We start from the raw sequence: 144,179 nt of genomic DNA on the forward strand, positions 1-144,179 counted from the left end.
ATTTTATTGGGCCAATTTTTTAACAGATGTTGAATGGAAAAAAGTTTGGACTTTACCACAAAGGTTTTTCTTGACAAACAAAATTAAAGAGATTTCCTTTAAGTTGATTCATAGGTTTTACCCTACCAAACAATATTTGTCCAAATTTATGGCTGAAATAAATGTAAATTGTACCTTCTGTCAAGAGCAACCTGAAACAGTTTCTCATCTGTTTTGGTCATGTAAATTTACATGTAAATTCTGGAAGGATTTCCACAAGTTTATTACTGACTTTGTTCTCCCTAATCTTCAACTATACTATAAGGATGTTATCTTTGGCTATTATAATTTTAAAGACAAGGACAATGATGCTTTCTTCTTTATAAATTTGGTTTTATTTTTGGCAAAATTTCATATACACAAAAGCAAAGTCCTCGGCAGAAAGCCTGAACTTCTTGTATTAAAAATGGAACTTGCACAATATATAAGGACAATCTCCTCATCAAAAAACACGAAGGCTCTCAAGACTGTTAACATCTGTAACCGATTGAAACTGCTAACTTGATTTTGGCTCTTGCAAACTTTTGTTTATTTATGTTCCCCTTAATTTATTTTATTTTTTGTCTCACTGTCCTTTCTGTTCCTCATACTACCACAATGTCATCTTTTATGTGATCCCTGTTTTACTTGACTGTATGTCTAAAATGTGATAAATAAAGTTTAAAAAAAAAGGCTGCGGACCCTGAATTTGGAGACAGCCTGTGTTAAGCTTTCAAAAAAAAAAAAAGGCTGCAGACCCCAAATCCGGTCATTGGTACTTCCTGGCTTGTGTAGTTACTAGGTAACAAAAGCTCAACACTGCCCCTAGCGTCCTGGAGCACTTCCGTTGTGTTATGGAATTTGCATGCATTTTGGGGTTGCAAGTGCTTTGGAGTTTGTACGTGCTTTGTCTCTAGGGGCCACCGTACAAATGGCTCTTTGGATGTTGAAGGTTGCTGACCCCTGCTATAAATGAACCAAACTTCAGTCAGGAGAACAACTGAGATAATCCATCCACAAAAGGAGGTTAGTCATTAATATACTGCAACAACATGGGAAGAGAGCAGCTGCGAGAGAGTTCGGTATTAATGAACCCATGGAACAGAAGTGAAGGAAGCAAGAAGAATGAGTTGAATAAAGTCATTATCTGTTTTGTTTCGCTTAATGCGCCTTATCATCAGGTGTGCCTTATGGTTCGAAAAATACGGTAGTTAAAAAACTAAAGAAAAAAAATGAATCAACATATTAACATTTCCTGATGCTGCTGAAGTGTATGCTGCTCGCTATGATGTAGGAGTCAGGGATCAGACCTGTGGTGTTCATACCTGTGTTTTCACCACTGGAGGGCACTGCTGATGGTTGATCTATGGGAACAGTGACCACTCAGTGCTGTTTTAATAGTTCTTTGGTCATGTGACCATTTGTTCTTCAGACCCACATCAGCAGGTTCTCACTGAAAGCAAGTTGAGGTCTGCAAAACCACAAAGTTAACAATTAAAAAAAAACAAAAGAAGTGCAACTCACAATTAAAAAACGTGCCATTTTAGAGTTAACACTCTAAAAACACCAGCACCACAAACAACATCACTAAAAATAGATGTGTTTCTTCATGCAGAGTAAATGTAGGCCTTAATAAGTTCCACCATAAAAACTTGTGTCCACCAAAAATGCTAAATAATATGGTAAATGGCCTGTATTTATATAGCGCTTTACTAGTCCCTAAGGACTCCAAAGCGCTTTACATATCCAGTCATCCACCCATTCACGCACACATTCACACACTGAAAAATAATATGAAAAATAAAAACAAAATGTGTCACAGAAATCAAACCCACATCAGAGTGAGATAATTTTCTTTTCTTTTTCATTTTACTTGGAATGATTGGACTTTCTATCAGCCTGGCTGCAGTGCTGAAGAGGAACCTAGGAAGCCAACTGAGTCTAATAACAAATTATTCTATGTTGAAGATGTCATTCTTAGCATCTGCATGGATGTTAAAATCATCCACAATAATTATTTTATCTGAGCTGAGCACTAAACATGTAGTCCTGCATTTGTCCTTTATCACTAGATTTACTGACCCTGCGCAAATTTGCGTGAATCCCCTGGACCTAAAACCTCCTAGAATTGCTGACTTTTTTATTTTCTGACACAAGTCCCAAGGTGTTATTCACCCCTGCTGAGATTTTCACAGGTCGTCAGCTTGACTCTCCTCCTGCTTTTGTTGTGCAAACCACCCATTATCTTTGAGGCCTGGCACGTTTGCATTTGTTCACTCAGAGTAGCTCAGATCCAAGGCGGAGAAAAATCTGTTACAACCCTCAAAAATGCCTGCCGTATATCCCACACATTGACTGACCTGCAAATAGATAGACACACATTCACAATATATGGAAATGCAAATCTGTTTAATTTAAAAACAAAAATCTGTGAAAACAGATTGAATAGTTGCTAATACAATGACATGAGTGACGTGTGATCTCTCCAGCTTTGCATGTTCCCTCCTCTGCCTGTTCATGTAAAAATAGCAAAAATTAAAAAACAAAAAATAAATTCTCTCCCTCAGTTCTGTTCTTTTGCCACACTGTATGGTGGCACTGTGTGGGTGGAGGAGGATATTGGAATACTCAGTGCAGTAGCAAATCGCTCGTGCTTCACTGCGCAAGCTGGACCCACTGAGTCTGCTAATGTTTTTAATTGCCATAGTACATATGATATTTATATAAACCTATTTAGAGTGAGTTTTATGTTAATTTACCATTCTCTATTTATTTATTCACTCCCCATCAGGGAGTGTACGGTCCATCAAGCCCGCAGACCAGAGCAGGACTGGAATTTGTCAATTCATGAACTGATGACATTCATTTCAATCCTGTTTGTAAGAGCAATCATGTGTCCTGTTGGTGCCAGTGTGGATTGCTGGTCAGAAGGATTTCTGGTGCCAGTAATCAAAGAGACAATGTCCCGAGATAGATTGATTTCAATTATGCAACACCTTCGATTTGATGTCAAGGACATGCGGGCAGAACAGGTGAAAACAGACAAATTTGTGGCGATCTCCGACATCTGGACACGCTTCAACTAGAACTGTGCTAAGAGTTTCACTCCAGGAGAACACATGACCATAGATGAACAGCTGTTCCCTACCAAGGATCGTTGTCCATTCACACAGTATATCGCAACCAAGCCAGACAAATTTGGGATCAAGTTCTGGATGTGTCACGGTCTGGCTGGCAGACCGTGGGGATGTGGGGAAAGGAGGACCCAAAACGCAGACTCTGCGGTGCAAACAGTGCTCTTTATTTACAATGAAAAGGCTGTAAATACAATAACTCCCCATTGCTCCCTCGAACCCCGTGTGCGTGCTTCCCTCCGATATCTGTGCTCGTGCTCCCCGCTGTTGTGTTTCCGCACCCCCGTGCGTGCTGCCTCTCCGGACCACTCCTCCTCCTGTAGGGAAACCAGAGACGCAGCCGTCAACACTAACCCTCGGCGGGCATATACGCACAGCACAGACATAAGCTGACACACACTGACTTGGTAAGATAACTCAATGATCCCGCGCCGGTGGGAGCTCCAACTCTCTCCTAAGTAGCTCCCCCGACAAGCCCTGATCACCAACAGGTGTGGCATGAACTTCAGGTGTGGCCAGTCCTTCCGCAGGGCCACACCCCTCAGGCCTGCAGGTGGCTGAGCTCCAGCCACACCCGCAGACATACACACCCATACCCTGCCTATACATATGAGTGGGACACAGACTAACACAGCACAGTGCAGAAAAACACACACATCACCAAAATAATAATAATAACAACAATAACATCAACAGTCAAAACTGCTCACGGACCCCGAGTCCTCCAGAGCTGGGTCCGTGACAGGATGGCCACGGACTTGGACACCAAATATGTCTCCAATGCATCTTACTTGGGAAAGGGCCCCTTGGGCAAGAGCACCTGGCTGCAGCCACTGTGGAGCTCCACAGTAACCGGAAACACGTAACTTCAGTTAAATCGACTTTGACAGCGAAAACTAAATTGCGTTTTTGTTACTATTGATGCTGCTGAGAAATAAAAATGGTTTTAAGTGGGGGGTTTTTTTAACACGCTGGGTTTGTTCAAAAAAAATTCACCATCCCCTAAATTGTTCGTGGCCAAAAGTGACACTTGCTGTTTCGCTGATTTATTTATTTTTTTACAGTACATCGTGTTGTGCGTTCTGATTGCTGTAGACAATTGTCAATCAATCTAGTCCAGTGTCTCCTGTACAGGAGCGGTCCCTAATAGGCCCACGGACGGGTCCCGGTCCGTGAGTCTTTTGGTACCGTTCCGCGAGAGTTGATCTTCCGGTGTGAAATGTATGGTTGTAGTTGTGTGTCTTATTTTGAAAGAACTATTTACGCGTTACCATAGCGACCAGAGAGCGTTAAGAAGCAGAGAGGAGGATGTCACTTTCATTGTTGCTGGCGCACAGCTCAAGTCACGTTTATTATTATATTTACAAAATACCACAGTTTCTTTTTTTAATTCTTTTGTTGTATTTATCAGCGACACCTTAAAGGTCGTTCCCTGAAAATATTGTCTGACATTAAAGTGGTCTGTGGTGCAAAAAGGTTGGGGACTCCTGCTGTACAGTACAGAATGCGTTTAGCTTGTCGAATTTACATAAATCTTTGATCGCTAGCAGTGTAACTCTGAAGTGCTGTACTGTATGTTTGTAAGTTTTCTCCCAAACAAACACAACAATGCCGACGAAACGTTTTGCACCCTCAAATGCACCTTTAGGTTTCATTCCATAATCCGGACTTATGTTTCTACGAAGGTTTGAACTCTAAGAGTGTTTAAACAAAAGAGAAAAGTGTGAAAATGTTCATGCCTGTCTGAGAAAAGTGTATAAAGCATGTAGTGAGGGGTATTACAGTCTTAACATCTATAATAATTGTAAAAAATAAAGTTGGCTACTTCATGGATTTCACCTACCGCGGGTTATTTTTTGAACGTAACACCAGCGATAAACGAGGGGCTGCTGTATTATTAATAGTAGTGTCTGGGACATCTAATTGATTAACATCAACATTGATTATTATGCACTATTATTTTTGTTCAAGGAGAGCCAAAAATATAAAACTCTCTCTCTCTCAGCTTGTTTGTTGCCAAAAATGGCCACTTTTTGTGTATGTTCACAAAATGCTATAAAATGTATATTTCTTAAAACATTTATCTACTTTTGCCGACGTGACTCTTTAAAATAGCACCAGTCCTTTTCATCAAAATCAAAATTGTATCTGAGCATCGGGGAAAAGGCTGTCTTGCAATTGTTGAGGTCACTAGTGTGTGCCCCATTTCTTCCAGGATCACTCTCTTTATAGGTTTTAGTGGACTCCTAGTACTGCGAAGTGGTTTCATGATACAAAGGGATTGTATTCCAAGATCTGGGAGACTGTAGAAATGAGCAGTGATGCCCTTCCTACCATCTTTCCAGAAAAGTGATCTGGAAGCTGTTAGGCTGACTTACAGCAGCAGCACTTTCTGCACCTGCAGAAACTCCAGGACACATTTACTAACAGTGTTTGTTGCTGTATGTGCAGCTTTGAATTTTTTAATAATATATATTTTGTTAATATTTTGGCTATGGTGTCTTGTTTTGAAATGTACAAGAGTAAAAGTGTTTTTAGCAGGTGCTTCCAAGCTAAGTTTGACTGGGAAACTCAAAGCTCAATAGTCTGTATCAACAGAAATTCACTGCAGCCTATGTAATATTTCATGCGTCATAATTTATTCTACTCTATCTTGCAAATACATATTTGTGTGGCAATGTCATGCACAACACACACAACTATTAGATCCTTAAGATCAAACCCGTGTCATTCTTTTGGTCCACTGCAGTGCAGTAGTCAAAAAAAAAAGAATAAGTGAAGTGTCCACAAATGGCCAGGATAGAGCCCAGAGTGTTAATGTTTAAAATGTATAAAAAATATTATTGATTGCAATTCTTTACTGTTAATATCAACAATAAGCTTTTTATTTTGAAATTACAAGTTTAAAAAAAATGCTGTTACATTTACATTTAATGCTGTTTCACTGTAATCCTTTATTATAAGTATGGACACAGAATCAAGTGAACAACATTTTGAAATAAGTTTAATTGGAATTTTGTACTACGCAAAAAACAAAACAAAACAACAACAACAACATATTAAACAAACAAACAAACAAACACAGCCAGTGCCTTCATTTGTCCATTACATGTCATAGCACTGACCCTTAGCCCCTGCTCATCAGCACATGCTTTCAAAAAGAGCTCCATGTCCTTTGCAAACTGAAAAACAAAGAGGAACAAGTCCCTTGCTCCAGTGTCTTCTTCCTCTGACATGTCTCTTAAGACCCTCTGCTGGTCCTCTTGATTTAAGGACACATATTTGGGCATTGTTACATGTCCACAGAAAAGTGCCTTATTTTGGACAACCCACTGCACAGCAGGACGCAGATCTTCAACAACTGCTGGCTCCTGTGTCAGGCAAATGGGGATGAAAACATAGTTATTTCTCTGTTGTAGAACAGTTTTTTAACAGTTATTCAAATTTCACTAACCATGTAATTACACCACTGTTTAAAGTGAATACTGACTTGACTGACTTCCTGGAACTTGCGCTTTTTCAGTCTGAAAATGGGCACGTGTTGTCCTTCAAGCACAGCTTTGGCTTCCTCTCTCCAGTGTGCAAATAGCTTGCCAGAGCTATGAAGAGTAAGGCCACAGTGAGGGCATGTCATTTTCATGGACTTTCCATCAGCTGCAGTTTTATTGAACACAGAGGGTAGAGCATATGAATGTTCTAACAAAGACTCAGAAAATGGTTCAGATACCGAAGACAAAACCTTGGGGGGGAGACGGGGCTCCTCGAAGAGTACTGCCAGAGGAATACGGGTCTCCTCGGAGAGTTCAGCGGGGAGCAGTCCTGATAATGGTGGCTGACTTGGCATTGAAGAATGCTGACAAGACAATAAATGCCTTGCCATATCCCCACGCCGTATGATTGTAATCTTACAGACAGGGCAGTGAAAGTGTCCTGTTGTCCTACAAGGCAGCCTGCACCGGCATATCATTTTATCTGTAAGAGAAAAAAAACAAACAAACAAACAAACAGATGTAATTTAAATGTAGTTGTATAGAATGCAATCAATTTGTCTAACAATCAGATTGTACATGTTAACAAAAACATCCAAGCCAACCTCAATAATGAAAGCAAAATGGTATGGATCACAAAACTTATGTCAAGAAAAGTGGTGAAAAGTAAATAAAAATATATTTTATAAAAACACTATTTTTGTTGCAGATGAATGCACTGAACTGTACAATATCAACAGCAACTTTTAAGTCAACAAAGATACTGCAGAAGTGCCTAAAAAAGTGCATATTTATAACTATAAAGTATATTTAATACAAACATACCTTTGAAAGGCAAAGCATTTTTTATATGCACACTTAGATGCTCCTCAATCTTTGCCCTGACAGTAGGGCTGAAAGTGGGGCACAGAGGGCAGTGAAAGAGTCCTCTGCAACACGTGTTGCATTCCTGCAATTCTGGCTTTAAGCCCGAATTCCAGATTGATAAGTGCATCTAAAACAGAGAGAGAAACAGATAAACACCATATATACATTTAAGTTAAGGATTTAGCAGAAATAACAATTTACAGTTGGCATGTAATAGATTTGGGAAGAAAATTCTTGAAAAAAACCCCACAAATATTTTACAAGACACTTTAATTTGTGAGACATGTTTCTATTGACATATAACAGTCAATTGAACAGGGGCTAACTAAAATCTGGGCAATAAAAAAGCTGTACAGAAAATAATGACGAATAGAAGTATTGATAAATATATAAATCTGTTTGTAACGAAATTTACAGTGTTGACGCTAACCAAAGGTGTCACAAGTGCACACGTTCCTTACTACAGTTTAGATACCTCTGTTTAAAAAGCACCGACTCGACTTTTTAGTCAAGTCAAAGCAAGAAGTACAGGGTCTAAAATATCATTTCTGTACAAAATTTTGAAGTAATCTTGCGTCCAAAGCACGCGTGTGGGGGGCTGATTTACAAATGTACGGATTACAAAGTACAGATACGCGTGCTAAAATGTGAGAAGTAGAAGTATAAAGAAGTATACAGTAGGCACAAAAAAGTACAGCAGTAAAGATACCAGAAAATTCTACTTAAGTACAGTATTGAAGTATTCATTATTTTGCATCTCTGACACCAACAATAAATCATACTCTAATGCAAAATGTGGTTTTTGCTTCTTCTCGCCCACAGAAGCCGTTAATCCAGCTCTCTTACTTAAACCAGGCCCAGGAAAAAGCATATTTGTGTGTTTCTCTGCCATGGAGCACGATGAAAAAACATTAAAATAAGGAGGAATGTTGTTGTAACGCTAAATAAGTGGCAACATGATCATTGTAAGAAAACTAGATGATTCCTAGAATTATAAAATCACTAACGGCAAATTTATTTAAGAAAGACTTAACCAACCTATGTGATCAACTTGCAAGACTTCCACGGTATCCATGCGTGTTTACGGCTACTGTGGAGGTCACGTGTTTCCGGTTAGTGTGGAGGTCACGTGTATCCGGTTACTGTGGAGCTCCACAGTGGCTGCAGCCAGACCCTTCTCCCCTTGGGGTGAGAGGCTGGTAGAGAACGTGGTCATGAAACCAATGGAGCTGTTTTTGACTTTCTGAATCTCTCCTGGTTGGGGGTTGGGGGAGGGTGTGTTTGCACCACAAAAGCAGGAGAACGATGGAGCTGAAGGCCTCTCAGCGGGGTGCTAGGAGGTGTTAGGTTCAGGGGAAATTTGCGCAGACTTAGTAAATCTAGTAGTAGCGACTTGCACCAGGAAAAAAAAGGCTCAGTAATTCTAGTTTTATATGTCGTATGTAGCATCAGGGTCTTGTTTCACTCTGTTCTGTACTACTGAGATCATCTTCTCCTGAAATTCTGGAAGCTGACCACTCCTTACCCACCCACCACTTCTTTTTCACTCCTACTCTTCCAGTCCCAGAGAGCAGGTCGCTGACTGCCAGGTGACACTGGTCACATATTATTATGAAAGTCTGAGCTCTCTGTAGCTCACTCACTCTTTAAAAACAAGACATAATAGTTTGGTACATGTGTTTGTTGTTGCTGTGTTGGTGCATTCCTAGTTAGTTCTATTTTCTCCCAGATAAAAATAGGATTATAGCACTGTAACACTATATACTCTCTGCCTGGGATCCCCCGGTCACCCCATGACTGAACAGTGAACCTGAAAGTAAACTGGTGTTTGTGCTTCAGTCTCTCGGAGTGTTTGCAGTGTGCTGCTTTATGTGTCCGCAGTCTGACTGAGGATTAGATTTAACGGGACTTTGACTGCAGGATGAAGATTCTGCTGCTCCTCTTACTTGGTAAGAAAGACACTCAGATCCTCTGCATGCATGCATGCATACACACACACACACACACACACACGCACACGCACACACACACGCACACGCACACACACAGATGTCTGTAACTTGAGATCATAATGTAAAACCACTGCTGAGTGCTGTGTGTATTATTGTGAATGAAGGCCCTCCCTATGCAGCTCAATCCAATCATTTTTCCAATAATCACCCTCTATGATGCTCAATATGTGCTGCTTCATTTGTGCAGATGTAAACTTGATGATCACCCTTGGGTGCAGTTATATTGGTCTTTGCAGACCAACTGCACGGAGAGTCTTTGGAAGAGGTACTTTTTGTCCAGTTCCAAATAAAAACCAGTGTATTTGTTTATGGGGAAAGTACCTGAGGAAAAACAAACAACTGCCAAGTGTACGCTCCAAGTCTGAGCTAAACAGCTTCTGTATACTTTGTGCACAAATGTGCAGAGTACACAAACTATAACAACCATAGATTTATTTATTTTTTACCAATTGTGAGTAAGTCCTCCATGAGATCCATGAGTCTTACTTTTGTCGCCCCTGTCATAGGGACGTGTGACCAGTAATGCTGGGCTCACACTGTGCGATTTTTGGCCCATTTTGAGACGATTTTTGAGTCGTGCGACCGATTTGGCGATCGGCCCGATTTTGGCCTTCATCGTGCGTCGTGCATCGTGTAGTATACGTGGGTTAACGAGACGCGATTAACACCTCACGACCAGCTCCCAATCATCAATCGCTTGGTCGGGAGGATTTCAAACCTGTTTGAAATCCTCGCAACCGTCGTGAGGGTGTCTCCGCAGTTTGTCACACTGCGCACGCGCAAACACAAATGTCAGCAAAAAAGACGTAGCAGCGTGTGATCTGGACACAAGCGATGGAGGCACAACTTGTAGGACTATGGCTCATCTGAGCCTTTTCGATGTGGCATCACAAAATGATCACGACCACAACAACCGTGAAAATAGTTGGATCGACACTGCTGCTCAATCACAGCTGATCAATGTTTTTCATTAGCAATTTAGCAAAGTTGATGGTGGTGGTGTGTCTGTGTGAGTGAAAGACAGGGAGAGCGAGCGACAGTTTTTCTGTTATAACCTTCATGTTATGGAGGCACAGTGTGAGCACTCAGGTCGCATCAGAGCATCGGGTCGTATAGTGTGAGACCTGCATCGTGACCTATGAACTTCTAACCCCTGCGAGTCAATCGTGCAGTTTGAGCAGGAGCTGAATCGCGCGACTGAAAAAATCGCAGTGTCTGCCCAGCTTAAGAGGACTGAATCTTCTCATGTGATTTTTACTGAGAGATTCTGGTTCACTGGGAGTTTCCTCTGTGTGAAAAGGAGCCAAGCCACAAAAAAGACAAAATTTATAAACTCATCAACAGATTCAGATTCAGACCAAAGTAAACATATTGTAAGTGTGTAAATACAAACAATCTTTGCATCTGTAGCTAGACTTGAGACTTTAACCTTTCATCTCTTGTGCATGTTGGTCCTCATACTGTCTCACCTGATGTTACAAAATCACTGCATTCATCGGCTTCATATTTTCTCTCCTCAGTTTCCCAGCATGCCACAGCAGTGGAGGTGTACGAGGGGGCAGAGTCTGTTCTGCTGCCCTGTCAGTTACTAGCTGCTCCCAGTGAGTTCACAGCAGCAGTGTGGGACCGCAAGGACCTCAACATCCCAACAGTCCATGTTCGTGTGAAGAGTGGTGATGATTTGGATGACCAAAACCAGCGTTACACCAACCGAACATCAATGAGTGCTGATGCTCTGCAAACTGGAGACCTCAGCCTCACTCTGAGAAACCCGACAGTCTCTGACAGTGGAACCTACACCTGCATCCTCCGCATTATTGGACGAGATGTGAGCTGGATTTACTTACAACTGAAGGTCACAGGTCAGCGATGTAGACAGAGGTTAGAGGAGAAGTGAACTCTAAATTTATCAAAATCTGCTGGATGATGTTCAGGTTTTTGTGCTTGTGCTAATTACAGAACCTCCTCCTCCACCTCCTCCAGTCTGGCCCAAAGTTCTCTCAGCTGTCTTGGTTCCTGTGGTTGTCCTGGCTATTTGCTGTGGTATCGGCATGTTTTGTGGATATAAAAGGCTGAAAAATAAAGAAGGTATGTAGTGTTACGTTCTTTGTCTAGACATGTATTGAACGCAACAAGAAGTTGGCCCACTCACACACCACCCAAGCAAGAACACAAACAACAATATCTTTTGAAGTGCTAAGCAGCCATTTATTTGCTTCAGCAGTGAGCAGTGCCAAAAATAACAAACAAAACTCCCTGATGGTCCCTACGCTTTCCTACACAAAATGAAAACCAAACAAAAGACAATTCACTTACCTAACTTTCTACATGAAAAACAGGAGAAAACTTAATCAACAAAAATGGCTTCTCACGCCTACTAGGCTGCTGCAGTGAACAATATGTACAAGGTGACCAAAATACTCAATCTAAAATGCTACTTTACAAATCTATTTACAAAATGAATATACCAACACCAGACACATACCCACACACGATTCCTTTCCTGTCTGCGTGTCGAGGTTGCGTCTCTGTAGTTTGTTCTTCAAGTCTCTTCTGTCTCTTGGTCCCTCTACCCTTGCTCAGGGTTGGGGTCAGCTCTGGGACAGATGGCCTCACTTTTGACTCTAGAATACTTCGGTGTAGAGGGGACCGGATAGTGCCTAAACATCATCTCTTCACCATCATGCTTACATTTGGTTTTCTACAAACCTGGAGCTCTTCATTAAGGACAAACATGTCCACTTTGTTCTCATCTATACAAAGCATGTTTATTCCCAAAAGTTCAGGTTGTGGTTCATATCCAGCTATATAAATAAACTTTATATAGTTTTGTCCACTGTGAATAATGTTTCTCACTGCATCATCCCATTGTCTGTCTACATTTTAACCCCATATTGTCTGATGTTGTTCAATTAATTGACTACAGTTGATCAGCAGGAGCTAGGTTTTATGTTAAATAAATCATAACACTGTTGTAAAATGTTGCATTTAGCTGTTCATCTGAGGATGTGTTTATCTAAATGTAATACATTTTTTAAGGACCAAATAATTTTAGTTCATCTGCAAAAGATGTAGGCAGCTGGGGGTTTCCATGATGCACTGAGTGTTTCTCCTTCACTCACTATGTTTTACTGTAAATATTTCACTTCAATCTGCCAAAGGAAGTGTGCTGCTGATGCTGTGCAGCTCATGTTGTGCTTTGTTGTTCCTTTAGTTCAAGAAGTGGAGGTGGATACAGGTGTGAGGTCTGCCAAGCTGCCCTTCAAAGCCACAGTTCACCTGTCTCAAATAAATAAGGTTGTGTGGAAGAACAGAAATAACAGGAACGTCCATGTGTACGAGAACGGCTCTGACCATCCAGAAAAACAGGATCGACATTACAGACACCGAACAGAAATTAATAAAAAACCACTGAAGACTGGAGACCTCAGTCTGACACTGAAATACCCCACACACACAGCCAGAGACACCTACACCTGCACCGCCTACAGCAAGGAGGGAAAAGTCCTGATGGAGAAAAAAGTGGAGCTGAAAGTCAAAGGTCAGTGCTGCAGTGGATCCTTATTCACAGATTGTGTGTGACAAGTTGATGGTTTGGAGGAAGTAATGACTGAAGTTCTTTGTGGGAGATCTCAATAAATATCAGCAGTTAATGAAAGATAATGTTCAAAGATAGGTTTGTGGGAAAGTAAGACGAGTGTAAGGGAATTCAGTATAAGGCTTCAGAGCTCTCGGTCTTTGTGAGCCTGGCTAGTCTAGAAAAGAAACCTGTGGTTGTTCCCCATTTCTTCAGTGCGATGAAAAACTTTCCAACACAAGCAGTGAATCTGCAGAGGAGTGTAAGCCTGGAAATCTGCTTCCTAGCCTCCTAGGTTCTCTAAATGAGACCTGCTTCATTCAAAGTTGGATTGATGTTGTCTCTCCTCATCAGACCAGTTTTCCCAAGAATCTAAAAGGCCCACCTAATTTCTAAAAGCCACTTAGAAATCCAGTGATTAAAGCATAACATTGAGCTATGTACGTACTAGTCAGATGGAGAAGGGAGAACTACAGAGTCTGACATTGTTGTGAACTCTGATTGCAGCAACTGTGAGTGAGCACAACCTCGCCAAGCCTATGCTTGTGATTAGCCAGCAAAGTTGAGTTTGACACATGCACTGCCCTGTCTCCTCCCATATGGAAAATATATATATAAATCTTATAAAGTTTGTATCTGTCTTGTGTGAAACTTGTATGAAAAGCATACAAGAGTGAAAACAGATATAAGATCTCTTGAAAAATTATATAATGAAACTTGTATGTTTTGGATACTTACTAAAACAATGTATGAAAGTCATGAGAAAGTGGCCACTTTCATGAGTAAATCATATGAGCTTTATATGAAGTAGGCCACATCTTATGCAAGTTTTTTTCTATTTCTTTTCCATATGGGCTCGAATACTCTGATATACTATGCATATATGGTGTGATTTATGTTAGTGGGCATGTGAGTGATGTGTCATCAATAACGAGTAATTCGTTTACATGCACGGTTGTCACTATACAGCTCATGATGTGTTTATTGTGCTCTCAGAGTGTAAGGTGGAGGTGGAGGAAGGGGCGGAGTCTGTTTGTCTGCCCTTTCAAACCACAGAAAACCAGCCTGAAGACACTGAAGTCGTGTGGGAACGCCATGAACCCGAATACATGAAGGTCCACGTGTATGAGAACGGCAGTGACCAGCCTGACAAACAGGACGAACATTACAGAGGTCGCACTAAGATGAAGAAAGACCTGCTGACCACTGGAGACCTCAGTCTGACCCTGAAAGACCCCAAAGTGGGAGACAGTGGGAAATACGGCTGTCAGGTCAACAGCAAGGAGGCCTGGAGATATAAGAGGTTGTGGCTCACAGTCACAGGTTAGTTAGTGAGTTAGTTCATGTTTGTTAGTTAATGTCATGGTTCTCGGTCTTTGAACCAGTGTTTTTTTTTTATCTTTGAGTCTTGTCCACTTATCAATGTTGTGATGTTACTAAGTGATTAATGTTTCTAGTCCCTATTGGTACAATTTAGTTACCTTGTGCTTATGAATTTTCTGTCTTTTTTGTGTGTGTGATGCCTGTAGATGGTTTAATTTCCTTAAGTGATCTCCTTTTGTCCCTCAGTCCTCTCTTTGTTTTAGCATCTCGCCTCTTTGTCTCTGTGTTCTGACTTCAGCATCACCTCAGCCTCTCAGCCCATCATGTCTCTTCATGTATCAATCGCTCTCTCTCTGTATCTCTCGGCCATGTAATGCCATGTGTTTGTTCTCTTCCCACATCAGGTTTATGTGTGTTGGATCTTGGTTTCCCCATTTGCCATGTTTCCTGGTTTATTTTGATAGTCCTTGTCTCATGTGCATTGTGTCCAGTTTTGCTTTCCCTGTTCCACGTGCCTGCTTTGGGTCCTCTTTGTTTAAGATTATCTGCATCCTGCAGATTTGAAATGTTATTTCTTTGTTTGTGTGACTCTATTCTATTTCCTTTGCAGGGAATAATCAGGCCAAGAAACACACAGAAGACACCAGGATCAGCTCCACTGATCATTTAGTTTGATATGTTTGTTCGATTATTGATCTGACCTGTACAATTTATACATTAGTCTATATAAAATGTTCATTGAACTAATGTACACAAGAATTCATGAAATAAATCCATTTTTCTCTGCTTACCCAATTCAGATTCAGGAGGGTGTCGTGTCAGATTTTTTTTTTTTATGTATTGATTAATATCACTTTCTCACTTAGTTCGCCTTAGCCTTATGGTATATCATATATATATATGGTATATATTAATGGCGATCAGAGTTTAAGGCCAGACCGGCTACACCACGATTCAGCAAGGTTAAACAATGTTTTCCACAACTGAAATAACTCAAAATATATTAAATTAACTGCCAAAGTTTTGAGATAATTACAGATTGGAAAAAATGTAATTTCCACATTCTGTTCATCTGGACGTAGCGTTTTCAGTCACTCATCCAAGTGACTTCTTCAGTCTCAGCTGACTGCAGGTTTCCCCAACCTTATAAACAGTACATTGCATAATGACTGAAACTAGCCCACTGAAGGAACAATGGGCTGGCTTCAGTTCCCTACTGTTTATAATAAAAAAATTGATAAAGCAATAAATTGAAGACAATCAAATATTTGTGTAATGGTTAACGATAACTGCATGGGGGAAAGCACTTATAAAGTTCCCCATTTACTATTCAGCAAATCTGGAAAACAGAAAGGGCTCCTCTTCTGGGGTACTTTGGTTTTATAGTAATTTATTTTATGACTGACTGCCCACTGACTCAATTTCAAACGTCCCAATGTAGTGAGGGCCAAACGAAGCTTTCTAAATCATTGAAGCTTGTGTTAAATGACGCTGACATCTGGTGGCCAGATGTCAGCAGAGAGGACTTATGTTTAATTATCGTAATTGTCAGGCTATAAGCCGCTACTTTTTGCACAAGCTTTGAACCCTGCGGCTTTTAGTCAGGTGCGGCTTTTCTATGGATTGTTCCTGATTTTTGTCATATCATAAGATGATTTGTTTTGTTTGTTCCGCTGTTGTACGGCACTACGTTGCCTGGCGGAAGGATCGGGGTTCAAGAGTGGTATGTTGGTCACGTGTCCATCCGCCAGGCAACATAGTGCCGTACAAGTAGCGCGAAAAACAAACTTCAAAGTAGCGCTACACGTTCAGCGGGAGTCGTGGATGATGGGCGGTGATAAACTTGCGAAAAGCAAGTTATGCCCAACTCCACCGGTGGAATCTGACAGTGTGGAAAAGTGTGAAAACATCCATGATCACCAACGGATTTCGAAGGGCTGAATGCTGCATGATGGAGAGGAGGACACCGCCACGGCCCTTCAGAGGGTGTTCGACTCTGACACTGACAACGAGGATTTCTTTGGTTTTGAAAGTGACAACGAAGGAAAGAAGCTGAGAGTGGATGACGAAGCCATCCTGAGCCTGTTCGTTTCCGACACTGGAGAAGAGGACTTTGGTGGTTTTAGTGGCAGGAAGAAGAGAAAGATGGTGAATGACTGACTTTTCTTCTTGTTAAAGCCGTTTCGCTGCACCTGAGCCTAAAAGGTAGGCCGGATCTATTTTTCTGGTGTGCTGTAGGTTATTGTTATGTACTACATTTGTTACTCATTTATGAAGCACAGTACATGTTTCCTACTTGTAATTACCGCTACTTGTACATATACCTAAAGAGTTATGCAAATATGTACCCATAACTTGTTTTTCAAAATATTAATAAAAGGGGTGTGTCTCCAAACAGCCATCTCTTTCCTGACAATTCCCTTTGTGCATATTCTCTTACATATGATAAGTCAACATTGAAACACCTGTGGCTTTAGTCAGGTGCGGCTAATGTAGGTACAAAACAGGATTTCCCCCTGATTTTAGCTTGTGCGGCTAATATTCAGGTGCGCTTTGTAGTCCAGGAAATACGGTAATATTTTTTATGCATAAACTTTCCTTGTTTAAACATGCACCATGGTGTGGTCTTTCTTTGCTTGCAACTTTTTGATGTTGGTAAATACTATAAATAAAAAATAGATTAATATACAAATAATAATGTACAACACATTAGTATTATGATGGGGTGGCTGTAGCTCAGGTGGCAGAGCAGATCAGCCACTAATCAGAAGGTCGGTGGTTCGATCCCAGGCTGCCTCCTGCATGCCAAATATCCTTGGGCAAGATACTAACCCCATGTTTGCCTGCTGGTGGTGGTCAGAGGGCCCGGTGGCGCCAGTGTCCGGCAGCCTCGTCTCTGTCAGTGCGCCCCAGGGCAGCTGTAGCTTGTAGCAATGTAGCTTGCCACATCACCAATGTGTGTGTGAATGACTGAATGTAGTGTGAAGTGCTTTGGGGTCCTTAGGGACTAGAAAAGCGCTATACAAATGCAGGCCATTTACCATATCACCCTATTAGAGCACTTCGCTCTCGCTCTGCAGGCCTACTTGTTGTTCCTAGAGTATTTAAAAGTAGAATGGGAGGCAGAGCCTTCAGGTTTCAGGCCCCTCTTCTGTGGAACCAGCTTCCAGTTTGGATTCAGGAGACAGACACTTGCACCTGTCCTCTGCTGTGGTGTTGTTACTAAAAATGAGCTCATCTATCAGACAAACTACTTACCCTCCACAAATCGCTACTTTATCATGATGGAGGGGTTTGTGTATCCCAGGGATCCCAGGGGATATGTTGTCTGGGGATTATGCCCCCTGGTAGGGTCTCCCATGGCAAAATAGTCCTGGGTGAGGGACCAGACAAAGTGTGATTCAGAAGACCCCTATGAGATGACGGCGGGCTGGAGTAGGTATCTAATATCCCCTCAGCTTGGGGTTCACCGGGGTTTTCTTCCAGTGGACAAGAGGGTTTGTTCCCAGCACCTTCAGGGTGAGGGAAGAGTCCTAACTGTTGTCTGCGCTTATGAACTGAGTGGCAGTTCAAAGTACTCAGCCTTTTTCTGTGAACAAAATGTGGAGGTTACGTGTTTCCGGTTACTGTGGAGATCACAATATGGCGCTCCCCACTGGCTGCAGCCAGACCCTTCTCAAAATTAGGCGCACTCAGTGCAGGCTACAGTGGCCTACAGCTCTGTGGAGAGAAGGCACCATAGACATTCTATGGGCTTAACAACATTGCTAACCTAACCCAAAAACAGTAGTCTAGTCTAAGTATCACATTACAATTAAAAGAAACATAAAGAACACAAGAATTATGACTGAACAGAAGTGTTACTTAGGCTATTGATAATAATAATTTCTTATAGGTTACTCTACAATAGGCTGCAAATAGCCTGAATGATTAGAAAAATGACAATGTCATTATAATTGTATATCTTTATATAGCATAAAAATAGAGAAGTAACCTCTCAGGTTCACAATTTTCTGTGAAAACATTTTTAATAGCCCTATACCTGAATTTGAATAATTTCATGAATCATGTTTAAAGTAGGTCCGTTACAGGCCTACAGTATAAACCTGTAAAGTGACTTACATATAATTCGTGTATTTTTAAAAACAACTGACTAAAACTATAGTTTTTACAATATTTGCATGTCAAATTAACATAATTGTTTTGTTATGAGTATTAAAGTATTTCACTGTTTTTGTTCCCAATATTTGTAGTTTTAACAAATAAATTTGATTATAATCACACATTGATGTTGTAAATATAACAAAAACATTCTGTTTAATAGTTTACAAAAGTTCACTGTGATTGAAACAGAAAAACGTGTTTTGGGGTTTACTATACATTTCTGTAGGGATTTTACATGGTTTTTATGTCAATTTCACTGCCATTTTTTACAGTGTAGTTCTGTTTTCTCCCAGATAAAAATAGGACTATAGCACTGCAACACTATATACTCTCTGCCCGGGATCCCCTCCCCCATGACTGAACAGTGAACCTGAAAGTAAACTGGTGTTTGTGCTTCAGTCTCTGGGAGTGTTTGCAGTGTGCTGCTTTATGTGTCCGCAGTCTGACTGAGGATTAGACTTAATGGGATTTTGACTGCAGGATGAAGATTCTGCTGCTCCTCTTACTCAGTAAGAAAGACACTCTGATCCTCTGCATGCATGCATACACACACACACACACACACACACACACACGCACACACACACACGTCTGTAACTTGAGGTCATATTGTAACAACGACACTGATGACTGCTGTGTGTATTCTCCTGAATGAAGACCCTCTCTCTGCAGCTTTCACTCAGGGGGGACCAAATCAATCAGGACTTAAATTAATTTCAAATTACTTTCTCATATTTGATAGTTGTTTGGAGCACCACACACACAAAAGTACCTATGCCTAAATGGTGACTTTGTGTATTTAATTATATGTAAACTTTTATGTAATTGTGTTAAGTTCAATGAAAAACGTTTTTCATTGTTTTTCTGATTCCTCTGTCACTATGGATGAATTAAATTATTTAGCTAGATTTTCTTAAGGTGTTTATTTAATATATTGATCTATAAACCATCCATCCATCTCCTTCTGCTTATCCGGGGCTGTGTCGTAAGGGGAGCAGCCTACACAGAGAAGTCCAGACCTCCCCCTCCCCAGCCACCTCCTCCAGCTTGTCCGGGGGAAAACCATGGCATTCCTAGGCCAGCCGAGAGATATAACACAGAAAAGGTTAATTCCAAGCCCAAACCACTAAATTATAGGGTTAGGGTTAGGGGTTAATGACTAACCCTTCTAATAGTCAATAGGAAATGGACCAGACTCAGGGTGGTCAGGGTAGTTGTAAATGAGAAAGAAATAAAGTAAATACATGAATCTTACCAACTAGCACTGTTCTGCAGTACAATTATGCTTAAAGAAAAAAATTAACTGTTTATCAGATCTGTCAGAACAGTTAAATTATAACCATTATAAACATTGACTAACATCATTGTTTTCTCTCATTCAGATATGTCCTTTCTCCTCAGATATGAAACCACATGAACTAATCGTCATGTGTCAACAGACCAAAAGGCCATTAGGCTGATTGTTCAGTGCAGTAGCTGTCAGATCACTGAAGCATCTTCATTTTAAGTCTTTGGATCTTTGAGACAGTTCTTTGGCATTTAGGCTCAGCAGCACTTAGGTCACCTATCAGTTCCACACTCTTTATCACTACCCCGACATCACATCATCTGGCTTTCCTCTTCATCAGCAGTGTTTGTCAAGTTACATGAAAAAAGTAATCAGTACCATTACTGATTACTTCCCCCAAAAAGTAATCCTCTTACTCTACTGATTACTTATTTTCAAAAGTAATTAGTTACTTAGTTACTTTTTAAAAACATGATTTACAACCTGAATAGTGTTATGGAATAAATATATATTCTTAGTGCTTATTTTCTGTTTATACTGTTTTATAGAGTCCAGTGTAGAAAAATGCCACTTTAAGTTATAAGGAGTGTGAAAGGTCACAGAGTAATGTCTAAGACAGGAAACTGCACGCTTTGTGCAGGCTTGCAGAGTACAGGAAGTGAGACTAGGTAGAGTGCAGCGCAGGAGCTGTTTTGATTGAAACTCTGTGTGACCATGTGTGACGTATAACCAAATTATATTATACCCATTCGGCTTGTAATGCCTTAGACCTGTTGATGCTTGCTAGCATCTGCAGCTCTCCTTTTCTGGAAATGTAGAATAAAGATGATTTTTGAGCTTTGACCACACTGAGTTGTGTTTTTTCTCGGTCAGTAAAAGAATATAAAAGAACCGGATGTGATAATAGATAAATTAGATAAATAGATAATTGATAAAGTGATAGATCTTTCAGCCCAATTCTACTTTTTCTGCATAATCCATCATACAAAATGTAATCAAATTTTAAAAAAGTCTCATTTTAATTTTTTTGTATTAGTTTTAATCTTTTAACTTCATGTTTCAAGCAAAGATTTAATTATATGCAACATTCCCTAACTGGAAGAGATTTCTTTAACATTTAAACCTATTTTCTGCACATTCCAGCACATAAAATAAAATATTTTGTGTGTTTACACTCACTCTTTCAAATAGATGCAAGTGAAACACAGCAGAAAATAAATAAAATCAAAGACTCAGCGGTCCTGTTGCTCTATTTTCACCTGTAAAGCAGGAGTGTGGCAGGCAGGTGTTTACCCTGGTGCAGGTGTGCCGCAGCGGTCAGTGGAAGAATCAGCAAGTTTCTCTGTGAGTTTCCCATTACGTGGTAGCGTACCCGGTGCTTGCTCTGAAGTTTAGGGGTTTTTTCGGTGTAAAAAGAAGTTTTCTTCCCACGCAGTGAACAGTGGACACTAATGTTTTCGTCACATTTTATGGAATCAAACTCAAAGTAAGGTCAGTACTTCCACGCTTTAAACGCTGCACGCTCATACTCTCTCCCACAATCGATATGTGATCCATTGTTGATCTGCACACAGCTGTTGTCACTAACGGCGCACTTGCTTACGTCACTGTCATGAGACATTCTCGCAAAAAAAAATCACGGTTTTAGTAACGCAGTATCGCAGCGTTCCTACGGGAAAGTAACGGTAATCTAATTACCTTGTTTGCAATAGTAATCCCTTACTTTTTACTTGAAAAAAGTAATGGTATTACAGTAACACGTTTCTTGCAACGCGTTACTGCTCAGCTATGTTCATCAGCAGTGTTAGTCAGTAAGTGACTGGCTGCTCCTGTATGGGATTACAACGATGCCACCTTATCCCATAGTCCAGCTAATGATGCGATTCACATTCGTATAAATGCAGCTAATCAACGTGGTTGACAGGCTATGACAGCGTTCTTATGTGCAGGTGTTTTAGCGAGCAAAGCGGCTGATGTGGAGTGAAGCCACGTTAATGACAACGTGTACAACCATTGGAGATGTGAGCAGGACAGACGAACAATTGGAAAAGTGTGGACTTTATACCAGTTTTTAAATTGTGTTGATCGGCCACGTAAAACCAGAGTTATGATAAAAATATCTGCAATGTTTGGTTTTCTTCCTGAATACTATCGTTGTTTATATTTACTGCAGGAAGAAACGGTAAAAACTGCGTTTTATAAAGAAAACGCTCGAAAGCCTGTGAGCAAAAACGACTCCAAAAAAACTCCGCCCTTTCTTATTGGTCGAAAAATGTAATGTATGTAACATTCCAAGTTTTCAAACCTCACAGGAAAATCTTGATAACCAAAAACTCTTTGATGTGATTGTTGTCATCACTGAACTATGCACACAGACTTGTAAGAACACACTTCAAGATACACAAGTCTGTTTTGAATTTTGCTTTCTTCTCTAATGAATAATGTTTTATTAATTCTTTAATCACTTGCAGCTTAAGAGACAGAGAATTAAAGTGGACAGTATATCCGTGGTTTGTCTTTGACATAAACTCATTGCTACAAAACTGATGCTCTTAGACAGGCTTTTAGTTTCACTCTCCTAAAGGTAGTGGGTTGGCTACCAGCCACCGCCTCATGACTCCATCTTCCCTGTGTTCTGTATGTTGGTTTTAGGTTTTGTTTGCTCAGTTTAGTTTTTTTTTGTGTCTCGGTTGTTGTTTTGCCTTTTGTTTTGTAGTGTCATCCAGTTTTAATAAACAGCTTGCCTTTTTTATAAAAATGACTTTCTTTTCCAAGTGTCTGCTTTTGGTTTCACTCTCCACTCCTCACGGTCCACCAGCTCAGACCATGACATAGGTGTGAAAATCTCTGATGCTGAATTGATCACTTGTAAACAGAACCCATCTTTGCATCTGTAGTTAAACTTTCACCTCATGTGCATGTTGGTCCTCATACTGTCTCACCTGATGTTACAAAATCACTGCATTCATCTGCTTCATATTTTCTCTCCTCAGTTTCCCAGCATGCCACAGCAGTGGAGGTGTACGAGGGGGCAGAGTCTGTTCTGCTGCCCTGTCAGTTACTAGCTGCTCCCAGTGAGTTCACAGCAGCAGTGTGGGACCGCAAGGACCTCAACATCCCAACAGTCCATGTTCGTGTGAAGAGTGGTGATGATTTGGATGACCAAAACCAGCGTTACACCAACCGAACATCTATGAGTGCTGATGCTCTGCAAACTGGAAACCTCAGCCTCACTCTGAGAAACCCGACAGTCTCTGACAGTGGAACCTACACCTGCATCCTCCGCATCGCTGGACGAGATGTGAGCTGGACTTACTTACAACTGAAGGTCACAGGTCAGTGACGTAGACAGAGGTTAAAGGAGAAGTGAACTCTAAATTTATCAAAATCTGCTGGATGATGTTCAGGTTTTTTGTGCTTGTGCTAATTACAGAACCTCCTCCTCCACCTCCTCCAGTCTGGCCCAAAGTTCTCTCAGCTGTCTTGGTTCCTGTGGTTGTCCTGGCTATTTGCTGTGGTATCGGCATGTTTTGTGGATATAAAAGGCTGAAAAATAAAGAAGGTATGTAGGAGTGTATGTCTGCGTGTTACTCAATAATTCTATGAAAAATCTGGATGCTTCTATCCTTCATAATCCTTAGTGTCATTGATCCATTACTTAGTTCTACAGTGTTTCATTCCTTGAGTGTAATATTTCGCAGCACTTCTGAGTTTCATTACCCTGTTTCCGGTTCTGTTGCTCCATTGATGTTAGTTCCCTTTTGTGATCTCTTTGTTATTTGTATCCCTGCTTCAAAATGAAACTTAAAAGCATCAGGTGACATTGCACATTGCTCATAACAGCTAGGTTCAGAAAGGAATCTGTCAAAGGAAGTTTGCTGCTGATGCTGTGCAGCTCATGTTGTGCTTGGTTGTTCTTTCAGTTCGTGAGGTGGAGGTGGGTTCAGGTGTGACGTCTGCCAAGCTGCCCTGCAAAGCCACAGTTCACCTGTCTCAGGTAAATAAAGTTGTGTGGAAGGACAGAGATGGCAGGATAGTCCACGTGTATCAGGAAGACTCTGATCAGCCTGAAAAACCGCACAGACGTTACAGGAGCCGAACAGAAATGAATGAAGACCTCAGTCTGACCCTGACATACCCCACAGAAACTGACACAGACACCTACACCTGCACCGTCTACAGCAGGGAGGGAAAAGTCCTGATGGAGAAAAAAGTGGAGCTGAAAGTCAAAGGTCAGTGTTGCAAATGATCCTTATTCACAGATTGTGTGTGACAATTTGATGGTTTGGAAGAACTAATGAAGGTATTTGTGGGAAATTGATGGAAGAGAAACTGTTAAATATTAGCAGTTAATGAGGCGGCCAAGCTCGAAGATAAATTTGAACACAGCAGATACTACGGTTATTCTGTCTAAAATTTTAAATTGTTTCATGATCGGAAACATTTATGGGTGACAAATAAATAAAACCATATTAACCCCGGAGAACCCATGCTCTGCTTCTGCGTAAAGTCCAGTTCACCATTACCTTTTTATAATTATTTGAACAATTCAGGAAACCAATGGGGTCGGCTCTGACCCCATTGGTTCTCCAGGGTTAATATGGTTTTTAACGTTAGATAAGATAACCCCGGTATATACAAAATGCAGTTTTTAAATGCTGATGGATGACAGTGAGCTGAGTTTCTCTTGTTCACAAGGAGCTCACCCAAAACCCTGGCTGATTGTGACACCCGTTTTCATACCTTGGCTCATGTGATTTTGTAGAGGATCATCAGGGGGTCATTTGTCCCTCTTTGGGGTGTTACTCCCACTGGGTTTAAATCTGGGACTCCCCACCATTTGACCTTTAGAACTGAAGAAGCTTCTCGGATCAGAGGTGAAACGTCTTCAAGCAACTTACCAGATGCTTTTTTTCCCAAGCTCCTTAGACTATTCTGTCTAAGATTAAAAACATTTTATGATCTGAAACATTTATGGGTGACAAATATGCAAAAACAAAAAGAAAGAAATCAATTACTTCATGGTACTGCATGTTAGAAAGCATCTGCAAGTGATTTAACAGAAAAAAAAACTGGTGGATTAAAAAGTCAAATGTTTGTCTTTATAGAGCTCATGTTGTGTTTGTTGTCCTCTCAGACTGTCATGTAGAAGTGAAGGACGGGGCGAAGTCTGTCCTGCTGCCCTTTCAAACCACAGAAAACCTGCCTGAAGACACTGAAGTGGTGTGGAAATGCCTTGAACCCAAGTACATGAAGGTCTATGTGTATGAGAACCGCTCTGACCATCCTGACAAACAGGACGAACATTACAAAGATCGAACGGAGATGAAGAAAGACCTGCTGACCGCTGGAGACCTCGGTCTGACCCTGAAAAACCCCACGGAGGGTGACAGTGGGAGATACGGCTGTGAGGTCAACAACAAGGAAACCTGGAGATACAAGAGAGTGTGGCTCACAGTCATAGGTTAGTTAGTGAGTTAGTTCATGATTTTTCATGTTGGTTTATTTATTTGTTTGTGTGACTCTCTTCTGTTTCCTCTGCAGGGAATAACCAGGCCAAGAAACAAACAGATAACATCAGGATCAGGTCCAATGATCAATCAGTTTGATGTGTTCGTTTGATTATTAATCTGATTTCAAAGAGCAAAGGTCCGTGAAGGACATCATGAACAGACAATGCATGAAGGGCGGAAGATGATTTCACCTGATACTGAGCCCTTTGTTTGTTATTAGTCTCAGTGAGGTCAACAGTCTGTCCTCATATTTGTCAGTTCTCAGTATGATTAGACAAGCAACAGTGTCACTTTACTGTTGGCTGTTTCTGTAACATGAAGAAAGTACAGTGCAAGAAATATATCAATATCATCTGCATGTGATGTGAAAGAATGTGAAGCACCATTTATACATTTGTTCAATGAACATTTTATATAGACTAAGGTACACAAGTATTCATTAACCCTTTAAAACTGTTAGGAGCGGTAGACGGATGGATGGATGGATGGATGGATGGATGGATGGATGGATGGATAAAATCAGAGATTCAGAATCAGAATGGGGTTTATTGCCAGATGTTGAGGTTTACAACATTAGGAAATTGCTGCGGTGCTTCAGTGCAAACAATAAGAATTAAAGTGCTATGTAGAAAGAAAGATATGTGCATGAGATATACATGAGATATATACATGAGAATAAGAATTATGAGTGCTACGTAGAAACATATATACATGAGTGCAGGTGGTGATCAGTGCCAAACATGAAATGATGCAGTGAACACAGCGTAGGGTCATGTGTTAGTGGTGGGAACAGTCATACGGTTATTGTTCATGTGTCCAACAGCAGAGGGGAAGAAACTGTTCTTATGGCGAGAGGTTCTGGTGCCAATGGACCGGAGCCTCCTGCCTGAGGGGAGCAGGTCAAACAGACTGTGTCCAGGGTGAGAAGGGTCAGCTGAGATCCGAGCTGCACGCCGCAATGTCCTGGAGGTGTACAGGTCCTGCAGAGATGGGAGTCTGCAGCCAATCACCTTCTCAGCAGAGCGCACAACACGCTGCAGTGTTGGAGGAGTTGTACTTACATCTCATGCCATCAGCTTGTCCTAGGTCATGGTTTCCTCCCACATATAGCTTTGCAAAAATTGCATAAAAAGCACTTGCAGCAACAAAAACATAATACTCCAGAAACACGCTTTGCCGATCCGATCAGCTGTTTGTAACACTTCCTATGTTGAAATAGACGTAGACGAACGATGGCATGTCCATGTTACCTGCTTGAAACTGGAAGTAACGTCATTTTCACAAAAATTGTAGGTTGTTTTTTTGTTTTTTTACCTTCGACACCTGTTACGACCCGTCTAGGGCCAGGCCATAACATGAGTGAGGCATTCGCTTCCCCCCCCCCCCAAGACCCAAGCAGCCACAAGAAACAAATCCGTTAGATATGAGGTGATTTGTTTACAATGTGAAATAAAGGAACCAAAACGGGAGTGTCAACACTTCAGGGTGAGCCAAGGCCAAAACAATAAACAAAACAAATCTACACAAATCCCGCACCCCTGACCTTACCAAAACAAAGTCGAAAATAAAGACAGAGTCTGACCTCCTTAACTAACTCAAAACAGGAGAAAACGGGTGGTCAAAAGAAACGGCAGCTCACCCCTACCCACTCCACTTCCACAACTTTCAAGCGCACTGCAGCCAGTGGCTGCCACAGGAGTACTGCTGGGTCATGAGGAGAAACGCGAGGACCTCTCCCCACTGTAGCACTCCAGCCTCCTTTTAATGGGCGGGTCCTCCAGCTGGGACCAGTCACATCGGGGCGGTGTATCCACGCACCAATCGGAGCAGGGCCCTGGCACAGCTAAATTAACATAAAAAGACACAACACCTGCACAAAACAAACACATGGACATGCGAGTTCGTAACACACCTTTAAAGCCTACACTGGTGTTTTTACACTGTATAGTTTCTGGAATGCTTAGAACTCAAATTGCTTTGAATAGTTTATTTTGATGCACATGCTTTTTTTTGCAAATTTAGATTACAATATTTATTTTCGTTTTTCCTGCAGTATATAAAAATTGGTGTATCTCAAAAATAAAACTATGACGACACTCAAAATAAATTTCTTGTTGTTGGAAGCTATTTTGTGCAAGTTTTTTGTATTTACTGGTTTGAGGGATAAACATCTGGAATTTCTATAACTACAAATATATGTAAAAAAAAATGAAGAACAATTTAAATTTTTTTTGTTGTTTATTTCACTTTTTTGCAATTTATGTAGTTACTATGGACTTAATGCATACACATATTACAATTTGGTCTATAACAGTTGTATTGATGTATGGCAACTTAAAATGCAGCATGAAAAAATATAAAGATAAGCTGTGGCAGACTTCTATGGTAGGTCGTAAAGGGTTAAATAAACAGCATTTATACATCCGTTTTCCTCTGCTTACCCATTTCAGATTCAGGAGGGCAAAAGTTGGAGCACATCCTGGACACGCTGCCAGTCTAAAGTTCCTCTCATAGCACTCAGTTACTCAGTTCAATTTTATTTATACAGCACCACATCACAACAACAGTCACCTCAAGGCACTTTATATATTAAGGTAGACCGTAAAATGTTACAAATTTTGAGAAAACCCAACAATCATATGAGCAAGCACTTTGGCGACAGTGGGAAGGAAAAATTCCCTTTTATCCATTCTTTATTTGTCAAGGGATTATACAGACTTGTACACATTATATGCTTCTTACATGACATTAGATTTTGCAAACCAATTTGGCTTTTATTGTAAACCAAAAAAAGTATGATAGAGAAAAGAGTATGTATGCATCCAGGTACGCACAGGCTCACTCCTGGTGGCTGCGTGTCGAGGCCTGGAGCCTGGGGCTCGCTCGGGCCCCTTCGGGGGTGGGGTGCCCTCGGCCTCTCGGCCTGGGGCTCGGTCACTCTGGCACAGCTGGCTGCCGGCGGAGCTCATGGGCACGTGACTGCAACCCCCCCTAGCCTATGCTCTGCGGCTGCTGAGTGACCCCTCATCTGGGACTTCATGCCCTGGAGGATGGGGCTGTGGAAAAACTAGTCCATGCATTCATCTTTAGTAGGCTTCACTACTGTAACAGCATCTTTACAGGTCTACGTAAAAAATCAGTCAGACAACTGCAGCTCACTCAGAACTCTGCTGCTCGAGTCCTCACTAAGACCAAAAAAGTGGACCACATCAGTCCAGCTCTGAGGTCTTTACACTTTACACTTTCTGCAAAAGTTTATATATTTTTTTCTTTTGTGATGTATTCTCATGTGTAAGACACTTGCTTGGCAACCCAGCTAACGTTAGTACTGCTCTATTTTAGCAATCTTTTCTATAATTAATTCAGTATTTTTAACCCTATTCTCGTAATTAACTCAATATTAATGACTTTAATCTCGTAACTGACTTTTTTTTTCCTAAATATGGTGTAAAACTGCCTCGTAATATTATTTATTTCTATGGTCAGAAATTATTTTTGTAATCTTCTCACCAAAACAGACCTGAAATAATCCCTACATGTTCCATCTGTCATGGTCCCCGTGCCTGCTCGGTTGGCCCTGTGTGGCTACATGTTATGTTTTTGTCTGTTCTCTCTCTCCTCTCTCTCTGCTCGCTGCCTGGGCGGAGCTCATTGTGAGCTCCCGGCCTCCACCACCTGTAGGCTATCACCTGTGGCTCCTCACCTTGTTTGCTCCCGCTACTTAAGGCAGTGACTGAGAGCACCTCGCCGCTGGACTATTGAGTAACGCTCGTCAGTGCTACTTTAGCCTCAGCCAGTTTTGAGCTCTGTCCGTGAAAGTTCCGTGTTAACTCTTGTTCTCTGTATGCAGATCTCTCGTGCTTGGTTTGGGGACTCTGGACGCTTTTCCCGACTCCTCTCTGCACCCCTGGGAACCCTGGCCCCTTCTCCTTCACCTGTATATAGTGCACCTGGAGTGTGTAAATAAACCTGTTTTTCTGAGACTTCAGTCTGCGCCGAGTCCTCCCTGCTCCGCCGTGACACTATCTTCATTTGCAGGAATGAGAAAGCCAAAAACCAAACCATGCCCTTCCTGTCAGGCTCCAAACACCTGCAACAGGAAGATGTGCAGTGGATGCCTGGGCAGCCTGAAGCCGTGAAGTAAGAAACTAACAAGACATGAATATACACATAAAATATTTATTCATAAAAGAGCATAAATAAAAAAGTTATTCACATCAGAATAACATCGTCACACTAAAGACATCAAACTAGAAAAAACTTCAACTATTTTAATTTAAGCTACCTCTGATTTTTAATTTAATTGGCTATTAACTGAGAGACAAAACATTTCAAGATGGATAATTTAGAACAGTTTAGAATAGAATAGAATAGAATAGAATTCAACTTTATTGTCATTGCACATGTCACAGGTACAGGGCAACGAAATGCTGTTTGCATCCATCCAGAAGTGCTTTAGCCATGATATAGATATATTACAATATATGTTAGCAATAATATAGATATGTGTCTATTATGGTCAAGGTAACTTTATTTATACTCATAGGCAAGGTAAATTTCCTTTACAGAAAAAATGACAGCATTTGGCATCCCTTTAAAAACACACATACCTAGTACAGATATACACCTCACTGTGGCACATATATAGTAATTTTAATATTTCGAATCAAAAACAGTTCTTATTTAATTCAGTGACAGCAACGGGGACAAAGCTATTTTTATAACGCTTTGTCCTGCATCTCGGAAATAGAAACCTCCGTCCTGAGGGAAGAAGCTGAAATTCACCCCTTAGAGGATGGGAACCATTATTAAGGATTGATAAAGCCATCCTCTGTACCTGCTCAGAGTACAGGGAGGCTAAACAAGACTGTGGCTCACCTATCAGACGACTGGACCATCTCACTATCTGATTTAGAGAGTTTTTCTCTGTGACAGAGGTCTGACCGAACCATGCCACCAAACAAAAGGATAAAACAGACTCAATAAAAGAACGAGAAAACAAAGTTAAAAAAATTTTGTCAATGTGGAAATGAACAAGTTTCCTAAGGCAATAAAGGTGCTGGTGACACTTTTTACAAACTGATTTGCAATTTTGATCAAAGTTCAGTTTTTCATTTATTATGGTCCAAAGATATTTATATGATTGTACTTGCTCTATTTTCTGACCTTTAATTAAAGTGACTCTGTGCCCATTTTGTTGTTTCCTAAAATCAACAACCATGTCTTTTGTTTTAGATATGTTCAGCTGGAGATAAGACTCCTCCCACCACTGAACAAAGTCATCAATGACTGGGCCGTGGTTAGTTTCACCCTCTTTCAGTAAGCTGACAATAACAGAGTCATCTGCATATTTAATAATGACCCTGTTTTCATGTCTGCCCTGACACATGTTTGTATAGAGAGTGAATAATAAGGGCGATAGGACGCAGCCTTGAGGAGAACCTGTGGAGGAGAACACTGGGTCAGACAGAACCCCATTTATTCTCACTCTTTGTGACCTGTCAGTTAAAAGATCTAAAATCCAGCCCACCAGGTTTTTCCTGATTTCAAACTGTTCTAAAAAGTATTTTAATTAAAATATGGGGCTGTGTTGTATTACAAGCCGAAGAAAAATCAATGAAAAGAAGTCTTGCAAAAGTCCCTTTACTCTCTACATGTTTAAGAATCAGATTTAGTAAAGTCAAAAGTGCGTCCTCCACTCCTCTGTTGGGCCTGTATGCAAACTGCATTGGATCCAGCTGACCTTCAGTCTCTTTCATAATCACATTTCTGATGATTTTTTCAAAGACTTTCATGACAACTGAAGTGAGGGCAACAGGCCTGAAGTCGTTTAGATTTAGGGACAGGAACCACGACTGCTTCTTTCCAAAGAGTGGGCACATGTTGTGTTTGCAAGGATTTATCAAAAATAACCTGAAATATAGGACTGAGTTCATCAGCACAAGATTTAATTAGGCAGCCACTAATATTATCAGGACCCTGGCTCTTGTTCACATTGACTGTATGAAAGGCCTTTTTGACATCGCTGAGGTCAATGATAAAGTGCTGAGTATCTCTCAGTTTCTGTTTCACTTCCAAAATATCCTCGCTGAAATCAGAAGAACTAAAATGAGCATAAAACATATTTAAAGCGTTTGCAAAATCTCTGTCTGAATTAAAACCATCTAAAATGATCTGACTGCTGCTCTGGGGATTTTGAAACCCTGCTGTGGTTTTCATACAAGTCCAAGCAGACCCAATATTTGTTGCAGCAAATTTGCTTTCAAGAAGGTTTTTGTAGCTCTGTTTTGCTTTCAAGATCTCGATTCTCAGTTCCTTGGAGTGTTTCTCTAACAGGGAGACACTCTTTACTCAACTCAGCACAGGGACACTGAGGAACCAAACCACAGTCCAAACCCAGGATAAAGAGGTTCAGTGAATGTGGTGTTGAAGGTGTGGAGGTGGATCAGAGTGTCAGAGGAGACTCTGTAGAAGGACAGAGTGCCAGCAGGACAGTCCACATACACTGCTGCTCTGTTAGAGACAGAGGAGGAGGTGGAGGAGGAGACAGATTCTGATGTCTGGTTATGATAGACGGAATCAGGACGACCATCATAGCATGAAAGACTCCAGGACTGATCATTCCATCCAAACGCACAGTAATCACTGTCTCCTTTCCATCCAATTCTTCTGTAACTCACTGATATAAAAACTCTTCCTCTCCACTCGACCTCCCAGTAACATCGACCAGTCAGACCAGTTCTACACAGCAGCTGGTAACAGCCATCAAATCTGTCTGGATGATCAGGATATGACTGAACCTCCTCCACATGTGTCACCTTCCTGTTGTTGTCAGACAGTTGGAGCTTTGTGTGAACTGTGTTTGTGTCGATTGTGAGTTGACAGGAATCTGATGGAGAGAACAAACACAATCCAGCTGCAGTTATTGATCCATCATCTGTTCATTGATTGACACTTTGATGATGACTCCTGACATCAGAGATGTGAATGAGTGATGTGACAGTTTGAAGATGGTTGAATGTGTGCTGCTTTGTTTTCATGAATCCCATTAAAAACACACTTACACTTCCTCAGACCTGGTCTCAACCATCGGACTCCAGCAGGCTCCACCCTGAAAGGAGGAGGGGGGTCAGACCAGCACAGTCAGCATGCATACATGGACATTACATGGCTCTCATACACATACTGTTAGACATTGATAAAGGAACAGTCCAACATTTTCACAAATACACTTCAATCCATAAGTGGATCAAACTGCTGATAAGTTGGATTGATCCTGTATCTGCCTGTACACAGCTGTATTGAATGAAATATGAATGATTCAAACTCTGACCTTCATTATCTTAATATTCCTCTTATGTTAAGCTGGGGAGGAAACTGGCCTGCATTTGCTGTCCACCAGAGCTTATCAACAACAAAAAACAGCTTGTGCATCAACATAAACTATTTCCACAGTGAAATTTGAGTTCTAAGCATGCCAGAAACTATACAGAAAAGCCAAAAATGAGTTTAAAAACCACCAGTATAGGCTCATAAAGGCCCTAAAGAGAAAAACTAAATTTTAAGTGAATGCAGCATCGGCTTCTGCACTATGAGCATCATGTTAGCAAAGGTAGGAGAGCCAAGCACGAAAGAGGCACCGCAGGAAACAGTTTTTCGGCGAAAGTTATGTTCAAAAAAACTGCCCCTCCGACAGCCAAACCCATCTGTTCTCTGATTGGATTGTTACATTTGTGATTGACATGACATTGACCAATCAGATGAGAGGAAGAAAAATAGGGTCAAGATTCGTACTTGTAACTTGCAGGGTTTTTTTAAGTCCACACACAAATCTTTTTTACACACACACACATTCTTTTTACACATACAAAACTGATTTACAAGTACAAAATATTTATGACCACATTTTGAACCCATAGTTTTCATTCAAAGACTTTATGGCTTTAATACCTGGGGGGCCGGTCTGTAGTCAAAATGCTCAATTTTCTGTCCCAGTCCAGCCCTGCAGGTTAATACTGGCAGTGTCACCGTGCCAGCTGACTGTATTTCATCATCAGCCAGTGTTGTTCTTGATCAATATTACCAAAGTTTACCATAAGGCAGCATAGAAAGTATTTACTTGCTTTCAGGTTTCATTCAAATGTTAGTCTTTTCATTCGTTTCCCCACTTTTTTCCTGTTTCAAAATCAAACACCAGTTTGTGAGAAGATTATCTTCTTTTTTAATAGGCATTGGTTTTGCATTGGCATTGGCTAATTTGCCAATTGTATGTTAAAAATGTTTTTGCCCAAAACATATGTGCACTACATGTCAGTAAAAATACTATGCAAATATTGATGTCCTTATCTGCTGAACACTGACTGATTGTATCTCTTGTACTTTATCAACGCAGTATCTAAAAACTTTGCATCGTAGTGGTTAAAATCTCATTCTAATAAGAGTTAAAAGCGCACACAGAGCACCTGTATAAAAAAGCCCAAAGCCGACTGTACTTCCTCAGGAGGCTGAGGTCTTTTAACATCTGCAGGAAGCTCCTGAGGATGTTTTACCAGTCGGTGGTTGCTGGAGTACTTTTCTATGCTGTGGTGTGCTGGGGGAGCAGCACAGCAAAGAAGGACTCATCCAGGCTGGAGAAACTGATCAGGAGGGCTAGCTCTGTGGTCGGCATGAAGCTGGACACTCTGGTGACAGTGGCAGAGAAAAGGACATTAAAGAAACTGATGGACATTATGGACAATGCTGGGCATCCTCTGCACACGGCCATAAACAATCAGAAGAGTCTGTTCAGTGACAGGTTGCTTCTCCCAAAGACAAGAACTAACAGACTTAAAAACTCCTTTGTCCCACACGCCATCAGACTGTTTAACTCCTCTCTGGAGGGGAGAGGGAGGGGAAACAGGAGGACAAAGGAGGGAACAACTAAGCTGTAGTGCCTCTGCACCTCACTGTACAATACCTTTGTGCAATACTTTTGTAAATAGTCAACAGTGCAATAGACTCAATACTTGAAATGTGCAATTCACTTGTATTTTTATTTTTTATTCCTATTTATTCTATTTATCCCCTTTGTATATTTTATTTATATTTGTCTCTGTATTTATATATGTGTATGTGTGTGTGTGTGTGTGTGTGTGTGTGTGTGTGTGTGTGTGTGTGTGTGTATATATATATATATATATATAACAGTTCTGTAACTGTAACTTTGGTCGTTGCTGTGCTTTTTTTGGAAGTCGAATTTCCCAGAGGAACCCACCCGAGGGATTAATAAAGTTCTATCTTATCTTATCTTATCTTATTTGGTTATTAGGTTTATAGGGTTATTGAATTATGGTGAACGGTTGGTAGAATTGTTTTTAGCATTATCTGCCAATAACATCTGCCACCTTTCCAAATCTGTGCCCCTACCTGGCCCCCCCCCAACAAAAGTTTTCTAGACACTGTTAACGTTAGCTGTAAGTCACAACTAACCAAACAAGCTGGTTATGAAACTCTTTGGGAAGGTCAATGCCAGGGTTGCTGGTGAGGAGAGTCCATCCGTTAGTTGAACCTCGGATACAGGAGGAACAATGCAGTTGTCATCCTGGTCGTGGAACACTGGATCAGCTCTTCATCATCTCAAGAATACTTTAGGGTACATAGGAGTTTAGAGAACTTGAAGAAGGTATTCGACCATGTCCCTTGGTGGGTCCTGTGGGAGGTGCTCCGGGAATATGGGGTGTCTGGCCCATCACTATGGGCCAGAATCCTTATACACCACTGTAAGATCTTGGTCTGCATAGCCGGCAATAAGTTGGACTTGTTCTTGGTGGGTGGTGGACTTCGCCAGAGCTTCCCTTTGTCATCAATTCTGTTCATAATTTTTATGGACAGAAATTCTAGGCTTCTAGGCTTAGCCAAGTGGGTGAGAAGCTCAGCCATTTGAGAAATGCTAAGAGTAGAGCCGCTGCTGATCTAGAGAAGGATGCCTCATCTAGAGATGATCTAGAGAAGGATGCCTCCTGGGGGCCTGAAGTTAAGGTTATTGGAAGTCAAGTCCCTTTGGATAAGTTAACTGATACCCTCGGTCTGCTTACTTCTCATCTTTCTCACACTATAAGGAATCTCGGAGTGTTTTAGATAGCTATTTTAAATTAGAGAAGCAAGCATCCACAGTAGTGAAAACCAGGTTACGTGAAATTGCCAATCAAAGCCTTATCTTTCTCGAAGAGATCAAGAAACACAAATTCATGCCTTCATCACTTCCAGTCTGGATTACTGAGATTCTCTCTATTTCTCTTCATTGCTCACAGTTAGTCCAAAATGCTGCTGCACGTCTTTATCGGGTGTTAGAATGCACACATCACTTTAGTTCTGGCTCCATGTCAAATATCATATTAATTTTAATATTAGTTTACTTACTTTTAAAGTTACAAATAATATGGCACCCAGTTATTTAAGCCAACTCCTCAACATGGATGACAACAAAAAAGCACTGATATTGTCTAACCAGATGTTCTTAGTACAACCAAGGTCTCAATTGAAGCATAGAGGAGATCTGGCATTCACAGTAGTATCACTCAGACACTGGAATAATCTGCCAGAGGATATTTGACTTCAAAGTCTATTCAGTTATTTAAATCACATCTTAATGCTCACTTTTTCACTTTGGCTTTTAATTCAAGTTCAGAAAGATCATTTTTAACCTTCACTAAAGCGGTTTCTATGAAAGCTGACTAAAACTCATAAGACCTTCCTCTCCAGAGGACTTGTTTGACAGCTACTCTTTCAAGAATTTTTGATATGAAAGGAAGGCTGGAGTTTAGCCTATAATTAGCTAAAACCACTGAGTCAAGAGATGGTAAATACATACAAGAGAATGATGGCCATGACAACCCAATGCCCAGTGAATATTTCATGCAGCAGAAACCCAAGAAAGAGAAGCAAGAGGAGGAACCATCATGTAAGGAGAGGCCCCTGCACGATATGTACCACTGGCAGATAGACACTTCCTCGCACATCCAGAAATCCTATCAGTGGTTGGATAAAACTGGACTGAAAAAGAGCACAGATCCATACCTGAGAGTGTCCAGTCTCCAGCCTAAATCCCTCAGACCAGCTGACAGCAGCTCCATTCCTGAGCCTCCTGGTTGATTGTAGCTCAGGTCCAGCTCTCTCAGATGGGAAGGGTTGGCACTCAGAGCTGATGCCAAACAAGTACAGCCTTCCTCTGTGATCAGACAGCCTGACAGACTACATACAAAAAAAACAGCAACAATTCAATCTATTTGCATCCTTTCAATTGAATTAAGCAGCATATAAGTGATGATTCCCATCAGTCATCTCACGTTTCTTAAGAGTGTAAGGGAGCACCCTACAAATCGAGGTCACGATTCAACTTTCTAGGAGAGACTGCTGTTAAAAAAAGGAAAAAAAATATGTAGGTTCCACCTTTGGCTCATACCATCACCAGGCAAATTGAAGATATAGCAGGGGACACTAAGACACAGTTGTTGAAGAGGTACATAATTCAGGTTAATGAGTCTACTGAAATTGACGGCTAATACTACTTGTATGTGAAAGATATATGTGTGCATGACAACATTTTTTTTTTTGCGCTGTCACTACCAAGCAAAACCAGTGGTGTAGAACTATTCAAAATTCTGAATGGTTACATATCAGAAAAACTGGATTGGTTTCTCTTGGTCTGCATATACACAGAGAGCTGAGTGGAGTTTGCACTTGACTGCAAGTCTATGCACTGTCATTTACAGGGAAATTGTGATTATCCAAAAAATGTTACTTGAACCTAAAAACACAATAAACAGTGTCATTAAAGTCATTAACTACATCAAAGCGAATGCCCTAAACTCAGGTCTATTCAAGCGGCTTTGTGATGAGATGGATGCAAAGCACAAATGCCTTCTCTTACACACAGAAGTAAGATGGCTAACTAAAGGGAGATCCTTGGTCAGAATTTGAGTAATGAAAGCTTGTGCCGAGACTTATTCCAGGAAAAAAACTGTGATCCAAACCAAATTGTGAAGTATGGTTGACATAAGTGACAAACATTGCATGTCCTTGTCTCCCATTACTCCCAAATGGACTGGCTTCTTAGGTGGGAAACAAACAGCACTGACATACAAGAACAAAGCATACACAAAGGAGAAGGAAGAAAAAAATTGAGCATATGCACTATTGGATTGATGGTGCATGTTTTACAGATGAAATGGTGCCTCAGATCATAAAGACTCATAGATGAGTACAATTGATGCTAATAAGACAAGATAAGTGCTGCAGAAAAAACATCAATCTGCTGAATTTAAGTTTTTATTTTACCGCTGAATTCATTAACATCAAGAATAGATGGAGTGAAAATCATTATCATATCATCATTACATAATTCTGTGTGGTTTTCTCATTTTAGCTAATTTCAGCTCTAAAATATATACTACCAGCCAGGTTTGGACACACTTCATTTAATGTGTTTTCTTTATTTTTGTTACTTTCTATAATGTAGATAATAGCCATAATCAAACCTAGCGTAATAATACTATCTATAATGATCAAAACAGCACAACAAAGAACTCAGAACAGAAGTATTGAATCCTCTTCTTTTTATTCTTTTACTGGACAGAGAAAATGCGGAGTGAGAGTATGCAAAGTATTTATAATTATTTTATTCAATCATTACTTTCCGGAAAGGGATGTGCACGAGGCTAAGCCACTTGCAGATCTGAAGCATTAAGCTGGATGTGTATAACATAGTCAGTTATACGTCACACACAGTTTCGATCAAAACAACTTCTGCGCTTCACTCTGCCTACTTCCTCTTTTCTGTCTGCATCCTGTTCCTTTGCAGCTCTGCACAAAGCGTTCTGCACAGTTTCCTGTCTCACTCAGCAATCTATGACCTTTCACATACTGTATGACTGAAAGATGGCCTGCTTTAGTATACTGGCCTACATAAAACAATATAATCAGAAAATAAGCACTAAGAATATATATTTATTTCCTAACAGAAACCATAATATAAAATACAAAAGACTCAAAACTGCTGGGTCACAAGGACCCAGAACAGTGACACCTAGGGTGTTGCCTAGGGATGGGTATCGAAACCCGGTTCTTGTTGAGAACCGGTTCCCACTGTTTCAATTCCCTGGAATTGTTTGCCGTTTTTGTAAATGATTCCCTTGTCGATTCCAGTTGCCCAGTAGCGGTTTTAGATACGGGCGACACAGGCGGTTGCCCGGGGCGGCATCATGGTGGGGGGTGGGATCACGGGCATTGGCATTGGCAAAAAAAAAAAAAAAAAATGCTCGTACTCATGCTGCCCCAATGTCAGCCAGCGCATATTGGGAATGGCATAGGCACCAATCGGTTTTCTATCGCCCATTTGCTGAGAGTAAGGGCGCCCTCCGTTTGCGAGGTGCGCCTGCTGCTTGCGGCGCAGAGAGGAGAGGGCAGGACGGCGGGGGATTCTCTGACCGGCTGGAGCGGCATCTAATAACCAACTCGCAAAATAAAACAAAATAAAAACAAACCAACAAAAACACCAGACATCATGATACAGACTTATAATTTGCACTGATGTTTTTCCAAAATTCTATACAGGAAAGGTGAGCACAAGAGCCCTCGGTGCGCCTGCTCGCTGCTGAAGTCAAAGTAAACTTAATTGTCATCTCCGCTACAGACAGTCCAGTATATGGAGAGACGAGACGACGAGGCTCCAGTTAGAGCAGTGCAAGTAAACAAACAATATATATAAGAAGAGTAAGAAAATAAATCTACACTTTAGGACTCGGGGTAAAGGGATCAATAACAATTTAAATTTTAAAGTTTGATGATTTAAAGTCTCACACACAACCCATCGAAAGGGGAGGGGGCCCTGCTGCTTCCAAATAGAGCACATTTCATTCATAATGATGTAAATCCAAGCCCATTATGGATTCATGATTTGAATCCTGGGTTGTGTGAAATCTCAGAAATGCACCCTAGACAAAGTGAATCTGTGAACTAAGGTGTAGGTGTGTTAGATTATGTTGTGGTGATCCTCGGGATGAAGGATGGGTGTTCATACTGGAGTGCAAAATTAAAACCAATGGAAGATGGACAAGAAAAGTTCAAAGCCATCAGGTGCTCGGTTTAGAAAAAATAGAAAAGAAGAGGAGGAGAAACGAGCAAAAGATGCAGATAAGCAGATGTGTCATTGGATAATGGCAGGTCATCCTGAAACAATCAGAATCAGAATACTTTATTAATCCCTAAGGAAATAATGTGGGTTACAGTTGCTCCAAGAAGAAATGGTAAAAATAGCAACAGTAACAGACTAAACTCCAAACAATACATTATGTTAGAGAGGGAGTGTTCGCCCAGGGCGCCAAACAGACTAGGACCGCCACTGCAGTCGTCCCGAATGACGTCACCACGTTGCGTTGGCTGAAACGCTCAAAAGTTTGGTTATACTTTACAAGAGTGGATGACAACAGTGCAACTTGCAATACTTGAAAAGTAGATATTTCATTTAAGGGAGGAAACATTACAAATATGCAAAACCATTTGCTCACAAAACACACGATGACCTTAAATGAATGTCGTGTTTTTAATTCAGCTCCGGACTCGTGAATCTCAACCCAGCAGCAGCAGTAACGTTTGCACGTCCTCTCCCGTTAATGCGGCAGGTAAATAATCAACTAACAGTGCATATTATGAGCGCGATCTGCCTTATTACAAAACCTGCCATTACTGTGCATTTAGGTGACCATGATGAGAGAGAGTCTGGCTCAGACGCTGGCAATTCTCGCTGCAGTCTACCGGTAGCGTCTCCTTTCAAGCCAGGATAGACGAATGTCACCGAGCAGTTTGTGGTCAAAGGCTTGCACCCGTTTGCCACAGCAGATGCCCCCGATTTTCGGTAAGTGAATGTGTTTAATTGTAGGCAGGGACATTACTGGATATTCTTGTGTAATTGCTATAGAATCATTTATGTTATACTTTGTTATTGCTACAGAAGAATATTCATTTTATTATTTTACATTTACAATTTTTTTTCCCGGGGTCCCTGTGACACCCCATTGAAGAGCTGTAGGCTGCAGATCTCTTAAGATCTCACTGTTGGGTTTGTAAGGCCATGTCACTCTCAAAGAGAAGATATAAAACAAAGTTCTAAGCTAATCAAACTTAGTGTTCTCCTTTTTTAAAAAGAATCGATAAGAGAATCGATATAGAATCGAATCGTTAAACAGAATCGAAAATGGAATCGGAATCATGAAAATCTTATCAATACCCATCCCTAGTGTTGCCTGGTGTGGTATACCCCAGCTTCTATGGCTCTTGTGCTCAGAGCTTGTTCCTGTGTGGCGATAACTGGTGCCTCTGTGCTGTCTTTAGTCCAGCTTTGTCCAGCCACTGGTAGGATTTCTGGATGTCAGCAATCTCCTTGATCTGCCAATTGTACATACCGTGCAGTGCCTTGTCCTTACAGGATTTTCCTCCTCTTCCTCATCTTTTTTGGTTTCTGTTGCCTGAGGTATTCAATGAGCACGTTGTCAGTTGGGGCCATTCTCCCGATGTACTCATTTTTTTTTTGCCTCATCCTGGACTGTGGTGCTGACACTCACCAGTTCCTGGCCTTGTTCCTTCTGCTTAATGTACAGCCTAAGGGTGCTGCATTTGGTGTGAAACCCTCCATGCATGGTCAGGAGCTTTCTTGTCTTGATGTCAGTGGCTTTTATCTCCTCCTTTGGCCATCTCAAATCAAATCAAATCAAATCACTTTTATTGTCACATCACATGTGCAGGCACACTGGCACAGCACATGCGAGTGAAATTCTTGTGTGCGAGCCCCACAAGCAACAGAGATGTGCAAACACAACAACACAAACGAGCAAAATACAAGAATGGCTAATCTGAAACTAATAAATATATGTACAATATATAATAGTGTATGCATTTCTGGATGTGTATACTAAATATTTTCCTACGTGTGTGTGTGTGTGTGTGTGTGTGTGTGTGTGTGTGTGTGTGTGTGTGTGTGTGTATACACACACACACACACACACACACTTATTATCCCAGCAGGGTATCTGATAACGAGCAGGAAGTAGGTGTTGATAGTCTGGATCTTGTTCTTACCGTTCAGCTGACTATTCAGGACTTGCCTGACCCTCTGCAGCTACTTGTTGGTTACCGTTTTTCTAGCAGCCTCTTCATGGTTCCCATTTGCCTTGTAACTGTTGTCTATGTCTGCAATGTCGCTTAGTGGTAGTTTGATCCCTTTAGTTCCCACTACTTTCCCTCTCTTTGTTACCACTGACTACACTCCTCCAGTCCAAATGACATTACAGTGTCATTTCTGTGACACAATGGTATACAGCTTGATGTCATCTATGTACAGTGGGTGGCAGGTAGTAGTCAGTATCCGTAGCCAGTCTTGCCAATGATCTCACTGAGGGGCTTCAGGCCAATGCAGAACAGCAGTGGGTACAGAGCATCTCCTTGGTGGATCCCACACTTGATGGGAACTGGTGCTATGGGCTTGAAGTTGGCCTCTAGTGTTGTACGCCACATCCCCATTGAGTTCCTGATGAAGGCTCTTAGGGTCCTGTTGTTCTTGTATAGGTCTAGGCATTCCAGGGGCACTGAGTCGTAAGGCCTTTCTGTAATCCATACAGACAGAGTACAGGTTGGTCAGCCTGGTCTTGCAGCCTTGGCTAATTGCTCGGTCTACCTGTAGCTGGTGTTTTGCACCTCTGGTATTTTTGCCAATCCTTTTCTGTGCCCTACTCATGTATTGACTCATGTGCTTGTTCGTCTTGGTCGCTATGATGTCTGACAGGAGCTTCCACGTGGTATCACGGCAGGTTATTGATTGGTAGTTGGATGGGACCAGTCCCTTCTAGGGTCCTTGAGGATCGGGACTGTCTGGCCTTTGGTTAGCCATTGTGGATGTCTCTCATCGACTAGCAGCTATGTAAGTGAAGTTGGCCCCCCCACCTTCTTCAAATCCAACAAAAGTGGTATCAAACGTTTGTGCTACGTTTGTGCTGGTTTGTGCTGCAAAAAATTTTGTTTGTGCTACTATCATTTTAAAGATATTAATAAAATTTTCTAGAGGTCATCAGAGGTCAACCAGCCCCCCCCACATTAATTAAGTTAAACAAAATGGGTGTCAATCAACTGTGCTATGTTTGTGCTGGTTTGTGCTGCTAAAATTGTTGTTTGTGCTGCTTGTTTTAAAGATATTAATGAAAATGTAAAGGTCAAAAGGTCAAAAGGTCAACCAGCCCCCCTACATTACCCAAATCAAACAAGATTGATGTCAAACGTTTGTGCTACGTTTGTGCTGGTTTGTGCTACAAAAAGTTTCGTTTGTGCTGCTATCATTTTAAAGATATTAATAAAAATTTCTAAAGGTCATCAGAGGTCAACCAGCCCCCCCCACATTAATGGAATCAAACAAAATTGATCTCAATCAGTTGTGCTATGTTTGTGCTGGTTTGTGCTGCAAAACATTTTGTGTGTGCTGCGATCATTTTAAAAATATTAATAAAATAACGTCTGGATGCGTGCTTAATCATCCAGGTACTGTAAGTAAATCCCAAAAGGTTGATTCTGTTCATCTGGACATTTTCGGTTAGAGAAACGTTTCGTCACTCATCCAAGTGACTTCTTCAGTCTCAGCTGACTGCAGGTTTCCCCAACCTTATAAACAGTACATTTGCATAGTGAAGGAAACTAGCGCCACTGAATGAACAATGTGTTGGGGGGTTAGTTCCATGATTGTTAGTATGCAAATTCTTATGACCATTGATCAATGACAACTAATCAAAGCCTACTGATCAATGGCCATGAGTACCATTCACAGAAAGTGGGGATTGGCTACAATCACAGCATTTTAAGATGGCAAAAGATGTACCCTTGGGCCCCCCTTCTCGATTCAGAGATGGTCAGCATCCTGACAGCCCAATGGACGAAGCTGTCTCTCAGTCTGCGTGTTCTGGCCCGGAGGCTCTTCAGTGTCCTTCCTGATGGCAGCAAACTGAAGATGCTGTTGAAGGGATGAGTGGAGTCACCTGTAATGGAGAGGACCTTCCAGATGAGGCAGGTGCAGTAGATCTCCTGGGGAGGGAGGCAAGAGAGGTCCCCACAATGCTCTCGGCTGCTCTCACTACCCGTTGTCATTTTTTCCTGCAGAACCCAATGCAGGAGTCATACCACACAGTGATGCAGCTGGTGACGATACTCTCAACTGTGCCTCTGTAAAAGGTGCTCATAATGGGGGTTGAATCTCTTGTGCTTCTCAGTTTGCAGAGGAAGTAGAGTTGCTGTTGGTCTTCTCCACATTCAGGGACAGGTTGTTGTTGCTGTACCACTCTGCCAGATGGTTAACTTCACCCCTGTAGTAGATCTCATCGTGGGTCAGCAGAGTGAAGAGAAGGGGGCTCAACACACATCCCTAGGGAGCCCCCGTATTTAGTGTTCTTGGGCTGGAGGTGTTGCTGCCGACCCGTACTGTGTGCTGTCTTCCTGTCAAGAAACCTAGCAGCCCGTTAAACAGCAAGGTGCTGATCCCCAGCAGATCCAGTTTGTGAATGAGTTGCTGGGGAATGATGATGCTGAAGGCTGAACTGAAGTCTATGAACAGCACTCTGACATATGAGTCTCTAGTGTTCAGATGTGTGAGGGCTGAGTGAGGGGCAGTTGAAATTCCATCATCAGTTGAGCGTTTTGACCAAGATGGGAACTCAAATGGATCCAGGTTGGGGGAAAGTGGTAATTAACCGTTCAAAGCACTTAACTTAATAATGATGGAGGTGAGTTTGACAGGACGGTAGTCCTTAAAGCAGGAGGTAGATGACTTTGTGGGTTCAGTAATGATGGTGGAGGCTTTGAGGCATGTGGGAACGACGGCCTGACCCTAGTGATGTGTTAAAGATGTCTGTGAAGACATTTGTGAGTTCCACAGCATAGTCCGTCAGTGCTCGTCCAAGGATGTTATCAGGATCTGGAGCTTTGAGTGTATTGATTTTGGCAAGGGATCTCCACACACTGTCTGGGGATTGTGTCACCACGGTCTGTAGAGTGGGCTTGTAGTCTGTGATGGTTTGTATTCCTTGCCACTGCCTCCAAGTATTTCTGCTGTCGCTGAAGCTTTGCTGTAGTTGATGTCACGTGACAGGTTTGCCCTTGCTGTTCTTAGACTCACCTAATTCCCGGCTCTGAAGGCTTGCATTTTTCAACCTTAGGAGCATTTAAACCTGACCTGTGAGCCATGGTTTCTGATTGGCCCGGACAGTGATAGTCCTGGTCTCTGTGATATCATCAATGCATTTTGGGATGTAGGCAGTAACAGTTTCTGTATATTCCTGAAAGTCTGTGGTGTTGTCGTGTGTGGCGGCCTGTGGTGGAAAAGCAGTCTTGCAGTGCCTCTGAGGACCCTTCTGGCCACACCTGTACCTGCTTACGAACTGGTTTGGTGACTTTGACCAGGGGCCTGTGGCAACCCATGGCACACCTAGGTTTCTGCCTGTACTGACCCTTATGCAAAATAGGTGGAATTAAGACACAATTCCAAAAGCAAACACAACTGATCAGTGCTGAGACTGGTCCTGTTGCTGAGGTTGGGGTGATCCTGTAATCTCTTATGAACTACCTCCAACACTTCTATAACTGGGATGCAAGTGAAGACAGATGTAACATCTCTCTCTCACTGTACATGTACTGTTTATAAAATTAGGGAAACATAACCTGCACAAACAAAATAATTTGCAGGACAAATGTTTGACATCAATTTTGTTCGATTTGAAGAAGGTAGGGGGGGCCAACTTCACTCACATGTGTTTATAAGGTTGGGGAAACCTGCAGTCAGCTGAGACTGAAGAAGTCACTTGGATGAGTGACGAAACGTTTCTCTAACTGAAAATGTCCAGATGAACAGAATCAACCTTTTGGGATTTACTTACCTGGATGATTAAGCACGCATAAAGACGTTATTTTATTAAAATTTTTAAAATGTTAGCAGCACAAACAAAAATTTTTGCAGCACAAACGTGTGACATCAATTTTGTTTGATTCCATTAATGTAGTTGGCTGGTTGACCTCTGATGACCTCTAGAAATTTTTATTAATATCTTTAAAATGATCCTGGCACAAATTAAAAGTTTTACAGCACAAACGTTTGATACCACTTTTGTTGGATTTTAAGAAGGTGGGGGGCCAACTTCACTCACATCTAGCAGCTGGTTCATTTGTGCTGCCAGATACTCATGGAGTGCAGTCATCTTCTTCAGCCAGGTGTGAACCATGTCAGGTCTGATGCTGTCCAATTCTTGATACTGGAGACCTGTTCTTGGATGTCTGCCACCGTGATGGTTACTGGACCCTTTTCAGGGAGGTCGTTGTAGCCTGCCCTTAGGTCCACTAGCCACTGAGCATTGCCGTTATGGGTTGCATCCTTCTCCGATATTGTCTTCCAATATTGCTTTGTCTCCAGCGTGTGGTTTTCATATTGTTCCCTTGCCACTGAGAGTACACCTTAGCTGGTTCTCTGGAGAACAGCTGGTTTATCCTTCTGCCTTCTCTCTCCCAAGTGTACCTCTTCAATCGGCTGGCCAAGGCTGTGAGTAATTGCTTGGCAGTTTTTCAGGCAGGCCTCAGGTATGGACAGCTTGCTATAGTTCTTGGACACCTTTGTCACACCTTTTTGCAGCTCCGACAGTTGGCTAACCTCTCTCCATGCTACCTTGATACTAGCCTCCAGACTCCTTCCCCATAGGGGGTATTGCTTCTTATGGCTGTTCAACTTGTAGCCAAGCATCTCACTGATCACTCCTGCTGTAGTGTATACCAGCTTGTTAGTCTCAGTAATCGTGGCTGTAGGTATCGTCCATAGCGCTGCATTTACATCATCTAGTAGATCTGCTGAGGGTACTTCATTTATTCTTGCTAACCAGCTACGGGGACCCAGGTTTCCCAGTTCCTCTTGCACTCAACGATCCTTCTTCCATTGCACTTGAGGCTTGGTACCCAATCTCTGGCTGCAAGAGCAATCTCTTCTTTCGAATGTTGTAACACTGAGGTACTAGTGATATGTCGGTCGCGAACGAAATGGCTCTTAGAGCCGGATCTTTGACGTGAACGACGTTAGCCGGCTCCTTGCCCTGTTTTTTTTTCTCTCTCTCACCCTCTCCGTCGCCCTTTTTTTCCTCTTTACTCGGCACACGAGCCTTGTGCTTTACGCTGGGAAGAGGCGGGAGGTGCGGTAGTTACACTCGCAGTACCACAGGAACAGAGCGGAAGGGAAAGAGAAAGACAGCCAGGGACAACAACCTCACATTAGAAAGGTATAGTGGCTCTCCCTCTGTGGAAGAGGTTTTTTTCTCCTTTTCTTGTGTTGCAGATCTGCCTCATGAGCCACAGCTGAGGTGTGTTCCAGCTCGTCAGACACGGCGTGCTGCGGGAAAAGCCTGTTCTAACGTTTGAGTCTAAGGTTTATTTTTTAGCACGTGGCGGCTCTTTTTTACTTCTCAGCCATAAATACTCTGCATACTTTTTCACATCATTCAGTTTATTTTGAAAAGTCTCAACATGATCTTGAGCTTTATTGTGAAAGGTTTGTGGAAAATAAACAAGCAGACTTTGTTTTTACCATTGTTGTTGCTAACGACAACGCATAAAAACAGGCACTTGTCTGTCCGTTGTGTGGACATATTAAATATAAGAGAAAGAGAGAACTTTAAGAAATTAATATAGCCACTACAGTGACCATCAAAACAATATTGCCGTAAACGTTTATTTTGTGACACCACAAAACAAACGATAACGTAAAATGAAACTATAGATGTTTATATACCATCATCCGGTATATATATCGTTATATCGAACAGCTCTACCCACCGATGCCTTCTTGTTTTAATAGTCCACTTCTCATCAGGGTGCCCTGGTTCCTCAAAACCTGATGTGGACCTTGTTGAGCGAAATAGAAGAGCCACCTTGGCAGAACAAGATTAAGCTGTTCCTCTAAAGGACAAAACTCACTCTTTCAAGGTTGCCAATGTTCACAATTTCCATTATGAAAATAGGGATGCAAAATAGACCTAAATCTTTGAAAAGACCAGTGCATAAAACATGTTTCTATTGTCACACTAAGTGTCACAGTTTTTAAATTTTAGAGTTTAATAATCCACTGAAGAAGCAACTAAAATGGCACCTGCAATTTCTATATACAGTAGGTTAGCAGTTTATGTAAATAACATTTTAATTATCAACAGTATCAATCAGAATCCTGACCTTAGAATTTCCAGTGTGCAATATGAACTCATCACTCCAATGCACAGAAACTTCACTCCTGAGTCCCGTAGGTCATTGTTACTAAGATCCAGCTCTCTCAGACTAAAGTACTGGGAGCAGAGAACTGAGGACAGAACATCACAGCTTCTATCCGTGAGGTTGCACACACTCAATCTGAAGGACACACACAAAGAAAACACTAGCTTTACAGTGTATTGATAGTGGTAGTTTGTAGATTTGACGGTTCTAATCTTACTTTAGAACTGGCTGGAACTCTTATTGTCTTATTATAAATAGACCAGAGGTGTGGTAGTTTTTAGATACAATTAGCACTAATAAAACAACAATAAATGGAGGAAGCTGACTTTTATTACTTGTTTTTTGAAAAACAAACAAAAGCTCTTTTGATCTGACCTCAGATTTTCCACTGTATAATGTTGAGTCTTTAGTCCACTGCAAAGAAGCTTCACTCCCGAATCCTGCAGATTATTATTACTTAGGTCCAGCTCTCTCAGACAACAGGATTGGGAGCTAAGAACCGATGAGAGAGCTCCACAGCTACTCTCTGAGAGTTTACAGTGATTCAATCTAGAAAAAGAATGGCATGTATTAAAATTAAATCACTTTAGATGAAGAAATCAAACATCAGTGTGGAGCACAAGTCTTTATTAACTTACAAATACATTTTAATCTGGAAAAACATTTAAAGATTTGGAATTGCACCAGTAACAACCTAATCATAACTCTATAATTAAATGTAAACCAGTAAGGACCTGATTCATTTAGTAACTCTAGTTCAGCACCTGCAGGGCTACAGGCCCTGTTCATATTTCTAATTGTAAAATATACAATTACTGTTGCTAAATGGCAATCAAACCAATACTTTTCATTACATACTTGACCTTGTTTTAGCATCTGAATTAATCCTTTATACTTGCTCGTTTAGCTTTTTCCTCTTAAGCCCTTCCTAAAATCCTACTTTCTTTTGATTAGCCAATTTAAGGATGCCTGCTAAAGGCACCACTCTGTCCTTTTGAACTACACCATGTCCACTACATGTGCATAGGTTGTGCAAACGGTAAAACCTTTATAGACAATTTCTGGTTTACAATTACCAATAAAATCTTCTCGCATCCATTTGTACATTTCAGAGCCTGATTCTGGAATATGATAGTGGACGTCGACAAATACAAAATCATTGCTTTCTTACTGAGGACTTCTTACTGCATTTAGTCTTTCAAATATGAAATTTATAAAAAAGTGTCCCTGTTTAAAGGGTGTGACAGCTAAATTATTTTGGAGAGAGAACACCAGGTCAGATCTGAGAGAATTAACAATACTCCTTCCAGAACACTGATTATGAATTTTGTTACCCACAGGGACAAACTGAAATCAAATCAATCTACACTGTATAAGTGGACAAAAACTGATTTCTAGGAATCAGTGAATAAGATTAATACGTGCTGACAGCAGGAAACCAAATGCAACATAATGACTAAGATTCAGTTCACCAGCAACTGAAGTACCTGGGTATATAAGTGACTGTGACATTTGAAAAGTGAAGTCATATCTTCAACTAAGCAGGGCACTGATCCTGAGAATTATCCTTTTTCTCAGGGTTGCGGAGTGGTTGGAGCCTGACCTAGTTACAGAAGGGAGAGAGGCAGGCTAAAGCTCTTGGAACTCTTACCCAGGGCTAACATGGAGATACCACCAACCATTTGCACTGACATTCAAACCTATGGGCAATTTAGAATTAACAGTTCACCTAACCCCACCTCTTTGGCCTGTGGGAGGAAGCCGGAGAACCGGGAGAAAACCCACAAAAACAACCAAAAATTAAAAAATGCATTGTAATCTGCATTTTGTAGTTTAAAAAATCATTTTAGAAATTAAGGTATGAATATATATGTACTTACAGAGCTTTGTTGGAGGCTTTGACCACTGGCAGCAGCCTCAGAAGAGCCTTCTCTGAAGCAGAGTATTTCTTCAGGTCAAGCACATCCAGATCTTTTTCTGATGACAGTAAGATGAAGACCAGAGCTGACCACTGAGCAGGAGACAGTTTATCTGTGGAGAGACTTCCTGATCTCAGGGACTGTTGGATCTCCTCCACTAGAGAACGATCAGTCAGTTCATTCAGACAGTGGAACAGATTGATGCTTTCCTCTGCAGACAGCTTCTCACTGAGCTTCTCCTTGATGTACTCGACTGTTTCCTGATTGGTCTGTGAGCTACTTCCTGTCTGTGTCAGCAGACCTCGTAGAAGAGTCTGACTGGTCTGCAGTGAAAGACCCAGGAGGAAGCGGAGGAACAAGTCCAGGTGTCCATTTGGACTCTGTAAAGCCTTGTTCACAGCACTCTGGTAGAAGTGTTTCTCTACAGATTCTCCTTTTTCAGACTTCTGGAAGGTTGTTTTTTGTTGTTCTTCCAGCAGATTGAGTCCAGAGTTGATGAAGGTCAGATGGACATGAAGAGCAGCCAGAAACTCCTGAACACTCAGGTGGATGAAGCAGAACACCTTGTCCTGGTACAGTCCTCTCTCCTCTTTAAAGATCTGTGTGAACACTCCTGAGTACACTGAGGCTGCTCTGATATCGATGCCACACTCTGTCAGGTCTGATTCATAGAAGATCAGGTTTCCTTTCTGCAGCTGATCAAAAGCCAGTTTTCCCAGAGACTCCATCATCTTCCTGCTCTCTGGACTCCAGTGTGGATCTGTCTCAGCTCCTCCATCATATTTGATCTTCTTCACTTTGGCCTGAACCACCAGGAAGTGGATGTACATCTCAGTCAGGGTCTTGGGCAGTGGTCCCCCCTCTCTGGTTTTCAGCACATCCTCCAGAACTGTAGCAGTGATCCAGCAGAAGACTGGGATGTGGCACATGATGTGGAGGCTTCGTGATGTCTTGATGTGGGAGATGATCCTGCTGGCCTGCTCCTCATCTCTGAATCTCTTCCTGAAGTACTCCTCCTTCTGTGGGTCAGTGAACCCTCTGACCTCTGTCACCATGTCAACACAGTCAGGAGGGATCTGATTGGCTGCTGCAGGTCGTGTGGTTATCCAGAGGCGAGCAGAGGGAAGCAGTTTCCCCCTGATGAGGTTTATCAGCAGCACATCCACTGAGGTGGACTTTCTAGGGTCAGTTAGGATTGTAGTTTTGTGGAAGTCCAGAGGAAGTCGACACTCATCCAGACCATCAAAGATGAACACAACCTGGAAGTCTTCAAAGCTGCAGATTCCTGCTTCTTTGGTTTCAGTAAAGAAGTGATGAACAAGTTCCACCAAGCTGAACTTTTCCTCTTTCAGCACATTCAGCTCTCTGAAAGTGAATGGAAATATGAACTGGATGTCCTGGTTGGCTTTGTCTTCAGCCCAGTCCAGGCTGTATTTCTGTGTTAAGACTGTTTTCCCAATGCCAGCCACTCCCTTTGTCAGCACTGTTCTGATTGGTTCATCTCTTCCAGGTGAGGCTTTAAAGATGTCTTCTTGTCTGATTGTTGTTTCTGGTCTGTCTGGTTTACTGGATGCTGTTTCAATCTGTCTGACCTCATGTTCATCATTGACCTCTGCAGTCCCTCCCTCTGTGATGTAGAGCTCTGTGTAGATCTGATTCAGGAGGGTTGGGTTCCCTGCTTTAGCGATCCCCTCGAAGACATACTGGAAGTTTTTCTTCAAGACAGACTTAAGATTATGTTGACAAACTGCACCATAGAGTTCTAAATGAAAAAAAGAAAATATTTTTAAAAAGTCAATATTACTTTTTAGTTTAGTTTTATGTTCTTGCCAACAAACTGAAGCGGAAAGTTCTGAATTATATATATATTTTTTTAAAATGGTCATGTTTTACAAAGTGCTCATGATAGATTTGACCAAATAAAGAAATAATTAAATTAAATTAAATCTCTCTTGAGATATTAGCAAATTCTTATTCACCCAACTGCTTAAATCTTGATAGAAATCCTCTTACTGTTCTGCAGGCGATAAGCCAGCTCCTCCTGTTTCATTCTCCTAAGGAAGTCCAGTGTGATCTTCACAAAGGCCTCTCTGCTGCTCCTCCCCTGCTTATCATCCTCTCTCTTACTCTCTAAGCATTCTGGGTAATCTAGACCAAGAACCTTCTGGATCTTCTTCAGCTCATTCTTCACAAAAGTGATGATGTTGTCCTCCAGCAGCTGGAACAGAATGTGTTATGAATGATCCATTCCATGATCACACTAATACGTTTTAATTTTAAAAAACATCTTTTTCTCTCCGTTTTGGCCTTCTGTCTACACTGAGATGGTGTTTCTGGTCAAGGAAAACTGAGCTTTTTAAAAACACTCTCCAAAGTGGATACATTTGAAAACGCACTTTTTGTGTCGCAGTGTGTGCAAAAACAGAGGCTTTTAAAAACGATGACACATTTTACTCATATGATTCATTCATGTGACCAATTCAACGAGAAGGCATTGCTGTCTATATTTGCGCTCACTTTGCATCTTTGTAATTTTGTGCTACTCACAGCAACAACTTCAACTCATGATCAGTTCATTTAAAAAACTTGTTGATTTTCTTCGACATTTTGCCACAATGTTTCAAAGAGCCGGAAAGTAAATAAACAGCAGACAGAAATGACGCAGGTCGAATGACCTTATTTTTTAACGCATGCGCAGTACAGAACGCAAGTGTTTTCAGTCATTTCAGTATGGATAAAAAACTTTTTGTAAAAAATTGAAAATGATAGTGTGGACGTGGAGCATTTTTAATTTATCCAGATTGCTGTAGACGTTACCCCAGTTAGACACTGAAATCATGCAGCCAAACATCAGATCCATGTTGGACACACTGGCAATCCACTGGTCTACAAAGAGCAGCATGGAGATGATTGTGAACACAATAGATGTAAAAGTAGTTGCTGTACATGTACAGACCATAAATATGGAGTCCAGGTCTGTTTGATGCTGCTGGGCAGACTGACCACTGGGAACCTCTGAGCTCTGCTGGTCCACTCTGTGGAGGAATTGTGGGAAGAAGTTCACATTGAGACATTTTTACTCGCCACACACACACACACACACCTCGACGTGAATGACAGCATCTGTTGGTTGTTGGAATTTTAGGTGATTTTACCACCTAAAAGATGTAGGCATAGTCACTTTTGCCTGAGTTTTCCTTTCAGATAATAAAATGATGAATAGGAAATCAAATATACAAATTATACTCAAGTGTTCTACCATTCTTAATCATGTTCATATTGCAGCTGGTTGTATATGATCCTAAATGATAACGCAGTGTCTTATCTACAGTCAGTACAAAACTATGTTACACTGAATAATGTGGAGCTGCAGTTATAGCAGGAGTAGGCCTCAAAACAACTACACCAAACAACAAAAACTAGAATTCCAGCCTTACTCACAAAGCGAAACACAATGAGTACAACTGTATCCTTCAAGTGCTACACAACCTGCAGGCTGCTGAAGCAGAGCTGCACATTCACAGACTCACACCAACAACAGTAAGTATGAGCTACATTGGCTGTTGACTAGCCTCACTAAGAGTTACAAGAGATGACACTAAATCCACAAATTCTTTTATCTAAAGGTCACATACACAAAGCAGCTTTACAGAGGTCATCATGACTACCACGTGCTGCCTTTGACAGCTGTTTGACACGTCAGCCATCTTACTCTAGAACTTCTCAGTTTGCTGTACACCTTAAAAGTTTGGCTAACTTTGACTTGTTTATCTGCAGTGGACTTCATCATCATACCAAAGGCCAAACCAGTGTCAGTGCACAAAATAACAGAGTGATGCTGGTCTATTTAACTTCTAGAAACTAAAGTCACTCTCCACTTTTCAGAAAATTCATTAAAAAAAATTAAGCTCTAATCTGTTAAAATGTAGAAAGGAAAGTTTCCTCTCTGACTGACAGTGTTTGAGTCATTTTTGATGCTCTGAGTTTTATGAGGAAAATTTGTGCCACAAAGTTAGTGTTCCCTCTTCTAACTTCCAACAACATAAAGCACAACATGACTGATGGAAGAAAACATTCGCACGCGCATCACTTCCTGTTTGCTGAAGCGGATTTTCAGTTGTTTAAAAACCAAAAGCTTGTTTTTAAGAGACACTTTAAAGGGGATTGAGGGAATGACGTGTTTGCACTGCAGTTTATATCAAACAACATCAAGCAGTTAAATCAAAGATTTCATGTTACTAACAGCTCACCTCTCTGCAGCAGACACAGGCTGATCTTTAAATTGAATGGGTTCACCCCTAGACCGTTCACTCCGAAAGGTCACACAGCTGGGTCCAGGTTCAGTTTGGATCCTGATAATTAAAGTTCAAATATTCAATCAAGGACTTGTCATTTTAGACATTATAATACTGACTTTAACTTGCATCTTTCTTTGTGACTGTTTTTTTTTTTTAAATCTATTAATGACATGATTCAACATAGTGTTTACACAGCTGGGTCCAGGTTCAAGTTCAGTAGGTCTCCTGTGGATCCTGTGAGAGAAGAATGTGCTTTTCATTTGCAGCCACAGAAGCTCACGAAGACTTAGAATACCTTCATCATCCCAAAGAGAAACTGCTTTGCAGCTGAGCATGAGCAGGAGGAAACTCCAAACTAAATTAAGAACAGAGCCCAACCCAGAGGTAAACACAGTCATTAAGACTGCATGACGACTGATTGACTCCTGTGTGAGCAGCAGGAGTTTGAATGTTGGACCTGTTTTATAGAATAAAGGAATTCCTTGCTTAGTGACTTCCTTTGACCAGGAAACAACATCAAGCAGTTCATTTAAGTCAGACATCAAAGACTTTATGTTTATAACAGCTCACCTCTCTGCAGGAGACGCCTGCTTGACTTTAAAATGAATGTAGCGATCATTAGATGAGTCACTCTTACAGGACGCAGAGCTGGGTGGAGGTCCAGGCTGGTTCCTGTGAATAATGATGGAGCAGTGATGTGAGTGCTGAGCTGTGACATGGAGAAGAGTCATGCACAGTTAGAGATGGTCATCTCACCTCTGAGCTTTGGTCTGGCTCTCATGTTCCCCACACAGAGTGCTTTTAGAGGGAGGGGCTCCCTCCTCTCTGTCCTCACACTGATCCATGCTGCTCAGCTCACACACACTTTCTACCTGCAGAGGAAACACAAATCATTCATGTGCACATCAACTACTAAGATCAGGTGACTTCAAAGTGCAGTAAGTCATTCATTTGATGTGTTTGAAAACTTACCTTGGGATTTAGTGTATTGGGTGTAAAACTCAAAGTTAAAGTGGTGGGTGGGCTCATTTTGACAGAATATATAATATTTCATGAATGAATTAAATGCAGAGTTTAGACTTTCATTTATAGCATCTACACTGATGATAAAATTACCTAGTATGATTATTTTATCTGAACTCAGCACTGAATCAGATTAAAAACTGAGGAACAGCCAGGTGGACGATAGATTAAAAAAAAATTATTTGTTGAGTTACATAGTCAGGGTGAAAAATGCAAAAAAGTCAAGCTTTCAAATGGTGTACCCAAGTATTTGTAGAGTAATCAGTATGTTGATCAGTTATTAAATAGTTTAATAACTAAAGAATCAGGCTTTCAAAGTGTTCAACCTCTTTGAATAAAAAGAATAATAAATAAAACATGTCAATTATAATAGCATTAATATAACAAAAATATAAGTAAAACTCTTTGATGCCATAAAAGCTAAACAGTCACTGTAGCTATCAACACTTACTACAGCTACAAGCCAATATTATTTAGAAAAATCAATACATTGTGTTTATTATTATAGGGCAATAATAAATATTAAAAAGAAATAAAATGAACTGTTTAATACTTTCCATTAACTATTTTAATAATTTAAATGTACAAAAAGTGTTTAATTCATAATAAATGTTTTAAAGCTAAATGTCCTCTTTTCTTCCCTTTTAAAAAAAAAAAGTCTCTCAGCCTAAGTTTCAGTTTTCTATTTTAATGGCCTGTGGAACAAAATGAGTACAAATGGTAAAAATTGTAAATGGTCTGTATTTGTATAGCACTTTACTACTCCCTAAGGACCCCAAAGCACTTGGCTACACCAAATCCTTTATACATGAATACAGTTTAATTAATATCATATTTTATTTATATTACACATGAATGTAACCTGCCAAATAATATAACCAAACACTTGAAATAAATATATCGAGAACACCCCATGCCCCCCGTAGACTAAGCCCTGCTTACTGCAGGTATCACTGCCACATAAAGTACCATGAGGTAGATCTTAAACATGATGCTATGCTGCTGTCTCCAAAAGTTGATTCGGTTCATCTGGACTGGGAGGTCAGTTCTTTAATCATAATTATGCAAATTCTCATGACCATTGATCAACAACCACTGACCAAAACCCATTGATCAAAGACCACTGATCAATCGCCATGAGGACCATTTGATGGGTGAAACTGGGGAGCCCATGGCACACCCATGTGCCAGGAGTCTAGCCGTCCATCTAAACAAAAGGCACTTAGACTAAAACTGACATAGATATGTTTATCCTGCCATAAAACAAAAAAACAGGTACGGCCTCTCCCATGCTCCCTGGATGTGGGTGTGAATGCCAGAGCACTCTGGAATGCACACAAAGTCTTTGCAGCCTATAAGGATCAAACCTCTACCAACATGACGTTGATTATAAAACTCTAAGCATATATGAGTAGATATTTCTACGCATAAATGACAATCAACAATACAGATCTAACAACAACACTACATCCAGATGAACAGAATTACCCATATGGAAAAGATATAGTAAAAACTTATATATGATTTACTCATGAAAGTGGCCACTTTCTCATTACTTTCATATATTGTTTTAGTAAGTATCCAAAACATACAAGTTTCATTATATAATTTTTCAAGGGATCTTATATCTGTTTTCACTCTTATATGCTTTTCATACAAGTTTCACACAAGACAGATACAAACTTTATAAGATTTATATATCTTTTTCATATGGGTAATTTTGGGAGATTTACTTTCCTGGATGATTGAGAATGCATCAAGGTGATACTGCTGTGCTCGGTTCATGACAAGTATTTGAGTCCAGACTTGCTGTGTGTTGTATTTAGAAAGAAACAAGCTGCTATCTGGAACGAGTCAGTGCTCTGCTTCTGATGGAAAAAGGGGTGATGAAATAATGGGTGATGCAGAGGAGGGGGATTTTGACAAAGAAAGTATAGTATAGAGATGGACCGATCCAATATTACGTATCGGTATCGGTCCGATACTGACCTAAATTACTGGATCGGATATCGGTGAGAAATAAAAGACGTAATCCAATCCATTAAATATATATATATAAAAAATAAATAAATAAATCACAAAACTTGCAACACAGCGTAACTCGGCTCATAACCGTCACACGTCGCAGCAGTGTGGTCACGTGATAGAGCAGCTGCGTGTATTTGGAGCCTCGCTACCAAACCAGTATTTCATCTCCAAGGAAGTGATCCCAGAGAGAAGTAAAGCAAGTGTGTAAGTTCATCTCTGAGTGTTTGTAAAGCGTTCCCATGTTAAGCTTAACAACCGATATATGGAGCGACTGCCCCTCTCTCCGTCTCCTGCTGATACTTCAATTGTGAAACTGATTAATGATCAGCTGATCGGCTTTTCTGTCGTCTCTCTTCTTTGTTTTTGGCCCACTTTGCACCAGAAAGAGGAAACCAGCGGCTGAACAACAGCAGCACGTTTAACCTTGATAAGCTGTTGTTAGAATTTATTTAATATTACTTTCTACACCAGGATCTTTTTCTGCGCAGCTGACGGCTGGTAACTGTGCAGGGGCGGGTCTAGCAAAGTTTAGCCAGGGGGGCCGATAGGGCACGAACAGGGCAAAGGGGCACAAAGACATACTTTTCTTTCTTATTCTCATTTAAAATGTCTGGCTTTTAACCCTCTGGGGTCCAGGGTATAATTGGTCGTTTTTGACTACGTTTGATTTTACCTCTATATCTCACCTTTAAAATATGTTTATCTTGCCTTGTTTGGTATCATTATTTTCAGCACAACCTCAAATATCTGAATTTTCTTTTTCATTTTTGTATACTATATTAGCACAGTTGATCTAAATTCAGACAAAAAATTCAAAATCAGAGTAGAAAAAAGTTATATTTTTTACTGTAAAACCCACAAACATGTTTAACGAATCATTTTCATAAATTGAAATGCAAATAGAAATTGTACATTTCTAAAAGAATATGCACAAGTTTTGCAAACAACAAAGTTATATGGTACTATTTACCTAAAAATGCAGCCAAGGCCTCGGGCGTTTTTTTATATAACCATTTAAATCTATTTACAGAACAATCAGCTGGGCTGCATCAAAGAAGGCACACAAATTATTTGTGCCAGTCCAAAAGAAGGTAGTTTGTGTTCAGTATAAGACAGAGGAGAACAGCACAGGCCTAAACCTGCAGGTCTGACAGCAGGAGGAGCATCAGTCCAGTTTTTCATGTGGGAACAGCGTTTACACTGGAATCTGCCTTTGACGGCGTTTTTAGAGCAAATGTGACATTCAGCAGTATAACTGACACACAATACAACACAATAACTACACAACAAACTAACTATGGCCTCCAAACACGCCACACGTCACTAATGTGTGACATATGAAAACTCGCTCTCTCTCTTTCTTTCGCTCGTCCGCTTTCCTTCTCAGGTGTCACTCCTAAAAACTTCCCCTTCTCCCTAAACAACTGATAAGGCCTAAACTGCCTTATCAGTTTTTTGATTGGCTGACATGGTAAACTCTAACACCAATAGGGAAGGGGTGTTTTTTCTTTTTTCACTCACAATCGGAGAGTGTTTGCTAACGCTGTCTGTAGAAAACATCATTTTTACCGTCCTTCCCGCTCTAAATACCGCTGTTTTATTAAAAAAAAAAAAACATTGTGTGTATGTTTTATCATAACTCTGGTTTTACGTGGCCCATCGACACAATTCAAAAACTAGTATATAGTTTGAAGTCTGCACTTTCGACCCGAGTTGAAATGGAGAATAGCTTTAGTGTTGTTGTGTATTTAAACTTGAATATGAACTTATACAAAATGCAGCAAGATATTAAAAAAATTTTTATTGATTAAATAAACAAACTATATCGGATTCATATCGGTCTCAGCAGATATCCAAATTTATGATATCGGTATCGGTATCGGACATAATAAAGTGGTATCGTGCCATTTCTAGTATAGAATATAAGCATTCCTGACCATATTTACTCCAACTCACTTTTCAGAAAAAACAAATACTCCAAACACTTTAAGAAAAAAAGTGTCTCTCGCTAAAGCAGAAAAAAATGTTTCTTTGATGAAACAAAGCAGAGCTCCACTAACAACTTTTCCTTTATCGAAAAGCAGATTTTTTACTGTCTGTGTACAAACCAATCTTTATTTTAAACATAGCTTCTCAAAGCTCAACCCAAATACAGAAAAACATCATTGTCTCTCTCACACTGTGTGACTCACACCTGAACAATAAGGTTGTGTCACACCTGCCCTGCAGCTAAACTGCTCATGTGAGTTTGACTGTAAATAATAGTGGTCATATGATTTACAAGGAGAACAGGCCATGCCAAGTGTCTTCCTTGTCTGTGCCCGTCAGCATGGGACCAACTTCTCCAACTTCTCCTGTTATCAGATTTGTGAGCAGCAGCAGAAACAGAAACATAAAACCGTTTGATTCCAGTCAATCAACAACCAATAATCAAGTTTGAAGACAAACAGTGATCAAAGTTTGTCCTGGAATTGGAAGTGAACAACTGATCCAAACATCACAGAGCACAAAAAAGAAACAGTCAACCTGTTGAACTAGGAAACAAAGCAAACTTACAGTTTCTTCAAGTACACACACCAAGACCAAGCTCCACTCCACACCTGGACACTAAACACGGACACACAGGTGAGCTGCTTACTGGAAGGAGGCGGGACTTAATGCCTAAAGAGTGTGAGAGGGTCACACCTTCATGTGCAGGTTTACAAATATGTCATCTGACTGCTCAGACTGAACCTGTTTACCTGGTTAAACCTGTAAAACTGGGTTTTCTGAGCTTCCTGCTTGAAAATGACATGTAGAAAATGAATTTAGTATTTTTTTTTCTTACAATCTGACTAAACTAAATTTAAAAGTAGAATGGGAGGCAGAGCCTTCAGTTTTCAGGCCCCTCTTCTGTGGAACCAGCTTCCAGTTTGGATTCAGGAGACAGACACTATCTCTACTTTCAAGATTAGGCTTCAAACTTTCCTTTTTGCTAAAGCATATAGTTAGGGCTGGACCAGGTGACCCTGAATCCTCCCTTAGTTATGCTGCAATAGATGTAGGCTGCCGGGGGATTCCCATGATGCATTGAGTTTTTCCTTTCCAGTCACCTTTCTCACTCACTATGTATTAACAGACCTCTCTGCATTGAATCATATCTGTTATTAACCTCTGTCTCTCTTCCACAGCATGTCTTTATCCTGTCTTCCTTCTCTCACCCCAACCGGTCGCAGCAGATGGCCCCGCCCCTCCCTGAGCCTGGTTCTGCTGGAGGTTTCTTCCTGTTAAAAGGGAGTTTTTCCTTCCCACTGTCACCAAAGTGCTTGCTCATAGGGGGTCATATGATTGTTGGGTTTTTCTCTGTATCTATGAAGCGCCTTGAGGCAACTTTTGTTGTGATTTGGCGCTATATAAATAAAATTGAATTGAATTAAACAATCTTGGCATCAAAATAAAGCTAACACTTGTGAGATTTGATCAGAGGTGTAAATACTACAGCAGATGTGACTGTGTCAGAGTTCCTGAGGCTGGAACATAAAAAACGTTTGTAGATTTTCTTCAACTAAGTTATTTTTTATTTTATTTTATTTAACAAGTAGGGTGACCATATTTAATTTCCAAAGGAAGAATACACTTGGCCCAGTCATAATGAACTTTAATTATACTGTTTGCTTAAAGAAGTTTTTAATATAAAAATGATGCTTTCTCTGTACGGTTAATGAATCGTGAAATTTAAAAAAAAAACGTCTTATAGGCTTTTCAAGTCAACAAGTTAAAAAAAGAAGACTTTTGGTCACCAATTTATAGCCACTTTGAAAATATGATTCCCTTCCCATTTAACCAGGAATCAACATGTGAACATTATCTGTGCAAGTAATGATGCTGCTGAAGTGAAACCATGAAAAATTACAGCACTGTTAATGACTACATAGCCATTTGGCACATTTTGCCAATGTGATGGTGTGATGCATTTTGTAATGGTGATTTATTATGTCAGAATCAGAATACATTACTGATCTCTCTCTCTCTCTTTACTAGTCCCCCCTAGGGACCCCAAAGCGCTTTACACACCCAGTCATCTACCCATTCACTCTCACATTCACACACTGGTGGAGGCAAGCTACAGTTGTAGCCACAGCTGCCCTGAAGAAGTAACTATATAATTAATTGCCCAGCACTGGTCATTATAGACTGTATTTTGCAGACAGAGTTACAGGACTCTTTCCCAGACCACAGACTCATAATACAAGTCAGAGCTTTATTAAGAAAAAATAAAAAGGAAAGAAAGAAAAAAAAGATGCGTTTTCAAAATTGGAATTGGAAACATAAATGTAAATGCTGTAATTTGATTATTTTAATGAACCATGTAACTTGGATGGATTCGATGCTGGCCCGACGACAGTGCACACCTCTGCTGTTGCTCACCCTGGTCCAAGGGATCGCTCAGAGAGTTTGTGTGTTTGCTCAGACACATGAAAAATTAGAGGGAACATTGGTTGGTGCCAACCTGCAATAGAAATGTGAGATTAACTAAATATTTAGAATTGTGTGATTTGAAATGTAAATAGATGCTGTGTTACTGTAGGTGACAATATGTCATGATATTGTATATATTATATGTTTGTTACGTCTCCTCGAGGGCAGGAGGGGATAACACAACAACTCCGGAAACTCGGTACAGGTGTTATGAAAAAGGTTTAATGGCAGCGCTCTCACAAAATAAATAACCTAGATTCAAACAACAAATGTGGGGGAGAAAGGGACAGTTAGGTTGAGCCAAAAAAAACACCAAAAAGACAAAACCAAAACTTAGCTGAGCTGAGCTATTATCCTAGAAAAGCAACAAACAGGAGAGAAAGACCCTAAACCTCAACTTAAAACAAGCTCAAAATTACATGGGTGGCACCAACCTATTTACCTAGTGTTTCTAACAAAAAGACTCTACGTGAGTAAGTGTATGGGGTCCCCAAACTTACCTAGACCACTTTACTCCCACCACAATCATCAAACAAAAGACAGCCTGCAGAGAACCATCACACATGTCCCAAACAATTCAAAGGCAGGAAGAGAGCCACACCGAGCCACAGGTGAGTCTCCTTATCAAGGTGTGCACTCCTTGATTGCCCAATCAGGGCATCCCTCCTCTAATTAGTTGGACGTCCCCAGATTGACATCAGCCTGCAGTCTGTGACCTAAGGGAACGGCAAACAAAAGGAGAGGGAAAGAAAACATGCAGCCTGCAGACACGTAACAATGTTACACACACATAACATAATGTAATGTCTTCATATTTCTGACCAGGTGATTGTGGGAAAACGTGATTAACATATTTTTCTTGTTTGTGGATGAAAAAAGTAACGCTTATCAGGCTAAATAATTACTTGTCCTGTATCGACAGACAGAAGAGAAGGACAGGGCCCAGGTCCATATCAGTACTGTGTGGCTCCTACTGGCATGTCCATCGAACTGGAGGTACTCCTGGAAAGTTGAGAAAGTCTCTATATTGATACAAAAATGTGACACAACAATTTCAGATAGAAAATAGTGTGAGTGGTGAGAGAAAGATTTTTTTGTGTGTGTGTATTGTTGAGAATGTTCAGAAAAAACGACAATTATAGATTAGAAAAAAATGGACAACAGTCATTCACAGTTATAGTTTAATGACTTTTCAAATGTCGAGTGTTTATATGAAAATAATTGTAATAAAGAGTTGGAAATACATACATACAACAGTCTCAAGTTTATTACATAAAACTGAAAAGCATGATAAATACAACAATCTATAATTCAATTTTATTTAATTTCATTTTATTTTATCTATACAGCGCCAAATCACAACAACAGTCCCTTCAAATTGTAAAGTAGGACTTACAATAATACATGTAAAGAAAAACCCAACAATCATTTTACCCCCTATGAGCAATTTTACCCCCTATAAGCAAGCACTTTGGTGACAGTGAAAAGGAAAAACTCTCTTTTAACAGGAAAAAAACCTCAAGCAGTATCAGGCCCAGGGGCAGCCTGATAGTTCAACTTAGTTTTTGCACTTGGTAAAGCAGAGATGCTGATCATTTTATTAAACATGAAAGAATTTAGACAGTTTTGAACTCTTAGTGATGCAACAGTGTTTTTTCAACTTTAGAACTGGAAGCAGAGTTTGGACCCGGATGGATCCTCGAGGCTCCTCACTACGATAGCCATAATGATTCATCAAGGTGTGCATCTTCGTAGCTTACCAAAGTCGCACTTTTTTTGAAAGTCAGTAAGCACAACCAGAATTCATGCTCAAGGCACACCAGATTATAAGACGCGCTGTGGATTTCTGAGAAAATTAAAGAATTTTAAGTGGGCCTTATATAGTTTCAAATGAGGACTGAAGCCTTTGCTGTTTATTAGATCAGCCGCATGTATTATGATCTCTCAATACAATCATATTCTGGCTATAACTGCACTTAAAATCTATTGAGCCAATCATTTCGGCTTATATAGCCGAAACATTTTCAAATCATGAGCTCCCAACAATGAGTGAAACAGTAAGAGCATGTAGAGAGTGTGGAAACATCCCATTAAGAAAGAGAAATCAACTTTGTTTTAATGAGCTCAGACTTGTTGAAAATGCAGAGGAGCTGGTTGTGAACTGAGCTTCACAGAAACACAACATACTGATATTCACTTTGAAGCTTTGAGTGGAAAAAGACAGAAAAAATAACGGGAGCTTCCATCTTTAAAGGACTGAAGAGCAAGAAGTTTACAAGGAATCATTTAGAACAGTTTCAAACATCAACTGACTGAATGTATGAATCTGAAAATGTGTTTCTGAGTGAAAGAGACAGACATGTACAGACTGAACTATCTGTTCAACAGTCAGAGTGTTTCTCTAACAGGAGACACTCTTTACACTCCACTCAGCACAGAGTCACTGAGGAATCAGAACTATCAGGCCAGAGTGTAAACCCAGGATAAAGAGTTTCAGTGAATGTGGTGTTGAAGGTGTGGAGGTGGATCAGAGTGTCAGAGGAGACTCTGTAGAAGGACAGAGTGCCAGCAGGACAGTCCACATACACTGCTACTCTGTTAGAGACAGAGGAGGAGGAGGAGGAGGAGGAGGAGGAGATGGATGTTCTTTTTCCATTATACCAGACAGAACGAGGACCATCATCAGAGCAGCTCAGGCTCCAGGACTGATCATTGCATCCAAACCTACAGTCTTTACTGCCTCCTTTCCTTCTGATTCTTTTGTAACTCACTGATATAAAAATGTGTCCTCTCCACTCGACCTCCCAGTAGCAGAGGCCAGTCAGACCATTTCTACAAAGCAGCTGAGGATAAAAATCAAATCTGTCTGGATGATCAGGATATGACTGAACCTCCTTGTCATATGTCACCTTCCTGTTGTTGTTAGACAGTTGGAGGTTTGTGTTCACTGTGTTTGTGTCAATTGTGAGTTGACAGGAATCTGATGGAGAGAACAAACAATCCAGCTGCAGTTATTGATCCATCATCTGTTCATTGATTGACACTTTGATGATGACAGTCAGGATGAGTGATGTGACAGTTTGAAGATGGTTGAATGTGTGTTGCTTTGTTTTCATCAATCACATTAAAAACACACTTACACTTTCTCAGACCTGGTCTCAACCATTGGCCCCCAGCAGGCTCCACCCTGAAAGGAGAAAGGAAAGAAAGGAGACCAGATCAGACCAGCACAGTCTCTTTCAGCATGCACACATGGACACTGCATCGCTCTCATACACATACTGTTAGACACTAATAAAGGAACACTCCTACATTTTCATTGTCGTCATTATCTTTATATTCCTCTTCTGTTTAGCTAAAAAGAACACCTCCTTGCCTTTGCTGCCAGCTGTTTTCTTCTCTTAGTGTCAGTGTGGTTACTGTAGATGACCTCTGACCTTTGAGTGAGTGCAGCATTTTAATGTGTTTTAATACTACCTGAAACCTGTTCATCTTGTGATTTGTCCACATGCACACAGAGAAATTTCTGCCTCTTTCATGATATTCCAATCAGCACATTAGAAACTATTATCAGCTATCTGTCTACATTTGTGTGACTGGGATAAAGAGAGATTGAAGTGAAGGGGTAAAGTGTCTTAATATATGTCTTAACATTAAAAATGATCAAAGTCCCAAAAAATTGGTTTTCCCTAACCCTAATAAAAAAAGCATTTTCATTCTTAATGAAATATAAATAAAATGACAAGTTTGATCATCATGAGAAATGTTTGAGTAGTAAAATGGACCGTTCTAATATTTGAATTTTGTGTTTTCAGACATGATACAGCTTCAGGCTTTTCCACTTGTGTGGAGGAAAGTAGGAAGATAAGAACTATATCCCCAAGTTATCATACTCCAAATGGACCATGTTCAGCATCTCCATTGCCGAAGCTGCTGCACTGAGTTGCGGCCGGAAGGTGTTTGGTTTCTGTCGTGGTGGTAACCCCCCAACCAAATGTTGGACACCAGACGTGAAGGAGTCCTATCAGGCTTGGTTGGCCTGTGGGACTTCGGAGGCAGCTGACAGGTAACGGCAGTCCAAGCTGAACGCGGCATGAGCAGTGGCTCAAGCAAAAACACAGATGTTGGAGGAGCTCGGAGAGGCCAAGGAAAAAGACTTTCGGACTGCCTCACAAAAATTCTGGCAACCCATCAAGTGACTCGGGAGTGGAAAGCGGTGCTCTACCTGCACTGTGTATAGGTGGACCGCTGCTGACTTAGACTGAGAAAATTGTCGGGCGGTGGAAGGAATACTTCGAGGACGTCCTTAATTCCACTGGCACGTCTTCTGTGGAGGAAGAAGAGTCTTGGGATGACCCCCCCCCAACCTCTGGGGGTGAGGTCACAGAAGGCAGTTAAACAACTCCTTGGTGGCAGTTGTGGCTGAGGTGAGGCTCTGGATGTTGTAGGGCTGTCCTGCCTGACATGCCTCTGCAATGTTGCGTGGAGATCAGGGGCAGAACCCCTTGACTGGCAGACCAGGGCGGTGGTCCCCATTTTTAAGAAGGGAGACCAGAGGATGTGTTCCAACTACAGGTGATCACACTCCTCAGCCTCCCTGGGAAAGTCTATGCCAATGTGTGAGAAAGGAGAGTCTGTCTGTTAGTCAAACCTCAGACACAGGAGGAACAATGCAGTTTTCTTGATACTGCAGGTACTTGAGGGCGCATGGAAGTCTGCCCAACCAGCCTGTTTGTGTTTTGTGGACTTCGACAAGGCATTCAACCGTGTCCCTTGGTGTTTTCTGTGGGAGGTGCAGCTGGGGTGTCTGGCCCATTGCTACGGGCCATTCGATCCCTATACAACTGTTGCCAGAGCTTGGTTTGCATAGCTGGCAATAAGCCAATAAGCAACAATAGAGGCCAGTGTAAAACTATACCAGCACACTGCACATATGGCAACTGCCATATTATAATGTTGCAAGCAATCCCAAACTCCAGTCTTCTGTACTCCAATGTGCAGTAAGAAATCTATTATCCTCAACAGTTCTTTCCAGGAACATCATCTGAACAATTTTCAGTATAAACTTGCTGGTCCTGTCATAACTTTTTCTGGCATCACATGTTGCACAAATCTTTAAGCCACATTTAAACTGTTTGCTTGTCATATACTGTTTGTGTGTTTCTCCAGATATCACAGGATGTCTGATTCTTGATATGGAACTCATTTTCTGCATGAATCAACAAAAAGGCTAAGTTAAGGAGAGAGGAAATGTTTTTTAACAATTTCTCCTTTTTCAGGAGGGTTTTTGCATACCTGAGAGCTTCCAGTCTCTTGTGTAGTTGCTTCTCTTCAGGGAACCGGTGCTTAATTCCTGCAAATGCATCTTAAATCATAATTGGTCCATTAAACATTTGACAATGTTTTAACTAGCAAATCAAATCAATTCATGTTACTTTAGCAGTATGAGGGCTTTGGTCCCCCACAAGCATTGTGTTTTTTGGGCCTGTTGCAGTCTTGACCTAATTCTATCTGTAATTTTTGTTTTGTCAAATGACTATCATTGTGATGGCCATCATCATGACTACATATTACTAACACGAGTTAGTCATCCTGTTTCATTCTAAAAAATTAACCCAGTCAATCAACAACAACAACAAACTTTATTTATATAGCACATTTAAAAACCAGTGGTGTACCAAAGTGCTTAACATGCAAGAGGGTAAGATGAAGTAACAAGGAAGGATGAGGGCTATGGCAAGGTACCAAAATGTGCTAGCAGGTTGAATGGAATTAAAACACACGAAGGCAAAAGAATTGCATATAAAAGCATAAAAGAAGGCTAAGTGTAGAGGATAAAACAGTCAATTTTTTTTTTTTTTAAATTATTTATTTATCTTTGTCCCGTTTGGATCTATAGCCATCAGAATTGTTGTCTTAAGGCCAAGAAAGATGCCAAGCGGATTTATTTTATCAAGTGGATCATCGTGGCCTTGCCATATTGGTCCATTTGATTGACCTTTATTATAATTATGAGTTTTTTATTTTCAGTTGTTACCAACGGGACAGACATGACTGTGGGATAGGACAGGGGGAAAGAATGAAAGAGAGGGAGAGAAAGAAAACCAAAGGGGAGAAGAGACAGTGAGAAGGGGGGGAAGAGAGAAAAAACAAACAAACAAACAAAAAAAACAAAACACCTGGATCACCTGTATGGAGAGAAAAAAAAACAGAAGAGAAAGCAAACAACAAAGAGCAACATAATAAGAAAGAAAAAAAAGCACCATCACAATAAACTAGCTAGCAATAGATATCAATAGTTACTAAATAATAAACGATATTGTGCAGCACGCAAGATAGACAGCGCACAATGTGCTTTGAGGCAGCAGCCAAGAAAGCTGTAGTCCACGTCTGTGAATACCCATGCGTACACCTGTGTGCATACCTGTGTGGATCAGCATGCTTGCAATCCAAAGGTTTCTCCATGTAATGATCTGCTAGGGAGTGTGGGGGAGCCACAGCCCCGTCCTTTATGGTATCAAGCAGGTATGGAGGAGATCAAAACTCCAGACATCCAGAGGCCCCCAGAGCACAAGAGACCAAGGAAGACCCACAGAGGGGCAGCCGCGCCACTGTTCTAGTAAGAGCTGAGGAGAGTCCCAGATGAGGGCTCATTCAGCAGCCGCGGAGCAGAAGCCAGGGGGAGCTGCAGTGACCTGCCCGTGAGCTCCGCCGGCAGCCAGCTGTGCCTGAGTGACCGAGCCCCAGGCCGAGAGGCCGGGGGCACCCCACCTCCGAAATGGCCCGAGCGAGCCCCAATAAGCGGCCGCCAAGGAGTGAGCCGGTGTGTACCCGGACGCCCACCCCCAGACACAAAGAACCACCAACGCACCGACACCTGAGGGAGTCCGCCACCGGCAGGGGAAGTGGTGGTGGGTGGAGATAGGCCCTCCAAGGTTTGGAGGCCTGAGATGTCCCCAGAGAGGTGGCGTCTGATACCCAACCTGACATATAGACACAGACATACAGGCACACACAGACACAAACATCCATTCCCACCCTCATGCTCTCATATGCACTTACACCACACTCAACCGACGTGGAGACAGACATAAAGAGACGCTGTACACACAATCACACTCCCCAAGCGTACTCTACCAACCGGGTCTAGGTACCCCTGCCCCTGGAGGGGGGAACTGCACCCAGACCCAGGTGGTGTTACCCTTTTCCCTGCGGTGGGGAGAGGCAGACCGCCCCGACTCCGCAGCAGCAGGGAGGCCCCACACCCCAGACCGCAGTCGGACGGCCAACTCCTCCTAGCCCCCCCGCTCCAGCAGGCCGCAGAGAACGGGGGTGAGAGAAGACTCCAAACCTCCCTCCACCCGCTCATTGTAGTGTTGATGTATGTGTGTTCTAAGGTGCAATTAAAACCCAGGAGGGCATGGAACTACCTGCCAGAGAGCAGCAGGTAAGCGCATAGTCCCTCCTGCTAGCCCTCAATGTCTACGTGTATTTAAAATTGAGAGGTGGGCAACGATGCCAGGGGTGAGGTGTACACCTTGATGGTAACTTGGACTCCGTGTATCGTGCCCACCCCCAAGATCCTATATGTATGTGTAATGAGGGTGTGAGTAATGTGAATGTCTAAGTTGTGGGATAAAATTGAGGCAGAGGCAGCCAGAAGGGGACAGAGGGGGGGGGGGGGGGGGTAGCCTCCTCTGCACCCTGGTGACATACCCCTACTCCAAGGCCCTGTCAAGTCAAATTTTTTTTAAAATGAATTAAAAGCCAAAGATAAGAATAAGTGTTAAGCTAACTATCAAGCAATCGTTAACTGGTAGAAAAGGTGAGGCTAAATAAGTGGGTTTTTAACCGCGATCTGAAGGAATGGATGGAATCAGACTCGCGTATAGCGATGGGGAGGTTATTCCATAAATCGGGTGCAGCCAAGGCAAACGCGTGGTCACCTCTATTCTTCAGCGAAGATCTCGGCAGTACCAAGAGTGACTGGGAAGATGATCTTAATGCTCTAGTAGGGGTGTATGATCTAAGTAGCTCAATGAGGTAGCTTGGCGCTATATTGTTAATAATTCGGAATGGTAAGCAGCAGGATTTTGAATTGAATGCGGTACTTCACGGGAAGCCAATGCAGATCAGCAAGAACAGGGGTAATAGAGACACGCCGCCCACTACCAGTAAGGAGACGAGCAGCTGCGTTCTGAACAATTTGGAGTCTATGGAGGAGAATAGAGTTAGACCGAAGTAAAGTGAGTTGCAATAATCCAACCTAGATGTCACAAAGGCGTGGATAAGCTTTCCAAGGTCCCTATGTGGAACATTATGTCTGGCCTTGCTAATAAGATGCAATTGATGGAAACAAGATTTAATAACAGAGGACACTTGTTTATCGAACTTAAAAGAGCTATCCAAAAATACACCCAGGTCACTAACAGTGTCAGTGAGGAAACTGTTAAAGGAACCGAGGGAATTCACGAAGTTGGCTACGGGGGACTCTACTGTCAAAGACGATAATTTCCGTTTTCCTGTCGTTTAGATTAAGAGAGTTACCTACATCTGTATGTCGTCGACATAACAATGATGTGTGATGTTATACTTCTCAAAGATTGCGCCTAAGGGGAGCATATACAGTGAGAAGAGCAGGGGGCCAAGGACAGATCCTTGAGGCACGCTGCAGGAGACAGGTGCAGCAGAGGAGAAATAAGGGCCAAAATTGATCGAGAAGGACCAATTAGAGAGGTATGACTTAAACCAATCTAGGGCGGCACCTCCAATGCCAACTGTGTGTTCAAGCCTCGCTAATACGATGTTATGATCTACCATATCAAAGGCCGAGGATAGATCTAATAGGACCACGATTGAAGAGCGTCCGGAGTCAGCAATCAGAAGGAGATCATTGAGGACTCTGAGCAAGGCCGTTTCAGTACTATAACAGGGTTTGTAAGTGGACTGAAATTTATCATAAATGGCATTCGCATCCAAATATGGCTGGAGTTGTGAAAGAACGATCCTCTCCAGTGTTTTGGACAGGAATGGAAGGTTAGAGATCGGCCTATAGTTCCCAAGATCGTTATGATCAAGGTTCCTTTTTTTAAGAACGGGCTGGACAACAGCGCATTTGAAGGCTAAAGGAACAGAGCCTGCAAGTAGAGATATATTCATTAGAGATAGGATGCTGGGTCCAATTACACTGAAGCAGTCCTTAACTAAACGAGATGGAAGGATATCATAAGCAGGAGAGGTGTTCTTTGATTGGTCAATAAGTTGCTTGAGAGTATGGAGTGACACCGGCTCAAACTGTTGAAATGATGATGAACAACCAGGGGTGGGAATAAAACTTGACACTGAGGGGAGTGAGAACTTAAGCTGTAAAACTTTACGAATAAAATGAGTTAAAAAATTTTCACAGAGAGCAGGAGAGCATGCCAGTGGCATTTCAGGACAGGGGTTAACCAATGAATTGAAAACATTCATGGTCTCAACTATGTTTTTGTGTGGGTAGAGCATTTGGGGGGTTAAACCAGGGGAGATTACCTTTTTGTGAGCAGGAAGTCACACAAATGCACCCATATCCACACACACTCACTCACCTGCACATATATACAGACTTACAGAGACACACATACACACACACACACACACACACACACACACACACACTCAGTGCCCCCCCCCCCCCATGGACCATGTTGGGGGGGGGGGGTGTTGCAGTGAGTGTTTGTGTAAACTGTGTCACAGACTAAATGGTTGCAGCGGAAGCTGGTTTTTTGGAGTGGTCTGAGACCGAGGGCAGAGATGCTACTCTGAGATCCTCCCCTTGCTAGCATGTAAAAACCGGTTTTTGACTTGCTTTCTTCACAGAATAAGTCTGAATTTGCGGGCCTGTCGAAGCACAGACCAAACAGTGGTACTTACCTGGAAATAGGTAGAAGTGTTTTGTCAGTGTGTCTCTCTCTTTGGTTGGCATCTGCTTCTGTTCAGAGGGGAAATCTTCAAATTGTTGCATGACCTTTGAGATTAAAATAAAGTTACAGTGATGTCTGACACAGCTGCTCATATTACAGAAAATATATATTGCAGTCATAGAGAGAGAGAGAGATGGAGACATTATTTCCATCATGTTTAGAGACAGGAGGATCATCTCTTATTTTGCCTTGTTTCAGGTCACAACAAATGAAGGGCATTACAGATTTCTAGCCCCATTGCCAGCTACGAGCATGGGAGATCAACGTGGTATGAAATGGACTAGTAATAGTAGCCAGAAAGAAAATGCAAAAATATTTAGAAAAACTTAAACATGCAGAGAAAGAATTAGGAATAAATTCAGGTTAATGACCAGATAAAATACTGGCAAAGTTACTTTTTTGAATAGTTCTTCAATATCATCTTGACAGCACCCCGTGAGGATCACATCACAAATGTAATGGAAGAAATTAGAACCATATTCTGGGTTTCTATATGAATAGGTGTCTACAAAGAAACAGAAACATAATTTGCTGCATTTAATTGTGTTTGTTATTATACACTATTATAATAATAGTTACAAGAAGCAGGATAACTTACGAGGTGTGCTCGAATGAAAACCAATGAAATCCTTTTCTATGTGTACTTTTCCAACTTTGGCAATGTTTTTTGGTGGAGGGCCAGTGTTTTCTGTCCCCATGGATTGTCTGCTTGCATCTATTGTAACTACTCCTTCATTCTCTGAAACAAGAAAGATGTGTGCAAACAACTATTCCTGATCATCTTCAGGTGCTCTGTTGTCATACTAAAAGCGAGAAAAACTGCATCATGTGTATTTAACATCATTACATCTAGTAAACCATTAGTTTTATTACATTCTCCAAATTATTTTAAAGATTTCAAAAGTTTTGGATTTTCTTTGCCTGTAATTAATTTTGTTCATGGTTTTCTTGTTTCTTTAAAAAGAGACACTGACCTAAATGAGACAAACTAAACAAAATATTTCATAACATCACTACTACAAATATAACTGGTAATAATAATAATAATAAACACATGTGTAACAGTAATGTTCAGCATCTTTTTGGTGCATGTCAGGCTAGTTGATAATCACCTCCTCTACAGGCCTGAATGATTATGACCTTTGGCTTGTTCATTAGTGCAGGACAGTTCTTTGTGTTTAAGCGCTCATAAATTTTATCAATTTCAAAGTTCTTCAGGTCAGAGCCACGGATAGTTCCCAAGTCACCATGAGACATGAGAACCACAAACACACTGTCTGTGTTAAAGAGCTTTCGATGCTTGGAGAAACGAATTAGAGCCTCATCAATCTCCTGTAAACAGAAAAGTTGAACATAAATTTGATATTTTACTCAGTTTGAACAGCAGCTAAGTGGAAGTGAAAAAATGCTTTCTGTCTGTAGAATTTACCTGTGCAGTCAGGTCTTGGTAATATACCACTGCATAGCCCAGATTATAGAGCAGGTTGAGCACGGCTTGTGCGTCATACTCAGCACCGTGTCGGTTTGATTTCAGATCATAAAAATGTCTAATATTGATCAGCAGTGCGATGCGATTTGATATGGAATATTCAGTCACAGGGTAAATCTGAAAGAATATATAATTTAAAGGAAAGTCTTGAGATCACTGTAACAAACTTTATTTTAATTTTTTTTGTAATGCAGTCAGTTACAAATAGACAGTAATTAGCTATAATTTAATATTAACTGCAAAAAGCTAAGGACAAGAGCTCAGTTAACAGATATGAGATGAGAATTATATGGTGACTCACCTTGTTACAATCTATGTCATCTGTGCACATCGCCATGTTTAATCTATAAACACATTGAAAGATATTTGTAGCTGGAGGACTGACTCAGCATCAGTTTATCAAATGATATCCATTTTTTAGATTATTCACTATATATCACATAATTTCTCTTCTTCGGGAACAGACAGGAAAGACAACAAGAAGGTGTACAAAAAGGGTTTTTTGATTACCTAATCACAAAAATAAAGTTAAACTAATACAAGACATGGAAGAAAAAAAAAACTTAACTTAAAAGAGAAAATAAGCCAAAGACTAGAGATAAGAAGCAAACTGAAGATGGAAGTGTGGGTTTCTCTACCTCATGCTGGAAGATAAATTATAAAAATAAAATAAAAAAAAGATACTTTTCCTGCTTTCCCGGGAGGCTGGACATGAAAGCCATGGTTCTGGGTCAGTTGACCCAGCATTTTGACATTCTGTGTTTTGTCGTCTGTTATATATTAAGTTTAACTGGTTAGTTGTAAGTTCATTTTTATTATGTCTCTGAGTTAACTTGTAATCAGTTTAATTTCTTGACCTTTGGGTTCCCTTTGTGTCTCTGTCCTCTGTGTCCTTCTCTGTGTATTTGTGTGCATCCTTGTGTCTTGTTTCCCTCTTCGGTTTCAAAATGTGCCAGTCTTGCATTACATCTTTTCCTTTTGAGTCTTGTGTCACATGTTCAGGGTGTTTAGTTTTGCTTCTTCTGTCTCGCTATGTATAATTTGCCTTAGCTTTGTTTCCCCATTTGTTTTCTGTTCCTTGTCATTCCTTGTGTATTTAAGCACTCCGTTTCCTGTGTCCAGCACCCTGATCTCCCTCATGGCTGTGTTTAGTTTAGGTTAGTTTTGTATTTCTGCCATCTCAGTAATAAAGCTGTGTTTTGAGTTTAAGCCCTATCTGCAAGTCTGCATCTGGGTCCTATCCTGTCTGATTCACAGCCAGTTCATGGTAATGTCTGCCATCCATCAGGGGTTTTTCTTTCGGTGGGGGACTTCTAAAAACACCCTCCAAACTTCAGTATTCACATGTTAGCAAGAAAACAATGATATTAAATGTAAAGTTCGGGGATAACCTGTTAAATCAGCTCTGAGCTAAGTAGTCTGAGAGATGAAACACCAGAGCCTTTGTTTTGTTTTGGGGTTTTTTCTACAGCTTGGTAATAGAGTGGTAATAGTAGGGTTCCAATGAGAAACAACATAATTATGTGGTAATTTCTAAGCAATTACCACTCAATTACCTGTAGTAGTTTTTTGTGTACCGTATTTTCGGGTCTATAAGGCGCACATAAAAGCCTTAGATTTTCTTTAAAAAGTGCGGCGCGCCCTATAGTGCAGTGCGCCCTGTGTGTTGTAAGGAGGACGTAGTAGAGAACACCATGAGAATGCTAAAGGGTGAAGTGTGGGCGTTGATCGTATATACCGGGACAATCGCACATACCTGTATAAAAGGAAAGGTAGGTGCATTATGCGGAACATCGTTGTTTTAACAACCCTGAAAATGGCAAAGAGACACGCTTATGAAGCACAGTTTAAACTGAAGGCCATCAGCTACGCGGAGGAACATGGAAATCGAGCAGCGGCGAGAGAATTTAAGATTAACGAATCGATGGTTCGACAAACACATCCAGCCCAGCCACATCACAAACATGGACGAGGTCCCGCTCACTTTCGACATCCCAGTGAGTCACACTGTGGAGAAGAAGGGGACCAGCACAGTAGCGATACGGACAACGGGGTATGAAAAGTCTTCTTTTACTGTTGTGCTTGGCTGCCATGCTAATGGACAGAAACTGCCGCCTATGGTGATTTTTAAGCGAAAGACTTTGCCTAAAGAGAAGTTTCCAGCAGGAATCATCATTAAGGCAAATGAAAAGGGCTGGATGGATGAGGAAATGATGAAAGCGTGGCTGAGGGAGGTGCATGTAAGGAGACCAGGTGTTTGTTTTTTCCACGCATCACCATCGCTGTTAATCTGTGACTCTATGCGTGCCCATCTCACAGCCGATGTGAAAAAACAAGTGAAACGAATGAACTGTGAGCTTGCTGTCATTCCGGGAGGCCTGACAAAGGAACTCCAGCCGCTGGACATCGGTGTGAACCGTCCGTTCAAAGTAAGGCTGCGAGCGGCCTGGGAGCGATGGATGACCGATGGAGACCACAGTTTCACCAAGAGTGGAAGGCAGCGCCGGGCAAGTTACCGGTACGCCACAATTTGCAAATGGATTGTAGATGCTTGGGCTAACATGTCTGCTGGCACTGTTGTTCGAGCTTTCGCAAAAGCCGGCATCATTTCCGAGGAGCCGCACGGCACGGAAAGTGACTCTGACAGTGAAGAAAGTGAACCTGGCATGTTTGATGGAGATTTAGCGCAGCTGTTCAATTCAAACAGAGGATGAGGACTTCCATGGGTTTGATTGATGACAATTACCGGTAATAAAAATGTGAGTACCAAACTCAGTTTTGCTCCCGCTTTATTTTTAAACACGCATACTTAATCAGGTGCGCCTTATGTGTGTGTTAAATACAGTAATGGCACACATAACTGAGACTGCGCCTTTTAGTACAGTGCGTCTTATGGTCGTGAAAATACGGTAATAAGAAGGAAACAGAGCCGAAAAATGCAAATTATTATTTTTTTTTTATATATATATATATATATATATATATATATATATATATATATATATATATATATATATATATATATATATATATATATATAAAAAACACCCAGCACGCCTCTGCGGGCGGTTTATCCTTCAAGCTCGGGTCCTCTACCAGAGGCCTGGGAGCTCGAGGGTCCTGCGCAGTATCTGTATTTTATTGTACTTTCATGTCTCTCTCTCTCAGCCGTTTTCCCCTTTCCTTTGTCTCCTTGGTCTGAACTCCCATAACTGTTTTCCGTGTCTCCCCAGTCCATCCAGTTTCCTTGAGGCCTCCTTCTTCCTTGCTCCTATATGAAGTTGCGTGATTTTGTCTGTTCATGTTAGCTGTGTCCCTAATTACCCTCATGTGGATTTATTGTGTCAGTTTCTTCTGTTCATTGTCTTGTCTCTGTTCAACATTTGCCAAGATTCGGGTTATAATGTTCAAATGGTTCCCATGACTAGGTTTGATGTTCTGTATTCTCTGTGTTTAGTTTTTCCCAGTATTGTTATAGTTTAGTTCCCTCTTTTCTTTTCATTTCTCTGTTCTTTTCAGACCTAAAAAAAAAAAAGCTGCTCTCTTTTGGTTTAAATTACAATTTTTTCTCATACCTGATTTTTGTCTATGCTTGGTTCCACTCCACGCACCAGCCATCCAGCCTTGACCGTACTGAAGATGATGAGCTCTCAACCACCTCTGTCAAGCTCAGGGAGGACATGATCTACACTATGGACATACTGTGCTGTGAGTGGTGTATTGGGAGGCAATCACCCACCAGCTGCAGATACTTCTTTCTAGTGGACGGACTACAGTCATTGGTGCAGCTCAGCTGTTGCTGTGGCCAGAAATACAGAGTGGTGTTGGCACTTCAGCCTACTTGTTCGTCACCCATCACCTTTCTGGCAGGCTTATAGTCGGAGGATGAGGAGTGGAGAGCCTAGCTAGCACTTCCCTGTGTCAACTGGAGGGTCAGGCGTGCTCCGTTGCCACCGTCGGTCCCAGGGTTGGCCTATTTTGCCCATGCTGCCAACCTCCTGGTTGTCCCCCAGAACTGTGTTTTATTGTGGAATCTTGTGCTCTAATTGTTATTCTCTTTCAGATTTGTCTCGATATTTTAAATATGTCTTCCATAACCACTTTCTTTCCTACCCGATTTTTACCATATCATGTAATATTATCTAGATATAAACTATGCTGTGAAAAATGGTCCTCAACACTCATATGTGATTCTAATGTATTCATATGTAATATTCTTTTAAATGCATCACTAATTAAGTTTGTTTTAAAATGTTATTAACATGGTTATTCATTTGTTGTTGAATAGAAGAACCCAGTTTTAAATTTCGCATTTCTGTTTCCTGGTTATTACACAAAAACTATCATGTATTAAGTGGTTATAACAACATAGTTGCTTTCTTGTTTCACCTAACCTGTTATTTGTTGTTTATTAACGAGCCTTAATAAAAAGTGCGAGAAAAAAAGTGGATGCGGGACTGACTGTATCAGCTCCCCACTATCATATCTCACTGCTTTCAAAAAAAATCACTTATTGATTCAGGCTTATTTCCTACAGAATCAGACTGAATGGGATCTGGTGGACTCAAAATCATCACAGTAAAAAAAAAAAACAAAAGTAAACAGCTAACACTGATAGATGGTCAATAATATACTTATTCATATTCAGGAAGTATATCAAAACAAAACAGAAAATTAAGTCTAAAATATTTGACTTGAGCCCTGCGACAGACTGGCGACCTGTCCAGGGTGTACCCTGCCTCTCGCCCTATGACAGCTGGGATAGGCTCCAGCGCCCCCCGCGACCCTGAAAAGGATAAGCGGAGGCGAATGGATGGATGGATGGATATTTGACTTGATCATTAATTGCAGTATTCCCCATCCAAAATAAAAAAAATGTTAAGCGTGTGAAACTTTGCTGACAGTAACTGCTGTGACCTCTTTGTGCAGAAACTATAAACATTTTTGTAACTGCAACAGTACAGATTTCCCCACAGATATGAGCATCAATTTCAATTCAATTTCATTTATATAGCACCAAGTCACAACAACAGTCGCCTCAAGGCGCTTTATATTGTACTGTAGATCGTACAATAATAGATACAGAGAAAAACCCAACAATCATATGACCCCCTATGAGCAGCATTTTGGCGACAGTGGGAAGGAAAAACTCCCTTTTAACAGGAAGAAACCTCCGTCAGGATCAGGGAGGGGCGGGGCCATCTGCTGCGACCGGTTGGGATGAGAGAAGGAAGACAGGATAAAGACAAATTTCCTTTTCAGGACAGCATCACTGTCCTGAAAAGGAAAATGACCAAGTCTAATATTTTATCTTTGTTTTTTCATTGTTTTCTTTGTAAAAAAATTCAGGCCATTTTTGTCCAAGAAATCATAAACATCTAAGGGAGCTCATTACAATTCTCTGACCTTGTTGGTCCAGGCTCATCACTGAAGTCTGGAGGTTGACCTTTGGACTGGTCACTGGCCACAGACGGACAGCTGGATCTTGCAGACTCTACTCTGTCCTCCTCTTCCTCCATCATCATCTGCTTGAGGACTTCAGTCAGTCTGAGAGGTAAACCACAAACAGTTCACATTAACAGAAGTAACTGAGTTAGTCGCTGACCTCTGACCTGTCATGTAATCTAGAAACCAGGTCACATGATTCATAGCAGAGATAACTGAGCTAACCTGCTGAAATGTAAGACTTTCCAACAACAAAACACAAAAACAAGAAATGGACAGAATATTAGGCACAGCTCTGAGTGTTATGTACGCAGTACACTGCCATCTCCGACCTCCGTATGAAACCATATTAAAGCTCTTTTATGGCCACTCAGACACTTTAGGATAACATGATGTTCACACATTATATATGTGACTGTCATAGTTTAACACGTGAACTTCGTGCATGTAACATTCATGTTGAATCAGATCTCAGCTCCACATCAGCTTTGCTGAATAATCTAAAGTTTCTTTGACATCACGAATTAGACGCTGTCATGAACACACCTCTATGTTTCAGTTTTCTCTGATACACTGAACTAAGTCTTAATAATGATGATGAGCTCCTGCAGGCTGTGGCTTTATTCCTGGAGATGCATGAATCACATGTTTAATCCACATTTGGACTGTTTTGTCCCCTCAGTTTGAACTGAAGTCATTTAAATATGAGTGAAACTAAAGCATCAGCTGACAGCTGTAATCAGCACAAATCACCTGTCAGAGCTCACAGTATTTGACTCTGAAAGTCATTCACAGTCTGCAGCTCAAACTCTTCTTTGCTGAATTGGAGAACATTGTTTCTGTAAGTTTACAGAAAAGTTCACCTGCACTGATGTTCACATGAAGTGGATCCACAGTCAAACGTCTCAGCGTAGAAACACTCAGACCTGATCATTGTTTCCATGCTGTCCTTTATCTTAGAAACGCTCCAGTGTGCAGCAGTTTGTGCTTTAGCTGTGAGTGTGGACGCAGTTCACGGCAGGACATATTTGAAGCATTAAATTGTTCAGGTGTGTCCACTTTTACAGGGAGAAATATACTGCATATGAAGTGGAACACAAATTGCTAATTTTACTACTTTGGGAAATGTGACAGCAAGGTCTGAGCAGTTTTAGCTTTCATTTTACACGCATGGAAGCACCTGTCTAAAACTGTCATTCTATCCATCAGGTGGTGACAGCTGTGGTTGTACAAAGACTTCTGGTCCTTTACAAGTTTACAGGAAACACTTTGTTGCTGAGCTGATGGTCTGAGTCACTCATTTTTGTCAAAGTGAATAAAAACTCTCTTTAGAAAATTATGAGTTATGTAAAAAGATGATTAGCTGGGGTATTTTTTGTGTCGTCATTGGCTAATGATTGGTCAATAAATCATTAGCCAATGAGCAAAAGGTTTCGCGGTCACACATCATCACATCTGGTTTCTTCTAACAAAGATTGTAAGAGTCATCACTTATCTCTTGAGTTAACACTTATCTCAAGCCCTGAACCCTGAGGTCTAGATTTGTTCTTATCCAGCTAACTTCAGATTAATCTGGGTTTTCTGTGCTATGAAGGTTTGTCACTTATTCATCCTGGTAAGATGTGGGACCTCTGTGGAGAGAGAAAGTGTGTCTAAAGTCTCTTTGTTAGCTGATGAACATCAATAATAAGCATGTCTACTAGCTCGTCGGTTGGCTTGGACTGATAACAGCACTTTCTTTGTTTTTTAACCCTTTAAGACCTACCACAGAACCAAGTCTGCCAAGCTTATCTTTATAATTTTACATGCTGTAGTGCCATTTTTGGGAGCATTTCAAGTTGCTATAAATTAATACAACCGTTATAGCCCAAATTTTAATCTTATATATATACTACAGGAAAAATGAAAATAAATATTATAGTGCTAATTTGCCAAAAAAAACCAGCATGTGCGTCAAAATTAACTATTTCCAGCAGTGCAATTTGAGTTCTAAGCATTCCACAAATGATACAGAAAAGCATAAAGTCAGACATGATTTTTAAAAACACCAATAAAGGCTTATAAGGCCCTGAAGGTAAAAAAAACAAAAACGAAACAAAAACAAACCTAGGACAGGCTGATGGCATAAAATGTATGGAAAAAAAACCCCGTTGCTCTAGCTCTAGCTTACTTGCTTCCAGTTTGCGGGGCCCCGCAAGGGACATGGGAGGAAAAAAATTAAGTTGAACTTTTGTGAGATCTTGCAAAAAAGACTGCATTCATCACAGGTCGCATTTGAAGGCCGAGTTGCTGTATCCTTTGTGACCCAACCTATCCAGAATTCATAGCACGGCGCAGCCATTTTTTTGCCAACAATGGTGGCAGCCACTTAGTTTTAATATTATTCTTTCTGGGTCACAAAATAAACTTTTATGATATTTTCAGGCGTGAATGTAGCTGTGTAAACTTCAAATACCTGCTCAGTTTATCAAGACATCACATATTTGTCAAAGTGCTCAGACATTTTCGAAGATGTCTGTTACCCACCAGCTCGAAGCTAACGGGAGGTCGAGGCCCACTACAGCCAGGGGGAACACCACACTCCCGGCACATTGTGCCTCAACCTCCCGGTCGGCTTGGAGCTGGTGGCCTCCGAACATTTGCGAGATTTCTGTAGCAGTTGTACAGGGATTTAAAAAACCGAGCGAACCCTGCATTTTAAAGGGCTAAAAGGATGTCCTCTGTTATCAGCAGGGGGAGCAACCATAATGGAAGCTCATTTATTCCCTGCCTGCATTCATGGATTTTAAATGTATTCAGATTTTTCTATAATTATGCTCATATCACAGTGCTGAATGGGTGACGTGTTTAGCACCATCACCTCACTGTGAAAAGGTCCTGGGTTTGAGTCCACTGGCTGGCCGGGTGCCTTTCAGTGGAGTTTGCATGAGGTTAGGTTGACTACAACAAACTTTAACTGCTGGGATAAACTCAGCTCTATGCACAAACAGCCAGAAATAGACTTGGTTTAAGTAGCTGCCAGAGGGGAGGGGTGAGCTGCTGCAGCAGAGAGCCAGCTGCAGAGCAGGAGCCGTGAGCACTGCAAAGTGCTGAAGTGCAGAGACCACAGTGAAAAGCGACAAAACATTGTGAATTAAAAAAAGCCAAACATGAACATCTATGTGAGGTACTTTGGGTTACAGTGTCATCAAATGTGTGAAAATTAAGCTTCAAAAGTTTCTACTCATCCTACGACATGCAGCACAACATGACTGATGGAAGAAAACATGAGCACAGACATCCAACAACATCCAGCAGTTAAATTAAATTAAATTAGTTGTAATGGGGGAATTCTAGTTAACCCTCAAATTTAGATTTAGATGGATAAAACTTCACTGTATGATTTTTGTATAACCTTTGTATGCTTAGATGACGTATGTGTATATGTCAGGATAATCTGGTGGAAAAAAACTGCTTAGTTTTGCTTAACAATGTTTCACTATGGCATGTGCTAAATGTTGACCAGTGCCTGAAGCTTCCTGAGTAAAGACAGTGGGAGTCTGTGCTCAGCAACAGCCTGTGGGACAGAAACCTGTTGCAACTAAAAGATACAGAGAGCTGTGTGTGTGTGTGTGTGTGTGGGGGGGGGGGGGGGGGGGGTATAAAAGGGGCGCTGTGATGGGTTAGAAAGCTCATTACTATGAGCCTGGGATTTTTTTTTGATGTGTGTGTCTGTTCTCCTGCGTGCAGTAACAAATACCAATAGAAAATTCCATGACATAGTCCAGGCTGGTTCCTGTGAATAATGATGCAGCAGTGATGTGAGTGCTGAGCTGTGACATGGAGAAGAGTCATGGACAGTTAGAGATGGTCATCTCACCTCTGAGCTTTGGTCTGGCTCTCATGTTCCCCACACAGAGTGCTTTTAGAGGGAGGGGCTCCCTCCTCTCTGTCCTCACACTGATCCATGCTGCTCAGCTCACACACACTTTCTACCTGCAGAGGAAACACAAATCATTCATGTGCACATCAGCTGAAACCCTGCTTTCCATCATCATCAGTGTCAGCTGGATGCAGTCAGGCAGCAGTGTGAGGCAGAGGAAGCTGCCATCAGCTGCTCTGCTTCTAATATCAGTCCACTAGATGGAGCCGTGAAGCCCACACGATGCATTCACTGACACACGCTGATTTTTTCTATTTCTATTTTCAGTTGATGCCACACTGGTGCTTTCTGACTGTGCAGCTTTACTTTAAACTGCAGGAGAAGTTTAGCAATTACAGCTCCCCCAACTGCCTCCCCTCCAACCAAAAACTGGAGGTTACAGAGTTAAACATGCTAAGATTTTTATTGGGAGTGAACAAGAGGGACTCAGTTAGAAATGTGTATCAGAGGGACAGCTAAGTTCAAATACTTTGGACACAGTGAAAAAGAGAGGCTGACATCTACACTTGATGAAAATCATGTCTGTGTACAATTTGTACACAGACATGATTTTCCATATAATTGTATTTTTATATAGAAATACACTAGTACTTTTTTATATCAACGGTAATATTAAAAAAAGATTTTTAAAACATTAAGTTCATCGATAATTTTATTCATTCGTAACACATTACATCTGTTGACATACCTGAAACTGATATCTAATTATCTTTACATGTTCTCAGTTATTAACAGAAGGCTGCAAATTTAATATAATAATTTTGGTTTGATTGATTGACTGTGATTAACAAATGCAACAACTACAACTACAACTTTTATTCACTCAGATATGCTGTGATGTTAAAATGTTAAAAATAATCTGTTATGCTGAGTTTTATTCTTGGACTACAAGACTAACTTTACCTTTCTGTTCTCTCATTTAACCCTGTTCATCCTCTGTTTGAAAGTCTTTTGAATTCTCGTCTAAGACCAGCCTCTCTGCTGACTTTCATTCTACAAACAGAATGTGGTGCTGTGGAGATTTAGAGAAATAAATCTACCATGAACAAAAGAAACAAAAAAGAGCAAAGAGACTGGTTTTCTTTTAGAACACAGATATATAGAAATGTTTCAAAAATCTTTAAGGCAGTGAAATAATGATCCCTATATTTATTATATGGAGAAGAAAAGAGGTGGATCCTGAGCTGTTCATTAAAGTCAGCATTAGTTTTTGTCACATTCAGGTTTGTGAAAAATGGAGAGAGGATCCAAATGCAGGACTTGCAGACTGGTTTAAAGTGTACAGGGAGTTATTATGGAAGCTAAAGTGTATTAAACAGGAAGCACACAGAAGGTGTTGACGACGAGACGAGGAACTGGGGCAAAAAAATCAACCATCAGCTGTCAGCAGAGCAATGTTTAACTGAACACTTCCTCATGTTTCAGTGTCACACTATGTGTTTCTTGCATATTAGCCAAGTTATTAACATTATATTCCACTCAGTTCCTCCCATTTCCATTCTTCTCTTTTTCATGATTAAATCTGCGTTCTTGTTAAAAGAGTGCATGGACAGTCAGCATCAGGCTGCTTGCTGCTCCGCAGGTCCTCATGTCTGCTCACCATGACAGACTCAGACCTGATATTCTGGACACGACCATCTGATCGGCTCCATAGCCATTCTGATCTTCACAGCTGAACATTTCCATTTGTCAGACTTATTTTTCTTTTGAACAGTTAATTTGTGTTTAATTTGAAACTGATTAAACGCAAGTATCGGGGCTATGTTCAGCACTTTACACCTCACACATTCGTTATGGAGGCAGAGCTATAAGTGTGTTTGAGGCTGCGACACGTTACTCTGACCTTAACTTCGTGAATCAATAAGTATACTTCATTACAACAAACAGAATTTTACCATTTATCAGTTCAGCCACTTAACACATCTACATGTGTAACTGAGACACCATATAAATGTATTTGACACAAGATTAGAAACACTAACTTAAAAAAAAGCATCAAGTGGAAATTCATTCAGACTGAAAAAAGTTCAAAAATGAGAAAATTCAAAGTGTTTAAAACTCTGGGACTAATAATGATCAAAAGCTTCAAACACTAGATGAAAACTCAGACTCAAATCCAGTAATTAAGAAGCAAAAAGCACAATAGGCAAGTGACATCAACACAAACACATGGGAATGCTGAAGAGTCCAAATAATATCATGCCTCCATATGCAGATATACTTAACAAGCACAGGATTTCAAACAGGCTGAAAATGAGGTCTGTGAAAACCTTTATTTTTTCTAAACAGCTTTTTTCGCAGTAACTCTGAACTGAGCTGGTGCTGCCTCACCTCGTGCTGTTTTTCACATCACTAAAACCTGAATGTCGACTTCCTCAAAACAGGTTTTATTTTCTTTTTTACAGTTTAAAGGGAAGAGCAATGTTCCACCAGTGATGATCAGTATCTGATGGCACTAAAGGTTTATACAGATTGATTTAAGCCGTTTATCTCGGGAACACATGTTTCAGTGCAGAGTTACTAACTGTTAACCAGTGTGGAATCAATAGGTTCAAGATATATAGTTATACAAGTAAAAACACAGGGAAATGTAACCTGACACGCTCCTCGACTTGTGCAAAAGAAGGCGGGGGGGCATTATACATTAGATGAATGTGCAGTAGTAGCATTGTATGCAGCAAGCAGCTGAATTATGTAATCATGCGATTTGTCTTCAAACACAACATTGATCCAATGTTTGTCTCGAAATATGAGCTGAACATTTGGTCCAAACATCATAGAGCAGAAACAAACAGTACAGTTGTTTTTCCTCTTTTTATTTTTAGAGGCACATTGCATCCAACAATGTTGCACTACTGCCATCTCCTGGGTTTTACTGCTGCATCACTTCCATTTCCTCAGATCATCTTGATAAGTTTGGTACTCTTCAAAAAATGAAAAATCTTTCCTTTCCCTTTATCATGACTTTACTGATTAATCACCTTTTCATACTGGAATTGACTAGTTCTACCCATTTCTACCCTCATCATTCTCGTTTGATCAACATACTTCCTGCAGCTAATAAGCACGTTTAGTCGTTTCCTTAGCATTGCACCTACATAAACCAGTCAGATGTTTCCCCATCCTAAAAAAAAACAGGCCATTCACAAAACAGTGGCTTGTTTTAGTTTTTTGTATTCTATAAAAATATCTCCCTCTTACTTCATTATCCCATGCCATTTTCCGTAACTTCTTACTTTCTATCCAAACTATACTTTTGCCTTCAGAACAGTAAAGTTCCTAAAGACACACTGTTAAAGGAAGAAACAAAGCAAACTTACGGTTTCTTCAAACACACACATGAACAACAAGCTCCACTCCACCTGGACACTAAACATGGACACACAGGTGAGCTGCTTCCTGAGAGACGAAAGAACTCCATGTGAAGACGGTGAGAGGGCCACACCTTCATGTGCTGGTTTACAAAAATGTCGTCTAACTGCTCAGACTGGCTCAGAGTGAACAAGCTGAGCACAGTGTGTCTCGTCAAACCATAAAAGAGTTTTAGCATACAGGTCAAAGGGTTATTGTCCCACAGATGATTCTGCTTGTTGTGGTTGTGACAGGTGCTATTTAGGAGAGTTTGTTTTTTAGGAGGTGGAGATGTTCTCAGAATGAGTGCATAATCAGACGCATGAAACAGCAGAAATGAGCTGAGCTTCTTTTTCTCAGCAGTGTGCACACAGTGAAAATGAGTACAAAGTAAAAAATGAGTGGGAGTGAAATCAGCCCAAAGTAACAGAATGAAGCTCACATGTAAAGAAGCACTAGAAGAAAACCTCCAGAGCTAACTGGTACTGGTAGGACTTCTCTGGCCGGGCTCCAGAGAGGCTAGCTGCCAGGCCAGGGCGGGCTCCACCACCAGCCAAAGAGGCCAGCTGCCAGGCTGGTCACAATCAGCCAGGGTTTCAGGTGAGCTCACTGTGAAACCTGGCCCCACGCAGGAAATGTGATTTCCTGAGATCGGATGGCCCAGGATGTGAGTGGGCGTTAAGGCGTCTGGGAAGGGATCTCAAAACTGGATTATAGATGGCAGAGTTGGTGTCGTAAACCCCGCTTCTGTTCAAAGATGGTCGCTCACAGTGGACGCAAATGCTTCTTTCATTCCTCTTTCAAACCATCTGTCCTCTCTGTCCAAAATGTGAACATTGGCATCCTCAAAGAGTGTCCTTTATCCTTAAGATGCAGATGGACAGCTGAGTCTTGTCCTGTGGAGGTGGCTCTTCTGTGTTGTTCTTGTTCATGTTTAGTAGTTTAGTTGTTCCCAGTTTAAATTATCTTCAGTTCTGTTTGCCATTTTCAACTTGCGTTTTATTTTCCCAATAAACCTCCTTCACACATCCACAAGTGCCTGCAATTGGATCCTCCTTTATTTTTCTCCACATGGCTCATTACACTCGCCCTGACAGTACGGACCAGCAAGATTATGGATCCAGGGGCATTCACCCCACCCAAGCAGCTTCAGGAGGTCATTATCGACTCTGCTTCAAGATTAATTAACCTGTGGCTTGAGTATGAAGAAGAAGGGTTTCTCTACATTGTGGAAGCCAGGCTACAACAGCTTGTTCCCGGTCAGCCCTGGCTATTGGACTCACTGCACCTGCATGTACAGGATTTCATTTTCCACAAACTCCCCCCCCCCCCCCCCCCCCCACTGATAAAGCTTACTCGTTCACTTCAATGGAGGACGTGCTGTTCGGACAGCCGGATGTGGAATTACCGAGCCCTTTGGAGCCGTCTCCGAGAAGGAAGCCATGTTTGCACCACCGGCGCGTCACCCCACAGCCGGATGTTGGGACATGCAAACAACCGGAAGTGGTGAGTGAGGGGACACTGTTTCTTCTATGTCTGACACAAGGACTTTTGGGGGGTGCTATTTTTTGTGTTTCTTCTGAGGATAACAGTGGTTTCTCTGCCTCACCCATGGCCATTGCTTCAAAGACTGCCTTTTCTGAGCCCACATTCAGTGTCAATGACTGTGTTCACTCTGTTGTTTCCAAGCCTGGGGTTACTAAGCCTAGGACTATTAATTTATGGAATAAAAATGTTAGGGACGTTTTTTCATCAGCATTGGTTCCTACAGGGAGAGCAAGGAACCTCACTGAAACAGTCTTTTCTGACAATATTCTCCCATCCACACCTTCACCAAAGTCAAACGTCCGGCCTGTAACACAGTTAGCAGTTCAGTTGGACCCCTAGAGGTTAGGATGCCAGCTGTCTCACCTGACAACTCTGCTGAGCAGTCTCAGCGGTCATCCCCTGCTGAGAACTCCAGTGAGTTCACCCATCCGCCTCTGTCCTCTGCTGGGAGTATTGGTGTATTGGAAGTATTGGTAAACAATTAAGCAAATACAAGTAATCTGCAATAAATTACAGGTAGTAAGAAAAATAAACTACTAACTCTTTTACGCTATACCCACACCTACACGGGTATTTTTGAAAACGCAGCTGTTTCGTCACACATCGTCAAAGGTATGTGCGTTTTTTCACGTCACACTGTGGCCACGTTATTGTTTACATGAGATGAATTGCAGAATGGCAGATAGAGACAAAATACTGTTAATCTGACTGTCTGCAGGTTTTACACGCAGTTACTGTCCCTCCATTTACAAAGGCAGAGGCGTCACGGTGTGATTATTTTACGTGTAGTTGTGTTTTCCTGTGTAATAATGTTCAACATTGCTATTAATACATTTTTCAAAAAATGCCTCTCTGTGCAAAATGGGTTTAAAAACAAACAGCTGTGGGATATTGTTTGTCCGTGATTTGAACCGGGGGAATAAATCGTGGCAGGATCAGCCTGATGTTATTTGTATCCTGCTGTAACTTTACTGTATAAAGAGCTAACATCTCCAAAATGTCAGGAGTAGTTAGTCATTACAAGTGTTTGCGAACTAAAAATCAAGAATGTGGGATCCTGTTTGTCCGTGATTTGAAGAACCCAGCGCTGCTCCTGACGAAGGGAAAACCAGTTCTGCAGGGAGACCTACCTTGGCACTTGTGCAGGTGAAGCCAAAGGGCAGATTTGCTTCACCATATTTTCTAGTCTTTGGCTTAGAAGGAAGTTGGTTTGGAAACATATTCAGCGATGCTTCATCTCCCGCTTTGCATTTGTGTGGGCGTCCCGTGCTAGCAGTGTCCAAGCATTGTTTTGTTTTTTTCCCCTTTTCATACCCCCCCTTACAATGTCACTATATGTATATGGTGATATTGACCAGCACTTTAGAGTCACAGAGCAGGTGGTAAATGAGATTGAGCTGACTCTTTTGAGCCACACGCTTATGTTATCGGTCCATACAATGGGCGTTAATAGGTTGTTATCATCCATCCAGATGGAGGATCATTAACAGCAGATTGATAAGACTCCAGAATCCACTCTGGCTGGAATCTGGTGGATACAGCAGTGTTTACAGGTAAGACCATTTAAACTGAAAGCATTTACAGAATGACTATTGAATGTCAGCGAGTGTCAATAATGTTAATTTGGTTATGTTAGTAATACACAGAGTGCTAATATAACAGCTTTAAGATGCATTTGTAGATATTATTACGTGTTTTACCGTTTTATTAGAGACACGGCTAAGCGTTTTGCATTTTGCATAATTTTAAGTTTAAGTGTGTTCAGCATTGAACGGCAAAAATTAGGTTTTCTTTTCGGAAGTATGTAAAACGAAAAAAACAAAACAGCGTCCGACAGCGCTGTAAACAATGGTAGACTTGTGCGTAACAAGCAAGCGAATAATGCAGAAAACAGATTTTTAGATGGGAAACTGTTCTTGAAGAGAGAGAGAGAGAGAGCTGTGCATGACGTGCGATTTTATCGTGGTGGAAGCAAAACAGTGAGGGAACTCATGACGATGTTTATGTGAAGCTTAGTTTGGATCTTCTTTTGCTGCTGGTTCAGTCAATATTGTTTGGAGAGAGATAAAACTAACAGCTTTAGAATCAGCGCAAAAACGGCGTGAACACAAAGCGCGGACCCACCGAAACATCGGAATCAGCGAGCTGTTGGCTTTCAGCCCTGTCCGTGCCGTCGGGTGAGAAAGGCGACATCTCACTGATTCTGATCCGCGCTGTGTGTTTACGTCTTTGTGCAGAAGCTCTGCCCTGCTGTCATTTACTGTCTTAGCTGTTTGGTGGTTGTTGAAATTTTGTGAGGTTTCACCTGGGATTCTGGCATTTCAGGCAAAATAAATTTATATTAAAAAATTGATTCAGGATTTTAATGAATCGATTTCACGTTATACAAGCCAGAATTGATTTTAATCGATAAACCGATTATAAAAATCCACCCCTAATTAGAAGCCAGCATGGTCTCACATACACACACACAGTTTACTTAGTTCCTCTTTCTCCATACTTCCTGTGTTCTGCACAAGACGTGCAGTCTACTCTGTGACTTTTGGCATACATTCTAACTCACAAGGGCGTTTTCCTACACTGGGCTCTATAAAACAATATAAACAGAAAATAAGCATTAAGAATATATATTTATATCGTAACAACACTAACATAGGACATTACAAAATAAGTATCTAATAGATATACAATCCGATATTAATACAACAAAAAATAAGCAGGTAATAATAATAAATTGTATTTGGAAGCACCTTTCAGAACACTCAAGGACACTGTACACAGCAGAATAATAATAGATAAGACACCTTTATTAGTCCTGTGACAAAGTGGCTAGGACAGAATTCATTTGCCATTTGTCACTTGCATATATTGTTATTCTGTGTTCTGTTATTTTACAGTCAGCCATAATGCTTTAATTTAGACATTGCTGGTGTAACTTCTCTTAACACACAATATCCCGGGTTTTGTTTGTGGTAGCAGTAGTTACATTCTTTACATCCATGCATGTGTTTTAAAGCAAACACTACTAACCATCAGATCATCTGAATTTTCTTCTGTTTACAGGCACATGTCTGGTAAATTATGTTTCTTTATGTTGCTTTGGTTATACTTACCATGGTGTCCATGTTGTGCATTCAGGTCCTATATGTGAGACAGGTGTATGGGAAGGGCCGCCCACTACTTCCTGTTTATATAGGGTCATGAGGTCAATGATTGCATCACTGGGTGTAACCAAATGGAGGGTTTTTCATTTTGTATAGTATTGTTTGTTTTCTTTAAAGTAGCCTTTTGAGTTATATTGTATGCAGTGTTTTACTTTACAAACTATTTAGTTGAGTAAATGAGTTTGTCAGTTTCATGCATGACTTTATTCCTGTTCTTTGTTTAGAATTGTATTATTTGGTTTGACCTATTTTGTTCAATGGTAGGGACTAACGAGGTCAGGTGTGGGCAAAGTCCTGTATAAAGCCAGTGGGATTTTTGCATGCCTGATTGATTGTTTTATGGTAAAATGGAGATGCTAGCAATAAAGTATGCTTAAAAAGAACTTCAATTGTCTGCTAATGCTATTTACTTATCACCTTCCTTGCTGCTTATGTTATGCTACTTCACAATTCCCACGATTGGGAAATTTCATGTAAAAGCAACATAAAAGTTTACACAATCAGAAAAACATAAGACATAAAACAAATTTAAAATAGCAGAGTGGAAAGTTTATGTGGCATAAGCTATTTTGGACAAGGTAGTGAGTGAGAATACACTTGTATCATTAGCGCAGAGGCTACGACCTACTACTACTGCACTTCATTGAAGGTGTAGTAGTAGAGAAAACAATGTCACAGAACACACTATTATTCATTGCCGAATATACAAGGAACTGTCAGAAATTACAGCCATTGCTTTTCGACGAATTCCATTATCTCAAAGGTGTAGCCATGCTTTCCCACTATTCTCTGCACTTCCTACTTACAGTCAATCCAAACATCAAAATAAAAGCTCCACAAATTTCTGACATATAACAATGGAAATACAATTTCCGTAGCTACTTATTTCTCTCATTAGAATGTAAAACATATTCAGGAAAGAACAACAAATCAAATAGCCATTAACTCCAGCAGATTCTTCACCAGGACCCTTTGTGATAGTTTTAATGTCGTATACAAACTACAGTCATACACAACATATACAATGGTATATGGGCATATTTACACATTTTTAAAAATCTCATATCCAAGCTCTCACCGACATACTACAAAGTATTCTGGTTAAAATTATTGTAAGAGCCAAAGTCAATGTTTATGTTTTTCCTTTTTGTTTTGGTGGCACAGGTGTATAGCTTTACCTGCGTCTCAGGTGATGGTATGTGGGTGTGGTCACAGTCTATTTACCTGGTGTCTGTGTCCGCAGCAGGTGTGTTGGGTGAGTGGTTTGTGGGCAAACTTTTCTGTTGACCGTCATTTTTTGGCACACCAGTTAATCCATGCGCTAGTTGTAAATTGATTGAAAGCGCAAATGTTTGTTTTTGTTTTGTTCTTAAAATAAATGCGCAAAGTACAAGTACGATTCATTATGGATTATTGGAGGGACACAACCAACTCAGCCGGCCGCAGCTTTATTTACGGATGAAAGTCGCAACAATTATCTCTGTGGAAAAGATGTCAATGTTACAGTGTTTTAATGCAGGGTTTGCTGTTTATTAAATAAGCCATATCCATTATGATCCCTCAATACAATCATGTCAACATTAAAAACTATTGAGCTATTAAAAACTATTGCATTTTCAGCTTATATGGCTGAAACATTTTCAAATGATGACCTTCCAACAATGAGTGAAACAGTGAGAGCCTGTGGAGAGTTTGGAAAAATCCCATTAAGAAAGAGAAATCAAACATTTGGATTCATTTTAATGAGCTCAGACTTGTTGAAAATGCAGAGGAGCTGGTTGTGAACTGAGCTTCAGAGAAACACAACATACTGATATTCACTGTGAAGCTTTGAGTGGAAAAAGAAAAGCAACACGTGGATCCTGGAATAATGGTAACTTCCATCTTTAACATATATTTCAAGTTAGAGAAATTTAGGCTTATCCCTCAAAACTGTAAATATAAAAAAGTTGCAAAAATTGTTTCCTACCACAGGAAATTTATTTTGAGTGTCTTCATAGTTTTATTTTTGAAATACACCAATTTTTATATACCGCAGGAAAAATGAAAATAAATATTATACTGCAAATTTGCAAAAAGCAGCATATGCATCAAAATAAACTATTTCCAGCAGTGCAATATGAGTCCTAAGCATCCCAGAAATGACACAGAAAGTCATAAAGTCAAAGACAACTTTTAAAAATACCAGTATAGGCCCTGAGGCCCTGATGGTAAAAAAAACTACATTTCCGTGAAAATGACGTCACTTCCGGTTTCGGGCAGGTAATGGCGGACATGCAAAAGTTCGCGCTGACGTCTATTCCAACGTAGGAAGTGTTATGAACAGCTGATCAGATCGGCAAAGCGTGTTTCTGGAATATTATGTTTTTATTGCTGCAAGTGCTTTTTATGCAGTTTTTGCAAAGCTATATGTGGAAGGAAACTGTGACCGAGGACAAGCTGATGGCATAAGATGTAAGTAAAACTCCTCCAGTTTCATATGCAAAAAAAATGATTGCGCTAGCTTACGTGGTTGCAGAGCTACCGGGATTTAAAAATAGTTACGCAAAACAGAGCGTGCCCGCTCCGATCGGCTCTAAAGGGTTAAGGACTGAAAAGCAAGAAGTTTACAAGGAATCATTTAGAAGAGTTTCAAACATCAACTGATTGAATCCATGAATCTGAAAACGTGTTTCCGAGTGAAAGAGACAGACATGTACAGACTGAACTATCTGTTCAACAGTCAGTGTTTCTCTAACAGGACTTTACACTCAACTCAGCACAGACGCACTGAGGAATTATAATTTAACCAAAGCCCAGGATAAAGAGTTTCAGTGAATGTGGTGTTGAAGGTGTGGAGGTGGATCAGAGTGTCAGAGGAGACTCTGTAGAAGGACAGAGTGCCAGCAGGACAGTCCACATACACTGCTACTCTGTTAGAGACAGAGGAGGAGGAGGAGGAGGAGGAGGAGGAGGAGGGGGATGCAAATTTCTTATTGTGACAGACATAAACAGGACCATCATTAGCACAGTGCAACCTCCAGGACTGATGATCGAGTCCAAATTCACAGTCATTGCTCTCTCCTTTCCTTTTGATACTGTTGTAACTCACTGATATATAAACCCTTCCTCTCCACTCAACCTCCCAGTAACAGCGACCAGTCAGACCATTTGCACACAGCAGCTGATGAACATCAAATCTGTCTGGATGATCAGGATATGACTGAACCTCCTTCACATGTGTCACCTTCCTGTTGTTGTCAGACAGTTGGAGGTTTGTGTTCACTGTGTTTGTGTCGATTGTGAGTTGACAGGAATCTGATGGAGAGAACAAACACAATCCAGCTGCAGTTATTGATCCATCATCTGTTCATTGATTGACACTTTGATGATGACTCCTGACATGATGAAGATGGTTGAATGTGTGCTGCTTTGTTTTCATGAATCACAATAAAAACACACTTACACTTCCTCAGACCTGGTCTCAACCATCGTTCTCCAGCAGGCTCCACCCTGAAAGGTGGAGGGGGGTCAGACCATGATTATATTTATTGTTTATTTGTATAGCACTTTAAGAAAACACCAGGCAGGACAAAATGCTGAACAACACAGATATAAAAAAAAACTAGCAAAATGAAATATACAATAAAATTATTAATAATACAATAAACTTAATTAGGTGTCAGTTTCCTACAGAGTGAAAAACCAGGGACTAAAAACAGGTTTTCAATCTGGACTTAAAGACCTGCACTGATGACACTTGTCTAATATGGAGGAGTAGGTTATTCCAAAGCACCGGAGCAGAGAACACTCGGTCTCTTCTGCATTTCAGCCGTGCCTTAGGAAACGACAGCAGCAGCTGAACAGAGAGAGCAAGGAAGAACATGTGGCTTCAGCAAATCAGATAAGTACACAGGAGCCAGACCATTTAAAGATAAAAAAAAAAACACAGTAAAAGAAAAACTGGGTAGAGTCTGGAAAACCTCCTGTGTGGTCCCAGTGCCAAAGACTTCACGCTCCAAGGACCTCAACAGCTATAGGCTGGTGGCTTTGACATCCTGCCTGATGAAGACCCTGGAGCGGCTGGTCCTGGCTCAGCTTCGGCGCCTGGTGAGCTCATCATTGGACCCACTTCAGTTTCAGAATCAGAATCAGAATCAGAATCAGAATGGGGTTTATTGCCAGATGTTGAGGTTTACAACATTAGGAAATTGCTGCGGTGCTTCAGTGCAAACAATAAGAATTAAAGTGCTATGTAGAAAGAAAGATATGTGCATGAGATATACATGAGATATATACATGAGAATAAGAATTATGAGTGCTACGTAGAAACATATATACATGAGTGCAGGTGATGATCAGTGCCAAACATGAATGATGCAGTGACACAGCGTAGGGTCATGTGTTAGTGGCGGGGACAGTCATGTGGTTATTGTTCATGTGTCCAACAGCAGAGGGGAAGAAACTGTTCTTATGGCGAGAGGTTCTGGTGCGAATGGACCGGAGCCTCCTGCCTGAGGGGAGCAGGTCAAACAGACTGTGTCCAGGGTGAGAAGGGTCAGCTGAGATCCGGGCTGCACGCCCCAGTGTCCTGGAGGTGTACAGGTCCTGCAGAGATGGGAGTCTGCAGCCAATCACCTTCTCAGCAGAGCGCACAACACGCTGCAGTCTCTGTTTGTCCCTGATAGTGGCTCCAGCGTACCACACGGTGATGGAGGAGGTGAGGATGGACTCGATGATTGCAGTGTAGAATTGCATCATCGTCCGTGTTGGCAGGTTGAATTTCTTCAGCTGCCTCAGGAAGTACATCCTCTGCTGGGCTTTCTTAATGACGGAGGTGATGGTGGGCTCCCACTTCAGGTCCTGGGTGATGGTGGTACCCAGGAAGCGGAATGAGTCCACAGAGGTGATGGGGGTGTCAGTCAGGATGATGGGGGGGAGTGGGGCTGTGTGCTTCCTGAAGTCCACAATAATCTCCACTGTCTTCTGGGCATTCAGCACCAGGTTGTTGTGGCTGCACCAGGTCACCAGACGTTCAACCTCCCTCCTGTAGGCAGACTCGTCCCCGTCCGAGATGAGCCCAATGACTCCCTACCAGCCTGGCATTGGAGCCGATGATGCTGCCCTTTTTGACTACCTCACCCACTGACCACAGTATGGAGAACTCAGGGCTGCGTGTTGGACAGGGTCATCTGCAGTATGGGGACTCCACAGGGAACGGTTCTGTCTCTGTTACTCTTCACCATCTACACTGCAGACCTCTCCCACAACTACTGTGTAAAATGCGGCTGTTATGTCCAATAACACAAGCACAACATATTTACCACGATCAGTAAGGAGGGATATTATACCCCTAATGTCAAACAGAGTGATTTGTGGCCCCAATAAAAATTTAGGGCCCTAGGAAGTAATAAAGTAATAAAGGAAGTGACAAAAATATGATATTCATAAAAAGTATGATATTCATACAAAATATGCTAGTTCATAGCTCATTGCTTTTTCCCCTAAAAGAACTAATTGATTATTTAGAAAGTTTCTAATATATCAAATAGCATTCTTTTATTTCTTAAGCCAATAAAAAGTTTTTACTTTGCTGCTGGAGCGGGGGGGCTAGGAGGAGTCGGCCGTCCGGCTGCGGTCTGGAGTGTGGGGCCTCCCTGCTGCTGCGGAGTCGGGGCGGTCTGCCTCTCCCCACCGCAGGGAAAAGGGTAACACCACCTGGGTCTGGGTGCAGTTCCCCCCTCCAGGGGCAAGGGTACCTAGACCCGGTTCGTAGAGTACGCTTGGGGAGTGTGATCGTGTGTACAGCTTCTCTTTATGTCTGTCTCCACGTCGGTTGAGTGTGAAGTGCACATGAGAGCATGAGGGTGGGAATGGATGTTTGTGTCTGTGTGTGCCTGTATGTTTGTGTCTATATGTCAGGTTGGGTATCAGACGCCACCTCTCTGGGGACATCTCAGGCCCTCCAAGGTTTGGAGGCCTATCTCCACCCACCACCACTTCCCCTGCCGGTGGCGGACTCCCTCAGGTGTCGGTGCGTTGGTGGTTCTTTGTGTCTGGGGGTGGGCGTCCGGGTACACACCGGCTCACTCCTTGGCGGCCGCTTATTGGGGCTCGCTCGGGCCATTTCGGAGGTGGGGTGCCCCCGGCCTCTCGGCCTGGGGCTCGGTCACTCAGGCACAGCTGGCTGCCGGCGGAGCTCACGGGCGCGTCACTGCAACTCCCCCTGGCTTCTGCTCCGCGGCTGCTGAATGAGCCCTCATCTGGGACTCTCCTCAGCTCTTACTGGGACAGTGGCGCAGCTGCCCCTCTGTGGGTCTTCCTTGGTCTCTTGTGTTCTGGGGGCCTCTGGATGTCTGGAGTTTTGATCTCCTCCATACCCGCTTGATACCATGGAGGACAGGGCTGTGGCTCCCCACACTCCCTAGCAGATCATTACATGGAGAAACCTTTGGAATGCAAGCATGCTGATCCACACAGGTATGCACACAGGTGTACACATGGGTATTCACAGACGCCGACTACAGCTTTCTTGGCTGCTGCCTCAAAGCACACTGTGCGCTGTCTATCTTGCGTGCTGCACAATATCGTTTATTATTTAGTAACTATTGATATCTATGACTAGGTAGTTTATTGTGATGGTGCTTTTTTTTTTCTTATGTTGCTCTTTGTTGTTTGCTGTCTCCTCTGTTTTTTTTTCTCCATACAGGTGATCCAGGTGTTTTGTTTGTTTGTTTGTTTTTTTCTCTCTTCCCCCCTTTCTCACCGTCTCTTCTCCCCTTTGGTTTTCTTTCTTTCTCTCCCCCTCTTTCTTTCATTCTTTCCCCCTGTCCTATCCCACAGTTATGTCTGTCCCGTTTGTAGCAACTGAAAATAAAATAAATTCATAATTATAATAAAGGTCAATCAAATGGACCAATATCGCAAGGCCATGATGATCCACTTGGTAAAATAAATCCGCTTGGCATCTTTCTTGGCCTTAAGACAACAATTCTGATGGCTATAGATCCAAACGGGAAAAAAATATTTCGGGGGCCGATAAACAATCGCACATAGCAATGAAGGCGAATGGCCCAGTTCACACTAACAGACTTCAAAACTGGTGTAGCAAGACGAAGGGAATAGCTGCTTCAAGTCCAAATGAGCCTTGAAACAGCAGCAAGCCCTCCTCATTTGCTGCTGTTTCTCTCGGAAGCTCTCGGAACATAAATAAAATGTACAGCCAGCCGGTACTAGTTCAAGGAAGGCACTTAACTCACCGGGAGAAATCCAGGTTTCAGTCAGGAAGAGCAAATCCAGAACATGAGAAAGAAAAAATTATTTCAACCTGAAGGTCTTGTTTTCCACCAACCTGGTATTTATTAGACCCAGCCTGAGAGGAACTGGGTCCAAAATTTCCGAAGCATTAGCAACCAGATCCACCAGTCAAAGTTTTTTTTTGCAAATCCACGCCAGCGCAAATGTCGTAGAGGAGAGAGTTTTGCAGGACTCTTTTCAAGAGACCCAACAACAGGAACCAACCAGGAGAGTCCACTGAGTCCAAGGCATGCAATGGCACCAAAAGTTGCAGACAAAAACAGCGGATGGAGCGGAACTCATAGGGAAAATGAGAAATCCAGGATTTCAGCTTGACAAGACGACCTCAACAGTTACCCCGTCTCCCTGCATTGCTAGTACAGTGGTATCGCTTCCAGAAAGGAAGGCAAAAAGCCTTGGTTTTCATATCCAGGCCGGTCAGAGATCTGGATGGATAAACCTATTTCCAATAATGTTTGGTGATGATAATACAAAGTAGGACAGACATGTAGCGCAAAGTTAGCTAAAAATAATATAAAACAAAACAAATAAAGGACAGTGATAGACAGCGTGCCGAACACATAGGCACCATCTTGCAAACATGACTAGTACAGTTTCTTTCAGCTTGCCCACATGGACATTACATGGCTCTCATACAGATACTTTTAGACACTGATAAAAGAGCAGCCCAACATTTTCACAAATACACTTCAGTCCATACGTGGATCAAACTGCTAATGATTTGAACTGATCCTGGATCTGTCACTACACCACTGTATTGAATAAAATATGACTGATTCAAACCGTATTTTTCATTATCTTTATATTCCTCTTCTTCTTTATATTCCTAGCTGGAAAGGACCTGCCTTTTTTCTCCCCTTAGTGTCAGTGTGCTTACTGTACATGACCTCTGACCTTTGAGTGCGCGCAGCGTTGTTTTCATGTGTTTTAAATAAGGATGGGTACCGGTGTCCGGTGCCATGATGGCACCGGTTCTGAAATAAACGGTAGTAACCAGACCGAAAAGCAGCGCACATTTCGGTGCTTAATTTCGGTCCTTTTTTTTTCCTGAGCTGTGATACACTTCTAGCCAATCATTTTACGTTTCCGAGGATAGTAGGCGGGGCCAGGTACGTACATTCTGTTAGAGCAGAGCTACCGATTAGAAATGCCCAAGGCGAAGCGGTCAAAAGTCTGGCTGTACTTCACAGCAAAATATGCAAATTCAGCAGCAACAAGTGCTTTAAGCTGATACTGTGATACTGTCAAAGGAGGTAACACCTCAAATCCGATGAAACACCTGGCGACGCACAGCGGGGTTTTTTTAAAAGCCGAGAAAGGCACCGTATTTGATGGCAGCCGTTCTTCTCTGTTGTTCGTGTGTAATTTACGTTGAGTAGGCTAACCACGTTATTACATTAATGCATGTAAGGTGAACTAGCAAACATCATCATAGCTACATGCGGCTGTCTTCTTGTTTGATGGCAGATACTCCCTTCACCCTGGCCAAAAAGGCTAAAATGACCAAAGAAAAAGAGGGAAACAGCTAAACATGAGAGGTTTTTGGACAAAGTTTGTGTTTTTTCCATTGTTTAAGCACTGCTTCCAGCTAAGAGTGATACCATATATGCCCCATAGCTGCAGAAAAGGCTAACATTGTTATCTTTTTACATAAAACCAGCTGAACATGAGAGGTTTTTGGACCAATTTTGTGTTCTCCATTCTTTAAGCACCGGTTTGAGCACCGTTTGAGCACCGGCACCGTTTCAAAAGTACCGATTTGGCACCGGTATCGGATAAAACCTAAACGATACCCATCCCTAGTTTTAAAGCCACCATTTACCTGAAACAGCAGCGTATTTCTCCACATACACACAGAGAAATCTATGCCTCTGTCACAAAAATAGTGAACAATATACCATAAAATTTCATGTTGAAACTATTAAGGGACCAGTGCATTTCTACAGTGCTAGAGATTATCTCCTTTAGCCAGTTCCCTGTATTTGATGTTTGGTTTAATGAATGGTGCACACCCTCCACCAGCAGCATCAAGCCTATCATTTATTATATCATAACTGCAGTGTATCTATGGAAAACTAAATCTAACCTCAGCTTAAGCCATGTTTCCTGTACACAGATTTCCTGTGAAAATTGCCTCTGTCAGTTTCTTCTGCTGAATCTATGATGTTTTCTACACTTTCTTCATCAGGTTTTTTGACACACTTTCCAGAAGAAACAAACACTTTCTGCACCTCGCTATTTCTCACACCTTGTACCAGCAGGTCGCAAGCCCTAGCTGCTTTCTTTGTCAGGACCTTCCAGAAACAGGCAAGGGAACTGGCCCAGACATATGCAAGCTGTCGGTCAGAATCCCTACCACTGTTCCTACACAAGTCTGAAGTTTAATTAATTAATTAAATACATACAGTAAATACATTTCTGCAGGGCTGCTTGCCTTTAAATTGTACAGAAAACATCTCCCTATAAGTGTCAACTTCTACCACAGCTCTGATTATAAAATAAAGATTTTGTTTTCTTTTTATAAAGCTAGGCTTACAGTTTCCCCCGGTTCCAGTGTTTGTTTTAATCTAGGATAAATATGTCCTCAGCCTCTGTATACAGAGATTTATCTAATTTGAACTGTTAACTATACTGAAATACCTACAATTTTTCCTGGAGAAGTTCTCCCTGCGGCATTAGCATGGTAAATAGTAAATGGCCTGTATTTGTATAGTGCTTTACTTTGTCCCAAAGCGCTTTACACATTTAGTCATCCACCCATTCACACACACCTTCATACACTGGTGATGGAAAGCTATATTGTATGCCTTGTTGTCATGTCACATCTGCATGTAACAAACAGGAAGTGAGTGAACGACAAAGGATATGTTTTCAGCTCTTCCTCCTCTATCACACAATCTCTCCATACCTGAGAGTGTCCAGTCTCCAGCGTGGATCCTTCAGTCCAGCTGACAGCAGCTCAATTCCTGAGACCCCTGGATGATTATAGCGCAGGTCCAGCTCTCTCAGATGGGAGGGGTTGGAGCTCAGAGCTGAGGCCAGAGAAGTACAGCCTTCCTCTGTGATCAGACAGCCTGACAGACTGCAGACACACAAAACAACAACTCATCTATGAACAATGATTATCTGTTTGTCACACACAATAACATCTATCCATCCATGCATCTTCTTCAATCCAGGGCTGGGTTGCGGGGGCAGCAGCCTAAGCAGAGAAGCCCAGACCTCCCTCTCCCCAGCCACCTCCTCCATCTTATCTGGGGAAAACCAAGGCGTTCCCACTAAAGCCAAGAGTTATGATCTCCCCATGTGTCCTGGGTCATGCCTGCCTGCCCCGGGTCATATAATCATGCCTCACCCAGGAGTGGCCCAGGAGGCATCCTTGTCAGATGCTCGATCCACCTCAACTGGCTCCTTTCAATGTGGAGGAGCCGTGGCTCTACTCTGAGCCCCTCCCAGATTGCTGAACATCTCACCCTATCTCTAAGGGCCAGGGCCAGGGCCAGCCACCCTTCGGAGGAAGTCCATTTCTGCTGCTTGTATCCGCAATCTCGTTCATCTGTTCACTAGGCACAGCTTGTGCAGCAACCGCAACAATGCAGCCACAGCACCAATTTGTCTGTCAATCTCCCGCTCCCGTCACTCGTGAACAAGACCTCAAAATACTTAAACTCCTCCCCTTAGGGCAGGAGCTCGTCCCTGAATCCGGAGTGGGTACTCCACCCTTTTTTGGCCAAGGACCATGACATCAGATTTGGGTTGTGCTGATTCTCATTACCACTGCTGGTGGACCAATCTCCTACTACCAAGACTGTCATTTCCATCAATTCAATTTAATTTAACTTTATTTATACGTGACACTAGCACGCATCAGGCAATGTCTATGGGCAACTGACTGCACTCAAAAGGGGGCTGAATAATTACGCACACCCCACTTTTCAGTTATTTGTTTGTGAAAGATGTTTGGAATCATGTATGATTTCCATTCCACTTCTCACATGTGCACCACTTTGTGTTGGTCTTTCACATGGAATTCCAATAAAATAGATTCATGTTTCTGGCTGTAATGTGACAAAATGTGGAAAAGTTCAAGGGGGCTGAATACCTTTGCAAGCCACTGTATATTTGAAAAGCTTAATGTCTTAAATCTGGTGATCACCAGTGGTGAGTCTCCTAACTTATATGTGGCTCCAGAACCCTGTATTATCTACAGGGTAAGATGGCTTGCTTTTTGAAACCATGGCAGCTACTACTGTGATAATTTAATGAATTTCCAGCTCAGTGCCAGTGGAGCTTACCCAGCCATCCATTTCATTCTCTCAAGAAGAAGGGCATCTTTTTATTTTTGTAGTAGAATATTCTATTAAGCAAACTAATATATGAACTAACAGCTAATTAAACACCTTCAGAAAAGAAATAGAAACCAAGTAAGAAGATCTGGTGGATGTGAATGTTGTTGAAGAAAAGATAAAAATCTCATTTTGTGGAATTTACCTTTAAAATTAAGTAATGCAAATTAGAACAAATACTGAACCAGTCACTAATTACCAATAAGCTTCTTAATTGATTACTTGGATTAGGCTGTTTCTTCAACGTTTCCTCAGATTTTAGGTCTAAATATATAGATGAACCAAATAAGCTGTACATTTCAATATTGCCTAAAAATGTACTGCTTTTTTTTTTATATTTTCATCTTACGAGTATAAAACAAATTAGTGTTAGAAATTCAAAATGGTTCTAAATATTATGCATGCAGTTACTTTCATTTAAAAAAAGAAACAAAAAGTATAAAAGAGGTCACTTAACAACTTTGTTAAGGTTAGATATTTGTGCAATATTATAAATCACAATTTAAATCATCATTTAAAATCCTGACCTGAGAGTTTCGAGTTTACAGTGTGGGCTCTTGACTAGAGCAGAAAGAAGCTTGACTCCTGAATCCTGCAGGTCATTGTTACACAGGTCCAGCTCTCTCAGATTACAGGACGGTGAGGTGAGAACTGCGGACAGAGCTTCACAGCTTCTCTTTGAGAGGTTACAGTAGGTCAGTCTAAGAGAAACAAAACAATAGTGAAAAATAGTGAAAACCTTCGAGCAGCTGCTCAGTTTATTATCCTTCTGAAATCTGTTTGAACTCCTTTAAGGTCATCCTACATAAAACACTATTTTTTTCCTGATGGGTCACTTTAAGAATGCACAGCACTGAATAACATGATTTCTGGCTCCTGATTAGAAATGGAAACATATCTAATTTTGGAGACCTATTCCAATCTGGGATATGACAGTGGACAGCAGAAACCTTCACAGCACCCGAGATTCCAGCAACAAATTCAGATCAATCAATTTCAAAACCAGCAGGTTAAAAACAGTTTACTCCCTCTGACAGTGAAGAAAACATCTCCTCCCCCTCTCCCTAAAGCTGCGTACAGGCTGAAAGTGATTCACATGCCAAAGAAACTGTATGATATGTGATGACTTCAATTAAATACATTCAAAAAAACTTCTGGTGATGTTCAGCAAGTGATAAATCTTCAGGTAAGTGTCATAGTCCTGGGTCATTTTGACCCAGTATTCTTATTTTTCTCATGTTTTTCTATTTTGTTGTTTATTCATTCCATGCTTCCTATGTTGTTCACCTTGGTTTAATAGATTTTCCCTCATGTCAGCACCCCCTTTTGTCCCCCCTCCACGTATCTGTGAGTCACCATGCCTCGTTCCTCCTCCTCGTGTTGTATTCCATGTTTTCCCCAGCCTGTTATGTCTGTGTTCTCCCTGTGTTCCCTCTGTGTATTTATGTCCACATCTCCCTCAGTTCTGTGTCACCTTCTCCCTCATAGCTGTGTGTGATTATCCGTGTCTCCTGGTGCGCATTATAATTCATTTTTCCCAGATTAGTTTTGTATTGTTGTTTTTGTATTGTTGTATGAATAAAGCTGTGCTTTTGAGTTTAAGTTCTGTCCCCGTGAGTTTGTGTTTGGGTCCATTCCTGCCTGTCACACAGCCGAATTATGACAGTAAGCTACTGAAGAGACAACCAGCGAAATAAAAGAATATCATCAGTTGACATATGACCTGCTAGGAAATACAGCAGCTGGTCACCTAGTCAACAGGAACCTAGAATATCCCAGCTGACAGCTTCAAAGCAATCATCCAATCACCTCCAGTGAAAAATAGAAGACATTTCTGAGCTATTATGGAGACGTCTATATGTTTATGAACTAGATTTTACATGTTTCAGTATATATTTGCTTTGGATGAGGAAAATAAAGTTGCTATGATTAAATTCATAAATTAGATTCATAGATCTGAGAACCAAGGAAACAAGTATCTTTCAGTCCATTTTTTAATGTCCTGCTTCTTAGGAACTAAAAGAGGCCACTAAAACACATGCAATATTACTGGAAAGGCCAGGACGTCCTCTATTCAGCAAAACAGGACTCGATGTGATAGCTGAAATAAGAAAAAAGTTACAGACTAAAATCAAATGTCGATTAAAGTGGACATAAATGAGTAGGCTGGATCTCAGGAGGCCATACAGTGACTGTATACATGTTGTAGCCATAATCGAATTACATCTTCAGCTGAAATTTTGTTGAGTTCAGAGGGAGATGAGTAGCACTGTTGATAGCCTTGGCTCAAAGGTTAAAACTTGGAGCTCTTCTGCCTGAAGATGGATGCCTTATCCTTGCACAGACTTTCTATAGGAGCTCTCGGTTCTCCAAACTTAAAAATGTTAAATGCTACCTGCTGTGCCAAGGATACTCTCACAAAAATATCTTGTTTCATTTTCTAATGAACAAAAAAAGGATAGCATGGAATAGTCTGTTTGATAAGTTAGTGAAAATTGAAGTAGCAGTAAAAAGACAACACTATAGTAGAGTGAAGCATAAAAAGACTTCCACACACGAGGTTCAATCAGTCATTGCATCTGACACTGAGGGAGAGATACCATGTCAGCAATTAATTCTCTTGTGCTGTTTTAGTGCATAGGATGTGATTTTTTGCTTGCAAAAATATTGCACTCTTGAAATATTAAACGATTGTCTGAAAAGGTTTGGATCAACAAGATATACTGTAAATTTAATATAAATATACATTTTTGTGTACATGTTTACTTACAGAGCTTTGTTGGAGGCTTTGACCACTGGCAGCAGCCTCAGAAGAGCCTCCTCTGAAGCAGAGTATTTCTTCAGGTCAAACACATCCACATCTTTATCTGATAACAGTAAGATGAAGACCAGAGCTGACCACTGAGCAGGAGACAGTTTATCTGTGGAAAGACTTCCTGAACTCAGGGACTGTTGGACCTGCTCCACTAGAGAACGATCATTCAGTTCATTCAGACAGTGGAACAGACTGATGATTTTCTCTGCAGACAGATTCTCACTGAGTTTCATCTTGATGTACTGGACTGTTTCCTGGTTGGTCTGTGAGCTACTTCCTGTCTGTGTCAGCAGACCTCGTAGGAGAGTCTGATTGGTCTGCAGAGAAAGACCTAGGAGGAAGCGGAGGAACAAGTCCAAGTGTCCATTTGGACTCTGTAAGGCCTTGTTCACAGCACTCTGAAATAAAGTCAGCCACTCTAAAGAATTACTCCGCTTAAAAGTCTTGGAAGTCAATTGCTGTTCTTCCAGCAGATTGAGTCCAGAGTTGCTGAAGGTCAGATGGACATGAACAGCAGCCAGAAACTCCTGAACACTCAGATGGATGAAGCAGAACACCTTGTCCTGGTACAGTCCTCTCTCCTCTTTAAAGATCTGTGTGAACACTCCTGAGTACACTGAGGCTGCTATGATATCGATGCCACACTCTGTCAGGTCTGATTCATAGAAGACCAGGTTTCCTTTCTGCAGCTGATCAAAGGCCAGTTTTCCCAGAGACTCAATCATCTTCCTGCTCTCTGGACTCCAGTGTGGATCTGTCTCAGCTCCTCCATCATACTTGACCTTCTTCACTTTGTCCTGAACCACCAGGAAGTGGATGTACATCTCAGTCAGGGTCTTGGGCAGCTGTCCTCTCTCTCTGGTTTCCAGCACATCCTCCAGAACTGTAGCAGTGATCCAGCAGAAGACTGGGATGTGACACATGATGTGGAGGGTTCGTGATGTCTTGATGTGGGAGATGATCCTGCTGGCCTTTTCCTCATCTCTGAATCTCTTCCTGAAGTACTCCTCCTTCTGTGGGTCTGTGAACCCTCTGACCTCTGTCACCATGCCAACACAGTCAGAAGGGATCTGATTGGCTGCTGCAGGTCGTGTGGTTATCCAGACGCGAGCAGAGGGAAGCAGTTTCCCCCTGATGAGGTTTATCAGCAGCACATCCACTGAGGTGGACTTTCTAGGGTCAATTAGGATTATAGTTTTGTGGAAGTCCAGAGGAAGTCGACACTCATCCAGACCATCAAAGATGAACACAACCTGGAAGTCTTCAAAGCTGCAGATTCCTGCTTCTTTGGTTTCAGTAAAGAAGTGATGAACAAGTTCCACCAAGCTGAACTTTTCCTCTTTCAGCACATTCAGCTCTCTGAAAGTGAATGGAAATATGAACTCGATGTCATGGTTGGCTTTGTCTTCAGCCCAGTCCAGGGTGTATTTCTGTGTTAAGACTGTTTTCCCAATGCCAGCCACTCCCTTTGTCAGCACTGTTCTGATTGGTTCATCTCTTCCAGATGAGGCTTTAAAGATGTCTTCTTGTCTGATTGTTGTTTCTGGTCTGTCTGGTTTCCTGGATGCTGTTTCAATCTGTCTGACCTCATGTTCATCATTGACCTCTGCAGTCCCTCCCTCTGTGATGTAGAGCTCTGTGTAGATCTGATTCAGAAGGGTTGGGTTTCCTGCTTTAGCGATCCCCTCAAACACACACTGGAACTTCTTCTTCAGAGCAGATTTAAAGTCATGCTGACACCACTTCAAGTTCCCAGTGCAGGTTTCTGAGTGACACACACACAAACACACAAAAAGTCCAAGATTCATCACGCACACATATTTTGAATGTATTTATGTCTATTTCTTGAGTCATTGTTGAATGTTTTATATTTAGAGAATAATTCTCACTTCTCAGCAAATGCTCAGCGAACTTATTTTGCTTCATTCTCCTCAGTAAGTCCACTGTAATCGTCAAAAATGCTTCTCTGCTTCTCTTACTCTTCTCTTCATCCACACCTTTTAATACATCTTCATCCTCACATTGATTCTTAAAAGACTGTAGGTCATCTGGACTCAGGTTTGTCTGGATCTCCTTCAGCTCGTTCTTCACAAAAGTGATGATTTTGTCCTCCAGTATCTGGAGCAGAATATTTTATGAATGACCCAAAAGCTTTTCTCACACAGGAGAGAAAAGAAGAACATAGGAGGAGTTATGTTTCTGGGAATAACTTTAATTATGTAAAATATACATGATTCCTCAATTAAATTCCAGCACTGGCTCTCTAAAATCATATTTACCCTTACATAATATTAGTTTTCATTCCCCATAGCTAGCGCTATTGCTATTCTTGTACAAGCTCTGGTTATATTACATATGGATTATTATAATTTATCCTTTCTAGATTACCACACAAATATCTCCTTAGACTTCAGTTGGTGGAAAATTCAGCTTCTTGTGTCATTAATAGAACTCATTATTACAGCCCTTCAACCAATTCACTGGCTTCCTGTGAAATATCCCACTGATTTTAGATTCTGCTTCTTTCTTCAAAGTCTCCCCATAAAGTAAAATCTCTATATCTGATCTTCTGCACATCACCACTCCTCCCTGTACTCCTCCTTATCTGCTTCTATTATTTTCCCATCTGCTCACATTACCCTCCAGTGCTTTCAGCCAAGTGTCCACTGGAACTTTATCACACACCACATTCACAAGATTAGTTCTCTCCCTATATTAAAATTAAGTAGCCCTTAAAACACATTTTTTTAAGTTTTATGGTTCATTTTATGCAGTATTCACTACAATACTACCTAATACTATGTAGGATGTTATCTTTCATGTCATGGGGAATGGAGTGAGCCATGTGGAGGAAATAAATGAGGATCCACGCGCAGGCACTCGCTGAGATGTGATTGTGGTTTATTGTAACATAAAGCACAAGGGGGGAAATGGCAAAACAGAGCTAAAACTAAACTATACTGGGACAAAACCAAACTACAAAACAGCAAAAATGAACATGAAGGAAGGTAGACGAAGGTACATGATGGTTGGCAGCAGGGAAAACACACAGTAGATACACAGACAGACCAGCAACTAGTACTTCTTCTTTCAGGTTTAATGGCAGCTTGCATCCAAAAATGTTGCATTACTGCCATATCCTGGCTTTTAATCTTCCGTCACTCCTGAATCGTCAGATCCTCTTGCTAAGACCAGTATTCCTCAAAAAACGAAAAACCACCACTTTCCCTTCACCATGACTTTTTTTTTTTGCCTTTTTTACCATGACTTAACTTATTAACCACTTGTTCAAACGGAATTTCCTTTCCATCACTCATTTCACCCCTCGTCACCCTCCTGTGACTTGTATACTTCCTACAATTAAGAAGCACATGCTCAACCGTCTCCATAACATTGCACCCATCACACAACCCAGTCGGATGTTTCCCTATCCTAAAAAAAAGAGTACCTTTTAAAAAGCAGTGGCCTGATCGTATTCTACTTATAATAACCTCCTCCAGTCTCTTTAACCCACTACTCCTCTTAGCTTCTATTGTGTTTTGCACCCTATATAAATGTCTCCCTTTTGTTTCATTATCCCATGCCATTTACCTGAAGTTCTTACTTTCCATTCTAATTACTTTTCCCTTCAGATTTAGACAAGGGTACCTATACATCTATATCGACTCGTTTAACAGCTGCTTTGGCCAACCTATCTGCACTTTCATTACTCAAAATACCCACATGAGCAGGAGTCCACATTATTACTACATGTTTATTTTGGTCAGACAATCTATCATGAGCAAAAAGAACATCATACAAAAATCTGTTGATGGGTATTTGTGTTTCCTTGTTCAATACTTAATAATGCTGACAATGAATCACTACATATCAGTACTTTTGAGATGCTGCTTTCTTCCACCAATTCTAGAGCCAGCAGTATGGGATATAACTCAATTGCATATATATCCAGAAGATTTGATGTTCTTTTTGCAATCTTGATATTTAACTCCGGAATTACTACTGCTACACTAATTGCTTCAGTCTTGGGATCTTTTGGCCCATCTGTATACACCTGTAAAGAAAGAAAAATCACTGTATTTGCTCTCCAAATCTGTTATAAACTTTTTGACAAATATCTGTGGTCACCCTTCCTCTTCTTAGTATCTGTTAATGACCTGTCTACTTTAATGTATTTCAATGTCCATATAGGTCATAAAGGCCACAACACCGACTGAACTCTTTGTCATACACTTTAAAATTTCTCGGTCTGTCATCCCCAATCTGCCCAAAACTATTTGTAAAAACATTTGCTCTTTCCCACCAATTCTCTAACACTTTCTTAACAGGATGGTTTTCAATTCAGTTCAATTCAATTTTATTTATATAGCGCCAAATCACAGCAAAAGTCGCCTCAATGCGCTTCATAGATACAGAGAAAAACCCAACAATCATATGACCCCCTATGAGCAAGCACTTTGGCGACAGTGGGGAGGAAAAACTCCCTTTTAACAGGAAGAAACCTCCAGCAGAACCAGGCTCAGGGAGGGGCGGGGCCATCTGCTGCGACCGGTTGGGGTGAGAGAAGGAAGACAGGATAAAAGACATGCTGTGGAAGAGAGACAGAGGCTTTCTTCACTGCCCAAAAGGGAGATTCAACCCTTTGATGGTGACCCTTTACATTTTCAGGCCTTTATGCGCTCGTTTGAACAGGTCATAGAAGCAAAGACTGGCGATGCTGGCGACTGCCTGCATTATCTTGCACAGTACACAAAGGGGCAGCCCAATGAAATTGTTAAAAGCTGTCAACATATGTCTGGAAGTGCTGGATATGTAAAGGCAAAGACTCTGCTGTATGAGCACTTTGGGAATGGACATGTGATTGCATCTGCTTATTTGAACAAAGTTCACTCATGGCCACTGATTAGATCGGAAGATGGAAAAGCTCTTCAGGCATATTGTTTGTTCTTACGTGGATGCTGCAATGCAATGGAAGAGATTGATGATCTCTCTGAATTAAATACACCTGCCAATATGCTTGCTGTGATTAGAAGACTGCCATATAAGTTAAAAGACAAATGGCGAACAGTAGCATGTGACATTCAGGAGAGGCAACATCGCAGAGCCGCATTCATTGACATTGTTTCCTTCCTTGAGCGTCAAGTTAAAATTGCAACAGATCCCATCTTTGGAAATCTATGTGACGTTCCAGCAACACATCTAGCAGCCAAGGGCAGCAATGGAGGGAAATGTTCTCCACATCTCCACAACAGTCTCTGACGTCGAGAGACAGAATCAGACAGGGGCTCAAGATCGTCACAGCACTGTGAAGGCTTGTTTTTTCTGCAAAGGCGGATACACACTGGAGTCATGTGCTCTGCTTGATAAGAAACCTCATAATGAGAAGATTTCTTTTCTTAAAAAGAACCGCATTTGTTTTGGCTGTTTGTGTACTGGGCACATAAGCAAAGAATGCAGAAAACGCCTTTCATGTAAAATCTGTGGCCTCCGACATGCAAGTATACTCCATATTCCCAACAAAAAGAAGAATGAAGTCAAACCTAATAATGAGGCAGATAACATTCCTGTTACGATCCAGACTAGTGGTCTTATTGGGGCCGATGAACAGGACTGTAAGCTTGCCATTGTGCCAATTAAAGTAAAATCAAACATAGGTCAAAGAATAGTGGAAACGTATGCCTTTCTGGACCAAGGGAGTTCAGCATCCTTTTGTACAGTGGGTCTTATGGACAAACTGAATATTGCTGGGAGGAGGACAAAGATTCTCCTGCGCACCATGGGACAGGAGAAAGTGGTGGACAGTTTCATTGTACCTGAACTTGAAGTTGCTGGATTGGACAGTGACATGTACTGTGATATGCCTAACCTCTTCACTCAGCATAAAATGCCTGTAGATATTGGTAACATCCCAAATCAACAGGACCTGGATGACTGGCCACATTTGAAGCATGTTCATTTGCCAGAAATTAAGGCCAGTGTTGAGCTTTTGATTGGCATGAATATGCCCAGAGCTCTAGAACCTTTGGAGGTCATCCGGAGTGTAGGTGATGGACCCTTTGCCATTAGGACTGTGCTCGGCTGGACTGTGAATGGGCCACTTAATCGAGAATGCTGTGGAAGGCCAGGATGTTTGGCAACAGTTACTGCCAACAGAGTTTCTGCTGTCACACTGAACAAGCTATGGAAACAGCAGTTCAAGATGGATTTTCCTGAGAGCAGCGATGATGAACAGATGGGGCTGTCAAAGGAAGACTTGAAGTTCCCGGAATTGGCCAGCAAGACGGTGACTTTGGGGGATGGGCACTACAGCATTGCCCTGCCACTGAAAGACCGAGACATAAGAATGCCTGACAACCGTGCAATTGCTGAGCAACGAGCCTTAGGTTTGAAGAAAAGGTTCATCAGAGATAAAGACTTTCACAAAGACTACACTGCCTTCATGACAGATCTTATATCTAGAGGATATGCAAAGAGAGTCCCAGTCGCAGAATTAGAGCGCAGTGATGGGAAACTTTGGTATATCCCTCACCATGGGGTTTACCATCCTACCAAGGGGAAGATGCGCGTCGTCTTTGACTGTGCAGCATCATTCCAGGGTGTCTCTCTTGATGCGCAGCTCCTGAGTGGTCCTGACTTAACAAACAGTTTGGTTGGCGTACTGACGAGGTTCAGAAAAGAGCCCATTGTTTTGATGTCTGACATCAAGGCTATGTTTCACCAGGTGCATGTGCCAGAGGAAGGGCTCCAAACTGCTCTTTGTGAAGTGGAGTCAATCCTCAACAGTAGACCCATTACGCTGGAATCCACCGATCCAAATGATTTGGAAGCCTTAACACCAAACCATCTCCTTCTTCTCAAGTCCAACCCGTCTTTACCACCTGGCCTGTTCCGGAGGGACGATCTCTACGCACGTAAACGATGGAGGCAAGTTCAATACATATCTGATCTGTTTTGGAAAAGATGGACTAAAGAGTACTTGCCACAACTTCAGCAGCGCCAGAAATGGGGAAGGATTAAACGTAACTTTGTTCCTGGAGATGTGGTCCTTATAGTGGATGATTCTACACCTCGTGGTTCCTGGATCATTGGGAGAGTCACCGGAGCTGCACCAGATGAAAAGGGGCTTGTGCGTCAGGTCTGGATTAAGACCCCAACCAGCCATGTGTGCAGACCCGTCACAAAGATATGCCTTCTTCAGGAGGCCTCTGACCCATGACTATGACATTTTTGACACAGTGTGACATAACTAACTTTGAATTGACTTTAATGTTATGAGATGTACATCACAGACTGACTATATTTAGGCTAAGTGCTGGTAACCTCTGGCCTATGACTGACTGACCATGTGCAGACAGAAGAAAAGAAGAGAAGACATGAGAAAATAACTTTGGTGGACTTTTGAGTATGTTGTAAAAATGTAATAATTAGGGGCCGGAATGTTGTGGATAGGCGTAGCTTTGGGTCACGTGGTGTCAGTAATAGTGATTGCTATATCACCTGTTCACGGCCCGAGGGAAATTTTGTGAATGAGTGGGTGATGGGGGAAGTCGACTTTTGCTGACCTCTCAAGCTTGGAATGTTTTGATCACTGTTTTTCTACAGATTTTAAGGATTTGATAACAAATAAAGGAGTTTTAACCTGGAACTTTGACTAACGTTTTAAACAGCGGGCGCGTCAACATTATTCCCCTATTCAGCTGCTCGGCGACTCAAAGGCTTGACAGTCGCCAAAAGGGAATTTAAATCCTTGCGAGAATCCCTGGAGTTCAGCCAGCAGCAGGTGGAAACGCTCGCTGCTGAAATTGCCACGCTAAGGGAGTCGGTGAAATGTCTCACAGTCAATGTTACCCAGCTAAATAGAGAAAATAAAAAAATAAAAGAAAGAGTTATTGATCTACAAGCTCGTAGCATGCATGATAATCTGGTATTTTCTGGTATTCCAGAAGCCGCTGGAGAGGACGTGGAGACTACGGTAAAAAGCTTCATCAAAACCCACCTGTACATCGCCTCGGCCCCATGCGGGCTGCGACTGGGGGACCACATCCACAAAGGAACGGACTTCAGCGTGAACGACCAGTTCCCCAAAGAGATCTTGGAACGACGCAGGGTCCTCTTCCCAATCCGACGCGGCTTCATCCAGAAGGGCTCCCGCGCTTTCATCGCTGTGGACCGGCTGTACGTGGAGGGACAGCTCCACCGCGACCCCAACATCACTCCGTGGCTGTATTAACTTCACACCAGATAAGAATCCGCTACACCCTTTCCCTATCCACTCACACTAACTTGCATTAACTTCTGTTTAACTTACCAGTATCAAATTGCATCTTAAGTGTGATTTTATAGCAGAATTAACACCGTCACTCTCCATCAGTGATTTAATTGGAATGTTTACGTTTTGGTTTTTTTTTCTTCTCGTTTTTTTTCTCTCTTTCCCCCCTCTTGTTTTTATGCTGCTCACCCCTGTCCTTGGTTTCTTTCTTTATTTCTTTCACTGCTTCGATCACCTGCTTCCACACTCATCCACAAACAACATCCTTTATTTCGACACATACGCACCACACAATCACGCACAGTCATGCGCTCAACGGCAGCACATTTACATCAGTCAGACAGCGCACACAGACCTACAGGATACACACACTTAAGCCAAGCCTACTGATATTAGTAAATATGCATACACATAGTCAGACTCAGGGAGCATCTCGCCACACATTTTTTCTCTCTCTCCTTCTCTTTATTTATGAACAAGTGACGTATTCTCTCCACCTGTCTAAGCGACGCACACAGCGTACACCCCTAGTTATACACAAACATCTATGGGTGCACTAAGGTTCGTTACATGGAATATAAATGGAGCTGGCTCCAGAGAAAAGAGGTTAAAAATATTTAACCAACTCAAAAAACTACAGGCAGATGTTGTCCTTTTACAAGAGACCCACAGACCTCTTAGAGGTTCGAATGAACTTAAAACACCTGAGTTTCCTAATGTGTTCTCAGCTTGTTATAATTCTAGACAAAGAGGAGTAGCAATTCTAATACATAAAAATATTAATTTCACAGTACCTGATACAGTTATAGATCCAGAGGGCAGATTCTTAATCATTAAACTATCTATACTTGCTAAAAAGCTATGTATTGTCAGTATATATGGTCCAAATGTTGATGATCCCTCATTCTTTCACGGTTTCTTCAGTGCACTCTCTGAACACTTAGATGGCACACTTGTTCTTGGAGGTGACCTCAACCTTGGACTAAATGAAGAAATGGATAGGCTCAATACAGCAGGAACTCAGGGCTATTGGCAATCCACAAATATAATCAAACAGTATATGAGCAACTTTGGTCTTTGCGATGCATGGCGCTCCCTTCACCGCACCAGTAAGGAATATACTTTTTTCTTACATGTTCATCACTCCTACTCTCATCTGGATTATTTTTTGGTCAGCAGCTCACTGCTGAGCGACATTTCAGACACTGAAATTCACCATATAGCTGTCAGCGATCATGCTCCTGTATCTTTAACACTAATGCACAAGAATAATACTACGCCAAGTAAAAACTGGAGATTTAATACATCACTACTTAAAGATGAAGACTTTATTAAATATTTTGGACTTCATATTTAGACTATAATGACACTCCCGGAACATCAAGCAGTGAACAAAATTATGAACATGGCAATATATCTGGTCAATTTCTAGCAAACCGGCTAAAATTAAATAAAGAAAAAACAACTATATGTGCTGTTCAAGATTTATCTGGGAACACAATATATGATCCGATACAAATAAACAACATTTTCAGGGATTTCTATAAAACGTTGTATTCACCACAAATAAACCCATCTAAAAAGGAAATTGATCAGTTTTTAGACAACATAACTCTTCCAAAATTATTAGACACTCAAGCAATGGCACTGGATTCGCCACTGACATCAGGTGAGCTCCAGGAAGCTCTGATAAGTATGCCCAGTAATAAGGCTCCAGGTCCAGACGGCTTTCCTGCAGAATTCTACAAAGAATTCTGGTCGATTCTAGCACCAGTTTTCTACAGAACGTTGTTGGAAATCAAAGAAAAGGGCAGACTTCCATCAAATATGAATTCTGCAAACATTAATCTCCTGCTAAAACCAGGCAAAGACCCTGTATATCCCTCAAGCTATCGTCCAATATCCCTTATAAATGTAGATCTTAAAATAATCTGCAAAGCTCTCTCAAAGAGACTGGAGGAAATAACCCCCCTCTTAATTCATCCTGACCAAACTGGTTTTATAAAAGGTAGGCACTCATCAACAAATACACGTAGATTACTTAATTTGATAGACTACTCATACAGAAAAAACCTTGAAACTACAATATTGTCATGGTCTCTGTGCCTGCCTGGCCGGCCGCACAAGGCTACATTTGCTGTTTTGGTTCTCTCTCTCTCTGCCTGGGTGGAGCTCACTGTGGGCTCCCGCCCTTGGCCCACACACCTGACGACAATCACCTGTCATCACCGGGAGCACTATTTGAGGCTGGAACACAGATCCTCTCGTCGCTGGATGATTGTACTACTGGCACCTTCCCCCCCCCACCCCCACCCCCCACCGGACCTGCGCCCTCCCTGCCGTGTGAACGTGTGTGAGTGTGGGCAAGAAGACGTGAGCAAGTGTGAGAGAGCTACCCTGTGATTCCCTGGAGTTTTGGATTCCCTTCACTGTATGTATATTGTGCACTGGAACTGTAAATAAACTGTATTTTGGAGACATCTGCCGCTCTGCGCTTGAGTCCCTACAACCAGATCGTGACAAATATTTTCTTTAGATGCAGAAAAAGCATTTGACAGAGTTAACTGGAAATTTCTATTTGCAACTTTACACAAATTTGGTTTTGGATCCTTTTTCATTAACTGGTTAAAAATATTATATAATTCCCCAACATTTTATTAATGTTATTTATTTATTTTATTATTTATTATTTAATTTAATAACTGTACAGTATTCTCTATTTATAGTAACCATTGTCCTTAATGTAAATATGTAAGAAAATTGTGTATGTTTCTGTTCCGTGTCCTGTTTGTTTGTATATTTGTCTTTTGGGCTGCTGTTACAACCAAATTTCCCCTTGTGGGACAATTAAAGGATTATTCTATTCTATTATTCTATTCTATTCTAACAGCTTGTGTCAGAACAAATGACCAGACATCCTCCAGCTTCTGTCTCTTGAGGGGCACCAGACAGGGATGCCCACTCCCCCCTTCACTGTTTGCAATTTTTATTGAACCACTAGCAGCAGCAATTAGACAGAATTCAGTAATTAAGGGCATAAAATGCAAGAACGTGGAACATAAAATCAACCTTTATGCGGATGATGTGTTACTCTTTCTCCAAAATTCATAAACCAATATCTCTGGGGTGATTGAATTGATAAACTCTTTTGCAAGAATATCAGATTACTCAATTAACTGGTCAAAATCTACAGTCCTACCGATTAATTGCTCCCAGAGGTGGGACCAAGTCATTGTTTTGCAAGTCTCAAGTAAGTCTCAAGTCTTTATCCTCAAGTCTCAAGTCAAGTCTCAAGTAATGTCAGGCAAGTCCGAGTCGAGTCTCAAGTCACTGGTGTAAAAGTCCGAGTCAAGTCACAAGTCTGAAACTTTGAATTTCAAGTCCTTTCGAGTCTTTAAAAACCCCCGAAAAAAAGCATGTTGCAGTTATATGCTAAATGTAAATATTAGACCATGTAATTTTAAAATCTGTGTTTTTCTCAACACATGACAAAATAGTGAACTTAGAAAATATACACAAATTGTGAAATTGCACCTCTATAAAATGCAGCTCAATTAAACCTAGCTCCAAGAATAATTTTCACCGACAGTTCTGAGATAAGCTGCATGTTATTCTTGGATGCGGTTGTAGGACCAGCTTTAAAATCGCATGACAAAAATATCATACATATTAAAAAAAACTGTATCACCAACGTAGCCTGGACAACATTTGCTAGTTAGATGAAGTCAGCTATCTCATCGTAGCATATTTATATGCATATTTATAATTATACGGTTCTTGGAGTGAGTGCATACACTCATGAAGTTTAGTAACTTCAGGTCACTACAACAAGCCCAGGTACAGTTTACCGACGGATGGGTACAGGACCTTGAAACGCACCGTGTAGAACGAAAGACCATCGTACCTATCATAAGTTTACCAGTCTCACAAATCGTCGTCATAAATACACATTCGTTAACCGTTTATTAATAGGACCTTTGAGCTCAACGGTAATTAATCAGTAGTGGAAATAATTTCTGGTAGCATCACAGAAATGTAGCAGTGACAATAATATATGCTGTAATCGTACTGGGCAATTAGTGATACAAAAAACCTGTTTTATCCTGTGAATAAAAGTATATGTTTTTGTCAATGTACCATAATAACAGAAGCGAAACGCAATATTGTGTCAGGACAATTCACTATTTATGCACAATAAATAAAGGAGCATAGCGCGACAATTTCTGTTCAGCGCCAGACTTGCTTGTAACCTATATCACCAATTATGTTATGAAAATGACGTATTAACTACTAAAAAACACTGACCTTCGTGTAAATGCTTGGAGCAGACTAACCTGTGAACTGGAGTGTTCTGGGACGTTATATTTGATCTTTGAATGGCTGAAATCCAGGCCATCCGTCGCGTCTTTGTTACTTCGGAAACATGGCTCGAACAATTTCTCTTCAACGTCGTAATCCGATAACAACCGATCTCTTTACCCGTCGGCTTCCCGTGGCTGTCATGCGACCGGCTATTGCAGTTAATAATACAACAGCTTCTTGACATTTTTGTGTTTCTTTTTATCGCTGTGTGACTGATTTCAATTGAAAGCCTGCGTGCGCTAGTACCTCTTGCCACGAGTTCCCAGAATCCTTTGCGGTTTTACCCCTGAATGACATCACATTTTCAATCTCTATATAATATGCATGTTAAATTTTATATTTGGGGTAAAATATCAAGTCTTTTCAAGTAAACCGGTTCAAGTCCAATTCAAGTCCCAGGTCATTGGTGTAAAAGTCCAAGTCAAGTCACAAGTCTTAGAACATTTTTTCAAGTCAAGTCTAAAGTCATAAAATTAATGACTCGAGTCTGACTCGAGTCCAAGTCATGTGACTCGAGTCCACACCTCTGATTGCTCCCTCCATAATTCCTCTTCTACACCACTGCAATCAGGAAATATAAAATATTTAGGTATTAATGTTTCTCCCAAGCTTGCAGATCTAACTAAATTAAACCATATCCCACTTTTAAAGAAGGTAGAAGGTGATCTGGCTAGGTGGAAATGTCTACCCATATCACTCATGGGAAGGGTTGCCGCTATAAAAATGATGGTCTTACCAAAAATAAATTATTTATTCTTTTTTTTTTTTTTTTTTTTTTTTTTTTTGTGCCTGTCCCATTTGGTTCTTTAGCCATCAGAATTGTTGTCTGAAGACCAACAAGGATACCCAATGGATTTACTTTGCCAAATGGATCATCGTGGCATTGCCGTATTGGTCCATTTGGTCGATCTTTGTTTTTATTATTTATTTTATTTTATTTTCAGATGTTACAGACGGGACAGACATGAGTGAGGGATAGGAAAGGGAGAAAGAAAGAGGAAGGAAAGGAAAAACAGAAGGGGAGAGGGACAGTGAGAAAGGGGGGGAGAAAAAAAATAAAAATTTCCTGGATCACCTGTTGAGAGAAGAATAGAAAACAAGCAAAAAAACAAAGCAACATACTAAACACAACACCATCGCATTTAATCTAGCTAAGTGTAAACAGCAGTAAATACTAAATATTCAATGTTGTTGTGCAGCACGCAGGACAGATGTGCTTCGAAGTAGCAGCCAAGAAAGGTGTAATTTGGGTCTACGAGCAGTGAACACCCGTGTGCATACCTGTGTGGATCAGCGCGCTTGTATTCCAAAGGTTTCTCCATGTAACGATCTGCTAGGGAGTGTGGGGGGGCCAGAGCCCCGTCCTCCAAATTATTTATTCTCAATGATCCCAACTAAACTGCCACAAGATTGGTTCAGATCTCTAGATTCATGTATGTCCAAATTCCTTTGGAAAAATAAACCCCCACGTATAAGCTTAAAAACACTACAAAAGACCAAGGATAGAGGAGGATTAGAACTACCTAACTTTCAGCACTACTTCTTAGCCAACAGGCTTCAGTTTATCTCAGGATGGCTAAAACATACCCTCTTAGATGAACCTTGGCTAGATGTAGAACAAGCACTTTGCAATAATCTAGAGATTTCAGATCTACCATTTATCAGCTCAAACATCCAACGACATGAATGCTTCAAAAGCGTCAGCATCAGCTCTTCTCTGACAGCATGGTGGGAGTTTCTAAAATTGACGGAGTCTTCATTAATCCCATGCAAACGTACACCTATCTGGAACAACCCTGACATATTACAAAACAATAATATGATAAACTTTTCAGATTGGAGTGGTAAAGGAATCAAATATTTAGAACATATACTAGAAGGAACAGAATTTATTTCATTTGACGGACTAGTTACACAATATGGGATCAACAAGAAAAGATTTTTAGAATATCAACAAATTAAATCCATAGTAAAAAATAAAAATTTAAACCGGGTCAAGTTGAACTACAAACACCACCAAGTGTGGTTCTCTCATGGTCAGACTGTCCTTCCCCGGGCGACCTGCCTGTGTTTGTGTGTGTGCTTCTCTCTCTCTCTCCTCCTCCTCCACCCAGCGGCTGACACACCTGCACCTAATTTGCCACCCAGCTGTCACTAATCATCCTTCGTCGTGGTCTGAGGTATTTAACTGTGTGTCCAGATGGCAGTCGACGCTGGATTGTACTTGAAGCTTGGTAGTAAAGAGTGTTTTGTGACTTGCAACTTAGCTTTAGCCGGCTAGCCTTCTCACCTGTTGTTTTCGCTCGTTTGTAGGAGGAAGGGATACGGAGCAGGAGGTTGGAGAGAAGGAGCCCGCGGGATTAAGCTATCGGAGGAGAACACACACTTTGATTATCACTGGAAACTCACCTGCGCACCATTGGGAGTTTGGAGAAGATCACTGTTGGACTTTGCACTTCACTTTGTGTTTTGAGACTGTTTTTGGGCACTGTAAATAAACGCATTGTGTGCTTCGCAACCAGAGCTCCGTGACTCAGTCCGTATTTTCCCATTACCCGTGACAGGTTCAATTTCTTACTCTTAAAACCCCCAAATTACTATCCAAAATATACAGAATGCTTTCTAAAACAGATGAATCAATATCACTTCCTATTGCAAAATGGGAAGCGGATTTATCAGTTAACTTAAACAAAAACTTCTGGTCTCAGATTTGCTTAAAAACCTTTCATCTAATTAGAAATCCCAGTCTTCAATTAATTCAATACAAAATACTACATAGAGTGCACTATACAGGTCATCGGATGTTCAAGATGGGCTTCACATCTACCAACAACTGCTCACACTGTCAAACCAATTCACCGGACAATTACATCCACGCTCTTTGGTTCTGTCCACCAGTTCAGAAGTTTTGGCGCGAGATATGTGAAGACTTATCAAAGTGTCTGAAATGTAACATTCCAACTTCCCCCTTAGTGTGTTTGTTGGGCAGCTTAGATAATGTCACTTCAGAAAAGAATATAGCCCATATGGTTTTCACTGCCCTATGCATAGCCAAGAAAACTGTCCTCATGAACTGGAAAAATAAAAATAATCTTAATTCTAACCAATATAGAAATTATCTATTAGATTATATTAGTCTTGATACAGCCTCTGCCACCACATCAGATCAATTGCTCTGGGCTCCTTTGATCAGCTCCATCACCTAGTGGGGGTGGGGGGTCATAGTTTGGTCCCACCTTCGCTGTTGTGATTGGTGTGGGGGTAGGGACAGGCTTAGGGCGCCGGGGGGTTCCCCGGGAGCATCTTCCTTGGGGGGCTCAACCCGGGGTAGCGGTCATAGCCTATTAGGGGCTCTGCTGGATCTTAGGTGACGGTTTCCTCGTGGCTGCGTGCAGCGGGGCTAGGGGAGGGTCTGTGCTGATGGCTGTGGGTTACTGACCTGGCTGCCCCTGGGTGGGTCTGGGACGGGCGTGAGGTTCTGGGGGCACTCCGTCTCTGGGCTGGAGCCCTGGTCGGGCCTCGGGGGCTTGGGTCCTGGTTGGTATATTGCTGGGGTTGTGGGCGGGTGGGTGTATGGGGGCCTGACCCTGGCGCAGGGTGCTGCCAGTGCATCAAGCCACCTGGGGGGCTCTTCTACTGGTGGGGGAGGTTGTTACACCTTGCAGGAGCTTTCCTCTCTTCAGGAACTCTCTCTGCAGGATGGGGAGATACAGGAAAGGTGGAGGAAGATCTCAGCCTGGGTGTCTATTGTCTTATGTAGTCTGGAAGATGAGTGGATGGGGGGGTGGGAGCAGTTTTCTCTGTGGTGGGGTCAGGTGGGCTGTCCCAGGCTCTGTGGGGCTGGGCGGCGCTGCTGTTCTGGGCCCCGGTCCAGATGGGCCTGGGCCCCCTTTCCCTGGCGGGTTGCGGTGTATGGGGGTGCCTGCCTCCCTCTTCCCGCTCCACCACAATCACCCACACATGCAGGGCCTTGGAGTAGGGGTATGTCACCAGGGTGCAGAGGAGGCTACCCCCCCCCCCCCCCCTGTCCCCTTCCGGCTGCCTCTGCCTCAATTTTATCCCACAACTTAGACATTCACATTACTCACACTCTCATTACACATACATATAGGATCTTGAGGGTGGGCACGATACACGGACTCCAAAAGACCATCAAGGTGTATACCTCACCCCTGGCATCGTTGCCCACCTCTCAATTTTAAATACACATAGACATTGAGGGCTAGCAGGAGGGACTATGCGCTTACCTGCTGCTTTCTGGCAGGTAGCTCCATGCCCTCCTGGGTTTTAATTGCACCTTAGAACACACATGCATCAACACTACATATGAGCGGGCGGAGGAAGGTTTGGAGTCTTCTCTCACTCCCGTTCTCTGCGGCCTGCTGGAGCGGGGGGGCTAGGAGGAGGAGTTGGCCGTCCGACTGCGGTCTGGAGTGTGGGGCCTCCCTGCTGCTGCGGAGTCGGGGCGATCTGCCTCTCCCCACCGCAGGGAAAAGGGTAACACCACCTGGGTCTGGGTGCAGTTCCCCCCTCCAGGGGCAAGGGTACCTAGACCCAGATCTTAGAGTACGCTTGGGGAGTGTGATCGTGTGTACAGCGTCTCTTTATGTCTGTCTCCACGTTGGTTGAGTGTGGAGTAAGTGCATATGAGAGCATGAGGGTGGGAATGGATGTTTGTGTCTGTGTGTGCCTGTATGTCTGTGTCTATATGTCAGGTTGGGTATCAGACACCACCTCTCTGGGGACATCTCAGGCCCTCCAAGGTTTGGAGGCCTATCTCCCCCCACCACCACTTCCCCTGCCAGTGGCGGACTCCCTCAGACATCCGTGCGTTGGTGGTTCGTTGTGTCCGGGAATGGGCGCCCAGGTACACACCGGCTCACTCCTTGGTGGCTGTTTATCGGGGCCTGGGGCTCGCTTGGGCCACTTCGGGGGTGGGGTGCCCTCGGCCTCTCGGCCTGGGGCTCGGTCACTCTGGCACAGCTGGCTGACGGTGGAGCTCACGGGCACATCACTGCAACCCCCCCCTGGCTTCTGCGCCGCGGCTGCTGAGTGAGCCCTCATCTGGGACTCTCCTCAGCTCTTTCTGGGACAGTGGCGCGGCTGCCCCTCTGTTAGTCTTCCATGGTCTCTTGTGTTCTGGGGGCCTCTGGATGTCTGGAGTTTTGATCTCCTCCATACCTGCTTCATGCCCTGGAGGACGGGGCTGTGGCCCCCCCCACACCCTCTAGCAGATCATTACATGAAGGAACCTTTTAAAAACAAGCGTGTCCATGCTCACAGGTGTACACACGGGTGATCACACCCACAAACTACACCCTTTTTGGCTCCTACCTCAAAGCACACTGTGTTCTGTGTGCTGCACAATAATGTTTAATATTTAGTATTTACTGTTATATTCAAATATATCATCATGATGTTGTTTATTGTATTGTTCTCGTTTTCTTCTGCTTGTTTTCTTTTTCTTTCTCAACAGGTGATCCAGGTGATTGATATATGTATTTTTTTGTCTGCTTATTTAGTTGGTTTTTGTTTTTTTGCCCTTTATCCCCGTCCCTCTTCTCCGCTGTTTGTTTCCCCTCTTCCTTTCTCCCTTTTCTTTTTCCTCATTCAAGTCTGTCCCATACCTAGCAAGTGAAAATAAAAAAATAAATAAAATAAACAATAAAAGGTGAATCAAATAGACCATTACGGCAACACTGGGATGGTCAATTTGGTCAAGGAAATCCGTTGGGCATCTTTCCTCGCCTTTAGACAATAATTCTGATGGCAAAAGCACCAAACGTGACAGGCGCAAAAAGAAAAAAAAAAAAAAAGAATAACTGTCTGCTGCCTCAATACTTCACATCCCCAGAAAGCAACACTGTTTTCCCCTCCCAATTACAGCATGTAGGTTTTACTCCCACACCATACTTCCCATACTCATGATCCTCAGAAAAACGAGCAGCAACTAATACACGAGTAGACATGACTTAAATACAAACAGAAGAACACAGGGAGATTACAAACAGGTGGGGAACACAGCTGGGAGTAATTGACAAGATGACACAGGGGAAGCAAAACTGATTACACTGACATCAGACATGAACTGTCAAAGTAAAACAGGAAACAAGAAACAATTCACAAGACACAGATTAGACACAGAACTAAAAGGGACACATGGAAAACACAGGCCCAATACTGACAATTCAATTAAATTTTATTTATATAGTGCGAAATTAAACCAAAAGTCGCCTCAAGGGACTTTATATAACCACAGAACCAAAACCTAGGAACAAACAAAGACATCAAGAAATCAAAGATTAACAATAAAAAATAGAAAACGCTGGGACACAGACCCAGGACTGTGACATTTCAAGTGTTATTGGCCATACTGTAATTTTGTTACCTAATTGCTTGTAATGTGTATTCGATCTTGAAAGGCGCTTCTAAATAAAATGGAATTTTATTCCATTTTATTTATTTTTTTGGGCCTGCCCATCTGCCAAAGCGTATGGTTTGCTTTTCTTTCTGAAATACTGAGACATGCTTGAGATTTGCTGATATATTTGCAGTTTAGTGGAGACACAAATCTGACCACAAAATTCTGTTCAACAGAAAGCTCTACCTTCTGAGCCAGAACCCAGCATGGAGATAGCTGTGAACAAAATTTATGTAAAAGTAGATGTTGTACATGTACATACCTGAAATATGTCCAGTTGTGTTTGACGCTGACTACTGGGAATCTCTGATGAGCTCTGTTGGCCCTCTCTGTGGAGGAGTCATGAAGAATTAAATACAGCAAAACCTTACAGCGTGAAATGCAGCCTGCTGCATGGTTAGACTACACGCCTTTGGAACAGAGGATCGCAAGTTCGATTCCTGCCTGGGGCATCTGTATCCAGTAAGGGTCATAAGGCTAGACCCCCTATGCTAAGCAAGCCAACCGCAGACATGAGCGAGACATAAATATGAAGGCATGCCAGCTCGGACGTCGCCCGGATCAACAAGGTCCGCGTCAGGTGTTGAGGAACCAGGGCACCCTGACGAAAAGTGGGCTACTGGAACAAGAAGGCATCGGTGGGCAAGAGACAAAAACAGGGCGTTGTTGGAATGCTACTACGCAAGTAACCCCGGCGGAAGGGGTGAGTCCCTCACCCTCATGAATAGGATGAGGGACCTATGGATTCTTCGATACCCAACATCCACAATGACGGCGAAACAACTAGTAGCTCAGTGTTCCAACATTCGAAAGAAGGGACTGCTCTCACAGCTAGAGATTGACGAGGTACAACACAAATGCTACGGCAAGGAGGAGTCAGGACGCCAGGTCAGGGGGGAGATATCATCACCCCCACCCGAGATTGGGTACATAGCCCCAAGTGCGATAGGAGAAGGATCGTTGAGTGCGAGAGGAACTGACCTGAAAAATAGGATCATGGCCAAGCTTGAAACCTGGATCCCCCGTAGCCGGTTACCAAGATTACGTGAAGTACCCTCAGAAGGTCTGCTAGATGATGTTAATGCAGCACTACGGACAATACCTACAACCACGATTACCGACACTAACAAGCTCATCTACAATACGGTAGCAGTGATCAGTGAGTTGCTTGGCTACAAGTTGAACAGCCACAAGGGGCAGTACCCTCCATGGAGAAGGAGGCTAGAGGGCAAGATCAAAGTAGCACGGAGGGAGGTTAGCCAACTAACGGAGTTGCAGAAAGTGGATCTGAGGGCAGACCACAGCGACCTCCCTGAACAGGGTCTGGCTGGACAAAGCTGGACTGAAAGACAGCACAGAGGCACTAATCATGGCAGCACAAGAACAAGCTCTGAGTACAAGATCCATTGAGGCTGGGGTCTATCACACCAGGCAAGACCCCAGGTGCAGGCTGTGTAAAGATGCCCCAGAGACAATCCAGCACATAACAGCAGGGTGCAAGATGCTAGCAGGCAGGGCATACATGGAAAGCCATAACCGAGTGGCCGGCATAGTGTACAGAAACATCTGTGCCGAATATGGCCTGGAAGTGCCGAGGTCAAAATGGGAGATGCCCCCAAGGGTGGTGGAGAATGACCGAGCTAAGATCCTGTGGGACTTCCAGATACAGACGGACAAAATGGTGGTGGCTAACCAACATAATGGTGGTAGATTGGTTCCTGGAGGAACCTTGTTTCGCCTCACTGTGTATTTTTAAACTGTATATGGTTGAAGTGACAATAAAGTTGAACTTGAACTTGAACTTGAGATAAACATGAGAAGACGGCCGTAGTGATCGATGTAGCGGTTCCGAATGACAGCAATATCAGGAAGAAGGAACACGAGAAGCTGGAGAAATACCAAGGGCTCAGAGAAGAGCTCGAGAGGATGTGGAGGATGAAGGTGACGGTGGTCCCCGTGGTAATCGGAGCACTAGGTGCGGTGACTCCCAAGCTAGGCGAGTGGCTCCAGCAGATCCCGGGAATAACATCGGAGATCTCTGTCCAGAAGAGCGCAGTCCTGGGAACAGCTAAGATACTGCGCAGGACCCTCAAGCTCCCAGGCCTCTGGTAGAGGACCCAAGCTTGAAGGATAAACCGCCCGCAGGGGCGTGCTGGGTGGTTTTTTATATATATATATATATATATATATATATATATATATATATAGATATATATATATATATATATATTCTGTATACTATGCCGGCCACTTGATGCATCTTGCACCCTGCTGTTATATGCTGGATTGTCTCAGGGGCACCTTTACACAGCCGGCACCTGGGGTCTTGCCTGGTGTGATGTCTTTCAGTCCAGCTTTGTCCAGCCAATGGTAGGATTTCTGGATATCAGCCAACTCCTCTATGTTGTTACCATTTCCAATATTAACAAGTCTCTGCAGCTTGCTCATTTTATTTATTTATTTATTTATTTATATCTATAGCTATTATATATATCCTCTCCCTCTCTTTAGGTAGATAGAGGCAACCACACGTTTTTGAGTGTGTTACTTTCTGCTATATATCATGTCAGAGTAAAATGTTTTTACGTGTTTCACTTCCTGTTTGCTGGAGTGGAGTTTCAGTTGTTTAGAAACCAAACGCTTGTTTTAAAGAGACAGTTTGAATGGGATTGACGGAATGACATGTTTGCAATTTATAACCAACAACATCAATAAGTTAAATCAAAGAATTCATGTTACTAACAGCTCACCTCTCTGCGGCAGACAACTGCTGGCTTTTAAAATCAATGGGACGATATGTAGACCGGTCACTCTGTAAGGACACAGAGCTGGGTGGAGGTCCAGGCTGGTTCCTGTGAATAATGATGGAGCAGTGATGTGAGTGCTGAGCTGTGACATGGAGAAGAGTCATGGACAGTTAGAGATGGTCATCTCACCTCTGAGCTTTGGTCTGGCTCTCATGTTCCCCACACAGAGTGCTTTTAGAGGGAGGGGCTCCCTCCTCTCTGTCCTCACACTGATCCATGCTGCTCAATTCACACACACTTTCTACCTTCACCTGCAGAAGAAACAAAAATCATTCATGTGCACATCAACTAAAATCCTCCTTTCCATCGTGTGCTGTCCAAGTATCAGCTGGTTCATCTCAGTGTCAGCTGAATGCAGTCAGACAGCAGTGTGAGGCAGAGTAAGCTGCCATCAGCTGCGCTACTTCTTTTTTTTTTGAAACGATGATTTATTGATTTTGTCAGAACAACACGAACAGCAACAAGTCAGCACAGCCAAGCACAAAAAAAAAAAAAAAAAAAAAAAAAAAGATAAAGCAAATGCAGGTATATGAGTTACCAGTACACACGCCTGGGACAAAATATGTAAAGCGTTTCACATTCGAAGTCAAGGGAAACAATAAATAAAATAAATAAATAAATAAAAAAAAGGGGGGGGGGAAACACAGACATTAATCAGTGTGTTTAAAAACAAACTGCGAGTCCCCTTTATGTAATAGCACAGTAAGGTCATGAGGTAGGTGATCAAGCAGAGGCTGCCATATGCTACAGAATGCATTACAATTGCCCTTTATGATGGCACTGAGGCGCTCCATCGGCAGCACCCTGAGCAGTTCTCTGTACCACTGTGTAACAGTAGGAGGCCGTCTCTGAATCCATTGAAACAGTACACATCGCCTCGCCAAATGTAAAAGTTTACTTAACAAAAGCATCTGTACAGAAGACAGAGAGAGCCCTTCTATAGATAGACCCAGAACGAACAGCATAGGGTTCAGTGGGATCGTTCGGTGGAAAATAGAGCAAAGCTCTATAGCAATATTCTTCCAAAATCTAGTAATTAAAGGACATTGCCATATGCAGTGGTAATAGGTCCCTACAGCCGTATTGCACTTCACACAAAGAGCAGAAATCTGAGGGTGAATTTTATTTAGGAACTCCGGCGTACGCTGTAGTCTATGTAAGATTCTGTACTGGCTTTCCTTTAGTCTGTTACAGGGAAACAATTTCATGGCAGATCTGAAAGTTTTGGACCATGCTTCCGCACCAACCTGAGCTTCGAGATCGGTTTCCCACCGAACCCTGGCCTTATCAGTGGTTATAAAGTTCAAAGACAACAATTTCCCATAACAAAGAGAAATAAATTTCTTTTTTGTAGTCATTTCCTCGTTAACTTTGAGAAGAAAGCTTTCAACAGGGTTCAAAACTGGTTGATTGGCTGGAAATTTAAGGGAGTTCACATAATGCCTTACTTGCAGGAATCCAAAGAAGTGTTTCTGTGGTAAATTATACTTAACTTGAACTTGATTAAAGGCCATAAAACTACCCCTTTCGAACAGATCACAAATAAATCTTATACCTTTGGAATACCAATCATCAAATATATTAATGCCAATACCCGGGGGGAAAGCTTTATTCCTAGTTAGAGGCTGCAGTGCACTAGAGAAACCTCTTCTTCCGACGTGGGCAGTAATATCACGCCAAACCTTTAAAGTGGGCATCAAGACGGAGTTAGTTCTGACACCAAGAGGGAGGTCCGCCAGGTCAGTGGATAAGAGACTAAGAGGTGAGAGAGGGTCACAGCACCAGGCATCTACCGATGGTTCGCCCCGGTGAAGGAAGGAATGTAACCACCCTGAGATTATTTGTGCATGGCAAGCCCAGTAGTAATATAAAAAGTTAGGCAGTGCCTGACCCCCCTCATCCGTGGGCAGTTGTAAAATCTGTATCTTTAGTCTAGATTTCTTCCCACGCCATATGAATTTAGAAAGACATCCCTCAATCTCTATGAATGTTTTTCTGTTGATCCTGAGAGGCAACATTTGAATGGGGTATAATATTCTGGGTAGCACATTCATCTTGATTAAACTTATTCTACCCGTCCAAGACAGGGGGAGGTCAAACCACCTATTGAGGTCATTCTTGATTGAGGCCACAATCGGCTTGAAGTTCAACTTGTACAACTCCGCTGTGTCTGCGGACACCCTGATACCTAAATATGTGAAACCCGTGGTCGACCACCTGAAAGGGAAATTAGGAGGAGCGTCCCACCTCCCCCCGTCACCCAGTGGCAAAGCTTCAGATTTATCATAATTTATCTTATACCCTGAGAAGAGGCCAAATTGGTTGATGATATGTGTCAGTGCAGGAATAGAAGTTTCTGGCTTAGTGAGAAAGAGCAACACGTCATCTGCATAAAGGGAAATCCTGTATTCAGTATTCGACAAGGTCACCCCACAGATCTCAGGATCAGTTCTTATAGCCTCTGCCAGTGGCTCCAAAGCAAGTGCAAACAACAGGGGAGAGAGGGGGCATCCTTGCCGCGTTCCCCTACCCAGTGGGAAGACATCCGAGACCGAGCCATTAACCAAGACCCTTGCAGCTGGGGCCCCATACAGCAGTTTGACCCACTTGACAAATTCAGATCCCAAACCAAACCTGTCCAAAACATCAAATAGATATTCCCACTCCACCCGATCAAATGCTTTCTCAGCATCCAAAGAGATCGCAAGAGCCCTATAATTGGTGTTCTGAGAGAACTGCGCAACATTTATGAGTCGGTGGACATTGGAGCGGGAGTATCTATTCTTGACGAATCCCGTCTGGTCAGGCTTTATCAGAACCGGCAGAACCTCCTCTAAACGTCTGGATAAAATTTTGGACAGAATCTTACAATCCACACTAAGTAGACTTATAGGTCTGTAGGATGTACACAGATCCGCGGGTTTATCCTTCTTTAAGATCAGGGATATATGGGCAAGGTTTAGGGTGGGTGGAAGCACGCCCCTCTCAAGAGATTCTGTATACATTCCCAACAAAGGACCCGCCACATGTTTGGCCATTTTTTTATAAAACTCTGGCCCAAACCCATCAGGTCCCGGAGCCTTCCCGCTCTGTAAGGATTTAATTGCATCCAAGACCTCCTGCACCCTGATAGGGCTGCAAAGATCCAATCGACTTTCCTCTGACAGTATAGGGAGGTTAACAGTGTCAAGAAACAGTTTCCTGGCGTCTACAGTATTTTGACACTCAGGGGAATATAAGTCTTGATAGAACTCTTTCATTATTTTGCTGATAAGTTTAGCCTCAAACTGTAAGACACCTGCCTTATCTTTTAGAGAGGGTATTGCATAAGAGCCCCGTTTCCCTTGGGCAAGTCGGGCGAGCAAGCGTCCAGGTTTGTTGCCTGATTCAAATAATTTATGCTTCGCATAGAATATTGCAGTTTCCGCTTTCTGAGTTAACAGTTGGTCCAGGGCCGATCTAGCTGCATCCAACTTCCGAAGCACAGAAATAGACGAGGATTTCTTAAACTCCCTCTCCAAGTCAGTGATATCGCGTTCAAGCACTAATTGTTTGGCTAAGTTGCTCCTCTTTTTTGCCGAGGTAAAAGAGATAACGGAGCCCCTGAGAAATGCCTTACCCGCCTCCCATAGAGTAGAAGCACTAACCCCCGGTAAGTCATTTGTAGAAAGATAGAGTTCCCACTGATCTTCTAAATACTTTACAAATTTAGGGTCACTAAGGAGAGCTGGGTTTAGCCGCCAATGTCTAGACGAAGGGTCATAATAAGGTGGTGATAGCTCCATTGAAACTGATGAGTGGTCCGAAAGCGCACATGTGCGGATCAAACAGCCCCGAGTTCTGTCAAGGACAGATCCAGAAACAAACATGTAGTCAATTCTGGAAAAGGAAAAATGGGGGCGTGAGAAAAATGTGAAGTCCTTCACATGTGGATTACAAACTCTCCAAGCATCAAAGAGACCAAGATCTGAACAGAGGTCCGTTGTAGCCTTTGCCATTTTTGAAGATGGTTGAGATTTTGGTGGATTATAATCAGTTTCAGGATTCAAGCCACAGTTAAAATCCCCACCAATTATTACGTGGTTCGGACACACAGGGGAGGTTTTTGCCAGAAAATTTGAATAGAACGATCTATCAAAAGTATTTGGTGCATAAACACTTCCCAATAGAATTAATTCCCCATATAGAAGCCCAGTAATCAAAATAAATCGTCCGTCCGTATCCCTTACAATAGTATGTAGCGTGAATGGTAGATTTTTATGGACCAATATTGCGACGCCTCTACTTTTAGAGTTAAAGGAGGAATAATAAATTTGTCCCACCCAATCACGTTTGAGTTTTAGGTGTTCGGAATCTGTGAGGTGAGTCTCTTGCAGTAATGCAATCTGCACTCTATCTTTTTTGAGTAAGGAAATTATCTTGCGCCTCTTAATGACGTGGTTAATTCCCTTGACATTAAGAGTAATAATTTTAGTGTTACTCATTGCAAAAGTAATCTATCATTGGACAAGAATCGTCAACCCAAGGCAAACAGAAAGAGCCATCATAATAAAAGACATGTGAAAGACTTAACCCATGGCCTGAACCGGCCGTGCTGACATGAACAAAACCATCACAAAAAGATGGCAAAGGAACCTTCACCCACACAACAAATTGCATACAATAACAGAATTAAGATAAACGTCAAGGTATCACGGACTAAAAACAGACAAACAAGAAACAAACAAAAATGAAAATGCCACCCACCGGGTGGTGTCACAAGCCCAGTGCAGCCAAAAGAAGTTTCACTCCACGGGAGAGAAGGAGAGAGAAGACAAGAAAAAGAGAAAAAAAAAAACAAAGCAAAACCCCGCCCCCGCTCCCCAAACCTGAATGGAATCGGGTTACTGTCAGTTGTGAATCAAAATTAGAGACTGAGTAAACAATTAGGCTATTTTCCCCGTTAAACCGTCTCTGCCTCCTCAAACTGCGTTAAACGCTGCGGACTCAGGCGTCCAATGACACGGTCCCAGTTAAGTCCGGCAGTGCCACAGTTTGTACGGGGCAAGCATCTATTAATCCAGCGCATTGATGAAACTTTGTGCATCTTTAGGCGATTCAAACTTGTGCTCATTGCCATTGTAAGTCAGCACAAGCGTCGCTGGATAGCGCATCCTAAAGCGGATGCCCTTGTCGATTAAGGCACGGCAAGAAGCATTAAATCCCCGTCGTTTCTCACGGATCGCGTAGGAGAAATCCTGATGTATGAAGATCCGCTGCCCGTCGTGGTGGAGTTCGGGGGCCGCTTTCACTGCAGCCATAATCCGCTGTTTATCTCCGGAGTTGTGGAGCTTGATGATCACCGGCCTGGGGTGAGCACCCCGCGGGCCGAGGCCCCGGTGTGCGCGGTCAACTTTAATGCGGGCTTTACCCGCGGAGCTGTGTCTCAGCCCGAGTGTGGCAGGCAGCCAAGCCTCGAAAAACTGAGTAGGGCTCTCACCCTCCGCACCTTCTTTCAGGTTAATGATGCGAATATTGTCGCGCCTGCTGCGGTTCTCTAAGTCGTCCAAACCTTTTGCCATAACCTTAATCCTCCCCTCCGCTTCAGCCAGCCTCCCCGCGAGGTCAGTCACCCCATCTTCCATATCTGAGATTCTCTGCTCTGCCTCCGTGACGCGTTTGGAGACGTTTTCCAGCGAGGACGAAATTTTCTCCAGTGTCCCCGACAGTGCAGACAGTTTTTGGTCAATTACCTCACTGATGCTATCGGTCACCTCACGGACGAGAGTTGCGGTGTCCACCGGGGGCGAGGGCTGGTCGCCCATTGCTACTAGCATGTCAGTTTGGCTAGCATTGTTCATCACGACGGCCGTGGTCTTTCGAGATTGTATCTTCGTCTGCTTCGACATTATTTAACTTCCAAAAAGCGTATTTAGGACTGCTGAGTATTCCCAAAGCTCTCAGTCACTAGTTTAGGTAAAAATATAGACAGTAGTGCGCATTACACTGTGATAAGTACAGGTGGGAGCGGGAGCACAGTGAAAGCACGTCTTCTAGCCTACCATATTCACCGGAACCTCCGCTGCGCTACTTCTAATATCAGTCCACTAGATGGAGCCATGAAGCACACACGATGCATTTGTTGTGACACAGATTCACTGTGACTGGAAGTTTCACTCAGTCCAACATATGTGAACAACATTTGAAAATTTTCAGCTGACCCATGATTCAAAGAGGATCAGCAGAGTTAAAAGTGTCACAATAATTATTCCTGCTGAGTGAACTGTACACACACCGATTTACTGTTAATAAGAAGCTTCTTCCATCCAGTAATGCTCTGCGTCAGTCAATTCAGGATTAATGTGGGTAGCCAACCAGAGGATGGCAGTGGAGGCAGATTTTCACAGTAAAGTTCAATTTAATTCAATTCAATTTTATTTATATAGTGCCAATTCACAACAAAAGTTGCCTCCAGGCGCTTTATTTGTAAAGTATAGCCTATAATAAAAGATAGAGAGAAAAACCCAACAATCATATGACCCCCTATGAGCAAGCACTTTGGCGACAGCGGGAAGGTAAAACTCCCTAGAGATAGTATCTGTCTCCCGAATCCAAACTGGAAGCTGGTTCCACAGAAGAGGGGCCTGAAAACTGAAGGCTCTCCGTCCCATTCTACTTTTAAATACTCTATGAATAACAAGTAAGCCTGCAGTGCGAGAGCAAAGTGCTCTAATAGGGTGATATGGTACTACAAGGTCATTAAGATAAGATGGGGCCTGATTATTTAAGACCTTGTATGTGAGGAGCAGGATTTTGAATTCAATTCTGGATTTAACAGGAAGCCAATGAAGGGAAGCCAAAACAGGAGAAATATGCTCTCTCTTTCTAGTCCCTGTCAGGACTCTTGCTGCAGCATTTTGGATTAGCTGAAGGCTTTTCAGTGAGTTTTTTGGACATCCTGATAATAATGAATTACAGTCGTCCAGCCTGGAAGTAATAAATGCATGAACTACTTTTTCAGCGTCACTCTGAGACAGGATATTTCTAACTTTAGAGATGTTGCACACATGGAAGAAAGCAGTCTTACATATTTGTTTAATATGTGCGTTGAAGGACATGTCCTGGTCAAAAATGACTCCAAGGTTCCTCACAGCATTACTGGAGGCCAAGGTAATGCCATCCAGGGTAAGAGTCTGGTTAGAAACCATATTTCTAAGATTTTCAGGGCCGAGTACAATAATAATAAGCTTGTGAAGTGGCTGTTTGGTCTCTCCAATGTAGAGGTCTGGGCATTCCTCGCTGCACTGTACACTGTAAAGTCAGCAAAGAGGCACAGAAAAGAAGACCAGACACCAGCGAGGGAGGATAAGAAGGACAGACGCAACAACATTGTCATCCCCTATGTAGCCGGTGTATCAGATGTCATGCTTGGAGAGTTTTCTCCAAGCATGACATCCCAGTGCATTTCAGACCTAGCAACACGCTCAGACAAAAACTGGTTCACCCAAAAGATAAAACGCCAAAACACAGACTTAACAATGTGGTGTATGCTGTACAGTGCAGCGAGGGATGCCCAGACCTCTACATTGGAGAGACCAAACAGCCACTTCACAAGCGCATGGCACAACATAGAAGAGCCACCTCCACAGGACAAGACTCAGCAGTCCATCTGCATCTTAAGGATAAAGGACACTCTTTCGAGGATGCCAATGTTCACATTTTGGACAGAGAGGACAGATGGTTTGAAAGAGGAGTGAAAGAAGCATCTATGTCCACTGTGAGCGACCATCTTTGAACAGAGGCGGGGTTTACGACACCAACTCTCTGCCATCTATAATCCAGTTTTGAGATCCCTTCCCAGACGCCTTAACGCCCACTCACATCCTGGGCCATCTGACCTCAGGAAATCACATGATAAGGTGGGGCCAGTTTTCACAATGAACACACCCGAAACTCTGGCTGATTGGGACCCACACCCAGTTTCACACCTTGGCTCAGGTGATTAGAGGATCATCAGGGGGTCATTTTGTCCCTCTGTGGGGGGAAACTCCCACTAGGTTTATATCTGGGACTCTCCACCATTTGACCTTAGAACTGAAGAAGCTTCTCGGATGAGAGGTGAAACGTCTTCAAGTAACTTAAAGAAGTCCAGACGCTTTTCTTTGCAAGCTCCTTTGACTACGATGACCTGGATGACTGAGAACCTTCACAGACATATGTCTTTTAATGATGCTGCCTAGGGGAAGCATGTATAATGTAAACAGAATTGGTCCTAGCACTGAACCCTGTGGAACTCCATAATTGACCTCAGTGTGTGAAGAGGACTCTCCATTTACATGCACAAATTGGAGTCTATTAGATAGATATGATACAAATCACTGCAGCGCAGTACCTGTAATACCTACAGCATGTTCTAATCGCTCTAATAGGATATTATGGTCAACAGTATCGAACACTGCACTGAGGTCTAGCAGGACAAGCACAGAGATGAGTCCACTGTCAGAGGCCATAAGAAGATCATTTGTAACCTTCACTGAAGCTGTTTCTGTGCTGTGATGAGCTCTGAAACCTGACTGAAACTCTTCAAATAAGCCTCTGCAGATGATCTGTTAGCTGTTTGACAACTACTCTTTCAAGGATGTTTGATATGAAAGGAAGGTTGGAGATTGGCCTATAATTAGCTAAGACTGCTGGGTCTAGAGATGGCTTTTTGAGTAAAGGTTTAACTACAGCCAGCTTGAAGGCCTGTGGTACATAGCCGATCATTAGAGATAGGTTGATCATATTTAAGATCGAAGAATGAATTAATGGCAGGACTTCTTTGAGCAGTTTTGTATGAATGGGGTCTAAAAGACACGTTGATGGTTTGGAGGAAGTAATTATTGAAGTTAACTCAGAAAGATCAATTGGAGAAAAAGAGTCTAACTTGGTACTAAGAGTAGCTGTAGATAATATTACATCTGTGGGATGATTATTGGTAATTTTTTCTCTAATGATAAAAATTTTATTTGTGAAGAAGTTCACGAAGTCATTACTAGTTAACGTTAAAGGGATGGTTGGCTCAACAGAGCTCTGACTGCTTGTCAGCCTGGCTACAGTGCTGAAGAGAAACCTGGGGTTGTTCTTATTTTCTTCAATCAGTGATGAATAGTAAGATGTTCTGGCTTTGCAGAGGGCTTTCTTATAAAGCAGCAAGCTATTTCTCCAGGCTAAATGATGATCCTCTAAATTTGTGACACGCCATTTGCTCTTAAGCTTAGGATTTATCTGCTTTAGGCTACACGTTTGAGAATTATACCACGGAGTCAGATACTTCTGATTTGAGGCCTTAGTTTTCACAGGAGCTACAATATCCAGAGTTGTACGTAGTGAGGAGGTGAAATTATTAACAAGATAATCGACCTCTGTTGGAGTAGCGTTCAGATAGCTCCTCTGCTCTGTGTTGGTACAGGGCATTGAAGATGATAACAGTGGGTGCATTATATTCTTAAACTTAGTTACAGCACTTTCAGAAAGACGTCTACTGTGATAAAGTCTACTCTCCACTGCTGCGTATTTTTATTGTGAACTGCAAACTTTATTTGTTGCAGTTCACAATTCCTGCAGTGTGATGAAAATATTTTAGTTTATAATATGGTAAAACACATACATTTCAACAAATATGTCTTTGTTCTAAACTGTTTGCTTTCCTGTTTCACACTGAGATACAGACACCGACATCTGCACTTTAGCTCAAATTAAGATATTGATAACTGTTATTAAGCATTATTATCCAGAAATATAAATTATTGTAGTACAAATGATCAGGATTTTATACAACAGCTTCTTTAAAACATTTTGAAAATATGCTCATTAAGATTTTTTTTAATTTATAGTACTTCCTTCTTCTCAACATTATAAATGGACTGTTTCTTATACAGAGCTTTGTTACTCTACTTGACCTCTCAAAGCACTTCACACAACTTGTCTTTATTATATATCTATAATAAATAGTTCAGCTCCCTGGCCTCCCTCAACCTGGATACCGAACAGCTGTTGATGCATATCACCAGACAGTTTGACAGCATTACTGTGGACCAGCATTTCCTCTCCACCTCTTCCATACACTGATGGAGGCAGGAAAATGACTCTGGATTGAAATCAATCAGATCAGACTGATCTCTGTGTGTTTCCGCACTAAAACTTTCATTTTTTCACTCCTAAAATATGTCGTCTGACTGCTCAGACTGAGTCAGAGTAAGCGTATTGTTGGGTGTTGCTTCTACCTGGAAGGATGCGGGACTCCACCTGAAGGTGGACAAGTGGGAGGAGGTAGATTTTTAGATGAGTTTCTGTTTTACTTTGTTAATAAAATGAACCCACTAAGATGAAGAAAGTGAAATTAGACAAGTTTAATCTGACATCACAAAATGGCATGACTTTGTGTCTTTCTACAAATTCATAATTATCAATAAAGTCTCCTGAAAATGACTCTGATTTATTATCTCAGCATAACTTGGTAAAAGAACATACTTTTAATGGGCGACATTCAAAGTGGTCTAAACTGTTTCTAAGGTCTGAAGAACAGCTGTAAACGTGGACGTTTCCATGCTGCTCCTGAATGCAGCACACAGCAAACTTTCCAGTCTAAGTTTCACATGACTTTTCTCAAGTGCATAACTGTGAAGTTTTTACTGCCATAAACAACTTTTAAAATTTTTTACTTTATTTAATTCAGTTCAGTTAATATATAATTTTACACAGTAATGCAGTTTTGAAAGAGCAGATTCTCAGCTTTTGTGTTCAAGCAGTTGTGCAGAAATAACATTAAACTGTTACATTACTGTTATATACTGTGAACCCCCCAAAATGAACATAGACAGATATAAACTTGTTTCCATGGTGCCATTAAAAAAAATCATAAAAAAGTTTTGTTTGGTTTTGTTTTTTTACAGTGTTTGTAGTCCAGATCAGGCAGACATGGTTTATTTGACTATATTATAGTGAAACACTGGGTTAAAGGTGAGGAGTAAATGTGTTTTTAAATTAGATTTAATAACAGTGAGTGAAGTAGCCAGACATCAACGGAAAATCATTCCACAATTTTGGAGCTGCAGCTCTGAAGGCTCTGACCTTACATTGAGTCTTTGGAACAAGCAAAAACATCTGGACTGCTGACCTGAGAGATACAAAGGTACATGAGCTCAGATAAAATAGGGTACAACCATGAACAGACTTAGAGACAAATGAAAGGATCTTAACATGGATTCAGAAACAAACAAAATTTTTGAAGGTAAGCTGACACTGAAGTAAGGTGTTCTTTGCTTGCACCAGATAAAAATTAAGCAGCAGTGTTTTGTACCAACTGTGGATGAGCAACAGACTCCTAGCTTATTCTACTTAAAAATTCACTAATCGAGACGAAACGTAACAAAAGACTGTGTTAATATTTCGAGGTTGCATTTGGACAGAAGAGGCTTGAACTTTGAGAGTCATCTCAACTTTTTTAGCACAGTGTTCACATGAGCATCGAGCTTTAGAGAAGGATCCATTTCCAACCAGATATTATGTCAAAGCGTGTAACAGACAGTGTGTACGTGTGTGTGTGTGTGGGCCACACCTTCATGTGTTCACTCCAAAAATATGCCGTCTGACTGCTCAGACTGAGTCAGAGTAAAGTTCACATGATGCGTTAGGGTGGTTACTCAAAAACAAAGTAATGTATTACACATTACTGGATGTTTTTTCTTAAAAGTAATCCAGTACGTTACTTAATTATTCACTGGAGTAAGTCATTTGCTCCAGTACCTGTTACAGTATTTTCACACATTTCCATAAAATGACATGAAACTTTTACAGCCTGTCAGTTTCAATATGAATCTGAGGTCTATGAACCAGCTGATTTTAGACATTTTTAGATCTGGGCTCAAAAGCAGAGGTGAGTCTTTTCAGTGGTGGTTACTAATATTTGGTGTGCCCTTTCACATAAGAGTTCCCTAATCTGACAATATCTTAGAAAATTACTTCTCATAGTGAACTGATTTAGTGCTGGAGGTACTAACAACTTCCCTTAACAGGAAGAAACCTCCAGCAGAACCAGGCTCAGGGAGCCATGGCCATCTGCTGAGACCAGCTGGGGTGAGAGAAGGAAGCCCAAGGTAAAACTGTCAGGCACACCAAGAGTACCTATAATACCATCAGAAGTAATAGACTTTATTACTAGACCATCATTCATCTGCAGACATGACAAAGTTCTTCACATTAGAATTAAATGAATTCAGGGACACAGACATAACTAAATGTTACCAAAACTATATTGTAAACTGCAGCAGTTTCTGTAATATCCCTATAATGTTTATGCCATGAACACAGGTGAGAAGTAGTGATCCTGAGCTGGTCCTTAAAATTAGCATTAGTACTCCTCTTTTTGCCATCATGTTCGTGAGAAGCAAAAATGTTTTTTAAGTTTGGTGTTTACTGCCAAGGAAACGTTCTTCATGGAAGTTTAAACTAGAAAAACTAGAAACTGCATGCAGCATAGTTTCAGTTTGCAGCATAGCTGATCTCTCTCAAGTATCAACAGCAAAACGTGTTATTTAACAGAGCTGCATAAAGAGTAACACACATCCATTTATTTGATTTATATGTTAATTCAGATTATGCATCAGATTTACTTTATGTTAAGTAAATGAAAAATTCTCACTTCCTGTTCTGATCTATCAGCTCCATCAGTTTCTGTGCCTCCTCCATCATCAACTGTCAGCCGAGGAATGTTTACTGAACACAATTCCTCATGTCTGAGTGTGTAATAGTATGTGTGTGACTGATTACTTACCAGGTTATTAATGTTTTACTCTGTTCATCCTTTTTTAAAAGCATTTGTCTGTTTTGCTGAATAAATCTGATTCCTTCTTACATGAAAACATGAAAAGCCAGGATCAGTCTGCTTCCTGCTCTGTAGGTCTTCACCTCTGCTGACCATGACCAGACTGACTTAGACCTGATCTCCTGGACACAATAATCTGATCCTGTTAAAGTGGTTGAGATCTTTACACCTGAGAATTTCCAACTAACTTACAAGAGGCTGAGTTCACTGCATGTTTGATATATAAGGACTCTGACTCTGACTCTGATATCAGATTATGAGAACTTATTTATGTTCATTTGTGATTATTTTTGCTTCTCGTTGTGTCTTGTGTGGCGATGTTAACCTTTACATGAGCATACCTGCTCTAAAAGGACAATGTTTTTTACCGACTAATGAACTGATGACTGAGCAGAGACTGAGGGCTTAAAGAGTCTCTGATCTTATCCATGGAATAAAATGTCTCAAAGGGACAAAACGGTGGACAACATTTCTGAATAGTTAATGTCTTTTATTTTAAGCAAATCTAAAAGGTTTAGGTTTTGCAACTTACATATTCTTTAATTATGGAGGAAAGGGTATGAATGTTTGAGGCTGTGAGACTAATCTGACTTTAACTTCATGATTCACCAAGAATACTTCATTACAACAAACAGAAGTTAAATATGTATCAGTTCATCTAATTGTGCCACTAAGGAACTATAAGATTGTTGGCATTAGCTGGCAGATGTTTGTAACCAAATCCAGGAGAACTGACTGAAAGAAGATGAAGTGAGCTTGTATGGAGACTGAAAACAGTTCAAAAGGACAAAATTCAAAGTGTTTATCAAAAAACATCTAAAGACTTGGGACCTCAAAATAGAGAGAAACACAAGAGACCAACCATTAATGATTAAAAGCTTCAAACGCTAAAAAGAGAATAATCCAAGCAAACTGATGTGGACATGACAGTGACACAAAGACATGTAAAAGCTGCCAAGTTCAAATACTTTTCTGCACATTAAGCTTATACAATAAGCTTAATTTGCTTAATGTACAATAACTTTCCTTATGTAGATATTATTATCAGGTACAGGATTTTAAACATGCTGAAAATGTTCATGCGTTTGTGAAAGATATTTTCATCTATTCTTCTCTATTTTCTTTGCATACACTGACCCTGAACTGAACTGGAGCTTCTCTGCTTCTTTTTATTTTACCGTCACTCCAGTAAAACCCGAATATCGACTTCTTAACAAGAGACTGATTTTATCTGATTGTTTCCAGTTAAAGTAACGATCATTGTTTCATCAGGTTAATGATCAGTGTCTAAAATTTCACACATATTCATTTAAACCATTTATCACAGTAACAAATGTTTCAGTGCAGAGATACTAACTGATAACCAGAGTGGATTCAGTTAATCAATAATCTATAATCATGTGTCTTCAAACACAAAAGTGTTCAAAGTTTGTCCTGAAATAAGAGCTGAACATCGGGTCCAAACATCACACAGCAGAAACAAACAGTCAAATTTTTAAAGGAGGAAACAAACAAACTTACAGTGTCTTCAAACACACACACCAACAACAAGCTCCACTCCACACCTGGAGACTAAACACGGACAAGTGAGTGAAGCGGGACTCCACCTGAAGCAGCACAGGTGGGAGGAGCTGAGCAGAAGCAGCAGCCGAGTTGATTTAACAACATCCTAGGAGTTCTTGACAAAGAGACTGATGTGAAAAGTGAAGCTTCTTTCGTGTGTCTTTTCCCTTTTTCTTTCCTCTTCTGATTTCCTCTGAAGTCCACTCAGAGGAAATGGGAACAGTCATTTTTGTTTTTACTTTCTTGCTTCATTCAACTCCTTTGAACTGCCATGAAATTTCTCACTAACCAACAGGTTCAGGAGACACTGCTTCACTTCACAAAGCCTTCTCTGACGTCTTGTGCAGACATGATCCCAGAAAGAAATCAAATCAAATTTACTGTCATTCTGTGTCTCTACATAAATAGAAAACACTTATTTGGAGTAAACCTATCACTGTTGGTATCAGTGTGAGTGTCAGCAATCAAAGGAAGGTGCGTTCACACTGAGCTTTGATTTCAGTGGAGGTGGACATATTTAAATATCATCATGATATGTGAGAACTAAGTAGAAGTATTTGTGGTTAAGACCGACTTCAGGTCTATGAAGAAGGATCACTTTCATTGAGGTACATCATAATGACAACCTATCTTGCACACTGTGAATAATCAGGAGTCACCCTGATGTCCTTCAGCTGTGTAAACATAAACAAACTAAAGTTGTGACGGTCCCCGTGCCTCACCGGCTGATTCCGTGTTGGGCAACATGTGTCCTTGTGCTCTCTCTCTCTCTCCCTCTTTCTCCGGTCACACCTGTGCTCATCATCACACCTGGCGCTGGTTACCACAATCAGAAGGGCTTTTTAAGATGGCAGACCTACACTACTCGTCGCTGGAACGTTGAGTCACCCGCGTTAGTGCTTCAGCAATCTGCCTAAGTCTGTGAGTTTCCTTGTGATCTAGTGCTAATTGGATTTTCTGTGTGTGTGCGTAGATTCCCCCCGGACCCGTCCCTGTACCCCCGAGTGAGCGAGAGGAGCGACTGGAGTGGGAAAAGAGTGGGACTGTTGGCTGAAAGAGCAGAGTGTGGTTTTGGACCCTTCCCCCCTGGAGCCCCGGACACCTTCCCCGAGCACCTTGTATATACATAGTCACCCGGTGACACCACTGTAAATAAACGCATTATCAGTTTCTGCAAAGGTCTCCTGGTCTGCGCCTGAGTCCGTTTACAAAACCGTGTCAAAAGTGACCTTAAAGTGAAACGGGGACTCAGGGGTTGGTAAGGATTGCGGTGTGTTGCATGTGCGGCTGGCAGCTTGTGAGCTGCATGCGTGGTAGATAAAATGGCTCAAAACAACACTCTCTGGACCCGCCGTGTCTCATTCACACCACAGTGGTGCCGAAACCCAGGAAGTCGCACGGCGGGCCTACAACCGATCCTGAGGAAGGAACTGGCCCAGAGGGTTCCCGAAATGGCATCTACCCAGCAGGAGCAGGTGGCGGAGGTGCGCCGCCAACAGGAAGAGCTGTGGAAGGAGAGCGAATGCCACCTGGGAAGGATGGCGGAGCTGCCGGCACTGCTGCAGGCCTGGGCAACCTCGCCGCCACCCCCACTGGGGTATCCTGATTGTGGGAAATAATCTTATTAACAACCTGATTCATGTTTTTTCCTGGATGACTACATGCTTCTATTCATCCATGACTAGCATGACCTGGATGACTGAGAAGCTCCAGTTTCTTTGTGAAGACTCTGACCACTGAAGCATTTAAGCATGAAAGGGCTCTTAACTCGAGGATGAACCAGTGTGATGCTCATCTTTTTATACTTGCACTGACATCACTCATTTTTATGCTCTGCTTATTTGTGTTCAAGCTTTTTGTCATGGTCGTCTTGAAAGGTGCTCTATAAATAAAATGTGACTTTACTTTGACTTCATGTCCACACGTTACAGACAGATGTTTAAACTGCATCTGGAGCTACATTAATACTACCAGCCTGTCATGGAAACACACCATTTGCTCCCATTTCTCTGGTTGGATCCACAAGAAATGCCAAAGATAAAAGCTGCCATGCATCAAAGTGTCTCTGTGACAGAAACAGAAACAAAGCCACCTCTTTCCACCTTTACTTTCTCCTCTTTCCTTTACTCCTTCTTTGTCTCCTCTGTGCTCATTAATTTTTTTTAAACTTCCTATTCTCTCCTTTCCTCTCTCCCTCTATCTCACCTCATCCTTCAATCTGGCTTCCTTTGATCAGTCCCATGTCTCCTCCTCCCTTGTCCTTCTCTCCTTCCTTAGAGTCTTCCTTGATGAAATGAGACAATTTTCATGTTTACTTTGAACATAAAATATAAGATTTACATGTTTTTAGTAAATTATTTTATTTGACCGACACTTTTTCATCTCACATTTTTAGTACAATTTAAATAAAGTTTTAAAATAGCTTTTAATTTCCTGTTTTATTTTGAAAATCACAGCCAGTGATGTAATGTTTTTAAATGAATGTTAAATACTTGCTTTGTTATTTGTTTAGTAAAGTTCATTATCTGTATTTCTATAAAAGCACCCTTTTCTCATTTTAAAAAAATATTCTCATTTATAAAAATATTCTAATTCCTCTATTCAGTTTTATTTATACAAGCGCAAATAAAAACACGCACTGTTTTTTGTGTGAAGAAATCAAACATGAGCTGAACAAACAGTAAAGTTCCTAAGGACAAACTGTTAAAGGAGGAAACAAAGCAAACTTACAGTTTCTTCAAACACACCAATAACAAGCTCCATTTACTTCCTTATAGTTTAGCTGCTTCCTGCAAAGAGCAGGAATTCACCTGAGTGGAGACAGATTTTCACAATAAGACTACTCTGTAACTAATGTAACTTCACACTGACGGTTTGTGACTGCTTGTCTTTGTGGTGACAGAATTTAAATAACTTGGTGTCACTTCTTTCCTGTTTCCCTGAGCAGATTCCGCTCTGACTCATATAATCAAACTAGTAAATATCAACCATCATATTAAAGGAGTCCTCATTTTATTATATAAATCAACAGGAATGTGACACTGATCAAAGAAGCTCCTTTTAATGGCTGCCATTTAAAGCTATTACAGGTCATGTTAAATGCAGTACTTGTGAGACAGCTCTTGTTTTTACCAGTGTGTGTATGGCAGCAAAAACAAGA

General features: G+C 41.7%; 5 protein-coding genes across 11 annotated transcripts; 2 read left to right on the plus strand and 3 right to left on the minus strand.

Moving 5' to 3' along the window:
* Positions 1–9,309: 9,309 nt before the first annotated feature.
* On the plus strand, positions 9,310–15,421 carry LOC146578107 (uncharacterized). The gene is made up of 6 exons (XM_085268591.1): positions 9,310–9,456; positions 11,040–11,381; positions 11,479–11,607; positions 12,734–13,060; positions 14,093–14,419; positions 15,030–15,421. The coding sequence occupies exons 1-6, from the start codon at positions 9,429–9,431 to the stop codon at positions 15,092–15,094; spliced, it is 1,218 nt and encodes a 405-aa protein (XP_085124717.1). The 5' UTR covers positions 9,310–9,428; the 3' UTR covers positions 15,095–15,421.
* A 3,542-nt stretch (positions 15,422–18,963) lies between these two features.
* LOC146578108 (uncharacterized) lies at positions 18,964–27,445 on the plus strand. Its single transcript, XM_085268637.1, has 7 exons — positions 18,964–19,092; positions 22,865–23,206; positions 23,305–23,433; positions 23,795–24,103; positions 25,009–25,335; positions 25,416–25,458; positions 26,208–27,445. The coding sequence occupies exons 1-7, from the start codon at positions 19,065–19,067 to the stop codon at positions 26,272–26,274; spliced, it is 1,245 nt and encodes a 414-aa protein (XP_085124763.1). The 5' UTR covers positions 18,964–19,064; the 3' UTR covers positions 26,275–27,445.
* Positions 27,446–30,727: 3,282 nt separating this feature from the next.
* LOC146578109 (protein NLRC3-like) lies at positions 30,728–85,627 on the minus strand. Of its 7 annotated transcripts, none has more exons than XM_085257518.1 (11): positions 85,554–85,627; positions 82,171–82,286; positions 78,273–78,413; positions 52,565–52,643; positions 51,622–51,826; positions 49,570–51,370; positions 48,065–48,238; positions 47,651–47,824; positions 36,440–36,613; positions 32,449–32,495; positions 30,728–32,273 (listed from the first exon to the last, which is right to left on the minus strand). In XM_085257518.1, the coding sequence occupies exons 1-11, from the start codon at positions 85,608–85,610 to the stop codon at positions 31,741–31,743; spliced, it is 3,501 nt and encodes a 1,166-aa protein (XP_085113644.1). In that variant the 5' UTR covers positions 85,611–85,627; the 3' UTR covers positions 30,728–31,740. The 7 variants fall into 7 exon arrangements, with proteins under 7 accessions (XP_085113644.1, XP_085113696.1, XP_085113653.1 ...); XM_085257570.1 differs by lacking the exons at positions 78,273–78,413; positions 82,171–82,286; positions 85,554–85,627 and adding exons at positions 53,859–53,960; positions 54,477–54,578; positions 54,663–54,778; XM_085257527.1 differs by lacking the exons at positions 78,273–78,413; positions 82,171–82,286; positions 85,554–85,627 and adding exons at positions 53,859–53,936; positions 54,549–54,578; positions 54,663–54,777.
* On the minus strand, positions 62,595–74,063 carry LOC146578110 (caspase-1-like). The gene is made up of 9 exons (XM_085268590.1): positions 73,168–74,063; positions 72,807–72,983; positions 72,490–72,709; positions 71,976–72,116; positions 71,773–71,882; positions 71,328–71,421; positions 66,711–66,780; positions 64,556–64,602; positions 62,595–64,395 (listed from the first exon to the last, which is right to left on the minus strand). The coding sequence occupies exons 1-9, from the start codon at positions 73,201–73,203 to the stop codon at positions 63,845–63,847; spliced, it is 1,446 nt and encodes a 481-aa protein (XP_085124716.1). The 5' UTR covers positions 73,204–74,063; the 3' UTR covers positions 62,595–63,844.
* Positions 85,628–92,021: 6,394 nt separating the features above from the next.
* LOC146578111 (protein NLRC3-like) lies at positions 92,022–141,007 on the minus strand. The gene is made up of 10 exons (XM_085257671.1): positions 140,978–141,007; positions 126,742–126,863; positions 126,556–126,657; positions 124,068–124,134; positions 106,643–106,871; positions 104,709–106,518; positions 102,466–102,639; positions 100,501–100,674; positions 93,742–93,788; positions 92,022–93,593 (listed from the first exon to the last, which is right to left on the minus strand). Exons 2-10 carry the CDS (start codon positions 126,828–126,830, stop codon positions 93,052–93,054), a joined length of 3,234 nt encoding a protein of 1,077 aa, XP_085113797.1. The 5' UTR covers positions 126,831–126,863; positions 140,978–141,007; the 3' UTR covers positions 92,022–93,051.
* Between the last annotated feature and the right edge of the window lie 3,172 nt (positions 141,008–144,179).

Source organism: Mchenga conophoros, linkage group LG3 (genome assembly GCF_057382185.1).
Source record: "Mchenga conophoros isolate Kocher_MC1m ecotype Shallow Benthic linkage group LG3, M_conophoros_male_GT1.1, whole genome shotgun sequence".
In the NCBI taxonomy this organism is placed as follows: Eukaryota; Metazoa; Chordata; class Actinopteri; order Cichliformes; family Cichlidae; genus Mchenga; species Mchenga conophoros.

Excerpts from the sequence above, each read along its gene's own strand:
- LOC146578107 (XM_085268591.1), top strand. The coding sequence starts at position 9,429 with ATGAAGATTCTGCTGCTCCTCTTACTTG. Across the intron at positions 11,382-11,478 it reads CTTACAACTGAAGGTCACAG|AACCTCCTCCTCCACCTCCT; the intron begins GTCAGCGATGTA and ends TGCTAATTACAG. Across the intron at positions 11,608-12,733 it reads AAGGCTGAAAAATAAAGAAG|TTCAAGAAGTGGAGGTGGAT; the intron begins GTATGTAGTGTT and ends TTGTTCCTTTAG.
- LOC146578108 (XM_085268637.1), top strand. The coding sequence starts at position 19,065 with ATGAAGATTCTGCTGCTCCTCTTACTCA. Across the intron at positions 23,207-23,304 it reads CTTACAACTGAAGGTCACAG|AACCTCCTCCTCCACCTCCT; the intron begins GTCAGTGACGTA and ends TGCTAATTACAG. Across the intron at positions 23,434-23,794 it reads AAGGCTGAAAAATAAAGAAG|TTCGTGAGGTGGAGGTGGGT; the intron begins GTATGTAGGAGT and ends TTGTTCTTTCAG.
- LOC146578110 (XM_085268590.1), bottom strand. The coding sequence starts at position 73,203 with ATGGCGATGTGCACAGATGACATAGATTGTAACAAG. Across the intron at positions 72,984-73,167 it reads ATGACATAGATTGTAACAAG|ATTTACCCTGTGACTGAATA; the intron begins GTGAGTCACCAT and ends ATATTCTTTCAG. Across the intron at positions 72,117-72,489 it reads CATTCAGGCCTGTAGAGGAG|AGAATGAAGGAGTAGTTACA; the intron begins GTGATTATCAAC and ends TTCTTGTTTCAG.
- LOC146578109 (XM_085257518.1), bottom strand. The coding sequence starts at position 85,610 with ATGTTTAGTGTCCAGGTGGAGTGGAGCTTGTTGTTCATGTGTGTGTTT. Across the intron at positions 51,371-51,621 it reads GGCTTATCGCCTGCAGAACA|AACTCTATGGTGCAGTTTGT; the intron begins GTAAGAGGATTT and ends TTTTTCATTTAG. Across the intron at positions 47,825-48,064 it reads TATACAGTGGAAAATCTGAG|ATTGAGTGTGTGCAACCTCA; the intron begins GTCAGATCAAAA and ends TGTGTCCTTCAG.
- LOC146578111 (XM_085257671.1), bottom strand. The coding sequence starts at position 126,830 with ATGGATCAGTGTGAGGACAGAGAGGAGGGAGCCCCTCCCTCTAAAAGC. Across the intron at positions 124,135-126,555 it reads CAGTTGTCTGCCGCAGAGAG|AGAGGGCCAACAGAGCTCAT; the intron begins GTGAGCTGTTAG and ends ACTCCTCCACAG. Across the intron at positions 100,675-102,465 it reads TGTAAACTCGAAACTCTCAG|TCTGTCAGGCTGTCTGATCA; the intron begins GTCAGGATTTTA and ends GTGTGTCTGCAG.